The sequence below is a fragment of the Hylobates moloch genome, unplaced genomic scaffold (genome assembly GCF_009828535.3).
Source record: "Hylobates moloch isolate HMO894 unplaced genomic scaffold, HMol_V3 SCAFFOLD_35, whole genome shotgun sequence".
Taxonomy (NCBI): domain Eukaryota; kingdom Metazoa; phylum Chordata; class Mammalia; order Primates; family Hylobatidae; genus Hylobates; species Hylobates moloch.
The window spans coordinates 2,775,220-2,909,494 of NW_026652310.1; the positions used below are offsets into that span (position 1 = coordinate 2,775,220).

General features: G+C 39.3%; 2 protein-coding genes across 2 annotated transcripts in view; one reads left to right on the forward strand and one right to left on the reverse strand.

Moving 5' to 3' along the window:
* Positions 1-20,513: 20,513 nt before the first annotated feature.
* LOC116463390 (putative uncharacterized protein SLC66A1L) lies at positions 20,514-79,590 on the reverse strand. Its single transcript, XM_032146468.2, has 5 exons — positions 79,393-79,590; positions 69,571-69,681; positions 50,519-50,648; positions 49,780-49,868; positions 20,514-21,410 (listed from the first exon to the last, which is right to left on the reverse strand). The coding sequence occupies exons 2-5, from the start codon at positions 69,651-69,653 to the stop codon at positions 21,305-21,307; spliced, it is 408 nt and encodes a 135-aa protein (XP_032002359.1). The 5' UTR covers positions 69,654-69,681; positions 79,393-79,590; the 3' UTR covers positions 20,514-21,304.
* Positions 79,591-129,102: 49,512 nt separating this feature from the next.
* LOC116463398 (ventricular zone-expressed PH domain-containing protein homolog 1-like) overlaps positions 129,103-134,275 on the forward strand; it is a 111,401-nt gene continuing 106,228 nt past the window's right edge. Inside the window, exon 1 of the mRNA XM_032146486.2 lies at positions 129,103-129,240. Within this exon, the coding sequence (XP_032002377.2) occupies positions 129,103-129,240 (138 nt within the window). The remainder of the gene's footprint in view (positions 129,241-134,275) is intronic.

Sequence of the window (134,275 nt, forward strand, 5' to 3'; positions counted from 1 at the left end):
TTTATTCTTTCACAGTTCAGGAGGCCAGAAGTCCAAAATCAAGATGTAGGCAGGGTTGGTTCCTTCTGAAGGCTCAGAGGGAGAATCTGTTCCATGCCTCTCTCAACAGAGGAGACAATGGAGTCTCCCTATGTTGCCCAGGTTGGATCGAAGTGGCATGATCTCGGCTCACTGCAACCTCTGCTTCCCAGGTTCAAACAATTCTCCTGCCTCAGCCTCCTGAGTAGCTGAAACTATAGGCATGTGCCACCATGCCTGGCTATTTTTTTTTGTATTTTTAGTAGAGATGGAGTTTCACTATATTGGCCAGGCTGGTCACTATATATATGTATATATTTTTTTGAGATGGAATCTTACTTTGTCATCAAGGCTGGAGTACAGCGGCGTGATCTCAATTCACTGCAGCCTCGGCCTCCTGGGTTCAAGTGATTCTCCTGCCTCAGCCACCTGAGTAGCTGGGATTACAGGTGTGAGCCACTGTGCCCAGTCTGTCTTAGTATATTTCCTTACAAAAAATCCTCCCCACCATGAATCCAGCAGCCCAGTGGATGAAATTTTGCTTATGTGTATTTCACACCCAAATTCTTTACATGTGAAGAATATGCTGTTCATCCATTGTCATAGACCATCTGTGCTGAGTTTTGCTACAGGTGGAGTGAGGAACCCTGATAAGCCATTTATAGTCTCAATCCCAGTTCTTGATTTCAGGGCCTTCATTTAAAAAAAAAAAAAAAGAGGGCCGGTTTGCATAAATGCTTGTGAAATAGATCGAAGCAAATGGGTTAAATATTTACATCAAAACTACTATTAACATATTCCAGCTAACTAAACTTACTGACCACGTAGGTTTATAACTGTATATAGGTTTATAACATTTTCTAACACCAAACAGCTAATATCTGTTTTGAATTAATATAGTATACTAATGTTTAGCTCTCCTTTTGCCAAGGTTAATTGTTAATTATTCCAAGGCAATTATTTATGTGCTTGAAAGCGGGTTTGCTGAGCCTGGGTCCTCAGTGTTGTGTTTTAGGATTTGTAAGAGTCAAATATGCTTGCATAAAGGCAAATTAATTATTTAGAGACGAAAGCCTTCATCAAAGCAGTGGGCCACTACAAGAATTAGACTTCTTAAAAGGAGGCTAGTAGCAGCACGATCCTTGCTTATTCATTGTTCTTCCTCCTCTCCAAATAATCAGAATTAGATGTCTGGCCTGAAAATATTCACAAGAATGCATATACACCCACAAATACTTGTGTGGACTTGCTGCTTCCCTCTCTGCCCCATCCCTTTTTATTATTTTAACCAAAAGACTCAGAAACAGATCATTTACAGAATTTTAGAGCAAATAATCCACTTGGTCATTCCACCAGGCTCCAAAAGATAGACCTTTGAACAACGACAGCTGGAAAATCCTGAGGCATCAGACACAGCTAATAGAGGATTCTCCTTCTGTTTTCAGGAGTCTTTGAAAACCAAAAGGCATAGTCCACAGCACAACACGTGACAAGACATTTATTTTCATCTATTTGCTGTAAGCCGTTGAAAACTAGAAATATCAAATTAGATCAAATGTTTTAAAATAGGTTAAAATCGATCCTTTCCTTGCATTTTGGGTTCTGCCCAAATAGTCCTCAGATTGGAGCCTCTGCAGCATGAATATATATTTCATCATAAGAGCAAAAAGCAAAGCCCCTAATGGTGATAATTACTGTCAGCAAAATAGAAGGCTAATTGTCAGAGGAGTTCTTTCCTCTCTGTGCAATGAAGGGCTAGGCAGGAATGCCTGGCGTCTTTGGGCAGAGACATTTTTTCCTTTCAGTTCTTTCAGGACGTTTAAAAATCATTTCATCTATAGACACAGAGTAATCGGATAAAAATCCAGTGAGAATTTTGTCAGACAAAGGCTTTATTAGGTGTTTTGTTTTGTTTGGTCCTCGCCAACCCTCTTTGAGGAATAGAAAATGTGGAAACCACAAGGCACACAGCCCTTGTGACTTTGGCCTGGACTGATGGTGTTTATTCTTTTATTTTTAGGACTCTCATCCAAGGGTAAGCAGCACCTTTCTTAAAGGAACTCCAGACCCTTGACTGCCTTTCTCTTATCATTAATCCTCACAACTTCCCAGAGAAGCTGGGAAGAGACAGCGCACTGCATCCTCCTTTATAGATGGAGAAGCTGAGGTTTGGGAAGGTTAAGTGACTTGCCCAAGGTTATTTAGCAAATTAGGAGAGTCCACTTGGGAATGGAGCTTTGGGTTCTTAGGTTCTGGGGCTGCAGCCAGGAAACCCCAGCCACAAAGAATCTCTTTTGTGCTTGATTTTGTTCACGTGCCTATTTATATGGAAAGAAAATAAGTAAATGTTTCAGTTCTTCTGCCCTCCCCCTTTATGCCACACCAACACACACACACGCACACACATGTGCGCATATGCACACATGCACATACACACTATTAGCCATGGGGGAAAGAGATAGCCCTAAATTAGAACTTCCAAATAAGCTCACTGATTTGCTGCAATGATCTCAATGTATTCTATTGTTTTAGACCCTATTGCATGAAGGTGTCACTCTTACATCCTGTCCTCACTCTGAGAACTGGGCTCATATATCTCATTATAGCCATATTTAAAGAGTTGGTAAAAGAACGACCACTCCATTGATATGGAACTTCTTTAAAAAAAACTTTAAAGAGGATTTATTGCTGTTATCATAGCGGAGAATAAAGATGGTGTGTAATTCATGGAGAAGAAAAAAATTTCCTACAAATCAAGGTGCTCTTGCAGGCTGCATTGGATTCGCATTCAGGAATGAGACTTGATGATGTGAAGCCCTTGTGCTCAGGAGTGAGTAGTGTCAAGGCAGGGGGAAGAAAGAGACCACATCTTAAGGAACACATTTTTCTACTCAGTCACAGGGCTGGGAATACAATAATGACATGCTCAAAGTTTTAAAGGTGAACTCACACAGAAACACTGACTGTGGGGAGAAGTGACCTGTCCTGAGGAAAGAGGGAGAGGAATATCAAAGTCTGGTGGAAAAGAAAAGAATACCATCTTCAGGGCAAGTAGTACCTTCTCGCTTGTGTAGATGCAGGTTTGTAAGTACAATAGATCCTTTGGTAAAATGTTTGCACCGAAGAGGCTGAGTTATTTTATTTTTGAATTGCAAGTTCTCCATCTAGTGGTCAGTTTCTAGAACAACAAGTTCATGGTGTTACTGATGTCATCCTTTGGATGCAAATTACTTAGTTCGCCTTTTTTTTGTTTTTTTTTTTTAATGACTAATGCCTGCATCAATCATAGCAAGCTATTGAGAATTTAACTTCCGGCAGGCACAGCTGGCAGTGGTTTTCAAGAACTAAAAGTATTTGTATATTGGCAATTTAAATCACAGCATTTTCCATTGCTGAGACCAACTTCCCTGACTTATTATTTAAAATTTAATTACCTTGACATTGTTTCTGAGGTGAACAAAATAGTCCGTAAGAAAATTTATGAAAATGTATGGTTAAATTCAACATGTATTCTTCAACATGAGAAAATGAAGGGGAGTCAGGCGTTCGTTGGGCATTTGGTCACTAAACAAAATGTCTATGAACCGTTTTTAAGTTTAATATTCTTGATGGAGCTTGCTGGGCAAGGAAGGATGGGGAGTCTGCTGACTTCTAAAGAAACAAGGGGATCTGATGTGGCTACATTGTCCACTGCAGTGGTCTCCAAGTGTGAGAATTATACTACTGATTGTATTGGAGAAAAATTCTTCTCACTGATGTAAAGATGACATTAGATAGCATTGGAATCAGGTCCAGAATCAGTTTCGGTTTTGTCCTCTTAGGTCTTTAACATCCCTGAAACCTGCCAATCACCCTTTCTAATAAAAGAGAACGGATTTCCAGCATGTTTTCTTTGCCCAGGCAACAATATACAGTTAAAATTTCATATACTATTTTGCATTGTCTTTAGTTAATAACTTCCTATTAATGGCAAGTGACACTGCCTTTTCATAAAGTCATGATATAAAATTTCCCTTTAAGATAAAATTATTGAAATAAAAATATGAGTCAATTTGAAGAAAAAACATTGAATTGTATGGAAAGCATATGGACACGGGAACATCTCACGGATGCAGGCCAATAGCAACATGAGCTGAAAAAGATTCTACCCTGGGAACTCCGGGGCCTGTTCACTCCTCTGGATCTGCCACTCACCCTCTATAATTACCTGGAAGTGTTACTTAAATCTCTTTCGACCTCCATTTTCCTCATCCGTAGAGTGTGGCTTTGGGTTTAGGTGAGCTCAAAACAACCAATCAAACTAGAGCTTCTTAAAGCAACTTTTAAAGTGGAATTATTCTTTGCCTGAATTCAGAAGATGGGCATGGAGATAAGGAAGCAAATAGGACATCCTAAAGCAATCTTCGTCAAAGAATGAGTGGGACACATGGAAGACCCAAGGACACACAGCAGTGGTGAATTATGTCCGGCCTCTGACCTGTACTGAACTACAAGCCCCAAATTATAGTCATGGTCTCCAAAATTCTAGCTCGTGCATAATAAAGACCCATTAAATCAAAGAAGTATCAAAATATATCATTTCTTATTATGGGATATCAGAAACAGAGTAGAATCCTGCTTCTTAAAGCCATGCAAAGGACAACCCAGTGGGCATACAATGTGGCTTTGGCCCCTCTGAAGGCAGGCTTCTCCTGAAGCAGAAGAAACACTTGCTGGGGAAAGCTGGGCCTGAGGGGGCCCAGGGGCTGAGGCCTTCATAGCAGAGAAGCACCACATGTGCATAGAGCAGTGTCCACGTGGGTTCACATGGGCTGTGGGAGCCTGAGATGAAGCTCCACCTTCTTCTTCACTGAGCCCCAGCCTGGGCCTCATGCCCACAGTCTGTGTATGCTGTCTCATCCAGCCCTGACACCAACCCTGAAATACAGGTATGTTACCCAGCATTAACACAGGTGCAAACTGGGGCTTAGAACGAGTGAGTTCCTTGCCAGAGGGCACTTGGCTTATAAGTGGCAACACCAAGCTTGAGCCTGGGTCTCCGTGATCTTGGAAATGTAGATTCCACTGCCAGCCGGGACAGGAAGCCTGGGCTCCACATGGGAAGCCATGACCCCCTGTATCCCCCCACCATAGACAAAAGCTCTGGGGCACAGAGAGATTGACTTTTCCCCTCTCTGGGGTATGACTGGTGAAGTTAATCAGCCCTGAGTCTCTAGTGTTCATTCTGTGACACAGCACACACACACACACACACACACACGCATGCACGCATGCACATATACACCAGAGTTACCAGTTCCAAACATTTTGTTTTATTCCTCTTAACCCTCCCCTACCCATTCACTCCCATCAGAACTATGGCCAGTCCTGTCCAGGCTTGAAGAACTGGAGCCATTCAGTGATACGCTGCCCTGGGTCACGGATGGACACATGGAGTGACTGCCCCTATCCCAAAGACGAAGAAAGGATTCCCCCCGCCTTCCTCTCTGTATCCATCAGGAACCTACATGATGCTTCCTTCTCCTGTGGCAGACGACTCTCCTCTGTCCACCCTAGACTTGATCTCTGAAATATGAAACTAAGTCGCCAAATGAGAGAATAGCCAATTTCCAGAAAACACAATAAACAGGTGAATTCTTGTGCCCTTCTGAAATGACCCCCAATATACTCAGTAGGTACCATGTGTCAGGCACTGAAGTAGGCAGGGGGTGCAAAAGAAGAGGCCTAGGGCCCCACTCCTGCTCCCTTAGAAGGGAAGATGCAAAGTGGTATGACTTACTACAATCCATGGTGGAGTGAAGTGTCATGTCACCTCTTTGTGCATTGGTTGTTTCTTTTCCATTGTCAAATGGAGATAATAACACCACATATGTTGCAGGGTGGTTTTGTGGAAAAAACCTATACACTGAACATGTGGCCTGCTACATAGTAACACATGCTATGCAACAACGTCCTCCTCATCATCATCACCATTGAGATAATGACCGTGTTAGGCTTTGGGTGACATTAGGGGTAAGCTTTGATGGCTGGAATTGGGCAGATAGAGAGGTTTGTAGCAAGAGCAGTGTGGTGCTCTAGGTGAGGGAACTATTCTGAAATAAAGTCAATGGGTGGAAAAGCTGAAAGAGAAAGGTTAAGTTTAGGGAACACTTAGAAATGTGGCTTGGCAGGAAAGCAGGCCTGTGAAGGGAGCGCTGAGCCAGCGTGATGAAGGACCTGCAACTCTGAGGTGAGGAGTTTGAATGGATAAGCAGTGGAGACCCACCAAAGACATCTATTGATTAGGGTAAGATAAGGAGATAGGTATTCCTCTGAGTAAAGAAAAGATAGACAGGGAAAAATCAAGGCAAGGGAGACCAGCCAGGTAGCAGTAAATCATCCAAATGACTGAAAGGTAAGCCCTTTGACCTGGTGTATCCTGACCAGGGCGACTCGGAAATCCAGACACCATTGCTACCTGTTCTTTCTCCTCTGAAGTGTGGCTTCCATTCAAACAGAGCAATGGGAGTTACCATTGTCAGAAGCTGAACTCACATGACCATTGCCCAATGCCCCATACAGGAGAAATTTAATGAAAACCCAAGTCCATTTCCTCTAAGATTGTGACTTCTAGTCTTTCCTGGAGCTTAAAAGGAAATCTAAGACAAAATTTGGCTGAAGGTTTGCAGAGCACCACTGACCTCAGCTCCTGGTCTGAGGACAGCCTGTCTCAGAGACTCCCTTGCCTCTTCTTTCTGGGATTGTGATTGGTGGGTGCAGCCTGAGACGCGGTTGGCTGAAAAAGTCTCTTCATGAGGGAATTAAGCTACTGTGGCTTCATAGGAGGCCAGTTCCAGAGTCGTCTCACCTCCCATTTACCTTCATCCTCTTCTCCGTAGAAGGAAAACTGGTGTTTTCCTTAGCCCCAAAAAGAGACAAGAGCTGTGAGATAGGGAGGTGAGTTTTTTGTTTGTTCATTTTATTTGTTTGTTTGTTTGTTTTGAGATGGAGTTTCGCTCTTGTCACCCAGCCTGGAGTGCAATGGCGCGATCTTGGCTCAATGCAACTTCCACTTCCTAGGTTCAAGAGATTCTCCTGCCTCAGCCTCTCAAGTAGCTGGGATTACAAGCACCTGCCACCATGGCCAGCTAATTTTTGTATTTTTAGTAGAGACCGGGGTTTCACCTTGTTGGCCAGGCTGGTCTCGAACTCCTGACCTCAGGTGATCCAACTGCTGAGCTCGGCCTCCCAAAGTGCTGGGATTACAGGCATGAGTCTTTTGAGAGGATCCATCACAATGGTTGGGCAGAAGCTCAATGATTCTAACTTGGCTCATGAATGGCATGGGGTTAGGAAACACAGCCAAAATATTGGCTATGATTTGAATGTGTCCCCTCCAAAATTCAACTGTTGCAGTGTGATGATATTAAGATGTGAGGCCTTAAACAAGTGATTGGGGCATGAGGGCTTCTCCTGGTGAATGGGATCAAGGCCCTTATAAAAGTGCCTCTGCATGCAGGCTCACTTGCTTGCTCTTCTGCTAGTCCCTTCCAAAGGATACAGCCTCCACCAGACACCAAACCTGATGGTGCCTTGATCTTGGACCCTCCAACCTCCAGAACTGTGGGAAGTAAATTTCTGTCTGTTATAAATTACCTGGTCTGTGATACTCTGTTATAGCACACAAAACAGGCTAAGACATCATCCATATTCACATCTGTGTATTGATTAATTTTTACTTGGAAAAGAGTTTTAGTTCCTTCTGTTAATATAGAATGTGGGGATTCTAGGCCTAAAATATGACAATCAGTGTTTACCTCCTCACCCCCACCCTGGTTTTTGTTCAATACAATCAAGTAAGAAACCTGCAGCACCTCATGGTATGGCAGTGGCCACTGGATGGAGCTGGGAATGAAGTGCTGGGCTCCCAGGCTCTGCTGACCCCTGCGGTGCCACTGGGTGAGCCATCCCACCTCCCTCCTTTTCCTTTCCTCGTCTGCGCAATGATGGGGCCCTCTTGCCAGCTAAAACTCTTTTCCAGTCTTAGAAAAGGCGAGGGCCAGGCATAGTCATGTCCATTTTAGTTTTATTCCCAAACTGTTTTCCCCACTGATTAACTAGAACAGATTTGGGACTGTGGGAAAGAAAAACATGAATGGTGAGGACGGGGTGCCACCGTGCCAGGAGCCGTCCTCAGCACAAGTGAGTCTGGATGGTGCAGGTTTCCTGGCAACTGGGTGGCACAAGTCAGCTCCCAGAGGGTAGCTGTTGGTCAGATGCCTTTTCTCTCTGCTTGATGCTAAACTACAGAGAAAATAAGCCCCATGACTCTTTGGAAATTTATTTTCAAGGACAATGATCATCATGAACGTCTTTATCAAATAAAGAAACCGTTTAAAAAAATCTCTGTCTTATTACACTTACATGACTATGTAAAGTTTTTTCAGGGGCTGACAACAGAGGTTTCTGTCGCCCCTTAACTGGCCCCTTCTAAGATGCTGGGACCAGGGCCTCAGTCTTAGAATCTGTAGGGAATGTTGGAGTAGACAGTCCCTGAGGGACACTTTCTCAGAACATGATATGTTTCTAAATATACATTCAGATATAGCCCACCCTCCATGGAAGCAAGAACACTGCTGGGCAGCCAGCTAGGCCCACTCACTAGCAAAGAACTCATTTCTGCCTTTCTGCGAGGGTGATTCAAATTCACCCTTCCACAAGATAGTCACGGGTCTTCCACAGCCCACACTGTCTGCCAAAGATCTGTGATCCTGCCTGACCCACAGGTGAAGCAGTGGGGAGAATGTCCTGCAGTTCTTCCCATCTGACTTTGCAGCAGGCCTTTAGCTTCCTGGCCTGTGCTGTACTGGAAGTGGGGTCTACCCTCTGAGCCCTCAACAGGCCTAAGTGATAGCTAGGGAGATAGAGACTCCTGCCCTGTGAGCTGATTCTTCTGTCCCTTGGGGTGCATTGTTGCTCTTTGTAGCACCAGAGGGGAAGGAGCATATCCTTGGCCTGACACTGGCAGAAGAGAAGCCATGTCAGTCTGCCCAAGAACAGCTGGGCCCCAAACAAAGCTGGAGGCTCCTGTTATGCATGCTCCTTTGGGGCTGCTGATCTGCTTTTTAAAATAAACCTGTTTTCCAAGTATCAGATCTGAGATGGTGCCAAGATTAGAAGAGCTTCCTTTCATTTTCCTTTTTCCCTCTGGGATGCCATTATGGAATAAGTAGCTGTCACCAGCCTTACCTGGATTACTCTCTAGAAGGAAAGACATCTGGTGCTATTTTTTTCCTTCAGGGTAAATATTTTACCTAACTTATCAAAGGCAAATTTTTGGCCTCTTCATCCCATGACTTTAAGCCAATGTCTGTCCTTTGTGCAAATCTGATTTTGGATTTACAGTTCTGCAAGGCTTCTTTTGTGGTGGGTTCATGGGAGTCTTCAGAGGAGAGTGAGAGAGAGGAATAGGGGCTATTTGCTTGATATTCCCACAAAAGGAAGCTTTGTCTCTACTCTCTTGAGAATCCTCCCTGTTGTTTTTATATTTGGGGTCCTAATCAGATGCTCCAGTAATTTCCTTTTATTGTTCGTCCCTCTGCCATCCTTTATTGAGGCTGCCATTGCATTAGATAATTACATTCACCCTCCCTGAGCTCCCCCTTCACAGACCTTCTTGGAAGGCTGAGCTCATGACTCATGCTTCTCTGATATAAAGTGACTCTCTGAATTCATCAATACCTGACACAGGGCTGCCCCTGTCCCCATTAGGCACTGTATCATTGACTGGTTGGTTAATTTCAGAATTTAGTTTAGGGTCATAGGAATGGTTGCAAAATTTTTTTGACATCAAGCCTCCTTGAGCTCATCAGTTTATCCAGGATTCAGGAACAACTCTCAGTATGAAGTACAGCCAGTCATTGGAAATTTCCAGGTGAATAACACTAGAGTGGGGATGAACCATAAAAATGGCTGCTGCTTCTCCTAACCAACATGCCCACATCTTCACAGGGTCGGGCTGCTGCATGTGCAGAGGACTGCCCTGGGGTCACTGGCCCCCTCTTTTCTTTCTAGAAATGTCTGTCTGTCTACTCTTTTCTTTCTAGAAATGTCTGTCTGTCTGCCACTAGAGAGCCCCTTATCTGTCTCAGCCCTCCCTCCTTTTTCCTCTTTTGTCTCTGAAGTTTCCAGGTTTCAAGATCAAAGCCCATAGCGATGACTTCCTCCTCTCTGTGGTTTCCCCAGCTCTTCTCACGACACAGGCGCCGTGTCTGGAGTCTCCAACTCTCCTGCCTCTGCCACTGCCTCCCAACCTCTCATGCTTGGGGCGTCCACCTCTATATTAGTCTGTTCTCAGGCTGCTAATAAAGACATATCCAAGACTGGGTAATTTATAAAGGAAAGAGGTTGAGTTGACTCAGTTCAGTATGGCTGGGGAGGCTTCAGGAAACTTACAATCATGGCAGAAGGGGAAGCAAACACGCTCTTCACGTTGTGACAGGAAGGGGAAGTGGTGAGCAAAAGGGAGAAAAGCCCTTTATAAAACCATCAGATCTCATGAGAACACATTCACTCTCACAAGAGCAGCATAAGGTAACCACCCATTATTAAATTACCTCCCACTGGGTCTCTTCCACCACACATGGGGATTATGGGAACTACAATTCAAGATGAGATTTGGGCGGGGACACAGCCAAATCATATCAACCTCAAGGAGGAAACATCTCATCTTCCAGCCCCACTGGCTAGAGTCTTTACCAAGAGCAGCCCCACGGCCTTAGCCCTTTCCTGTAAGAATTGGTGGCTGGATTGACTTTGTGGAAGGAGAAAGTTTCATTTTTACAGGGTTCATGTAAGGAGCGAGTTGGTCTTGCATTTTCAGTTCAAATGCAGGGTGTGTTTTCTCACAGAGACAATATATTTTCAAAAGAATGTGTGTTGTTTATTAATATGAGGAATACAGTTCAAGTGTATTCTGTATTTGTGGAATGACCTAGATGGCAATCCATTAATGAGCTAAAAACTGTCTGTAAATCAGTTTTGCATGTGGACCAAAAATCGTACTGATTGAGCCAAGCCTCTGCCTTATACTTGATATAAACAAGCAATGGCAGTGCTGGACATGGGACGTGGGGTCAGACACCCCTCATTAGAAGCAGCTGTGCCACAGGAGAAAGGATCCTGGGACTTGGGGCCAGAAATTGGGGTTCAACTGCTCATGTGTCCACTTTGGACAATGCTGTCTTCTGAAAGACTTCATTATCCTGAAGGATAAACAAGAGCAGTCATGAAGATGAAGTTACACGGTGATCAGGAAGAAGGTCGTACATGGTAGGTATTTAAGAAGTGCTAGTTAAATATGAATTCCAAAAAGAACCATTAGCAACACCACAAACTCCAGAGGCTATTTGTAGGTTGTGCAACTCTGTTTCCAAAGGCCAACATTTTTCCTTATTTGAAGACTCATTCCCTTCCCTTTGCACAGCCACAGCCCCTCCTTACCTAACTGAGGAGATGTACTCAGGCTGCCTTTGGCCTTCTACCCTCTGCTTTGTGTCAAAGACTCTGGCATGCTAGAGACCAGAGTGGCCTCTGCCCACACCCACTCCCAACTCAGAGAGGGGGCACGGGTAGCATTGACAGACTTAACAAATAAAAACATGGAATACTCCTTAAAATCTGAATTTCGGATGAACAGCATATAATTGTGTGCACTATTCTTATAATTAAAAATCACTCATTGTTCATCTGAAATTCAGATTTAATTGGGCAGCCTGTATTTTATCTGTCAACCCTAGGCATAGGGTGAGTTTCTGCCCCCTTCAAATGACCCCAACCCTTGGCCCCTTCAGAGTCCGAGGTCTGGGCCAGATCTGACGGTGGCTACTTGTCCTCCTTCTGCTCAGCTGACCCCCATCTAAGCCGTGCTATCCTTGAGCCCAGATGTCCTCAAGGCAATGTCATCAGAGCCACTGAATGCATAAGCCTCTCCAACCTGGAGTAGATTCAGGCCCTGGCTGTGTCCCTCCTACTATTCATTTAGTGGTCAGGACCCACTAACAGCCAGAGAGCTGCCTCTTAGCCCTTGGAGCTTGTGTCATAGAGGGAGTTAGTTTCCCTCTCCCCAGGAACAGCCCTCAGTCAATGATGGGTGGGATTTGGAGGATCAATACCACAGCTCTCACACCCCTGGGTAAGGACGGGGATAAATCAGAGGTGTGTACAATAATCTACACTGTCTTTTTCAGGTCCACAGTGGGACTGAGCCCCAACTGCCCACAGTGGAAACTGCCTAACAATGAATGCACCCTTTATAGGCTTCTCTTTCTTCCCTTCTCTGTCTCACTTTCTAACTCTCTTACCAATACTCCTTGCATTGCCTCCTAAATAAACTCCCCACACCCAGATACATGACTCACGGTGGGCCTCTGGGGAGCCCAACCTAGAACAAAGCTCTATGTCTTTTATCTCACTACAGTTTCCTCAGCCACCTCAGCACCCACAAATCACCAAAGGTTAAAATCATAGGGTGCTCACCAGAAAATACAGGCCCAGGAACCCAAGGATGAGGTCAGGAGTCTTACAACATTGTTTGCTGAGATTCGTAAAGACCCCAGCAACAGAAAGAGAAGGCCCTTTCTAGCTTGGAAGATATTCCTGGGACAAGGGTTCAGCACGAGCATCTTCTTACCAGTTTACCAAACCAGGAGCTTCAGACAAGAAGAGCCAGTGTTCTGTGTTCATGGCAGGGGAGTGGAGTTCCATTTCCTGGTCCTGCCCTGCAGAGAAGTAGCACAGCAGCTCCTTCACAGGTTATTACTGTCAAAGCAGACTTCCCTGCCTGGCTTCCCAGGCTCCCCAGGAGCTTATCTCTGAGGAAACAGAGGCCAATGTCTGTGGGGTTTCAACTAGCCTAAGCCACTGGGAAGGGGAAGGGTTTGGGGCCCAGAGAAAGCGTCTCTTTGCCTCCATATACCTGAGTGATCTGGATAAAATGATCCTCAGTGTCCTCATCTGCAAAATGAGAGTAATGATGCATCCTGGGGCTGTTGAGTGAATTACATAAAACAATGTACATTAGAGCCTAGCACTATGTAAGACATCCCACAAAAGTTAATTTCCTTCCCTGGTTTTATTGTACCTGTGAAACCCAGGCGATAAGAACTCACACTCTTGTATGATGCTGCCTGTACTAACAGCTTTCACAAATCTTGTCTGCCCGGTCAGATTGGAAGCCACGCTGGAATCAGGCAAGCTCTTGTTAATTGATTCAACGGCCTTGACCTGCAAAGCTCTCTCTCCCACCTTGCCTTCCTCTTGGTTATCAAGAAGGTTCTGCAAAGATTGCCATCAGCAAGGCTGTCCAGCCTGATTCTTGAGTGGATCATGCCAGTAATTTGCTGTGATGGATAGAGTGCCTTAAACTGCCTGTGTAATTGTGGTGAGCAGCCGCCAGAGTGGTGGAGCAACTGCGTTTAGGAAATTCAACTTGCAGGGAACACAGTGCTGCCTAAGCCACCGTCGTTCCAAAATTAGACCTTTCCTCCACTCCATCATTACATGGGTAAGCAATCAGAACACTTCCTGAATATGAACCACAGATCAGAAGTGATTTATAGAAACATCCACATGTGTGTAGATGGTTGGCAGAAGGAGGGAGGGTGGGAGCCCAAGGTTGGCCCCAGACCAGCCACAGGCCTCCTCTACTGCAGCTCTGGCAAAACGACCTCTCTCACTACTACAGGGACAGGGAAGGACTACAGTCTCCTGCAAAAAAGAAATGTGAGCTTCTTTTGGTTCACAGACTTGCCAGATCATAAGGCCCACTTGTAATGCATGGTAAAAATTCAGTCACCCTGGATCCTCTTTAAAGATACCGATTCCGTGGGTCTAGCTTGGGGCCTGGACATCTGTGCTTCTGACAGCCCCCTCCATTAATGGTTCTCAAACTGTGCTGCACATTACAGCCGCCAGTGGGGCTTTAAAATATCCTGATGCTCAGGCCCCACCGCAGACCAATAAAATCAGAGTCACTGGGGGCGGCACCTAGGCACTGGGGCTTTTTAAGGAGCTGTAGATGATGTTGATGTGCATCAAGTTTGAGAACCAATTCGCAGACAATCTGTAAAAGCAAGCAAGTCTGGGAAATACAGATTCCGGGGTAGAAGTCTATTTAGAAGAACCAAGTAACTCTTTTATTTGGCATCATCAAACTGAAATTCAGAGCCCTTGCTGGTTTAGGCAGATAAAATAGGGTTATGGAGCCCCTTTTCAAGCAGTTGTTCTGAAATCAGTTTCTAATACAGTTGCCTGGACATCCACTCATATCAGCTGAGTCACACCTATGTTTTTTAAAGGTTCTTGGGTCATTTGGATGCTCCTCTGGGTCTGGACCCACTGACTTCAGAGAATTTATAAAAGGTCAAATCCTTTAATTTATAATTATGTAGGATGCATATTTGAGCTCTGCCACAAGGACATTTCACAGGACTGAGCATTTCTAGACAAATTTTTACTTTGTTAAAAAAAAGTTTTTAAAATAAAAGATGTCTGGTCTATAAGTGGACATTATAAAATATATTTGCAGCCTGGTGTTCCCTTAACTCCCGAGCCCCTAAATAGAAGATATGGTAAGTTAACTCAACTGTTCATTTCCCCATATTCATGCCACATCTAGCCAAAAAAGGAAAAGCCCAAATCTCCCTCCTTGTCTCAACCTTTGCAACAGCAAAGGTGGCTGAGTCAGAAGCTCTGAGGTTCCCCTAGCCCCTCCGCAGTGCTCTTGCAGGCCAGCAACTTCCTGTGGGGGCTCCCCCTGGTGACAGCGCGTGGGATAATTGCTGATTAGAAAAAGATCCCTGGGCTGGAAGGGCCTTTGTGCAGCTTCCTGCAGTGGCCAGGGTGTGCTAGGTCTGGGTTTATCTGAGTCAGGGCTTCTCTGAGGCATGCATTTCTCAGCGAGTCTCCCGAATTTTATTTTCAATCCTGCCAAGGGCAGATTAAATAGCTACATGAATGGGAAAATGCAGGAGGCTTTGAAACAGATGGTTGGCTGTGCAGGCTCAGTGACTTGCCAAGCACTGGATTGTGTTGCCATATGAATGAAAATCCCACTGCGACTGGATTTTTATTTCTCCAACCTATGGATGACAGCGGCTCCCTTGTTCCCCTGGCAGTGGGGCCTGGAGCAGTTACCTGCTATTATTCGCCTCCCATCAGGGTTCAGCTTCTTGCCTCTGGATTTTCCTGGTTCCTTTCTCTGAAAGGGAGTGTCATTCTAGACTAATTTCCTGATGGTGTAAATGACTTAGCAGGGCTGATGAATATCAATAGAGCTGCAGATGGGTTTAAGGTGCCTAATGAATGTGACAGTCACTGGTGCCAATATTTTTCCAACTTGCATTTAGGATGCAAACAAGCTTGAATAGTACCCACAAAGGGTACTTCTTTAATTATGCATTATAAATTCTGAAGTCAGTAGTCAAAAGTGTCAGCACAGTATGGCACAGATGAGAAGCTGTGTACATGGACGTGTGCTCAATGCACATGAGCCAGAGAGACCTCGGTTCGAATCCCAGCTCTGCTACTAATGAGCTGTGTGAATTTGGTCATGTTATATAATATCTCAAAGCCTGATTGTAAAATGCAGATAAAAATCCTTGCCCCTGGACATTTTAAAAATAATGAGCATGAGAAAATGTAGCATGGCTGGCATTCATAATTCAACAAATAGTCATTAAGTACCTACTATGTTGAAAGAGCTATACTAGGTGTGGGGAATTCAGAAGATTCTGGAAATTCACAGGTGAAGGAAATAACTGGAATGGTAGAATGCCAAGGGCAGGACAGAGGGAGGATGCACCAGGTATAGGCAGTAGGAGGTGTTTTGTCTGTAAAGACTTTAAAAGCAATAATAAAGCTGACTAAAAGTTTATTTGCAGCCAGGCGCAATATCTCACACCTGTAATCCCAACACTTTGGGAACCCGAGGCAGGAGGCTTGTTTGAGACCAGAAGTTCAAGACCCACCTGGGCAACACTGCAAGACCCCCATCTCTACAAAAATTTTAAAAAATTAGCCAGGTGTGATGGTGCATGACTGTGGTCCTAGGTATATGGGAGGCTGAGGTGGGAGAATGGCTTGAGCACAGGAGATGGAGGCTGCAGTGAATCGTGATCGTGCCACTGCACTCTAGCTTGGGTGACAGAGTGAGACACTGTCTCAAAAAAAAGTTGATTTGCTTTTCATTATCAACATAAGCCAACAATTCTAAACAATGTCAGTGATCAAATTACTTTATCCCCAAAATCTCTTGTTGGTTTAAGTTCCAGGGAACTGTTGTGGTTACTATTGAGTTTTAATAGAATATATGTAAGCTATGTATTCACCTGGTTTTTAATTACTTATCCTTTAATAAACATTGTATTCTTTATTAAGGAAGTCAATTTGAAGAATGCCCAGTTATTCAAGGTGCCTTCCCCACTCCAATCCTCAGCACAAGTGGACTCAGCCTCAGGAGTTTTGTATAAAGCAAGTGTATAATGGTTTGAAATTGATGGACCTATTGGTTCCCCTGAAGGTTTTGTCTCCAGCCCTGGTGGTATCATCTCTTCCTGTGTTTAAATGGTAGATTCAAAAATGATGGTAGCTCAGTGATTGTCGAAACAAGGACACAAAGATCTTGAGTTACACTAATTCTGTCATTTCTGTGTAATCACTCAGAGGTTTTATGTTTCAAATTTAGAAGAAGGAAACTCTGAACTTCAAGGTATAATATTTTAGTTTGACAAGTGCAAATTTTAGTTCATACATGAAATGTTTTACTGAATTTGAATATATTTAAAATTGAACTTTGCTTTTCTAATAAAATTGTTAATTATTTGTTTTTAACACGAATGAACAATTTGAGAAAATAAATGATTATTACTAATCCTTACGTGATAATTACTGAAAATAATTTTATCATAGAGAGGAAGGGATGTTAAAAAATGATCCACTCCAGGCATCAAACATGCTAGGTATGTCACTGCAATGCATTACACAGTAAGTTTTTAAAACATTGATATTGACATCAGTGGTGGCCTTTCTCTTCTAACCTGGCACTTCTCTGAGATGAAAGATAGGAGTTCACAGTGAAAGAACTAGGTGTCTGCAGTCTTTTGAAAATTTGATTCTGCAGTTTTAAAAAATAATAGTAACTACCATCATTGAACCCTTCCTGTATGTCAGGTATGGAGCTGACATGTTACAAACATTATTTAGTACTTTATCCAGCACTGTGAGGTGGATATTATTATACCAACTTAAATGACGAAGAAACTGAGGTTGGGAGAAGTGTGCTCCAGATCACAGACCTCGTGAGTGACACAGCTGGGCTGACACTGTGGATTACCTGATTCTAAGCTTGTTCTCTTAACCACATGCCATCAGGAGAAGGAGAAGCTGAAGCTGATTTCAGTTCCTGAGTATATTACAAGACTGGCTTGAGGCCTGTGAGATTCTAGACTTTGTTTTTCTAACAACCATGCAATTAGATTCAGGCAGATCTGAAATCTTGCAATCATCGAGGATTTACAGGAGATGAAGCTGAAGCCCGGAAGGAATTATTGCACCAGTGCTCACACAGCTACTACTGGATCAATAAATCAGGTTTTTCTTTTCTTTTCTTTCTCTCTCTTTTTTTTTTTTTTTTTTGGCAGGGGGTGGGGGTGGATGTGCAGTGTCTTGCTCTGTCACGTGGGCTGGAGTGCAGTAGCAGGATCATAGCTCACTGCAGTCTTGAACTCCTGAGCTCAGGAGATCCTCCCACCTGAGCCTCCTGCAGGAATGCACCACCATGCATGCCTGGCTAATTTATGTGTGTGTGTGCGCGTGTGTATTTGTAGAGATGGGGGAATCTCACTATATTGCACAAGCTGGTCTTGAACTCCTGGCCTCAAGCGATCCTCCCACCTTAGCCTACCAAAATACTGGGATCACAGAAGAGAGCCATCATGCCTGGCCAGTAAATCAAGTTTCTATCTGCCTATACCATGCAGCCTCTGGGCCTAAATTATACACAATCAGCTGTCTTACTTTTCCAACTCTCCCACGCTCTTAATTCCATAGGTTTTGGCTCGGAAGGAGGGAGATTTTGGTTGTATGAATTTAGCCTTGAGGCAGCAGGTTGATGGTGTCACTGACAGAAAGGAAAACTGCGTGGGCAGAAGTTGCTGTAAGTACTCCGGCTGGGATGATTTTGGAAATTGGCTTTCCTCCTTGGGCTACAAATACTCAGCTTCTCAGATGCTGCTGAATATTGACTATGTGATAATGTGCTTACACTCTTGATAAAGTCTCATCTTTCCATGCTCCCCAGGAGGAGATTGTGTAGAACCATGCTCCCTCTCTTCTTGACTCATTCTGTCAAAAAACGCTTTTGGAATTTCATTATAGCGTAGTTCATCTTCCTGGCTTTAAAAGATTTCTATTATTTTCCCACAAGTCTGTCTCCCGATCTAAAGAATATGAACCCCTAGCTTAATCATTTTAAAACTGTAATTCATATGACTATGGCTAATTTCATGTTCCTGGGCTTTCCCCTAGATGTTCAGATTCAATAGGTCTGGGTAGAGGCCTTGAATCTGCATTTTCCATGAAGGTGTGTTGCAGGTCCCTCACTTTATAGGCCCCACTTTGAGATGCTCATAAGCAATGACATGTTCTTAAGTTCTTTCCAGTCCCTTGTGAATGACAAGTCCTTGGTAGGTGTCTGCTGACTGAAAATTAAGGCCACTTCTATCCTCTACTGCAAATATACGCTATTTGGAAAATTTCATTACTACTTTAGGCTAGGGTCATTTTAATGATCAGTGGTGTTGATTATAATGTCATCTTTCTCAGACCTGTTAATAGTTTTTATTTTGTGTTGTTTTGTTTAAGGACCTGAAAGCTGTGTATGAAAGGGGAAGCTGCTGAATCAGCAATCTGGCTTAGAAAAATCATCAGCAAGATTTCATAAACATTTCACGTTAACCCTTAAGAAATAGGTTGAAAGGTAGTCCAAGAAATAATAATCCATTTGTAAGTAGTGCTAACAACAACAAAAAAATTAAACTTAAAATAAAACATTGGGTTTCCATTTCCTGATAATATAGAAGGCTTTTAATATTTGTAGTCAAAAGAATTGATTAGAAAGATTCATATAAACCAAATTCAAAGAAAACCCAACAGTCATTTTTGCAATAATGAGACCTCCCAAGTATAATGTAGGTGGCAGAAATTGGAATATGATAGTCTAGGAAATCCAGAATAGTCTCTTAAAATACAAAATAAAATCCCAGAGTTATTCTCTAGTTTTTGTGACAATCATTATTTTTATAATTACACAAAAAAAGTTTTTAAAAATGTGGAAAACAATAGGAAACATATGTTTCTCTTGTCTGTCAATAGTTTGGGAAACAAAAATTAACAGAAGACCTTGGTGATTTGCTCTCAGTCATTACAGGGCATCAGACAAGATATTTACCAATTATTGTAGCATCTCCTGGCATTAGTGGACTGTTGGAGGTTTTTATCCATTATTTTCAAGAAATTCCACCTACAAATTCATTCATCCTGTGCTATTTCATAATCAAATTGCTATACAAATGGAAGCACTTGGAAGTTTGTTGAGCAGAGGTAAATTGATTTCCGTTTTTACACAAATCTCATCTAAAAGTCAAGGTAAATCATTCTAAACTACCATCCATGTGGTTCTAATTTCAAAATAAGAATAATTAAAAAGTCAAAATGCTCAAGAGCCCTCTTTCCCATGTTCTTCCAACCATGCCCTGTCCTAAGCTTTCTGAACTTTACATCTAAATTCCTTAGTGGTGTTACTGACCCCTGAGATGTCAGAGAAATGTTTTGCTGGTCACCTGCTAGACCCTATCTCAATTTAAGGCTGCTGAATTGAGGAGTCAGGTTAGGACCAATTGCATATTTTGAAAAGAAAAGCTCTAAATCCCCTTTCTTTTCTTGAAAAGAAAAGCTCTAAATCCCCTTTCTTTTCTTGAAAAGAAAAACCCTAAAAGAGCAAAGACAATATTTCATTTTAATTTCCCTTGATGTTAAAGAATATTCTCAAGAGATGTTGATCTAAAAATAGACTATCAATTATCCAGAACTTAAACTGACTTATATTTTTTCATCATGAACTCCAGATTCAGGACATAATCTCCATGGCCCCTCATTTCTCTGGATCAGATTTCCTATCAAGTGAGGGAAATAACTTTCTTCATAAGAAGCACTGCATACTTTAATTTTTTTCCAAAAGTAATGCTGGATGTAAAGATCTCTGTTACCCATGTTTTCGGGAAAAAGGAAAATGAAACAGGAACATTATCTCGTGTTTACATTTCATGATGACTTGATATTCAATTTACTCACATTTACAGGCAAAACAACCTTTTGACAATTCATTCATCTAAATTAATGAATTGTTCTTACCCTAGATGTATATAATGTTGCTCTTTAAACATTTGCCTGACCAAAGATAAAGTGATTCCAAAGATTGTACTTTTATTTGCGCTTTAAAATTAGCTGCAAATGAATGCGGAGTTTTCTCTGGGTCTTGTGGGGTGTTTCACTCTTCTTCCAAGCCATGTAACTCAATCTTGCTCTTCCCTGGTGTTTGCAGATGGCAAGAGCTGTGCTGGAGGTTGAGGCCTTGCTCAAAGACACTTGCAGGTGCCACTTTGAAAAGTTCTAATCTATAGTGGTAGAAATCACAACAGGCTCAAGGCCAGGGGATTTCTCCTGGGCTTTCCACTTTACCTTGTGATTTTGTCTAAGTCATTTAACTTCCTAGGGCCTCAATGTCCTCATTTGTAAAATAAGGAGATAAGTCTATTCCTTTAAGCACTACCTTTCTAGATTGTGTGACATATCATCTGCAAAGTGCTTCTATTAGTCAAGAGAGAGATACAAACTCCCACGTAACAGGGCCTCTATGGTTTATAATGATACTAGCTAATATTTATTGAGGCCCTACCATGTGTCATGCGAAGTGCTAAGCACTTTACATTTACCACACTATTGGAAAATAGAAAGATAAATTTTTAAAAAACTCTAAACAATTCGGTGTAGAATGTCCAAGAAGCCTTCATTGCTTTTATGTATGCCGCTTGACTCAGCTAATATACAAATCATAATTAAGTTATGGTCATATACATTTGTGCATTAATTTAACAAAATTCCAAGTCTTAAGTCAAGATAAATCTTCTCTTAGAAGTATTTATAGTAGTATGGCATAAACAACTGTAATACCCAGATATGCTAATTTCACTTATCTGAAAGAATATGGGATAAATACAGAGCATAGGACCCCCCAAAGTAACAATCTGCCTTTCTCTCTGGTGATGGAGTCTTTGAATAACTGAGGTTGGAATATCCTGGGGAAAGAAGGGAACACTGAAAATAAAATATTACTCAATATTTACATTTCAATTTCAACAATGCTGATTTCCATCCCAAAACAAAATACCAACTTGCAAAATCTTGCCAATATTCCATGAAAATTTTGTGAACTAGATTTGCTTGTTCACAAACGAGACTTTTTGGCATCGCACCTCTACTCACTTAAAAAATGTACTTGATACAGCGAGAGTTGGATGAGACCAGATAACTTTGTACATTTAAGATATGTTTATAGTAGTCAACATGCTGCTAATAAAAACTTTTTGATCATTGAAAAGTAAATTGAATAACAAGTTATAATGAATTATAAACACATATGATGATAATTACGAACCAAAATTCTTTCATCATAAATTTTAAAATGTGCTGTAGATGCAGTACATTAAAAAAAAACTTTAACGTTCAAACCAAATTGTAATTAGCTTTTATACTAAAAAACAAAACAGAACAAAAAGTAAAGATTATGAAGCTCAGCTTCTCAGTCTTGAAATAATGTTAAATTTTACACTTAGAGATGCCATTTTAAATCATCAGTGTTAATTTAGTTTCAATATTTTACTAAACACAAAACAATGCAGATGTACAGGTGTGTGCTTGTGTGCCCTGGCTCCTGCCCTAAACATTAAGCTTTACTACCTAGTTTCTGAGCTGCAGTACAATGAAAAGGGAGAGGAGAGTTATTTTTATTCTTTGCATATGTCTTAAACATTTGAAAATATGAAGAATAAATTTTAAACTTGTCAGTTCAGAATTAGGCCAGAGAGGCTCAGGGGCAATGATAGGGTAATGGAAGGAAAGACATGAAGACATGAAGGTAGAATCATGTCCTTTCATAGTGACCCAGCACAGCTATGTCTCCACCTTCTTCAAGTCGTGGCAGACGTGTTACCTTGTGGAGATATACTACCAAGTGAAAGTGGTTTGGATGTTTTCTTTCTCCTTTTCCTCCAGGCCTCATCCAGATAATTCACCGACCATTCATATGGCAAAACTACGTAAACTACTCACAGGAAAATACCAATTTGTGAATATGCAAGTGTGTCCCACTAGACAGAGTGATGCAGCTCACCTACTAAAAAATGGGCAGACACAAAGCGAGCTTTCCATAGAATTCCTATGTCAGACCAACGAGGTGTGTGGTTTCAGGAATCTAGGGAAGGGCTCTTGCTCTAAGGACAGCCATGGTTAATGTTGGCATGCCAACCACTTTAACACCTTTGCACAAAGACTTGCCATTTTTCTACAGCATTTTAAAAAATATAGAGTGGAAGTCTACCCAGACTCCTGGGAGAAGCTATTCATTCTTTTTTTTTTTTTTTAACAAATATTAATTGACTGCCTACCATGCTTCTATAGGATATCCTGGGATCCAACAAATAGACAAAATATCAGCTTCCATAAATCTTATGTAACAGTGGAGGAGATAAGTAGATCATGACCAATGCATTTATGTGAATGGATTTTACCAATTTCTTCTACAGTAGTATCACCCCAAGTACCAAGACAGAACTGGGCACTTTAAACCTGAGAAACTGACTATGTCCATGTCCTAATTCCTCCGCTTTTCTGTGGCTTTTTCATGTCCCCATTACTGGCACAATTCTGAAGTTGTGTTTTTGCCAGTAAGACATGTTAGAAAGCTATTTAAGCTTTTGTGGCAGAATAACAGTGTGAAGTATTAATCAACGTTTTCCCCCTGTCCTTGGTATTTCCTTTTTTTCACTAGTGGAGAAAAACTTAAATTCATATTGTTCTTTAAAACTATTTCTGTTAAGTCTCAGAGTTTTTCCAACATGATTACAAGGAAAAAGCTAAATGATGGGCTTTTTAACTAAATGAAGTCAAGACCTTTATGTAAGAGTAAAATAACAGAATGAAGTTAGAGAGGACACAGAGCTGGTGTGTACATTACACGTTTAGGTGAGTGACTTGATTTCTAGTAATAAACATTCTATCAAATTCAATTTCCTTTCACAAACTTACAGTGAGTAAATGCAATTTCCCATTCCAAGCAAGCATGTCTCTAAGTTAAACTTATAGTCCATGGGAGGTAAAAATAAAAGTTTAAAGTCAGTACTTCTCCAAGGAAATTACTGCAAACCAGTTAGGGAATAATTTTATGACAAGAAACAGAAGAAATATAAACATGAAGAAAAGAGACCTTCATCCTAATCTTGCTGTTTATATTCTTAGTGTGTTTAAAATAATCTTCTTGTATTTCCCTAGTATACTAGGGGATTAAGTATACTAGGGGATTAAGGATTTCTGGCTGACTCAGTGCTTCATATTTACCAATTCCTATGCTGATAGTCTCCCATTCTTCAAAATTAGTCATGAAACTGAGTGCTGAAGTTTGTGATCCTCTAGCTTTGGTCACAATTTCAGCCAAGGCTAAATCAAATGCATTTCAGAGAAGGTTTAACCTTCTATTCCCATTACTCCTTAGTGTTACCCACATGCTTTCAGCTGAGTGTCTTACTGCATCCAGGAACAAGTGATGGTGCCTAAAAGAGAAAATCAAAGCATGTTCTCTGATTTTTCAAAAGTCTAATCTTCGAAGGAAAACTGAAAAGACACTTGTGCATAAACAGTATGAAAAAATCTGTGAGGATGCTTGGTTGTGTAAGTGCAAGGCTTGCTGCCCCAGAGATTAGGAAATACTCCCCATAGCAGAGGAAGGAGCAGCAAGGAGTGAGTAGATACTGGGGGCCTTAACAGAGGAAGCCTGCAATTGCAAACACACAGAGGCTTGGAGACCTGATAAAAGAGGAAACCTATCTCTCTTTCCTGGGAAAAGCCTGGGGAGTAGCAAGATCTCAGGGTAGAGGTGACTGCCTCTTGTATCAACATAAATTTGCCAGAGGTGACCACATAATTTAGCCCTGCACAGGACAGGGTGGGAGGAGCAGGCTCAGTCTCTTATGTCTTGGAAATGCTTGGAAATTAGTGGAGACCCAAAGACTTGCACTGGGGTGTGAGGTATGACATAGCAATAAGGACCAAATGGGAATGAGGACATTTCAGTGGATGCCAGCAGGAAAAATGATAATCCGGATGAGATGGACACCCTCCTGAGCACCGCCACCTCCTTGACTTACTATGATTTAAATTCCCCACAACTTACAGCAATCCCTAGGAGACAGGTAGAAAATACTCATTATTGACTAAAACTAAGATTTTATCACCTACTGGAATGGGAGCTTGAAATAGAAATTGACTTATAGAAAAATAAATGTCCATTTCTTCCACACATAAGTGTATGGACAATATTTTCGCCTACTACATTTTTATAAGGAGTTTAGAATTTTGGCTTAATTGGGGTTAGTTGGGGTGGTTCTGGGCAGGGACTTGATTTGGCAAAGAGATTTTATATCTTTTATTCAGGTTGTTTGTTTGTTTGTTTCTTGTTTAGAGGTTGAAGGAATCAAAAGGAAGAAAAGTCTTTAATTTACAGCCGAAAGCAGAAGTGGTTGTTTGGAAGTCACTAGTTTGAATCCTGGATTGGCAAAGACTTTTACCAAGATAAGCCAAAAAAGCGTTTAAAATTAGAATCATAAGGATTAAAATATAAAATTATTTGGTATCAAATATAATCTTGCTCTCAGAACTGTTATAAGTCTAAAATGTTGCATGTCATCAGTGATTTCTCAGCCCTAAGTATATGTCAAAGTCATCAGTAGAATTTTTCTGTGAGTAGATATAGCCAGGTCTTATCCCAGACCTGCTGAATCATAATTTCTCCTGGTAGGGCCTTTTCTGGGCAGTCATTGAAAAAATGTCACAAGGCTCTAGAATAGTTAGTGACAATGGATGTCTGAGAAACCTCTTCTAATGCAACTGGCTGCAAGCATTATCAAAAACTGTGGAAATGGCCATTACTGTTTTCATTCAAAAATATTTATTAAGTATCAATAATTTCACGGGCCCTCTAGGAGAGCCTTCTGCTTTCAAATCTAATTTAAAGAGGATCTTCTCTTCTTCTTGATTTCCTTGAGCTCTAAACAACAACAAAAACCACTTGAATAAAAGACACAAAATCTGTTTTCCAAAACAAGTCCCTGCCCAGAACTACCCCCAAATAACCCCAATTAAGCTGAAATTCTAAATTCCTTATAAAAATGTAGCAGGTGGGAATATTGTCCATAAACTTAGATGTGCAAGAAATGGAACTTTATTTTCTACCTTGCATGCAAGATAATACACTGTTTCAACTTTAACACCTCAATGTAAGAAACGTCACATCTACCCACAGGTGAACTGAAGCCTAGGTCTTCACTCACGGGTTTGGCTGGGACTTTTGAAAGAAGCCCAGAGCCAAGCATACTTCCTGAATTCTGCCACTCACATTGTCCACTCCCTGCTCGACTAAGAAGCAAATAATGTTAAGAAGTCTGTTAAGCCTCTCTTTCAAGGGGAGGGCAGGATGGAATTTAGTAAGGCAGTCATGCTTTCTTATGGTTCTGCCGCAGCGAGTCCTGACCCTCTCCCACCCATCACCTTGCAGTATAGTCAGCCATGCCAGGGAGCCAGACAAAGTCATGTTGCCATAAAGGACAGCCATAAAGGACTTCAGCACGTAGCAGACAGCCTTCCCTGACAGCTCTATATGAGACAATGTCTCCAAAATGCTGCTTTGATTGTATCACTGCTCCAAAGACTTCAGTGACTCCCCACTGCCCACATATGGCCCTCAAAGACATGCGGATCTGACCTACCTCTTCTAGCCTATTCTTCCATTCCTTTCCTACACTGGCTCTCTCCTCCAGCCAATTGGTCTGTTTTTTATATTTCAAATACTGGCCCACTTCTCAGTCTTTTTCTGACTCTTCCATCTGCCTCTAATTTCCTTCCTCTCATCTTGGGCTACTGATAAATTACCCATCTTTTAAATCCCACCTCAAATACTCCCCACTCCTTGAAGCCTTCTGTAGTCTTTTGTTAGGGATGCTGTAACAAAGTACGATAGATTGGGTGGCTTAAACAATAGAAATTAATTTTTCATAGTTCTGGAAGCCGGAAGCCCAAGATCAAGGTGTCGGCAGGCAAGTTTGGCTCCTTCTATGTTTCAGGCTTCTCTCCTTGCCTTGCGGATGGCCATTTTCTCTCTGTGTTTTCACTTGGTCCTCCTTTTGTCGATGTCTGTGTCCAAATTTTATTTTCTTATAAGAAGACCATTCATATTGAATGAGGGCCCCCCAAATAACTTCATTTTAACTGAACTAACTCTCTAAAAATGCTACCTCCAACTGTGGTTACAATGTGAGGTACTAGGGGTTAGAACTTCAATACATGAACTTTTGGAGGGACACAATTCAATCCAAAACAGCTTGCTTCTGGTTGCTCCTTTCAGCCAGAAGGGATTTCTCCTCCTCTGTGCCGACAGCCTCTACTGCACACAATACTTGGCAGCAACTGTACTTCTATCTTTGTTCCCCAATTAGGGACTAGCACATTGCACAATACATAGTAAGAATTTATTAGACCAGAAGCTGCTTAACAGGCCCCCACTTACAAATTCTGCAGATGAATTGTCTCCTTCATGCCCTCTGCAGTTCTCCCTTCTGCTTGCCCCTAGTACCCCAAGGGCCAGCAGAGAGCAGGCTTTCTGGAGCTTGTGTGCTTTTACTCTGGCCAATTGAGTTGTAAGTTTACCAAGAATCAGTTGTGCTTGATCTCAACCCTGTGTATGCCCTGTTGGACTTAATATATTTAAATAATTTAACTAAAAATTGTGTGATGCAATGAAATATGAGTGTAAAGGGAGAGACTGTTTATGAAAAATTAAGATGTTTCCTTAGAAAAGGCTTGACAAAAGGGAGCTCCTAAAAGTATTCTTGAATTACGTGTGAGTGAAATAACTGTAAAGTCAGGAGAAAATAATAATTATAATCTAGAGGCCTCTGTTCTCAGATTACGAGTGTCTTTAAGCTCCTACTCTACTCTAACAAAACCGTAACTTTAAAGAAATCAAAAACCAGAAATTGCAAATGATGTATTGTAAATATGGTTTATGAAAGACAACTCCAATATCAGACCTAGACTCCAAGAAAAGACTTTGCCTTCCACATCACATTATTCTTAAATGAATACACAATTTATTATTTTAAGTTAAAATAAATGTTTATAGTATATATTATGTATTAGGATTTTAAAAAATGACTCTTCAGTTTATTTAACTTTTCAATCAATCATCCAACTACCCATCCCTCTTGCACAAGCTAATAGGAACACTACTGAAAAAGCTGCCATGTCAATGAAGGATTGTATCAAGGTGTGATTTTCATAAGCAAAGAAGACTCAAGAGCTGCCTTTATGACTTGCTAAGTTCTGGGCAGCATCTGACAGACTTGAGGATTAATACAGTTTCTTTCCAAACAAAGAGTTCAGGGCAACTGCCTGTGAAACACAGTCATAACAGAGACATACTTTCTGGATAAGTGGTTACAGTTATATCACAGCTCCCTCACCTTGCTGGCCTGAGGAGGAATGTCTGCACTGGGGTCTCCTCCCAGCCATGACTACTTGCACAGGTTGAAGTCCACTCTGCAGCGTTTCATCCAACATTTGCAAAGAACCTACTCTGCATCAGTCACCTGCATTTTGAAAATGCTTGCAATCTTTTCCAGAATGAGTTGAATCCACAGTTTATCAATATGTTTTGTTTATATCAATAGGAAACAAGACATTTTATAATTACCTACAACAGAAAGTATGTGCAACAACATTCAACCAGAGTCTGCTTTAAGAGACCAAGGTGTCATACAAAACACATCTGGGCGATTTTTTGTACATTAAAAAAAAAATAAAGAACCACCATTGAATAAAGTTAGAAACAGAGATAGTAATTTCTACAGATTTTCAGATCAACTACAATTTTTCAGTTGCAGAAAACCTTAATGATAAACATGTTCTCTTTTTTTTTTTTTTTGAGACGGAGTTTCGCTCTGTTGCCCAGGCTGGAGTGCAGTGGCGCGATCTCGGCTCACTGCAAGCTCCGCCTCCCGGGTTCACGCCATTCTCCTGCCTCAGCCTCTCAGAGTAGCTGGGACTACAGGCGCCTGCCACCACGCCCGGCTAATTTTTTGTATTTTTAGTAGAGACGGGGTTTCACCGTGGTCTCGATCTCCTGACCTCGTGATCCGCCCGCCTCGGCCTCCCAAAGTGCTGGGATTACAAGCGTGAGCCACCGCGCCCGGCCAAACATGTTCTTTATTCTGTCACCGATGCCTGTGGTTGGGGCAGCACGTTACAGAATGAATGTGTTGCAGGGAGAAAAGGCAAGAACTCATCCCTTCACCAAGAAAAGTGTCAAAACAGCAAGTTCCTCAATACACCATGGACAGAGGCTGCAGTGCAGGCTTTAGGATTCACCCTCATTAGCAGGTAATGGCTCTCCTTCCAGCACCACCACCAAATTGGGTCGTCGTGTCCTCTGCCTCTAGTACGGAATGAACTGTGCAGTCACATAGTGTGTTCTTCTTAAGGAAAAAAATTAAAGGGCTTATTAATTCTGACATGATTTACAGAATTACATTGCAAATCATCAGGTCTTTCCCCCTTATATTAAATCTGAGATACAGGAAATTGATCCAATTCTCATAGTTCTCTCACCCCATTACTTATCTATAAGCTTATTTCCTTTTGTTCTTCTCCAAGTTCTTTTTCAGTCTTGTTTCCTTTTCCTTATCTTTGCCTTCCTCGTATGTTCCCTGGCTTGCTTATTTTCCTTTAAGTCCTACACCAAAGGAATTAAAACAAAAAAATTTAAAAAAAAAAGACCTCTTGAGTTGAATATAGAGAATAGACAAAGAATTCTAAAGCCAGAAAGACTATTTAAAAAAAGATCTAATTCAGTTATTTCCATTATTGACTAGCAAATTGAGGTGCAAAGAGGCCAAAGCTGGTTCTAGCAGAATTCTTTGGCTCTATTTGTTCATGTTTGTTACTCTCCAGTTGCTACTAGTACAGGGACTTGGTAAAGCACAGACCAGGCTGTGCTCTCTTTGAATTCACCAAGTGCCTTTCCTCCAAAAAACAGCAAGTCTCAGGTGTTATATGTAAAACAGCTTTGTCAACTAAAAAACTTTTTAAAACACTGTTATCACTGTAGACTGGGATGACATTCACATCTCAATTTTCTGAAGTCACATCTAGGCAAAGTTAAGGGCTTGTGAGTATGAAAACTTTATTTAATAAGATCTCTGGTGTGTGTCCTCACTGAAAGGAGTTCAGTCAACACCTCCATAGGTCACACACCTTAAAAATTCTCACACTTATCAAAAAGCCCCAGAACTTTTAGGAGAAAAATAACAAGGAGGGTATCACGTGCTTGGATGAAGTGTTACTCTTGTCAGCTCCCTGGATCACTTGTGAATCCATTGTCTTTGGGGAAACAGACTTTTTTTTTTTTTTCACTTTAAACTAGAAGAAAATTCATCTTCTGAATACTCTGAGCATCTCCCCTCTCCCTTTTGTTTATTTATTTTGCTTTTGCTTCATATTGAGCCAAGCCACTCCCTGACCTTGTCTCCAAATTTGAGATACTCTGCCTTTGGCTCAGGAATTTCTAGAATTAATTTTCTGGCTGTGCAGTGTTCTCCAGGTATAACATTCCATACAAGCAATGAAAAATACTGCATGGAGCTCCTCAGTCTTTTCTATCTGACAATCACCCAAGGGATACTGCCTTCAGTGCTTTCATTTATTTAAAATATAAGGTAAATTTTGCTATTAAGAAATGGAGTGGAATTGGGCCGGGCGTGATGGCTTATGCCTGTAATCCCAGCAGTTTGGGAGGCTGAGGTGGGTGGATCACCTGAGGTCAAAAGTTTGAGACCAGCCTGACCAACATGGTGAAACTCCATCTCTACTAAAAATACAAAAACTAGCTGGGCATGGTGTCAGGCGCCTGTAATCCCAGCTACTCGGGAGGCTGAGGCAGAAGAATCACTTAATCACTTGAACCTGGGAGGCAGAGGTTGCAGTGAATGAAGATCGCAGCATTACACTCCAGCCTGGGCAACACAGAAAGAAAAAGAAAGAAAGAAAGGAAGAAAGGAAGAAAAGAAAGAGAGAGAGAGGGAGAGAAGGAAGGAAGGGAGGGAGGGAGGAAGGAAGGAAGGAGGAAGGAAAGAAGGAAGGAAGGGAGAGAGAGGAAGGAAGGAAGGAAGGAAGGAAGGGAAAGAAAGGAAAGAGAATGAAATTGTACTAACCTCTCCTGTCTCTCATCTGATCACATAGACTTTGAGGAGGTTCTATGCTACTGCCATCTAATATTAGTTTAGATTTAGATGATTCATTGAGAGGAGGCAGTGAGAGTGAAGACAATCCTGGTTATCTTTCAAGCTGGCTGAGCTCAACTTAGTACTTCCAGGACCTGAAATCCCTCTGCCATTTCTTAGCAGAGCCACAACATCCTGGCATAACATGAACAAAACATAGGCTACAGAGATTCCACCTGATGCTAGGTTAGGATCCCACAGGATGAAGGGAAGAGATCTGACCTAAAGATGAGGGGGAAATTGAGTGAATATTTTTAACCTTAGCCACTGAATCAGGAACCAAAGCAGAAAGCAGGGGAAAATGAATACAAATAATATCATTCATTCTCAATTTAAAATAAATTTTAGAAACAGTTTGCTAAGAACAGAAATTGTCACCAAGAGTGTTGGAGTCAGGCTAGCTGTAGTTTGTGACTGGTCTGACAAAGGCTAACTCTTACCCAGATGTCCAATAAAAACACTTAACAAGTATCATTTCCATAAGGCTTTGTCTACTTGAAACACAAGCCAATTGTTTGAGTCCAAGTTATGAAGCAAGGTCTTACAAAGGTTATGGGGTGAGGAGGCCTGATGACAACTAAATTGCTTTAAATGGAGCTCAAAATACCACCTTAAACATTCCCCTCTCCCAAGAAATGCTTAATCATAAATCAAGTAGCTCAAAACGTATTAAAAATGACAAATAGAGCAAGCACTTACATCTCATTTTTTTTCTTTTAATTCACTGATGCATCAAAGATTTCTGAAGGATATTATTACACACAAAAAAGATGAAGTACACCAGGAATGCAAGATTCCAGGGATACAAGAGGAGATTAAAAATCAAATGGTGGCCCAGACTTAATGTTAAAAATTATTCTGAAAATAGACCTATGCACTTTAAGACAAGGAGATGAGGATTGTCTGCTCTGAACTTGTAAGGAGTGGTGAATCTCACAATAATTGGACACATGTTTCTCATCTTTGAAAAACTTATGAATCCATTTTAATGCATTAAAGTTCATGGGTACTATTTGTCTACAAGTAAGCTTTCTTCTCCCTCTTCCCACCACGCATTCCTTAATGGGGTTTTGATTTCAATGGGGGAAAAAAAACCTTCCAAAACTCACTAATGTTTTCTGAATTGCCATTAGGCTAACTTTAGAAGGAGTTTTTAAAAATGTGCTAAATGAAACTTTCTGTGCAAGAATCCCTGATATGCCAGTACTTCTAGAAAATAAGTTATTTTTTATGTGTCCCTTCTGCTGTATGTAGAAATTAATTCTCAGCAATAAGAATTATTAAGTGCCTAACCCAAGATTCAAATTTGTCCTGACCTGGAATAAATCAGAAAGTGGCTCGGGTAGAAAAGTCTAGCCTGGCAAATCATAACACACCTCCTTAAAAGACACTGTTTCCGAGCACTTGGATGGCTCAGTGTGAAAGGAAGAGCTAACTCTCCAGAACAACTCTGATTTCTCTCTTCCTTATGATTATAAATACCTAGAGAATTCAACCAATTCGCAAGGCAGTGAGCCTGCCTTTTCTTTATAGACTTTTTTCAGTCTACTTGGAAACATCTGTTTTTAATTGAATTTGGATTTGAAACTAATTTCAGGAGAGATTGGATTCAGGCTCCAATCAAGTTGGAACAGAGAGATTATTGCTTATACACGTATCCTAAAATTCAGGGAGGCTTGAGGCCAAGGATACCACACTTCCTGAATGCATGCATGAGGCACATACATTTAGAAATGAAAAAGGAATGGTCTAATTCTCTTGGGAAAACTTCTTTAAGGCCAGTGATTCTGGGTTTTAGGTTACAGCTTTTAGACGGGATTCGATTTTGGGAAAGGTCAGTTAGAGGACAATGCCCTCCCATGTGCTCCATATCTGGAGCAGAAGATTAAGCATTCATATGATCAAGTTAAAATAAAAACAGAATTTTGGGTTGTTCAGTGAAAAGATCATAAATCTACCCTACTCTGCCAATTTGTTTTATTATTATTATTATTTGTATAAATTTAAGGGGTAATTGTGTTACATGAATATATTGCGTGGTGGTGAAGTCGGGCTTTGAAAGAAATGGAAACAACACTATGACCTAACCACAATTTTTCTCTGCTAGTCTCTCAATGGCAAGAAGCCCCTTTCTTCCATTCATGCTTGCCTTCCCCTCATTCCTATCTTACTAGAAGGTTGAAGAAGGAGAGATGACTCAAGATTTCTCCTTTGTTCTCTTCTGGGACTCCCTGCTGAGCACAGGTGCTCAGGAATCATCCAGACCTTGTTGCTCACTCAGTGTATTCCTAATTATCTGCCTCAAAGTATTCTATTTTAAATGAGGCTCTTATTTTTCTGCTTCTCAGAAACATCTTTGGTGAACTCATTAGTAATTTGTCACAAAGTACTGAAAATCATAAAGAGCTGCTAAAGTGCAAGGGACCATTTTCATTTTCTTTAATGGCTGAGACCAAAAAATAAAAGTAAAATTCATGCCAAGAATTCTTCAGTGATTATTTGACATTTTGACAATCCATAAAATAAACCTTGGATTCCTCATTTTGCAATCAGACTGACAGCTTATGCCAATTTTATCAAGCCTATCATAAATATATACCTGTATGTTTCTTGAAACTCAAAGTACCAATGAGCAAAAGAACACAGAGATATTTCTATTTAACTATAGAACTATGATAAATTTTAGTACTGTATTAGTCAGGGTTCTCTAGAGGGACAGAACTAATAGGATATATATATATAATATATGAAAAATATAGGATATATGAATATATATTTTAATTTATATTTCATATATCAATATATATGAAAAATATTAAAAATTATATTATATATATAATATATATCTATAAAGGGGAGTTGACTAAGTATTAACTCACATGATCACAAGGTACCCCAACGGGCTGTCTGCAAGCTGAGGAGCAAGGAAGCCAGTCCAAGTTCCAGAACTGAAGAACTTGGAGTCCGATGTTCGAGGGCAGGAAGCATCCAGCACAGAAGAAGGATGTAGGCTGGGAGGCTAGGTCAGTCTCTCCTTTTCACATTTTTCTCCCTGCTTTATTAAGGGAGGAGACCACCCCTCATATTGTCTTATGCCCAATTTCTGCCTCCAAAGAAAGAAGTAAAAACTAAAAGGCACAAATGAAATCCACAAGCAGACAGCCCAGCGCCACACCCTGGGTCTGGTAGTTAAAGATCAACCCCTGACCTAATCAGTTATGTTATCTATAGATTACAGACATTGTATAGTAAAGCACTGTGAAAATCCCTGTCCCGTTCTGTTCCGATCTAACTACCAGTGCATGCACCCCCCAGTCACGTATCCCCTGCTTGCTCAATCGATCACGACCCTCTCAAGTGGACCCTCTTAGAGTTGTGAGCCATAAAAGGGACAGAAATTGCTCACTCGGAGAGCTTGGCTCTTGAGACAGGAGTCTTGCCAATGCTCCCGGCCAAATAAACCGCTTCCTTCTTTAACTTGGTGTCTGAGGGGTTTTGTCTGCAGCTTGTCCTGCTACATTTCTTGGTTCCCTGACTGAGAAGCGAGGTGATTAATGGACGGTCAAGGCAGCCCCTTAGGTGGCTTAGGCCTGCCCTGTGGAGCATCCCTGTGGGGGACTCCAGCCAGCTTGAGTGACGCAGATCCTGAGAGTGCTCCCGAGTAGGCAATTGCCCCAGTGGAATGGCCTCGCCAGAGCAGTGTGTGGCAGGCCCCCGTGGAGGATCAACGCAGTGACTGAACCCCAGGAAGGGACTGGCAGTTGGAGTCCAGACGTCTGAAACTTGGTAAGACTAGTCTTTGGAACTTGCCCACTCCATTTGAGTGGAAGCATTGCCTGATCACCCATGGTGTGCCTGTACTGCCACTTTGGTTTTTGTTTTTGACTTGACTTGGATTGCTTGATACTTTGGTTTTGGTTTTGACCTGGCTTGGATTTCTTGATACTCTGATTTTGGTTTTGATTCTCGTTTGGTGCAAACTGTAAAAGTGTGTGTGTGTCCTTTTTACCCATTCTTTGTTTTGTGGTGTGCATGTGGTGTGAGTGTGGTGTTTTGTCTCAAGGAAACATGGGTCAGGCACAAAGTAAGCCCATCCCACTAGGAACTATGTTGAAAATTTTCAAAAAGGGATTTAAGGGAGACTATGGAGTCACCATGACACTGGGAAAACTTAGAACTTTGTGTGACATAGACTGGCCAGCATTAGAGGTGGGTTGGCCATCAGAAGGAAGCCTGGACAGGTCCCTTATCTCAAAGGTATGGCACAAGGTATCCTGTAAGCCAGGGTACCCAGACCAGTTCCCATACATAGACACTTGGTTACAGCTAGTTTTGGCCCCCCCACAGTGGTTAAGAGGATAGGTAGCAGCAGTACTAGTAGCAAAGGGACAATTAGTTAAGGAAGGTTCTCGCTCCACCCACTGAGGGAAGTCAGCACCAAAAGTTCTGTCCGACCCAATACCAGAAGAATCATGGCAGGAATTTGTACCAGCAGTACCCGCTCCTTGTCGAGAGGAAGGGCTCCCCACCCCTGAGCCCACAGCACCTACACCTCCACCAGATAACCACACCCCTAGACCACCCAGAGCAGGCAAAAGAGGAAGTGAAGCAGCAGGAGAAACTCCTCTGTTGGCAGCTCACTTATGGCCTAAGACTGGAATCCAAATGCCCTTGAGAGAGCAGTGATATACTGGGGTAGATGAGGACGGACACACGATGGAAAGGCATGCCTTTGTGTATCAACCTTTCACCTCTGCTGACCTCCTCAATTGGAAAAATAATACTGCATCTTACACTGAAAAGCCTCAAGCTTTAATTGACTTGCTCCAAACTATTATACAGACTCATAATCCTACTTGGGCTGATTGCCAACAGCTATTCATGTACCTCTTTAATACAGATGAAAGGCAAAAGGTGCTCCAGGTGGCAACTAAGTGGCTATAGGAGCACGTCTCAGCCAATTACCAAAACCCCCAAGAATATATAAGAATGCAGCTGCCAGGAACAGACCCCCTAGTGGGACCCGAATGAGGGACCAGACATGGAGAGGCTAAGACGGTACCGTGAGGCATTAATAGGAGGTCTAAAGAAAGGGGCTCAAAAGGCTACAAATGTAAATAAGGTCTCTGAGGTCATCCAAGGAAAAGAAGAGACTCCAGTGCAATTCTATGAAAGTCTGTTTGAGGCTTACCGTATGTACACTCCTTTTGATCCAGATAACCCTGAAAATCAGCGAATGATTAACATGGCCTTAGTTAATCAAAGCACAGAAGATATCAGGAGAAAATTTCAGAAACAGGCTGGGTTTGCGGGTATGAGTACCTCACAGTTACTGGAAATAGCCTATCAAGGGTTTATGAATAGTGATGCAACAAGCCGCAGAGAAAGCCATAAGGAAGGCGAACGCCAGGCTAGACGAAACGCCAACTTACTGGCCATGGCCATTAGGGGAATTCCCCCAGAAGGAGAGGGAATGGGGGGTTCCAGGAAGAATACCCAGTCTAATCGCCAACACTTGCAACATAACCAATGCGCCTATTGTAAGGAAATACGACATTGGAAAGATAAGTGTCCCCAACTGAAGGAAAAGCAAGGTGATTTGGAACAAAAGGCCTCAGATAAAGACGAGGGAGCTTTGTTCAATCTGGCTGAAGGGCTATTGGACTGAAGGGGACTGGGCTCAAGAGCCTCCAAGAAGCCCATGGTCAGGATTACAATTGGGGACAAGAACATTAAGTTTTTGGTCGATACTGGTGCTGAACATTCGGTAGTGACCACCTTGGTCACCCCCTTATCCAAGAAAACCATTGATATAATCGGAGCAACAGGAGTTTCCACTAAGCAGGCTTTCTGTCTACAACAGACCTGCTCGGTGAGGGGACGTGAGATAGTTCACCAGTTCTTGTACATGCCTGACTATCCTTTGCCCTTGCTGGGAAGACACTTGCTTAGCAAGTTGAAAGCCACCATCTCTTTTACAAAACAGGGCTCTTTACAGCTAAAGTTACCGGGAACAGGAGTTATCATGGCCCTTCCAGTCCCCCGGGAAGAAGAATGGAGACTTTTTCTAACCGAGCCAGGCCAAGAGATAAAACCAGCTCTAGCTAAGTGATGCCCTGAGTATGGGCAGAGGATAATCTCCGGGACTGGCAGTCAACCAAGCCCCTGTACTGACAGAAGTTAAGCCTGGGGCCCAACCAATTAGACAAAAGCATTATCTGGTTCCCAGAGAAGCTCTCGAAGAAATCCAGGTTCATCTCAGGTGCTTGAAAGCCTATGGAATTATAGTTCCTTGTCAGGCTCCGTGGAACAACCCCTTCCTGCCTGTCCATAAGCCGGGGACAAAGGACTACCGCCCAGTACAGGACTTGTGCCTGGTTAACCAAGCTACAGTGACTCTCCACCCAACAGTTCCTAACCCTTACAGATTGTCAGGGCTGCTGCCGGCTAAGGACTGCTGGTTTACCTGTCTGGACTTAAAAGATGCCTTCTTTACCATCAGACTAGCTCCTGAGAGCCAGAAGCTGTTTGCCTTTCAGTGGGAAGATCTGGAGTCAGGTGTCACTACTCAGTACACTTGAACTCGGCTTCCCCAAGGGTTCAAGAACTCCCCTACTATCTTTGGGGAGACCCTGGCTCGAGACCTGCAAAAGTTTCCTGCTAAACACCTAGGCTGCATCTTGCTCCCGTACGTGGACGACCTTCTGCTGGGACATTCCACGGCAGTCGGGTGTGCAAAAGGGAGGGATGCCCTGCTTCGGCACCTGGAGGACTGTGGGTATAAGGTGTCCAAGAAGAAAGCTCACATCTGCAGACAGCAGGTACGCTACCTGGGATTCACTATTCGGAAAGGGGAGCGCAGCCTGGGGTCAGAAAGAAAGCAGGTCGTCTGCAGCCTACTGGAGTGATGAATACAGCAACCTAGAACCAGAAGGCAAGTAAGGGAATTCCTAGGAGCTGTGGGGTTTTGCAGATTATGGATTCCAAACTTTGCAGTACTAGCCAAACCTTTGTACGGGGTTACAAAGGGGGGCGACTGGGAGCCTTTTGAATGGGGGTCTCTACAACAACAAGCCTTCTGTAAGTTAAAGGAAAAACTTATGTTGGCCCCAGCCCTAGGACTACCAGATGTGACAAAGCCCTTTACACTCTATGTGTTAGAAAGAGAAAAAATGGCAGTTGGAGTTTTAACCCAGACTGTGGGGCCCTCTATCTCTCAAAACAATTAGATGGGGTTTCTAAAGGCTAGCTACCATGTCTAAGGTCCCTGGCAGCAACAGCCCTGTTAGCACAAGAAGCAGATAAACTAACCCTTGGGCAAAACCTGAATATAAAGGCCCCCATGCTGTGGTAACTTTGATGAATATCAGAGGACATCATTGGCTAACAAATGCTAGATTAACCAAGTACCAAAGCTTGCTATGTGAAAATCCCCGCATAACTATTGAAGTCTGTAACACCCTAAATCCCGCCACCCTGCTCCCAGTATCAGAGAGCCCAGTCAAGCATAACTGTGTAGAGGTGTTGGACTCAGTCTATTCTAGCAGACCTGACCTTCTGGACCAGCCATGGGCATCAGTAGGCTGGAAGTTATACATGGACGGGAGCAGCTTCATCAACCCACAAGGAGAAAGATGTGCCGGATATGCAGTGGTAACTTTGGATGCTGTCATTGAAGCCAAACCGTTGGCACAGGGCACTTCAGCCCAGAGGGCTGAGCTCATTGCTTTAACTCAGGCTCTAGAACTCAGTGAAGGTAAGACTGTAAACATCTACACTGACTCTCGATATGCCTTTCTAACCCTCCAAGTGCATGGAGAATTATATAAGGAAAAGGGCCTGTTAAACTCTGGGAGAAAGTACATAAAATATCACAAGAAATTCTACAATTATTATAGGCAGTGTGGAAACCTCAGAAAGTGGCAGTCATGCACTGCAGGGGACACCAGTGAGCCTCCACCTCAATGGCCTTAGGAAACTCTCGAGCTGATTCAGAAGCTTGAAAAGCAGCATCTACCCCTTACCAGGCACTGGTAGCAGCCCCCTTACTCCCTCAAACACCTGACCTGGTACCTACCTATTCTAAGGAAGAAAAAGACTTCATCCACACAGAAGGGGGGCAAGTAATAAAAGGAGGATGGATCAGACTGCCAGATGGGAGGGTAGCTGTGCCGCAGTTGCTGGGAGCCACAATCGTATTGGCCATGCACGAAACCACTCATCTAGGACAAGAGTCACTTGAAAAATTGTTAGCCCGGTACTTCTACATCTCACACTTGCCAGCCCTTGCCAAAGCAGTAGCACAACGGTGTGTTACTTGCCAACAGCACAATGTGAGGCAAGGCCCCACTGTTCCGCCTGGCATACAAGCTTAGGGAGTGGCTCCTTTGGAGGATCTTCAGGTGGATTTCACCGAAATGCCGAAATGTGGAGGTAACAAGTATTTGCTGGTTCTTGTGTGTACTTACTCTGGGTGGGTGGAGGCTTATCCAACACGAACTGAAAAGGCCTACGAGGTAACCCATGTGCTTCTCCGACATCTTATTCCTAGGTTTGGACTGCCCTTATGAATCGGCTCAGATAATGGGCCGGCGTTTGTGGCTGACTTGGTACAGAAGACAGCAGAGGCATTAGGAATCACTTGGAAGCTACATGCCACCTACCGACCTCAGAGTTCCAGAAAGGTGGAGCGAATGAATCAGACTATCAAAAATAGTTTAGGGAAACTATGTCAGGAAACAGGATTAAAGTGGATACAGGCCTTTCCTATGGCATTGTTTAAAATTCGATGCACCCCTTCTAAGAAAACAGGATACTCCCCTTATGAAATACTGTATCATAGGCCTCCTCCTATACTACGGGAGCTTCCAGGCACTCCCTGAAAGTTAGGTGAAATTGAATTACAGCGACAGCTACAGGCTTTAGGAAAAATTACACAAACAATCTCAATGGGTAAATGAGAGGTGTCCCATCAGCTTATTCTCCCCAGTTCACCCTTTCTCTCTGGGTGATTGAGTGTGGATCAAGAACTGGAACGTAGGCCCTTTGCAGCCACGGTGGAAAGGACCTCAGACCTGACCACCCCCATGGCTGTAATGGTAGAAGGAATCCCAGCCTGGATCCACCACAGCTGTGTGAAACCTGCAGCCGCTGAAACCTGGGAGGCAAAACCGAGCCCGGACAACCCCTGCAAAGTGACTCTGAGGAGGATGACAAGCCCTGCTCCAGTCACACCCAGAAGCTGACTGGTCTACGCACGGCCGAAGCATGAGGAAAATCATCACGGGACTCATTTTCCTTATAATTTGGACTTGTATAGTAAAAACTCCCACTGATTTTCCCCGCAGGGAGGTCTGCTCTCAGTGTATACATCAGGTTACTGAGGTAGGGCAACAAGTTAAAACAATCTTTCTGTTCTATAGTTACTGTGAATGCTTAGGAACTTTAAAAGGAACAAGTTTATATAATGACATTCAGTACAAGGTATGTAGCCGAGGAAACGACTGACCAGATGTGTGTTATGACCCCTCTGAGCCTCCCATGTCCACATTTTTTGAAATGAGATTAAGGACTGAAGACTGGTGAGGACTCCTAAATGATACAAGTAAAGTATTAGCCAGAACAGAAGAAAAAGAGGTGCCCAAACGCATAATCTTGGGATGTGATGCCTGTGCTGTCATTAATAGCAATAAGTTAGGAAGGAGATGCGGCTCTTTTAGTTGGGAAAAAGGGTATATGACCAAATATAAGTACATTTGTTATGAATTAGGACTGTGTGGAAATGAATGTGGATACTAGTCTTGTGTCTTCTGGGCCACTTGGATAAAAAATGAAAAGGATCCTGTCCACTTTCAGAAAGAAAAAAATGGCCCTTCCTGTACTAAGGGACAATGTAACCCCTTAGAGCTAGTAATAACCAATCCCCTTGATCCTCGCTGGAAAAAAGGGGAGTGTGTGACCTTAGGAGTCGACGGGGCTGGACTGGATCCTCGAGTAAATATCTTGGTTCGAGGAGAAGTTTACAAACGCTCTCCTGAGCCAGTGTTTCAAACTTTCTATGATGAACTAAATGTGTCAGTACCAGAAATTCCAGGAAAAACAAGAAATTTGTTTTTGCAATTAGCCGAGCATGTAGCCCAGTCTCTCAGCGTCACTTCATGTTAGGTATGTGGAGGAACTGTAATGGGAGATCAATGGTCATGGGAAGCCCAAGAATTAGTACCTACAGATCCAGTTCCTAATGAATTTCCAGCTCAAAAGAATCACCTTGATAATTTCTGGGTCCTAAAAGCCCCAATTATTGGACAATATTGCATAGCTAGAGAAGGAAAAGAATTCACTAACCCTGTAGGATGACTTACCCTGTAGGATGTCTGGGACAGAAACTGTATAATGGTACCACAAACACTGTCACTTGGTGGAGTTCAAATCACACAGAGAGGAATCCATTTAGTAAATTCCCAAAGTTGCAAACCGTGTGGACCCACCCGGAGTCCCACCAGGACTGGACAGCCCCCACTGGACTATACCAGATAAGTGGGCATAGACCTTACGCCAAATTACCTGACGAGTGGGCAGGTAATTGTGTTATTGGCACTATTAAACCATCTTTCTTCCTACTGCCCATAAAAACAGGCGAACTCCTGGGCTTCCCTGTCTATGCTTCCCGTGAAAAGAGAAGTATAGCTACAGGAAATTGGAAAGATGATGAATGGCCCCCCCAAAAGAATCATACAATATTATGGGCCTGCTACTTGGGCACAAGCCGGCTCATGGGGATACTGGACCCCAATTTACAAGATCAACCAAATCATATGGTTACAAGCTGTCTTAGAAATAATCACTAATAAAACTGGCAGAGCCTTGACTATTCTGGCCCAGCAAGAAACTCAGATGAGAAATGCTATCTATCAAAATGGATTGGCTCTTGACTACTTGCTAGCAGCTGAAGGAGGGGTCTGTGGGAAATTTAACCTTACTAATTGCTGTCTACACATAGATGATCAAGGGCAAGTAGTTGAAGACATAGTTAGAGATATGAAAGAACTAGCACATGTGCCCGTGCAAGTGTGGCATAGATTTGATCCTGGGGCCATGTTTGGAAAATGGTTCCCAGCACTAGGAGGATTTAAAACTCTTATGAGTTATAATAGTAATAGGAACCTGCTTACTGCTCCCTTGTTTGATACCTGTACTTCTTCAAATGATAAAAAGCTTCATTGCTACCTTAGTTCACCAAAATGCTTCAGCACAGGTGTACTATATGAATCACTATCGATCTGTCTTGCAAGAAGACATGGGTAGTGAGAATGAAAATGAGAACTCCCACTATCGAGTGAGATTCTCAAAGTGGGGAATAAGGGAGCAGACCACCCCTCATATTGTCTTATGCCCAATTTCTGCCTCCAAAGAAGGAAGAAGTAAAAACTAAAAGGCAGAAATGAAATCCACAAGCAGACAGCCCGGCACCACGCCCTGGGCCTGACCTAATCGGTTATCTTATCTATAGATTACATACATTGTATAGAAAAGCACTATGAAAATCCCTGTCCTGTTCTGTTCCAATCTAATTATGGGTGCATGCAGCCCCTAGTCCCATACCCCCCGCTTGCTCAATCGATCACAACCCTCTCAAGCAGACCCCCTTAGAGTTGTGATCCCTTAAAACGGACAGGAATTGCTCACTCAGAGAGCTTGGCTCTTGAGACAGGAGTCTTGCCAATGCTCCCGGCCAAATAAACCGCTTCCTTCTTTAACTTGGTGTCTGAGGGGTTTTGTCTGCAGCTTGTCCTGCTACATTATATTCTAGCTGCACTGGCAGGTGATTAGATGGTGCCCACCCAGATTAATGGTGGGTCTGCCTTTCACAGCCCACTGAATCAAACGTTAATCTCTTTTGGCAACACCCTCACAGACACACCCAGGATCAATGCAATCAAGTTGACAGTATTAACCATCACAAGTAAGTTTAGATACTGAGAACCAATAGCACTCTCGTATTTGTTTCCTACATACAAATGATAAATGTAGTTTTAAACATTATTGCCAATTTTCATTAAATTCATTAACCAATCATTCTAAATGTTTTATTTACCATAAAATATTAATTCATGAGACTTACTTTTATCAACAAAAAGCAAGGCATTAGTTGCCATTTATTAATTCAAAGTGTTCTCTGTAGAGATTTTCAGAGAAGCTATGGTTTTTTCTTAATATCTGCTATTATAATTTTAATAAAATTTAATATCTAAGATGTGTTAATTTCAATGCTTCTAATCTTGGCCCCACTTTTCTTTTTTATCAGAAGAACCAAAGAAACCAAGAAATCTTCACCTGAATTTGATCCCTTGCTAGAATAATAATAATCTAGGAGACTTTGGGAAAGAGAAGACTTTCCTTATAAACGAATATTACAAATATAATAATGAAATGGCTATCGCATTAGCTATTTACACTTCTTAGAAGATATATATGTGTATATATATGTATATGTGGATATATATGTGTATATATATGTATATGTGGATATATATGTGTATATATATATACACACACACACACACACACACACACACTTTTTGGGCGATATATTAAGTATCTATACATGTTTATTCTCTGACGGCAAAAGACACAAAAAAGTTAAGGAATAAGATTCCAAAACTTACAATAAGCCAAGGAAGATGATGCACAAAGTAAGTACTCTTGTGACACTTACCAGCTGGTGCCTTTAAAACCACACCGAGTCCATACGTGAAGTTCCCAATCATGGCCAAGGCAAACAGCAGAAATGAAGTTCCTTCAGTAGATCTTCTTCAGAACTAACAACAGAAGCAAGGATGACAGTAGTTGTTATTTTCTCTTCACTATACAATACACAGCTTCACAAATCACCCAAGTTTTAAATTGTATTTCATTATCATAAATATCTTCTGATTGTAAAAAAAAAAAAAGTTTCTTGCACAAATGTTGGAAGATGTGGAAAACATGAAGGCTAAAATAATACCACTCATAATCTCAATACTCAGAAAATATTCTGATTCATTTCTTTCTTTTTATGCAAGGTACATGACTATACACAGTATACATAATATTTTGTTATATCCTTTTCTCCCGTATTATATATTATAATTTTTGCATGTCATTAAAAATTATTTATCAACATTTTTAAATTGCTTCAGAATATTCCACTGTATTCAGCATTTGAGTTGTCCCGAATCTTATAGATGGCATTTTTACAAATTCCTCAGTACATACATATTTTTCCATCTTTCTGGTAATTTCCATAGAATTGATATCCAGATGTGAAATTCATACTTTTAAGGGTGTTGACACAAACTGTCAAAATGTCTTCCCGAAAGACTTTGAAACATCTACTCAGCAGTGTATGTATGTGCAAACAAACTCTATTCATATCAGCTGTGATTCCTATATTTTCTTTATATTTGCTAATTTATAGACGAAAAAGTTGTTATTTTATTTCACATTTATTTAATTCTTAGAGAAGTTAAATTAACTTTCATGTTTGTTATTTTTCTTTTTTTTTTTTTTTTTAAGAGAGAAAGTCTTGCTCTGTTGCCCATGTTGGAGTGCAGTGGCACAATCTCAGCTCACTGCCACCCCCACCTCGCGGATTCAATCAATTCTCCTGCCTCAGCCTGCCAAGTAGCTGGGACTACAGGCACACGCCGCCATGCCCGCCTAATTTTTTTTTTTTTTTGTATTTTAATAGAGTTGGGGTTTCACTGCGTTGCCCAGGCTGGTCTTGAACTCCTGAGCTCAGGCAATCCACCTGCCTCGGCCTCCCAAAATGCTAGGATTACAGGCATGAGCCACTGCCATTTCTTCTTTTTTTAATTATCCATTTTTGAGTCCTATGTAAATTTTTATATAGGACTGTTTTTTCCTTTTGGTTTATGGAAATTCTTAGTAACATTTTGTTCTTTGCCATATGTGCTTCCTATCTATTTTGTATGTTTTGGTTTTATACCTATATTTGATGTACAGACATATTAAATATTTATAGTTAATTCTATAATTTTTTTCCCTTATCCATTTCTCTTAAGATTCAAAAGTACTAAGATTTAAACATTTAAAATATTATCTATGTGATAATGATAACAATTAGTATCCTTTTAATCATGCAGCTCAGTACTAGATTGGGAGTTAGTAAATGCTAATCTACTGTGAAGCTGCCTCTTGGGCACATTTTTAAGGCAATTCTAAGGGAGAGACTATAATATTCTCCCCTGAAAAAAGTACTGCTTGCATGAAGCTTCTTTATTCGATGTCTGTAGTGTACTCCCTTGTTAATGACTGGATTACTTATTCTTCTACATGTTACCTTTTGCAATACTTCATTTCAAAATATTGACAAACATGTGAGACTATTTTGACCAGATGGAAACTCAAATGAATGAATTAGAGAAAATTACTCTTTTACTCCCATTACACATTCAGAAATTCAGTTAGAGTTTTTAGTTTCCAGGACCTGTGGTAAATAAAAGAATACACTATTGGAAATTCGAATAAACCATGGGTGGTTGAAAATTCAGAGAGATAAAGTACACATGTACACGTTGGGTCCCTTCTAGGTTGCCACAATGAAGTATATTAGTTGCAAAGTGCAAGGGAATCATGACTTTTTCACAAGTTGAACACAACCACAAACATCCATGCCAAATGCTTTGTATAATTTATTGTGACTTCATTACACTGCCATTAATATGCAAACCCAGGAAAACAGATTTAGACAACAATTCCAACTGATCTAAATTCTGCTGCCTAAACTTGAAGGAGCTTAACAAACAAACAAAAAATTGATCAAGAATCGATTCTTGTGACTTTGACTTCCATATTGTTGGTCCCAAAAGCACTACTCAGAATTCCAAGATCTCTTCCAAAGGTAGACACAAAGTCATAAGAAACACTTTTGATTCATCAGAACAAACAGAGCAAATAATGTACTTACATTTCTATATAGTTGGGGAAATCAAGATCCCAAGTAGAATACACAAAATACATAGCCACAAATAAAGCCTAATATTTCAACTATGCCAACTGCATCCTAAAAGCAGTAACATAAAAAGAGTGATAGTTTTATGGATCAATCTAAACATACATTAGAATCTAAATATTTTAAGGGAAATGGAGGGTCATTGGACAAAACTATGGTGGAAGTATTTATTCTCTGTAGCCTTGTTATTTTGGAGGCCAATGAGTATTAATCATCTTTCTAGGATGAGTGGTATTCCCTAATCAAGTAATAACATCATTTATTCATGCATGTGGATATGCTAAGTTGTTTTGAATAATGGCAATTAAGATTTGGAAAAAATAACTTCAGCGTAAGTGTATCTATGGGGTTTCCATCTGGATTTCTGGTTCAACCCCACAGAACTCTTTCTCTGAGTACCTGCCTGTAGATGGGCCAAGTGGGCAGGTTCACCAGAAGAATTGGTCTCCTCAGTCTGGGTCAAGCCTTTCTGCCCATCAGCCTGCATCCCAAAAGGAAAGAAGGTGCTTTCTGGATTTTCAGGATCTTACTGAGCCCCAGTCAATTCTAATACATTAAAGCACACTACCTGCGAAATCCCAAAGGAATGAAGTTTCTTAGAAGTTTTTCTAAAAGTTAATAAAAATTCTTTCTTTTATTTTTTATTGGGAGAACATGGAGAGGAGTGGGGATTGAGCCCTGGCATTCTGTCATTTCATTTTTGAAATAAAATACTTCCTGAACTAACCACAGCACTTCTACAATATTTTTGTGTAGGTTATAAAATTAACAACAACAAAAAATTCTGCAAAAATATTTCTAAAGTGACCAAAAAAATGGATCTAAAACAAAGAGTTGATGGGCTTTTCAAATAAAGATTACCTTTTTTGCTTCTGTTGAAGTCTCATGTTGATTCTTCATCAAAAATAGACTTGGTATTGCCACTGACAGCGTAATGCACACTGGCACCCAAGTCACACATAAATTCTGCAGGCTTCTACCCCCTAGTGCTTAAAAACAACGAGGGCAATGGTGAACAACTGCCACAAGCTTCCAAAATGATGTCCAATGGCACACATATTTACTGCAGCTAAATACCACTTATCTGGTATTTAATCTCCAGACCACTTGAGTTTTCAGAATGGTTACACAACAAGCGTCATCCAGAAAAAAATATGCTGTTGAGTTAGAACTCAAAATCACTAAGTGCATCTGAGAATAGGATAACCACAGAAAGCACCTGATGGACGGTTGTGATTGGCTGGATCAATTGTAGGAAAGGAAAGTGCTACTTTAATTGCACAGCTACACATTTACAAGCTCAATGCATCCATCCTAGTGCTGACAGGCCTTGGGAGGGAACAGCAGACAAGAAAGAAGAACACTGCAGAAATGAAGTAGGACGATAGCACAGAATAGGATCAGAGGAGATTAAAAGTGGTGTCAGTGGCAACAGTAGCCAACAGAAATTAAAGGCAGCAACAGGGAGTGTGATTCAGGCCTCTGAGAGAAGGAGAGAGGAAGCAAAAAGCCCTGAGCTTAAGACAGATAAAAAGCAAAGAGACTATGAAAAAACCCAGGCACCACTGGAACATGCCAAGCAGGTTTCCAGAGATATGGAAGAGCAGTCATTTAATCGACAAACTCTTACTAAATGCCTACATTCTTAGCAACCAAGAATGCAAAACTAAATAATTTACGCCCCTACTCCAAGAGACTGTAAATTAAATCATTACATCTTATGGATCTTATCTCCTAAATCTGCATCTAGATGACTCAAAGCTTAAATCAGCAGTGCCAGGTCAAGGGTACATTTTGGAAAGCTCTCTGAGGAAAAAATCAAAAAGCACCTGATCCATAACTTTTAACTATACAGAGCAGAGTGACTCATTCTCCATGGGCAGTGGCTGGCTATGTTCTTACTCTATCAGTTAATGATAAAAGCTTGAGAACTTCCAGGAGTGGGGTCAAATTGAACCCTCTTATTCAGGAAGCTAGGAAATACTGGGATGCAGAATTTTAGTAAAAGTGAAAGACAAAATCAAAAACCACAAGCTAACAAACATACAAAAACCTATGTTTAAGTAGAAAACATGTTTCCTTATAAACCAGACAATCATCTACCATGGGTTAATAGGGGCAGGGTAGGTCCATGCAGCTTTAACCTCTATATTCTGTTTTTAATTTCTTAGTTATGTTGCATCTGTACTAGGGTTAGCATCAGCAGACATCAGACACACAGATATCTGACTGCAACATTCTGGCTAAATCATTCCCACTTGTTTAACATAAAAACTGATGAAGCATTTATTTTAAAACATTTGTAGAGTTATAACTGCAAAGGTAGGGCTCATGGCTTCTCATATATTACAACCACATGTTAAGACAATAGACTTCAATAAAAAATTACCTTCAGACACATTTTGTATTTGAAGGATTCACTTTATCCCTCAACATTCCAGGTTGGATAGCCCATTGAGCACATGTTCCTTGGTGAAACTTAATTTTTTTTGAACTCTGCATTGACCCTAAGTTTAACAGCATTCCAAATTCAGTCTACTTTGCCCACAGAAGATATTGCAGCTAAGCAAAACTCTGTTCCAGAAACCTCATAAACTGTGTGAGTTGCTCAATTTAGCCCTGAGGGAGTAAATTGAAGAAAGCTGGACTGTCATATTGTTTTAGACTGTTTGCCACAGAAATTCAGGATTAGTTCCAGATAGATTAAACTAGTTACGGTGGTGACTATATATATATATATATATATATCCCTTATCTTAGTGACCTTTTACCAAATGGTTCCTTTATTTTAGTTCTTGGTGCCATTATTTATTTAATACACTTAAAGTAGGTTTGGTGGGGGTAGGGGGTGACACAGGGGAGGGAACTGATTGGGTGCCCTTTAAGTACCAAATGCTTTACTGGAGATTTCCATATATTTTACAATTCATTCATTCCACCACTATTTGCCGAATGTCGGCTATGTACTCAGTCTGGAAGAAGACTGAGACAGTCCCTGTTCTTATAGAGCTTATGATTCACATGATACCAATTACACTGTAAATCAGCTTGATACATACCTCATATCACCTTAGGTTGATTTTGAAATCTAATCCCTCTACCAGCTGGCTATGCGACCTCAGTCCAGTTTGTTGATGCCTCAATTTCCTCAATTGTATAAAGGAGTTTGCCATGGAAAATAAGCGAGTTCAAGGAGCACATATAAAAGGTCTTTCACCATGCCTGGTACGCAACTGGGGGTCATCTTCCTGCCTTCCTCACTCTAGTATCCAGTAGGATTTGTATTTGATTTGCAGATTTGAGTAGCTGTTCCCACCCTTGCAATAGTTACAACCACCAGGGGGCAGTAGAAAAAATATGCTCCACCCATCCCAAGGAGAAAAATGGAGCCACTCTCATAGGTACATAGATAAAAGTAAATTTCATTGTTGGGCTGGCTTATAAATACACACGTGAAGAAACAGTCATTTAAAAACACAGCAATCAAAGCAAAAATAAAAGTAATAGTATTCAGTTATTCAGCAAATCTATATTTCAGGCCTATTCTGCGCCAGCCTCTGAACATTAAAATAGTGTCTGTCCCAATGGGCGATATGAAGATTAAATAAGTTACAACAGGACTGACAGATGGTAAGCACTTAAAAACTACTTGTGGCTACTATCTTGTGGAGGATATGTTTTTAGATTAGCCACAAGAGAAAAGTGGTACTGCTTACCACCTGCAGAAACCTCTAAAAGCATTTGACTATTCCTGCCAATCTCTCTTTCCTTTTTCTGACTAATCATTTCTGTTTATTTTCCAATAACACAGATGTGTTAATGTGTCCAATGACACCGACCAATTGAAAAACAAAGGTAATAACATGGAATCTAAATATGCCACATCCAAAAATTCTCAAAGGACTCACTTGGGTGGTTGAGAGAAATGTTATGTCTTATCAAAATATGCCTTACTCATTAAAAATAACTCAAAAATGCTCTATTGGTTTTTAAATGAGAAAATGTTCTATTACAAATAGAAGTATTGGAATGAACTATCACCAATCTTACATTTTGTTCTTCTGATTCTTTAACCTGTAGTACATGAATTGTGAGAGTATGATTATATCCATGTTCATGTAGAAGATGGCTGTAAAAATCTGGAGTGGTAGATAAGGATGGACATCCATAAACATAAAATCTAAGGCCACCATTATCCAATATATATATTATAGTGTATGAAGTTGACTAAGCCATTTACATGATTAAATACATTAACAAAGTATTCTAAAAGCTTACAAATAATCCACTTTATTTTTTTCATTTGACTACTACTGTAGAAATATTTGCCTATAGCCACTGACTATATTTTTAATCATGACTCTCATTGTAGACTATGTGTCAGCATCAGTGGATTATTGTTCAACCTTAGTATAGAAAAGAACAAGAATCCCCTAATGGCAACATATCATGTTCAGCTACCTTGAGGCAAGAAAATATTAAAACTGTATGAAGAAAAGGAATTAAAACTGGATGTAGACTTTAAAAATATATCTGAAAACAGACAGGCCTCTATTCTACTATAAAAAAAAATTTGTCACATTGAGAGGGTTGTCAGATACAGAACACTTATGCAATATTTAGAGCAGGTCTATACTAAAAAATTATTTGTTGTTTATCTGAAATCCAAATTTTACCGGGTATCCTGTATTTTGTTTGCTAAATTTTTCAACTCTACACATGAAGCCCTCCATGCACACATAAACCAGAGCCTTCACTCTTTTGAAGATAAATCTGGAGAAAGTTTTACCTGAATAGGAAGTTGGTTAGTCAGGTAGCAACCTTTGAAATTTGTCAGGTCTCCACCTATCCAGCAAAGCAGAAAACCCAGACAGACTGCTTCATCCACTCTTCCACTTCTGTAGGCTACAAAGAGCTGACTGGAGTGGCAATAGACAAATAAACACTTGGAGCACAGAACTTAATGAGCCAACTCAACACCAGATAAAAACAAAACCGATGATGTACAGCAATAAGACATCTCATTCACTTCCATTTAAGCCTCTAGGACTCTTTTTAACTCATCTTCATTCATAGCATACAGCAAACATATCTAAAACCTAAAAGAAGCTCAGTGACAATACTAAAACATTAATGCCTCTTATATCTGCCTTTTATCTTTTCTACTAGAATTTATATATATGTCCTAAGTATGTGTTTGTTCTTTCTTGGCCTCATAGTGGGGGAAGATATTAAGCCATGTAATTAGAGAGACTAGATATATCACTAAAACATAAGAATAGTGTTTATCGGTGATTACATTTTCAGCCAGTATCTATTTTTTCTTTTAAATTTACTTCTAATCAAGTTGCCCACATTGCAGGTGGACAGGTGGACAAACAGAGAAATTAATGTGAAAATCTATTTGGCTCCCTACGATGTCACCACTTATGCGGAAATGTTTTTAAAAATCTTGGGTCCTGGGATCCAAAAGACCTGAAGACATGGCTTATCACCTGTGGGACATCAGACAATTACTTAATCTCTCAGAATCTCACTTTCCATATCCATAAAGTAAGATTAACTTTTTAAACCAGAAGTGTTTATTGCAGGAAGTTGACCAAGGTTTGAATTGGGTGGCCCCACTTGAGGCTAAATGATGACCATAAGCCACCAGTGGTAGAACTGGGAATCAGCCTAAAGCTCCTGACTCCAAGTTTATAATCTTTCACTACCACATATACTACCTAAAAGTTAATATTTCCAGAATTCATATCTGAGACCATAATCCCACTCACATCAATGCCGAGTTATTCCTCCATTAAGCGGTGGTATATATACCAATGTGATTTTCAAAAGACTTTGTTATGTTTCAGATTTCCAAAGCATCTGAGGACTGACTGTATTCTCTACCTTTTCCCAGCATTTTATAAACAGATGACCTATCTAGGCACACATATTTTACAAATTCCTTTGAGGCAGCTCTCTTTTGCTTGAGATTTTTTTTCTAGGGTAGATATAGTTGGTATCTGACTTCTAGTTGTAAACAAACTTAGCAAGAATGGAAAACCTTCGCCTGTAGGACTAAACTGCTTGGATTTTTTTTTTGAAAATTATCCCCATGCCCACAAGAAAAGAATAGGATAACACAATATCCCACCAAAGACTATTTAAATTTTTACTCTATCAAAGAACATATTGGAAAGGAAATCAACATAGGATGGTGAAGAGGTAAGGTACATATGCTTTATTGCCTTTCTGATTACTAAATATAAAAGATTTGTATATCTTAACTGAGAAAAAAGTAGTCAGTATAATGTATTGACCATCTTTGTTATATTCCAAAATGTTTTAGAGTGATGCTTTTTAGCACCTTCAAAATATACAATACAAAGAGAACATTTGTTCAATAGCAAGCCCAATTTGAAAAAAATACTTAATATAAAAATATTTAAACTTTTTTTTAAAATAAGAAATTATGAACAAGAGTGTTACACTATAGACTTGAAATCCAAGATTCTCAACTTACGAGAAAGCAACAAACAGAAAACAGACAATAGAAACCAATTCTATAATCATGCTCCAGTATTTCCAGGAATTGGACATACATCTTGCAGGAGATGCCAAATCCATAAAGTCCCAGTCACACAAATCTTCCTGTCCTCTACTGAGGAGATACGCAGTTGCACCTGTGATTCCATAATTAAAAGTCTGGATGGCTGATGTTGCTGGTTCTTGGAAAATGCAATTTAATGTCAGAAGGAATCTTTCCTTTTAAAATAATGCTTTGATTCATACTGAAGCTGGCTACAAGTTGTTTTCAAATCTGTAAAAATTAAATGTAAAAAAAATTGTGTAATATTTTTTCTTAGAAAACATTGTTGAAAGAAATTAAAGAAAACTTAAATAAATAGGAAGACATTCCATATTCATGGATTGGGAGACTTAATATAGTTAAGATGGCAAAACTACCCAAAGTAATCTACAGATTTAATGCAGTTCTTATCAAAATTCCAACTGCCTCTTGTACAAAACTGCACAAGTTGATCCTAAAATTCATATGGAATTGCAAAGAATACCAAATAGTCTAAACAATTGTGAATAAAGAGAATAAAGTTAGAGAACTAATACTTTATAATTTCAAAATGTATGACAAAGACAGTAATCAAAACAGTGTGGTAATGGCATTAGAAAAGACATACAGATAAATAGAATAGAATGGAGCATCCAAAAATAAAATCATGCATCCATGGTCAATTGATTTTGACAAGGGAGCCAAGACCATTCAATAAGGAAAGAATACTTTTTTCGACAAATAGCAGTGGGACAACTGGATAACTACGTGTAAAAGAATGAAGTTGAACTCTTACCTCACACCACATACAAAAATTAACTCAAAATAGATAAAAAGCTTAAATTTGAGAATCTATATAACTCCATAAAATCTAGAAAACATAGGGATAAATATGTATGAGCTTGGATTTGGCAACAGATTCTTAGATATGACCCCAAAAGCACAAGCAACAAAAGAGAATATAAATTGACTTCATCAAAATTTAGAAACTTTTGTGCATCAGAGAACATTATAAAGAAAAGTGAAGAGCCAACCCACAGAATGAATAAGACCTAGTATTTGATAGTACAACAGGGTGGCTATAGTCAACAATAATTTAATTGTACACTTTGTAATAACTAAAAGAGTATAATTGGATTGTTTATAACATAAATGATAAATGCTTGAGTATACCTCATTTTTTATGATGTGATTATTAGTTATTGCATGCCTGTATCAAAGTATCTCATGTACCCCATAAACATATACATCAATTATGTACATCAATTAAGTAAAAAAAATACAAATTAAAATTTTTTAAAAGATCACAATGAGACACAGTATAATATAATTGTCAAATTCAAAGAATGAGTTTTGAAAGCAGCAAGAGAAAAGAGTCATGTCCAAGGGAGCCCCCATGAGACTATCAGTGGATTCCTCAGCAGAAACCTTGCAGGCCAGAAGGAGGTGGGATGATATATTCAAAGTACTAAAAGGTTAAAACTTCCAACTAAAAATATTCTATCTGACAAAGTGTCCTTCAGAAATGAAGGAGAAATAAAGACTTTCCCAGATAAACCAAAGCTGAAAGAATTCATCACCATTAGACCTGACTCACAAGAAACTCTAAGGAGAGTCCTTCAAGTTGAAATAAAAGGATGCTAGAAAGCAACATTGAAGAATACGGAAGTATAATACTCATGGGAAAAGGTAAATATATAGACAAATGCAGAATACTGAAATACTGTAATGACGGTGAATAAATAACATTTAACTCTGGTATTTAATTTAAAAAATAAAAGTATGAAAAATAAATATAACTATAAAATGTTGACAGACACACAATATAAAAAGATGTGATTTGGGAAACCAATAATATAAAGTGTGTGGGGTAGTAGAAGTACGATAATACAGTATTTGTAAGCAATTGATGTTAAGGTTGTTATCAACATAAAATAGATTGTCATAAATATAAGATAGTTTATGTAAGTCCCATGGTAACCACAAAGAAAAACATCTATACAAAATACAGAAGAGAAAATGATCAAAATGTGCCACTCAAAAAATAAAATCAATGAAACACAAAGGAAGATAGGAGAAAAGGGACAAAAATCTACAAGATAAACATAAAATAATTAATATAATGTTAATAATAAGTACTTTACTATCAGTAATTACTTTAAATATAAATGGATTAACCTCCTCAAATAAGCCATAAAGTGGCTGAATGGATTTTGAAAAAAGATTCAACTATATACTCTCTACAGGATACTAGCTTTAGATTTAAGGACACGCATAGACTGAAAGTAAAAGGATGGGAAAAGATATTCTGTTTAAATGGTAATTGAAAAAGACCAGATGTGGCCATAGTTATGTCAGACAAAATAGGATTTAAGTCAAAAACTGTCATAAGACACAAAGAAGAACAATATATAATGACAAAAAGATTAACTAAGAAAATAGAACAATTATAAGTTTGTATGCACCCAAATCAGAGCATCCAAATATATGAAGCAAACATTGACAGAACTGAAGGGAGAAACACTTGTGCAATAATAGTAAGAGATTTCAAACCCCACTTTCAATAATGGATACAGCAACCCTGATAAAAGATTAATAAGGGACCAGAAAACTTGAACAAGGCTATAGACCAACTGGACCTAACAGACATATACAGAACATTCCACCCGAGAGAAGCAGAATCTATATTCTTTTCAAGAGCACACAGAACATTCTCCAGGATGAATCACCTCAGATCACAGGCAAGCCTTAACAAATTTAAGATTGTAATCATACCAAGTATTATTCCCAACTACAATGAAATGTAACTAGAATACAATAGCAGAAGAAAGAACGGAAAAATTCACAAATATGTGGTAACTAACATACTGCTGAATAACAATTGAGTCAAAGAATAAGCCAAAGGGAAATTAGAAATTACCTTGAGACAAATGAGAATGGAAACACAACGTGCCAAAATTTATGGGATGCAGCAAAATCAGTGCCAAGAAAGAATTTTATAGCAGTACATGCCTATATTAAAAAAAATCTCAAATAAACAGCTTAACTTTACACCTCAAAAAAATTAGAAAAAGAAGAACAAATAAAGCCCCAAGTTAGCAGAAGGATGAAAATAATAACAATTAGGGAAAAATAAATAAAGTAAGAGAATAGAAAAACAGAAAAAATCAACAAAACTAAGGATTTCTTAAAAATATTAACAAAATTGACAAACTCTTACTTAGCAAGACTATAAAAAATGAGAAAACTTAAATAAATAAACTCAAAAATAAAATACATTGCAGCTGATGTCACAGAAATAAAAAAGATTATGAAAGACTACTATGAACAATTATATGTGAACAAATTGTTTAACTTAGAAGAAATACACAAATTCCTAGAAATATACAACCTACCAAGACTGAATCTTGATCAAATATAATACATGCCTGTACCTAAAATGAGTAGGGAATTTGTATCAGTAATCAAAAACTTGCCAACAAAGAAAAGCCCAAGACCAGAAGGATTCACTGGAGAATTCTATTAAACATTTAAAAAGTTAATGCCAATCCTTCTCAAACTCTTGTGGAAAAGAGCATTATCCCAAGTGAAATAAGGCAGTCACAGAGGCACAAATACTGCATGATTCTACTTATATGAGGTATCTAAACTAGTTAAACTCATAGAAGCAAATTATCAAATGGTGGTTACAAGGGTGTGAGGAGGCGGAAGTGAAAAATTGCTGTGCAATGGATATAGAGTTTCAGCAATGCAAGATGGAAAAGTTCTAGAGGTATGCTGTACAACAGTGCACATATAGTTAACAATACACTTAAAAATGTATTAATAGGGCTAATTTTATGTGAGGTGATTTTTACAACAAAAAGACATAAATAAAACATTGTGAGAGTGAGAAACAGAAATTATAGTTCAGAGTTCTAAAGAGGAGGAAGCTCCAAAAAAGAACTCCAGAAATCTGTACATAGGTCACCTGTGCCTTTGGCTGAATAGGAAGGCAAAGTAGGGCAAAACTCCTTTAAGTCAGGCAAAAAACAACTACCAGGGAGAGAAAAGCTACCAGGGTACTATTAACTGAAAAACTACTGCAGCTCACACAGGACTAAGAGACATTTGAGTTCTGAACAGGCAGGGGAAAGAGATTATTTAGAAGATAAGGAACGTTCATAAAGCACCCAAAAAGACTGTGCCTTCAGAGTAAGGGTAAACAAGCTGTAGAGGATATGCTAGACCCACTCTAACACAGTTTAAAAACAAGCCTTAAAATTATCAAACTTATTTTCAAATAAAGTAGCTGTTTGCCCAAATAAACACCAATACTCTTAAAAGTTTTCAAGAAAGACTGTCACATTGTTGAATATAATGTCCAGCATCCAACTGAATATTGAAGACATTCAAAGAAGCATGAAAATGTGTCCAATAGTGAAGAAAAACAAATTAGTCAATAGAAACAGACACCAAAATGATAGAGATGTTGAAATTAGCATGCATTTAATTGTTATAGATATACTCCATATGTTGAAGAAGCTACAAGAAAACATGAAAATTGATATGGTTTGGCTCTGTGTCCCCACCCAAATCTCATGTTGAATTGTACTCCCATAATTCCCACATGCTGTGGGAAGGATCCAGTGGGAGATAATTTGAATCATGGGGGCGGTTTCCCCCACACTGTTCTCACAGTAGTGAATAAGTCTCAAGAGATCTGATGGTTTTATCAGGGGTTTCCACTTTTGCATCGTCCTCATTTTCTCTTGTCACTGCCATGTAAGAAGTGCCTTTCACCTCCCACCATGATTCTGAGGCCTTTCCAGCCATGCGAAACTGTAAGTAAAATTAAACCTCTTTTTCTTCCCAGTCTCAGGTATGTATTCATCAGCAGTGTGAAATCGGACTAATACAGGAAATTGGTACCAGTAGAATGGGACAGTGCTGAAAATATACCCAAAAATGTGGAAGCAACTTTGGAACTGGGTAACAGGCAGAGATTGGAACAGTTTGGAGGGGTCAGAAGAAAACAGGAAGATGTGGGAAAGTTTGGAGCATCCTAGAGACTTGTTGAATGGTTTTCACCAAAATGCTGATAGTGCAATGGGCAATAAGGTCCAGGCTGAGGTGGTTTCAGATGGAGATGAGGAATTTATTGGGAACTGGAACACAGGTGACTCTTGTTATGTTTTAGCAAAGACACTGGCAGCATTTTGCCCCTGCCCTAGAGATTTGTGGAGCTTTTAACTTGAGAGAGATGATTTAAGGTATCCGGAGGAAGAAATTTCTAAGCAGCAAAGCATTCAAGAGGTGACTTAGGTGCTGTTAAAGGCATTCAGTTTTATAAGGGAAGCAAAGCATAAAAGTTCAGAAAATGTGCAGCCTAACAATGTGATATAAAAGAAAAATCCAGCTGGGCATGGTGGCTCACACCTGTAATCCCTGCACTTTGGGAGGCCAAGGTGAGTGGATCACCTGAGGTCAGGAGTTTGAGACCAGCCTGGCCAACATGATGAAACCCCGTGTCTACTAAAAATTCAAGAAGTTAGCCAGGTGGCATGGTGGTGGGTGCCTGTAATACCAGCTACTCAGGAGGCTGAGGCAGGAGAATCCCTTGAACCCAGGAGGCAGAGGTTGGAGTGAGCCGAGATCATGCCACCACTGAACTCCAGCCTGGGCAATAAGAGCGAAACTTGGTCTCAAAAAAAGAAAAAAAAAAAGAAAAGAAAAAAGAAAAATCCATTTTCTAAGGAGAAATTCAAGCCAGCTGCAGAAGTTTGCATAAGTAATGAGAAGCCGAATGTTAATCCCCAAGACAGTGGGAAAAATGTTTCCAGGGCATGTCAGAGGTCTTCACAGCAGTACTTCCCATCACAGGCCCAGAAGCCTAGAAGAAAATGGTTTCGTGAGCCAGGGCCAGGGTCCCTGTGTTGTGTGTGGCCTAGGGACTTGGCGCCCTGCATCCCAGAACTCCGGCCATGGCTGAAAGGGGCCAACGTAGAGCTCAGGCTGTGGCTTCAGTGGGTGGAAGCCCCAAGCTTTGGCAGCTTCCACATAGTATTGAACCTGCGAGTGCACAGAAGTCAAGAATTGGGGTTTGGGAACCTCCACGTGGATTTCAGAACATGGAAACACCTGGATGCCCAGGCAGAAGTTTGTTTCAGGGGCAGGATGCTCATGGAGAAACTCTGCTAGGGCAGTGCAGAAGGGAAGTGTGGGGTCAGAGCCCCCACACAGAGTCCCTATTGGGGTACTGCCTAGTGGAGCTGTGAGAAAAGGGTCACCATCCTCTAGATCCCAGAATGTTAGATCCACTGACAACTTGCACTGTTTGCCTGGAAAAGCCACAGACATTCAACACCAGCCTGTGAAAACAGCTGGGAGGAAGGCTGTACCCTGCAAAGCCACAAGGGTGGAGCTGCCCAAGACCATGGGAACCCACCTTTTGCATCAGCGTGACCGGGATGTGAGATGTGGAGTCAAAGGAGATCATTTTGGAGCTTTAATATTTGTCTATCCCGCTGGATTTCAGTCTCACATGGGCCCTGTAACCACTTTGTTTTGGACAATTTCTCCCATTTGGAACAGCTGTATTTACCCAATACCTGTATCCCCATTGTATCTAGGAAGTAACTAGCTTGCTTTTGATTTTACAGGCTCATAGGAGGAGGGGACTTGTTTTAGATGAAACTTTGAACTGCGGACTTTTAGGTTAATGCTGAAATGAGTTAAGACTTTGGGAGATTGTTGGGAAGGCATGATTGGTATTGAAATGTGAGGACACGAGATTTGGATGGGGCCAGGGTGGAATGATATGGTTTAGCTCTGTGTGCCACCCAAATCTCATCTTGAATTGTACTCCCAAAATTCCCACATATTGTGAGAGGGACCCAGTGAGAGATAATTTGAATCATGGGGGTAGTTTCCCCCATACTGTTCTTGTGGTAGTGAATAAGTCTTGTGAGATCTGATGGTTTTATCAGGGGTTTCTGCTTTTGCATCTTCCTCATTTTCTCTTGCCGCCACCATGTAAGAAGTGCCTTTCACCTCCCACCATGATTCTGAGGCCTCCCCAGCCATGTGGAACTGTAAGTACAATTAAATCTCTTTTTCTTCCCAGTCTTGGGTATGTCTTTATCAGCAACATGAAAAAGGACTAATACAAACATGGTAAAAAACAAAGTTAAAAGTAAGATTTTGTAAAAAGTGTACCATAAAATACAAATCATAAGAAAACTAAGTTGGCTATAACACTCAGAAAAAGTAGACTTCAGGACAATAAATATTACTAAAGAAAAAAGAGACATTTTATAATGATAAAGAAGTCAGCTCCTCAAGAAGACATAGCAATACTAAATGTCTATGCACCTAATATAGAAACTTGAAATATATGAAGCAAAACTGAAAGAATTAAAAGGGGAAATAAGACAAATCCAGTACTATATTCAGGATTTCAATTCTTCTCTCTCAGTGATTGATAAAACAGTGCTGTTAGCTAACTTCTTATTGACTCAGCAAGGATGTCTTCTTAACAAACAGTAGTGTAGAGAAGGCACCAAAAAAACCTATCAACCAGCTTGATCTAATTGACATTTATAGAACATTACACACATTATAATGTTCAGAGGATACATTCATTTCAAGTAAATGGAACATTCATCAAGAGAAATCACATGATAGGGCATAAAACTAATTTCAATAAATTTAAAGTATCACAATAATACAGATTATGTTTTTTAGCTACAACAAAAATAAATGAGAAACAAATAACAAAAGATATTTGGGACATCTGCTTTCAACAGTGATAAGTTGGGATTACATTCACCATCATGCCTGAAATCACAAAATGGACAAAATATATGAAACAATGATTTAGGGGCATTGGACATCAGGCAATGAAGAACAGAGAACCTGGAGAAACCTCAAACAAAGGAGGTGAATGAATCCTATGATTACCAAAACTTATTGCCTGGAGAGAGTCTTTAGGTTGTGTTACAAATATCCGAAAGCAAGGATGAGTCAGGAGATCGCCCTGAGAAAGAACTGGGAGTTCAGGGAGGCCACAGAGCTAGAGTTTGCAGAATAGAGTACCAGCAAGGATAGAACTGCACAAAGAGAGAACTCTGGACAATCCCTCTCAAATCATCAACTAAATACTTATCAGTATATCCATGTAAAGGAACTACCTAAGATCAAGAGGAAAAACATCCTAAAAGATTAGAAGGAAAACTCTCTGGATCTCCAGCAGAGCCAGGACTAGTGCCTGTTTTCACTATTCAGACTGGAAAAACTAATAACTCACAACACATTGGGTTGAGTATTAAGAAAAGTTTTGCCTTAACAGTGAGGCAAAATTAGGCCCATACAAAAAACTGCTCCCTGTAACAACAGGAACAAGGTGAGGAAATCTGGTATCACCACTTCTATTTAACATGGTAACAGAGGGTGGAGCCAGTGCAATAACACACAAAAAAAGAAATTAAAGACAAACAGAATGTAAAGGAAGATGAAAACTGTCTTTGTTCACAGACAATGGGTTTGTTTCTCTCCGAAGGAAAACTTACAGAATCTATGAAAACACTACTAGAACTAACAAGTCAGTTTAGTGTATTGCAGGGTAGAAGATCAATATATAAAAATCAAATTTTATTTTTACACACCAGCAACAAATAATTGAAAATTGAAATTAAAGTATTAATATCTCTTACAATAGCATGATTACAAATGTCAGTCCACAAATTCAAGAACGAAAAAACTGCAAGCAGTAAAATAAAATAAAACCATACCAAGGCATATCAAAATCACAATGCTACAAACCAGTAATAAAAATAATAATGAGAAAAAATCTTAAAAGCTGCCAGGAAAAATAACAACAAAAACTAACCCAGATACTTTACACACAGAGAAACTTCCATCCATACTTCGTACTCTATACACAAATTAATTCCAAATACCTCACAGGCCAAACGTAAAATCTAAAACTATGAAACATCTAGAAAAAAAACACAGAATAATAAATTTGTAATGCTGAATTAGGCAAAGATTTCTTGTGTAAGACACCAAAGCACAATGTAAAAGAAAAAAAAAAATTGGCCTTCACTAAAACTAAGAACATCTGCTCTTTGAAATACTTTCAACAGAGGGAAAATACAAGTCATAAGTTGGGAGAAAATATTTGAATAATCCCATATTTAATTAAGAACTTGTAGCCAGAATATATAAAGGGCTCTTAAAACTCAATAATAAAAAAATTGTAAAATGAGCCAAAAATTTGAACAGATACTTCACCAAAGAAGACATATGGATAGCAAATGAATGTGAAAATAAGCACAACATCATATAACATCACAGAAATGCAAATTAAAACCACAATGAGATACAACTACCCACCTATTATGATGTCTAAAATTAAAGACTGATCATACCAACTCTTGGTGAGGATTTGGAACATATGACACTCATACCCAACTGATAGTTTGTAAAATGTTTCAAGCACTCAGAAAAAAGCCTGGCTTAAAAAAATAAATAAATAAAGTAGGCTGGGCATGGTGGCTCATGCCTGTAATCCCAGCACTTTGGGAGGCCAAGGTGGGGTGGATCACTTGAAGCCAAAAGTTCAAGACCAGCCTGGCCAACATGGTGAAACACTGTCTCTATTAAAATTACAAAAATTAGCTGGGCTGTTGGCACATGCATGTAATCCCAGCTACTCAGGAGTCTGAGGCACAAGAATCTCTTGAACCCAGGAGGTAGAGGTTGCAGTGAGCTGCGATCATGCCACTGCACTCCAGCCTGGCTGGGCAACAGAATGAGACTCTGTCTCAAAAAAAAAAAAAAAAAAAGCTAAACATACATATACTTCCCTTATGATCTGGCGATTCCACTTGTAGGAATTTACCCAAAAGAAATAAAAACATACCAACCACAGAGTTGTACACAGATGTTCATCAAAGTTTTATTCATAGTTGCCAAAAATTGGAAACAACACAAATAGATAGCTGAGTAAAAAAATTGTGTCTTAGTCATACAATAGAATCTGTTTAGGATTAAAAAGGAATGAATTACTGATATATCAACAAATTGGACAAATCTCACATACTGTGAAAGAAGCTAGCCTTCAAATAGTAAGCACATACTTGATTTATAAACGTTTTTGTATAAGAAAAACTAATCTATGGTGTGAGAAAAAAAGACCAGTGTTTGTCCAGCTAGGAGTTCAAGATGGTAGTATGACTGAAAAGGAGCACAAATAAACTTTTCAGGTGAATAGAAAGGTTCTGTATTTTGATTGAGGTGGTTGTTACATGAAATTGTATATATGCCAACAAAAGCCAAAATTGACAAATGGGATCTCATTAAATTAAAGAGCTTCTGCACAGCAAAAGAAACTACCATCAGAGTGAACAGGCAACCTACAGAATGGGAGAAAATTTTTGCAACCTACTCATCTGACAAAGGGCTAATATCCAGAATCTACAATGAACTCAAACAAATTTACAAGAAAAAAACAAACAACCCCATCCAAAAGTGGGCAAAGGACATGAACAGACACTTCTCAAAAGAAGACATCTATGCAGCCAAAAAACACATGAAGAAATGCTCATCATCACTGGCCATCAGAGAAATGCAAATCAAAACCACAGTGAGATACCATCTCACACCAGTTAGAATGGCCATCATTAAAAAATCAGGAAACAACAGGTGCTGGAGAGGATGTGGAGAAATAGGAACACTTTTACACTGTTGGTGGGACTGTAAACTAGTTCAACCATTGTGGAAGTCAGTGTGGCGATTCCTCAGGGATCTCGAACTAGAAATACCATTTGACCCAGCCATCCCATTACTGGGTATATACCCAAAGGACTATAAATCATGCTGCTATAAAGACACATGCACACGTATGTTTATTGCGGCACTATTCACAATAGCAAAGAGTTGGAACCAACCCAAATGTCCAACAACGACAGACTGGATTAAGAAAATGTGGCACATATACACCATGGAATAGTATGCAGCCATAAAAAATGATGAGTTCATGTCCTTTGTAGGGACATGGATGAAACTGGAAAACATCATTCTCAGTAAACTATTGCAAGGACAAAAAACCAAACACCGCATGTTCTCACTCATAGGTGGGAATTGAACAATGAGAACTCATGGACACAGGAAGGGGAACATCATACTCCGGGGACTGTTGTGGGGTTGGGGGAGGGGGGAGGGACAGCATTAGGAGGTATACCTAATGCTAAATGACGAGTTAATGGGTGCAGGAAATCAACATGGCACATGGATACATATGTAACAAACCTGCACATTGTGCACATGTACCCTAAAACCTGAAGTATAATAATAAAAAATAAAATAAAAATAAATAAATAACAAAAAAAAGAAATTGTATATATACCAAAATTTATTGACATGCATTGAAATTGGGTGCATTTTAGTACATGAGAATCATTCCTAAATAGATTTTTAAAAATTGAGGTAAAATTTACATAACGTAAAGTTAGCCATTTTAAAGTGTACAACTTACTGGTTTCCTGTACATTCATGACAATGGACAACTATATTCTTTATCTAGTTCCAAAATATTTTCACCACCCAAAAGAAACTCCATGCCCATTAAGTAGTAATTCCTCATTCCCCATCTTACCTACTGCCCCTGGCAACCACCAATCTGTTTTCTATCTCTATGGATCTACTTATTCTGAATATTTCATATAAATAAAGTTATATACTATGGGACATTTTGTGTCTCACTTCTTTCACTTAGCATAATGCTGATAAGGTTCATCCACATTGTAGCATGTATCAACACTTCATTCTTTTTTATAGCAGAATAATATCCCATTGTATGCATACACAACAATTTGTTTATCCATCACCTGTTGCTGAGCATTTGGGTTGTTTCCACCTTTTGGCTATTGTGAATAGTGTTGCCGTGGACATGTATGTACATAGATTTGTTTGAACACCTATTTTAAATTCTTTGGCATTTATATCCAGGAGTGGAATTGTTGGGTCATATGGTAAACCTACTTATTTTTATGAGGAAAAATCAAAATGTTTTCCAAAGTCGCTAAACCATTTTTCATTCCCACCAGCCAAATAGTAGAGTTCCCAGTTTCCCCACATTTTTGTCCACACTTGCTACTTTCCATTTTTTAAAATTATAGTCTTCCTAGTGGATGTGAAATGCTATCTTATTGTGGTTTTGATTTGCATTTCCCTAATGACTAATGATGAACGATTTTGAATATCCTTTCAAGTGCTTATTGAACATTTGCATATTCTTTTAGAGAAATATCTATTCAAGTCCTTTGGCCATTTAAAAATTGGGCTGTCTGTCTTTTTCTTTTTGAGTTGTAAGAGTTCTTTATGTAATATAGATACTAGACCCTTACGAAATATATGACTGGCAAATATTTTCTCCTATCTTATGAATTGTCTTCATTTTCTTTATAATATTGATACACAAAGGATTTTAATTTTTATGAAAGTCAATTTATTTCATTTTTCTTTGATTGCTCAAGTTTTTGGTGTCCTATCTAAAAATCCATTATTGAGCCCAAGGCCATAAAACTAACCCCAATGTTTTCTTCTAAGATTATTAAGGTTTTGCACTTATATGCAGGCCATTGATCCATCTTGAGTTAATTTTCGTATATGGTGTAAAGTAGGAGTCCAATTTCATTTTTCTGTGTGCATGTGTACTTATCCCAGAAACATTATTGAAGAGACCATTCTTTTCCTATTGAATAGTCTTGGCACCCTTGTCAAAAATCAATTAGCCATATATGTATTGGTTTATTTCCATTGATTTTTTTATATCTACTTTAAACCAGTACTACAGTGTTTTTATCACTGTAGCTTTATAGTTAAGTTTTGAAGTCAGAAATTATGAGTCCTCCAATTTTATTCTTCTTTTTCAATATTGTTTGGCATTTTGGAGCTCCTTGCAATTCTGTATGGCTTTGAGGATTAACTTTCTCATTTCTGTAAATTAAAAAAAGGCTGTTAAAAATTCGTAAGAATTTCATTGAATTTGTAGATCACTTTGGGTAGTATTGCATCTTAACAATATTAAGCATTTTAATTCATGAACATAGTCCTTTCATTTATTTAGTTCTTCTTTTATTTGTTTCAGCAATGTTTTGTAATTTTCAGTGTACAAGTTTTTATTTCCATAGTTAAATTTATTCCTAGGTATTTTATTCTTTTGGAAGCTGTTGTAAATGGAATTATTTTCCTAATTTCCTTTTCAGATTGTTCATTGCTGTTGTGTAGAAACACACTGATTTTGGTGTTGATTTTGTACCCTGAGATTTTGGTAACCCATTTATTGGCTATAGTAGTTTTTTTTTTAAATTTTCTATATACATAGAATCATGTCATCTGTAAAAAAAGATAGTTTGGATGCCTTCCTTTCTTTCCAATTTGGATGCCTTTTACTTCTTTTTCTTGCCTAATTGACCTAGCTAGATCTTCCAGTACAATTTTGAACAGTTGTGGTGAAATTGGATATCCTTGTCTTATTTCTGGTCTTAGAGGGAAAGTTTTCAGTCTTTCACCATTGAGCATTTTTCATAAATTCCCTTCATTATATTAAGTAAGTTCCCCAGTGTTTCCAGCTGTCTGGGTATCTTCATGATGAAAGTGTTTTGGATTATGTCAAATGCATTTTTTAACATCAATTGAGATGATCATGTGGAGTTTTTCCTTTGTTCTATTAACATGGTGTATTACATTGATTAATTTTCAATGTAAAATTACATTGAATTTTATGTTGACCCACCCTTGCATTCCTGCAATAAATCCCTCTTGGCCATGGTGTACAATCTTTTCAATATGCTGTTGAATTCAGATTGCTAGTATTTTGTTAATGACTTTTGTGTCTATATTCAGAGGGGGCATTGATCCCTAGTTTTCTTTTCTTGTGGTTATCTTTGTCTGGCTCTGCTATCAGGTTAAATTGGGTTTCATAGGATGAGTTAGTTCCCTCCTCTTCTATGTTTTGGAAAAAGTTTGAAAAGAACTGATGTCAATGCTCTTTAAATGCTTGGTAGAATTCATCAGTGTGGCCATTTAATCCTGGACCTTGCTTTGTTGAAAAGAAAACAACTTTGATTACTGATTCTATCTCTTTACTTGTTACAGATATGTTCAGAATTTTAATTTTTTCTGAGTCAGTTTTGGTAGATTGTGTGTTTTTAGGAATTTGTCCATTTCATCCAGCCTATTTAATTTGGTGGCCTACAATTGTCCACACTATTTCCTTGTAATCATTTTTATTTCTGTAAGGTAAGTAGAAATGTTCCCACTTTAATTTCTGATTTTATTTATTTATATCTTCTGTTTTTTTTAGTTCGTTTAGCTAAAGATTTGTCACTTTGTTAAATTCTTCAAAGAATTATCTTTTGTTTTTGTTTTGACCCTGTTGTTTTTCCATTCTCTAATAAAGTCATTTTCTAAAAAAATGGTATGAAGGGTACAGAGGACAGAAAAATTAATTTCCATTGACTTTTGGACATTTGTTACAAGAATTGGGATATAATTATGTTACTAAATATCTTTTTCTTAAAAAAAACCAGTCTTATTCCAAAACTCTCATTCAGACACAAATATTCAGACAGTTTCAATCTTCCTAAACTCTTCTAAATTGTTGGCTAGTATAAAAGGAGAAAGCTCACACATCTCACACATCACACACAGCAATATCAGTCCACCACAGCCAGTAAGTGCTAGTCTATGAAGCATGTTAGTAGGCTCTTGCGAATATTTCATATGTGCCATCCTGTTGTTAGAAATTCAAGATGCAATTTAGGCATCAAAGAATATACTTATATTTAGGTCAGTCCAGCTTTCCGACCAGGATTCATCTACAAATTACACAGCCATCATGGTAAGGTGGCAAAACAGATTTTGTTATGGTTGTTGATAGTTTAGGTCACCCTTAAAAAATCTGCTGGCATTTAAAGTGCTAAACAGGTTTCTGTAAAAACTTCTATAGCACTCCTTCCACAGTGATGTGCTATGACATTAGTATTTTCCCAGAAATTCTAAATAAAATCTAATCTTGGTAGATCGCAATCATTATACTGATGATCAAAGTCATTCATACACCAAAAAGGTGAATAGTACTCACCAGAAATTCTGTACTGACTCTCTCCCTTGCTTAAAAAACACACTTTCACAATTTCCTCAGACCATATAAGAGCAAACTTAACAGAAGTCACTGAATGAAAGATATTAATTAAGACAAAGTTAGAAGTATCAGATAAAGAATTTTCATAGCACACAAAAAAACATGTTATACTCTGTGCTATACTATTCAAATATCATACAGCATCCTACTTTCTATTCTTCTCACTGACTTCATGAGAGTCTTGAACTCATAATAGGGTACAGGTATGAGACCTGGTGATGTCTGATCACCATGTACAAATTGCCAAGCACACAGACATCAATGACAGACAATGTAGGTCGAGCATCATAAATATTTCTACTCCTGTGGTCTGTGTTGCCAGTGCTTGGGCTACAGTCTAGCATAAGGATCTCATCCAGAGAGATTTCCACTTTTCTTTATTCTAGGGCACCTCAGTACATGCCTCATCTCCATCACACAAGGTTCCAGGCTACAGTATCTGGTTCTTGCAAGGAAGAGGCATTTTGTGGGATGGGGAGAAGGCTAATGGTCACTATTGACTGACACAGAAAAAAGAAAATTTTCCCACTTGCTTTTGCATTCCATTTACAAGGAAATTCTCTACCACAGCCTTGAAGATCACATATAGATAACAATAGGTCTGAGAGGGTCATCCATTGGCTTGTTGTTATAGGGTCTTATCTAAAGCCAGACAGTGGAGGGCTGCCTTGGGACCCACCTTGGGTAGGAGAGGAGCTTAGAAAGTAGGATCTGAGATAAGGTCCTTCCTGACAACCCAGAAACAGGCACTGGTGGGGCCAGGAATCACAGGCCACCTTGCCAAGCCAGTACACCCAGTTCACACCTTACTCCTCTTGAACCTCTTCTGCTACTAGCTTCAATTTTGCATCCTTCTCTCCTAAGATCTATTTTGCAGGCAAATACCAGACGGCTGTGGCCAAATATTGCTTGGAACTGGGTAATTTTCTGAGCTTCGGTTGTAAATTTAAAAAATTTATTGTCAATATCTAAAAACAAGGCAATTCCAAATATCTGTAGAAAATGTGGGCTTCTCTTAGAAATGGGAAAATCTGGCAACTGCAGTCGTTTTTCCACAACTGCAATGGGCTGGAGCTGAGAAGGAGCTTCACCTTCCCTGAGTGGAAAAAATACAAACTGACCTTCCTCTGCTGTCACACCAACAACACAGAATTATGTGACCAAATGTGTGGTGTTTGTTTGTCCCCAGACACCAAACAAGCAAGAAAGCAATTCTGTGCAGACATCAGCTAGGTGTCCTCTAATTCAGTTCAATTCTGACACTGTCTACCTGGTAATAGTGTCAGATTCTACAGGTTGAAGGCTCAGTTTCCAAGACTGTCCCCTCCTTTCAGATGCCAATTGCAAGCTCCAGGTTTCTTTACATGTGCTTCTGACTTCCTCTTCAGAGTCCACTAATTTGCTAAAGTGGCTCACAGAACTCAGGGGAACGTTTAACTTACGTTGACCCGTTTATTATAAAGGATATTGCAAAGGATACCCATGTACACCACATAGAAGATATACATAGGACAAGGTATGGAGAAAGAAGCACAGAGCCTCTATGCCTTCTTGGGTGCATCACCCTCCAGGAACTTCCATGTGTTCAATTACCTGGAAGTTCTCCAAACTCTGTTCTCTTGACCCTTTTACAGAGACTTCACTGGACAGCGATAATTGACAACTGTATAGAAATGTGACTGGACAAAAAGTGCATAATCTAATACTAATAGACTGAAAGGACAAGCTCAGCAAGGCCTTTCCTGTTCAGATTCTTCATGGCCTCTCTGTATACATTCCTTCCTTCAGGTATGGAGCAGGAACCCTTCTGAAATGAGGGTCTTATGACCCACAATCAGACAAGATAAGTCAAAGAATTTCTTTACGATCAGCTCCTAGACAGAAAGGTAAGGGATAGAGTATACTTTTAGTTTGAAAAGCCTGCCTGGGGGAGAAAAAGAAACAGGTGAAAGGCAAGCAGGAGAAGGTCAGAGAGAGATTCTATTTTCTGAAGCCAACTTCTGTGGCCTAAAGCACCCCAACATTATAACAAGGGCTATGGGAGTTATGAGGCAGAAACCATGAACAAAAACTAACGTGTATAACCACAATATCATACCTTCTAAGACAGGTCAAGTGCTCTCTGGACCTATCAGTGCTTGAGTTTGCAGTGTTGACTCTATAGTTTCCTACAACTTTCATAGCTTCTACAGCAAGAATGTAGAAGACTCTGTAAGGAAGACAGTATTTTCAAAATGGGAAGCATGGATCTCTGTGTCTTAGTAAACTGGCCCAGTACGAATCTCTGGTCTCCTATTCATCTTATTTAATCAAAATCGTTTTAAATCTTACCTTGCCTACTTGCTGAAGGAGTGACTATATATATATATATATATATATATATATATATATATATATATATATGTGTTTACTTTTTGCTCCTCACTTCATTAAAGCTATTTGTTAAACTGCTACAGATAACTTTTCTGTGTTGTTAATTTCTCTCCTTTCCTGAAAAGCCATCATACTGCCATATCTGAGATATCTGTGGTTGGCTTTCCCCATGTTAGTAATACAACAGTCTCTTTCTCAGTATCAGAACAAGGGGAAAAGCAGGCCCCAAGTCTTCCAAGTCAGATAATACTCTTGTTCCCATACTCCACTCTGCCCCTTCCTTATGATCTGGTATAAAACATCAACATGGCTCAGCAGAATTAATGGGGGGCATGGTTCTACTTTTAATAAGGCACCAAATAATACTTAACTGCCATAAGAAAATTATTTCTATAAAGAGGTGAATGATAAAGCAACAAGGTTTAGAAGGCAAAGCATTAATTTGGGGATAGGACATAGATCTAGTTAAAACTTCGTCTCTGCCATTTTTTATCAAATGATTTTATTAAGTGAAATCCTGAGCATCAATTCCCGTATTTATGAGTGAAGAGTAAACATGAGAACATACGTAAAGCAACCAATACTGTGCTTGGAAAACAGTAGGGACTCAATAAGATTAGTTCCTTGGATTCCAAACTGGTGGCATAGAAGCAAGCTGACTTCATTCTCTACTACAGGAAACCAAAAAATATATATACAGCACTGAGATTATCACTAATAATACCCCAGCACTCAATTGTGAGTACTAGTCAGTTCCTGGGGCCACAGAGAAATGAAAAAAGCTCCATGCTGATGGTAAGACAATCAGATTTTCATGTCTGCAACACCTCTCCCTGAAATCTTCCCAGCATCAAACACATAAAAACTCCCCCTGACTCATGGTTTCTACACTAGAAAAAGCGAAACTGAGGTTGACAACAAGCTTCTCTACCATCTTAAGTTCTCCGGTAGGAGGCCTGTCCCTGCCTCAACCCACAGGAAGCATCATGAGTGCCTGAAGGAAGAAATATCCTTAAGACAGGCAGAAACAATGGGAGAAGATGGAACACCCACTCCCATCCCTGAAAATTGCTCTGTAACTCAGCCAAAAGAATGGCTGCTGAGCAGCACCATGTTAGAGCAGGTATGTTCCAAAGTTTCTCTGAGCATGAAACTCAGCCAGCCTTCCCACACTGTTGGGATATCCCTCTTGAGACCTGCCCCACTCAGGACACATAGTGGCCCAATCATTTGTTAGAGCTGAGCAAAACTGGGCTTTCAATATCATCTAGTATCAAAAAGGAGGCAGTGACCCAGCAGGGAAAAAAATTAAGAAATTCAATAAGTAAATTACGAAGAATCTCCAAGCATCTATATCTAATTAAAAACTAAAACAAGCTAGAGAGGGAAGACTGGAATAAATAACTAATCTTTCAATGTGAACATACAGATGTACATCCACAAGAAAATCAACAATCAGGAAACTATGACCTCCTCAAATGGACAACGCAAGAAACCAGTGGCTAACCCTAACAAGATGGTGATATGTGAGCTCTCCAGTCAAGATTTCAAAACAGTAGTTTTAATGACATTCAATGATCTATAAAAAAAAAAAACCACAGAAGAGAAATTTAGAAATTCCTCAGAGAAATTTAACAAAGAGATTGAAATAATAATTTTAAAAATCAGAATCTTGGAACTGAGAAATACATTTGCAAAACTGAAAAAATTCAGTAGAGGCTCTCAACAGCAAAATGGATAAAGCAGAGGAAACAATCAGTGAATCAGTGATCTCAAAGGCAAGATATTTGAAAATGCACAGTCAGAGGAGAAAAAAGAAAAAAGAATGAATAGGAATGAAGATTACCTACAAGATACAGAAAGTTACTTCAAAAGGCCAAATCTAAGGATTATTGGTGTTCAAGAGGGTATTGAGCAAGAGCAAGGGGCAGAAAGCTTATTTAAAGAAATAATAACAGAAAACTTTCCAAAACTCAAGAAAGATACAAATATTAAGATACAGGAAGGTCAGAGGACACCAGATTTGATCCAAGTAAGACTACCCCAAGGCCTATAATAATCAAACTCTCAAAAGTCAAGGCAAAGGGAGAATCCTAAAAGCAGCAAGATAAAAGAACAAATAACATAAAGGAATTCCAATTAGTGTGGCAATAGACTTTTCAACAGAAACCATGCAGGATGGGAAAGAGTAGGACAATATTTTCAAAGTGCTGAAAGAAAATAACTGTCATCCAAGAATATTATACCCAGCAAAGTTATCCTTCAAATATGAAGCAGAGATAAAGTTTTTCCCAGGTAAGTAAAAGCCAAAAGAATTCACCACCATCAGACTGTCTTACAGAAATGCTAAAGGGAGTTTTTTTAATCTGAAATAAAAAATAATAATGTGCAAAAAAGAAAAACTTAAGGTAAAATTAAGTACAAAGACAACTCAAAAAACCCCAATACTGTAATTTCAATGTACAATCTGCTCATACTTCTAGTATAAAGCCCAAAAGAGAAATCTATCAAAAATAAGAATAGCTAAAGCAACCTATTAAGAGATGGGAAACATTAAAACATGTCAACAAAGACAACAAAGTGTCAAAATGGGGAGGAGGGATGGAGTTAAAGTATAGAGCTTTTTTTTTTTTTTAGTTTTTTCTTTGTTTCTATTCTTCCCTTGTGATCTAAGATAAGTTGTCATTTTTTTAAAATAATTTGTATTATCTAAAAGATGTTTTTTGTGTGCTTCATAGTAACCACAATGCAAAAACCTATCATAAATACACTAAAATAAAAAAGCAACGAATTAAAACATACTACCAGAGAAAATATCTTAACCACAAAAGGAAGACAGTAAGAAAGGAAAAGAGGAGTTACAAAACAACTAGAAAACAAGAAACAAAATGGCAGTAGTAAGTCCTAATCAATAATAACATGGATATAAATGGATTCAGCCCTCCAATTAAAAGACATAGAATAGCTGAATTGATAAACGAGACCAAACTACATGCTGCCAAAAGAAACCCACCTCACCTATAAAGATACATATATACTGAAAGTCAAGGGATGGAAAAAGATAAACCAAAAAAGATCAAGAATAGCGATATTTATAACAGATAAAATAGACTACTAGTCAAAAACTGTAAAAAGAGACAAAGAAGGTCAATATATAACGAAAAAGGGGTCAATTCAGCAAGAGGATACAACAACTATAAATATCTGTGCACCCAACATCGGAGCACCCAAGTATATAAAACAAACAGATCTAAAGGGAGAGGTAGATTGCCACACAGTAGGCAATTAGTATTAGTAGGGGATTTCAACACTGCACTCAGTAGTGGACAGATCAACCAAACATAGAGCCAACAAAGAAACCCCAGAGTTAGACTACGCTCAAGACCTAATAGACCTATTTGACATTCGCAGAACATTTCACCCGTCAACTGCAGAACACATTCTTTCAATCAGCACAGGGAACATTCCCCAGAATATAATGTATCATAGGTCACAAAATGAGTCTCAAAAAATTCAAATAAGAAGAAATCATATCAAGTCTCTTTTCTTGCCACAATGGAATAAAACTAGAAGTCAATAACAAGAGGAATCTCAGAAACTACACAAACACACAGAAATTAAACAACATGCTTCTAAACAACCAATGGTCAAGGAAGAAATTAAGAAGGAAATTTAAAAGTTTCTTGAAACAAATAAGAATGCAAATACAATACCAAAATCTATGGAATATAGAAAAAGCAATACTAAGAAGGAAGTTTACATTAATAAACATCTACATTAAAAAAGTAAAAGTACTTCAAATAATCAACTTTATGATGCACCTCAAGGAACTAGAAAAACAAGAACAAATCAAACTGAAAATTAGTAGTAGGAAAGAAATAACATAAACCAGAACAGACATAAATGAAGTTCATATTTTTAAAAGTATAAACAATGAAATGAAAGTTGGTTTTTTTAAAAAGATAAGCAAAATTGACAAACTTTTAGCTAAACTAACTAAAAACACATAGAGAAGACCCAAATAAACAAATTCAGAAATTAAAAAAGATACCTAACAACTGAGAGACCACAAGGATAATTAGCGACTACTATGAACAACTATCCACAAATTGGAAAACCTGGAAGAAATTGATAACTTTTTGGATATATATAATCTAACAAGATTGAACCATGAAGAAATAGAAATCCTCAACAAACCAATAATGGGTAACGAGATCAAAACTATGACAAAAAGTCTCCTATTAAAGAAAAGCCCAGGATGCAATAATTTCACTGCTGAATTCTACCAAACATTGAAAGAACAAATACTGAATTCTCCTAAAACTCTTCAAAAAAACTGGAGAGGGGAGAGCACTTCAAACTCATTCTACGAGTCGGGAATTACCCTGATACCAAAACGAGACAAGGTTACAACGAAAAAAGAAAACTACAGGCCAATATCACTGATGAACACAGATGCAAAAACTAAATAAATAAATAAAAATAAAAGCTCAACAAAATACCAGCAAACTGAATTCAACAACACATTAAAAAGATCACTCATTATGATCAAGTGGGATTCATCCCAGGGGTGAAAGGATGGTTCAACATACACAAGTCAACAAATGTAATACATCATATTAACAGAAAGAACCAAGAACAAAAACTATATGATCATTTCAATAGATGCCAAAAAAAGCATTTAATAAAATTCAACCTATTATGATAAAAAGCCTCAACAAACTGGGTATAGAAGAAACATACCTCAAAATAATAAAGACCATACATGACAAACACACAGCCAACATCATAGTGAATGGGGAAAAAGTGAAAGCCTTTTGTCTGAGATCTGGAACAAGACAAGGATGCCCACTTTCACCACTTTTATTCAATATAGTACTGGAAGTCCTATACAGAGCAATTAAGCAAGAGAAAGAAGTGGCACCCAAATTGGAAAGAAAGAAGTCAAATTAGCCTTGTTTGCACACGACATGATATCACGTCTCAAAAAACCTAAAGACTACACCACAAAACTGTTAGAACTGATAAATGAATTAGCTAAAGTTGCAAATCCAAAATAAACATACAAAAATCAGTATCATTTATATATGCCAATGCCAAGTAATCTGAAAATAATGTTTAAAAAAATCCCATTTACAGTAGCTACAAAGAATATAAAACATCTAGGAATCAATTTAACCAAAGATGTGAAAGATCTATTAAAAAACACATAAAACACTGATAAAATACAGTGAAGACGACAAACGCACAAAAAGAAAAGAGATTACATGCTCATGGATTGGAAGAATTAATATTGTTAAAATGAAACTATAAAACACTGATAAAATAAAGTGACGAAGACACACACACACACACAAAAGAAAAGAGATTGCGTGCTTATGGATTAGAAGAATTTATATTGTTAAAATGAAAATACTACCCCAAGCAATTTACAGATTCTATGCAATCTTTATCAAAATACCAATAACATTCTTCACAGAAATAGAAAAAAAAAAAACTTAAAATTTATATGGAACCATAAAAGACCCCAAATAGCCAAAGCAATCCTGAGCAAGAGAACAAAGCTGGTGGCAACGAACTACCTGACTTCAAAATATACTAAAAAGCTGCAGTAACCAAATCAGCAAGGTACTGGCATAAAAACAGATACACAAACCAATGAAACAGAATATAGAACCTAGATATAACTCCATACAGTTACACCCAACTCATTTTTGACAAAGTTGCCAAGAACACACGATGGGGTAAGTTCAGTCTGTTCAATAAATGGTGCTGGGAAAACTGGATAAACACACATAGAAGAATGTAAATTAGTGCATTTCCACTATGGAAAACAGCATGGAGGTTCCTCAAAAAACTAAAACTAGAAGTACTACATGATCCGGCAGTTCCACTACTGGGTATATAACTAAAAGAAATGAAATCAATATATTGAAGAAATATATGTAGTCCAATGGTTACTGCAGTAGTATTCACAGTAGTCAAAATATGAAATGAACCTAAGTGCCCATTAATAGATAAATGAATAAAGAAAATGCAGGCTGGGTGTGGTGGCATGCACCTGTAATCCCAGCACTTTGGAAGGCCCAGGTGGGAGGATTGCTTGAGCCCAGGAGTTTGAGACCAGCCTGGGCAACACAGTGAGACCCCATTTCTACAATTTTTTTTTTAATTAGCCAGGTATGGTGGGCATGCACCTGTAGTCCCAGCTACTGAGGAGGCCGAGGTGGGAGGACCCCTTGAGCCCAGGAGGTCGAGGCTGCAGTGAGCCATGATTGCACCACTGCACTCCAGCCTGACCCTATCTCAACAACAACAATAACAAAAGTATGGTAACTATAGATAATGGAATATTATTCCTCCATAAAGAAGAATGAAGTCCTGTCATTTGCAGCAACATGAATGGAACTAGAGGTCATTATGTAAAGAGAAATAAGCCAGGCACAGAAAGACAAATATTGCATGTATTCATTTATATATAGGAGCTGAAACAAGAAGATCTCATGAAGACAGACAGTAGATTGGTGGTTACCAGAGGCAAGGAAGGGTGGGGGAGAGGGAGAAGAAGGTTGATTAATGGGTATAAATAAATAGTTAGATAGAAGAAATAAGATATGATGTTCAATAGATCAGTAGGCTGACTATAGTTAACATTAGTCTATCGTACATTTCAAAATAGCTAGAAAAGAGCAATTCAAATGTTAACACAAAGGTAAGATAAATATTTAAGGTGATAGATATCCCAATTATCCTAATTTGATTATATGAATGTATCAAATCTTAACATGTACCCCCAAAATATGTACACCTATTATGTAATAAAAAAAATTAAAACATTTAAAAAATAACAAAAAAGACTGGTTCCTTCCCTATTTCTATATCCCACAGACAGCTGGAGCCAAGTCTCAGAAATCCTAGCCTTCTCAGTGATATGGAGAGAACAACTGAGGAGTCTGTACAGGAAATGCTAGGAATTACATTAACTTCAATACACAACCCACATCAACCGCAAGGAAAGAAAACCATCAGCCTGGGGAACTCAAGAGTAAAATTCAATTTAAAAGGTAGAGCCACTGCCAAATGAAACATTGGTCCTTATACCTTGACCTCCTCTCTATGAATCCTGTATCTCCTGCCTAGAGCTTCTCCCAAGGTGCTGCTTGGTCAAGCCCATCTCTCAACACCCATCACCTGTGCTGTTGCTACATAGTAAAGTTGTGTTCTTTGCTACTGATATTGGTCTACAGACCAGCAGCATTAGCGTCACCTGGGAGCTTGTTAGCAATGCCCCAGTCCAGACCTACGGAGAATCAGAATCTGCATTTTAACAAGATTCCAGATGACTCTTATGTGCATTAAAGTGTGAGAAGCTCTGCTGTAGTTCACGTACTGTGTCATTTGGGGACTTTCTTGTTTATGTCAGTTGGGCTGTTTATTGAGCATGTTTTATGTGCCAATAATTTTAGATACTTTATATCTATATTCTCTAATATTCACAAAAGTAGAAATTATTATGAATAACTTACATATGCTTAAACTGCAACTCAGAGAGTTTGAGTCTTTCCCAAGCGGTCAAGAAGGGATCATAGTCTCATTTATAACAGCCATTTATATCTCAATTCTAGAGCTGAAGCTCTCAGTAGGGTTTAGGAAGAAGAGTCTTCAAAATTGTGGTAATCTGAGAAACTCCATGAAATATATGATATGTAATTTTATCACACAAGTGAGGAGTATAAAAATCACAAACTAAGGCCAGGCACGGTAGCTTACGCCTATAATCCCAGCACTTTGGGAGGCCGAGGCAGGCGAACCACTTGAGGTCAGGAGTTCGAGACCAGCCTGGCCAACATGGTAAAATCCCATCACCACTAAAAATACAAAAACCAGCCAGGTGTGGTGGCATGCGCCTGTAATTCTAGCTACTCAGGAGGCAGATGCAAGAGAATTGCTTGAACCTGGAAGGCGGAGGTTGCAGTGAGCCGAGATCATGCTGCTGCACTCCAGCCTGGGCAACAGAGCAAGACTTTGTCTCAAAAAAAAAAAAAAAAAAAAAAATCAAAAGCTGGAACATGAAAAAAATGTGAGTTATCATATCTCACAGCTGCTTCTGAATCTTGCCAAGTCTTCTGCTCCTTGGTCATTCATTTTGCCCTCTGTTCATACTCACAGGCCAATAAGTTGTAAGAAGCATCAAAGCATTAGGAAATGTGTGTGAGGAAAACTTAAAAATAAGACAGCTTTGTTAACTTAATTTTTACCCCCGTAATTTGGAAGACAACCATGCCTCTCCCATTTTGACAGTCAGAAAACGCTAGGTGTAGCTTTTAGTATTTTGAAGCAGGGGCGTTTGAGAGCTATTGGCCTGGAAACTCTGCTTGAGCACTTCATGATGCAGAGAATCAGCCATGCAGCACTTTTGGTGCTGGAAACCTTCCCACCTAAATAGGCCAACACAAAATCACATACTTTCTGTACATCTCCATCCCCTTAAAGTACCCACCACTGCCATCATATGCCATTAATGGCAACCAGGTGAGATGCCTCCTCTCTCAGCACATGTAGATGTTAAGTACTTACAGGTCAGGAATGAAATCTAAACCGTGACACCTCTCCCTTGTCCATCTCCCACCCTTTTCCTTATTTCCATGCATTGAATAAACCCCTATTCAATGAGGACTTATTTAATAAGATGACAATGTAATTTAATAATACAATTAGGCCAGGTGCAGTGGCTCACGCCTGTAATGCCAGCACGTTGGGAGGCTGAAGCGGGCGGATGACTTGAGGCCAGGAGTTCGAGACCAGCCTGTCCAACGAGGTGGAACTGTCTCTACTAAAATTTAAAAATTAGCTGGTGTGGTGGTGCACGCCTGTAATCCCAGCTACTTGTGAGGCTGAGGCAGGAGAATGGCTGGTAGCGGAAGGCGGAAGTTGCAGTGAGCTGAAATTGTGCCACTGAACTCCAGCCTGGGTGAGAGAGTGAGACTCTGTCTCAAAATAATAATAATAATAATAGCATTTATTGAGGGCCTGCAACATGCTAGGCAGGCACTGTATGTGATATTTTCAGAAGATTTGTCTTCATTTCTCACAGAGATGTGGAAAAGTCAGGCTTCGATGGGGTTAAGTGACTTGCTCAAGATCATAAGGCCACGGAGGGGAGGGACTGGCAGTGGCATGCTCGTATGAGGTCACACAACATTGCACAGGCTCACTGGGCAAAGTAGCCTTTCTTCCCACCTCACCAAGCGCTCTACAAAGGAGAAAGAGCTCCAGGAGTCCTACTGGCGTCAAGATAGTCTCATGTTTCTACGGCAGGGTTCTCAAAGTTTGGTCCACTTGGGCCGGCACCCTGGGCCCGAGAAGCTGAATTTTCCACCACCCCATCTCTGCCCCCACCCCGCGCCGGTACTTTCAGATGCTCATGAGCGAGATTCAGAGTGGACTGGGGGTCATTCTGCACAAAGGTGGTCTTAGGTTTCCCATCAGAAAGAATATCGAGGTTACCCATGCAAAATCCAGCGAGGCCCAGGGGCAGTTTACCAACCTCAAGGAAATGTACCGCCGTGTTCGGGCCCAACCTCAGGCAATGAGAGGAAACTGAAGGAGAAACCCACAGCACGCAGGCAGGAGGCTGCCCTGCGTTGGCCAGCGGCCGGCGTCTCCGAGAGATCAGGGAGGAAAAGCTGTTCAGCCTGAGCACACGGGGCGGGGACCGGGACCCTCAGCCTTCCCCTCCGCGACTGCTAGGGAAGACACGCCCCACCCAGTCAGCTGCCAGGTTTGCGAGCACCACCTCCCAGGAAGCAGCCACTCCCGCCACCGCCCCTTCCCAGGTCGCGTTCAGATTGTCAGCTCCCGGACGTCCTGGCTCCACTTCCAGACCCCTGGGACACGCCCTCGCCCACCCCGCCTCGTTTTTTCTCCCAGCCGACTGGGGATGGGGGTGGAGAGACTTTGGCCAACAACTGCCTCCGCCTGGAGCAGGATTTAAGGTCCTGTCCAGCCTTGTCCCTTCTTTGCAAACCCCCAGATTCACGCAGAAAACCCAATAAGCGCTCCACAGCCCCGCATGCTGCACGCATCTGCGGGCCGCGCCCAAGGCCAAAGCCCGCCAGTTTGCCCGTGGGCCACGCAGCCGCCGGCGTCTTCGCGCTTACCGCGCGGTCCACAGATGCGAAGAAGAGGGCGAGCCAGGGCAGAGGATGGCGCAACAACGGGACCAAACAGTGACCCCTGCAGGCGGCTGGACGATAACTTGGCCTAGGACCGGCCACCCGCCACTGCAAGCTGCGTTCCCTCTGTGCTCACACCCTGCAGCAGTCAAAGCACTCCCACTCACACACGGGCTGCACACGCACAGTTGCAGTACACCGAACTCACACACACTACACGCAAACACGTAGGCGTATGCACAAGCTCACAGAATCACATGCGCCAGCGCACGCGCGCACACACACTCACACACACACTTTGTACTGCATACAATAAAAAAACCAGGCTTTCTGTTGTAGACTGAATAATGCCCTCCCCCTCTATCCCCAGTCCCAAGATATCCAGGTACTATGCCTGGAACCTGTGAAAAGTTACCTTATATTCTAGGGAAGGAAAAAAGAAAAAGACTTTGCAGATGTGATTAAAGATTTAGGGATGGGAGATTTTCCAGCGTTAGCAGTAGGACCCAATGCAATCACAAGCATCCTTAGAAAGAAACGCAGAGGGCCCTTCCTTGCTTCCACATATAAGAGGAGAAGCCAATGTGAGCAGGAAGCAGAGACTGAAGTGATGTGGCCACAAGCCAAGGGGTGCCAGCAGCCACCAGAAGCTGGAAGAGGCTAGGAGGTAACAGCCCCGTGGGGAGGAGTGCAGCACTTCAATATCTTGATTTCAGCCCAGAAAAACTCGTTTGAGTGTTCTGGCCTGCAGGACTGTGGGAGAATGTTTTAAGCCACCAAGTAGTAATTTCTTTCAGCAGCCATAGGAAACTAATAGTTTCCTGTTCACACTTTCCACCCACAGCTCAGCATGCTGCAGTCTTTGAGATCAAAATTAGGATCATGCCATTTAACTTGAGCCAAGTTACTGAACCTTTAGCAGTTTCAGTTTCTTCATCTTTATTAACCTAGATAGAATGCCTACCAAATGGGCAGATTATTGTGAGGACTCACTCGTGCATGCCTTCATGCTTTTATTTCCAATTAATAAATCGCCTCCCACCATGTGCCAGACAGCTCCAGAGGCTGGGTTAAATGAGACACCCTTTTGTAAGTACAGAACATAACAAAAGCTCTTAGAACCACACCCATCTGGCACACAGTAAGTGCTCCACAGATGTTGCAATGATCATCATCAGAGTCTTGACACTGAGCCTCACTTCCGTGGGAGGTCAAACTAGCACTTTATGGAGAGAGAACACAAAAAAGAACAGGAATGAAAAAAACTGGAAGAGGCTTCTTACCCTCAGAACACAATAGTGTTCTGTTCACCCTTCTTAAGCCCCAGTTGCCTTCTTCCTTTCCCTCCAGCGGTGCTACACGTGCTTCCATTCAAGACTGGAAACATCAGGGGACAGGGTCTGAGCTTCACTCCCTATGCCTCTCTCTGCTTAATGAGGCTCACTCTTATTCCTTACCATAACCCTGGCCTGTATCCACACAGAACTAAATCTTTTCCAAGTAGGCTTTCTCTTCCCTCTGCTACCTGATCCGCTTCAGTCATTCTATGTCTCAGTTAAACAGTTTTCATAATCTAACTTCCTCTAATCTAGCTTATAAGTGTCAGGGTCCAACCCCAGAGTCTACACTCCAACTAAACCACTCTATTAGTTTGTTCTCAGCAAACTTTTCTCCACACTGACATTTAAGGACATTTCAGAAGGGACAGCCTTAGTCTAGTGCCACATAGGGACACCACTGGCTTTTTGGATGGGACAATTCTTCACAGAATCACACTGTCTTAGGCATTATAGGGCATTTAGCAACCCTGGCTTTGATCACTAAATTAGAGTAGTACCCCAGTGTGTGTGACAATCAAAACTAACCACACATTTCCCGGCAAAGATTGCGGAGGAGAGGCTGCATGGATGGGACAGTCCTTATAAACTTTTATTTTTCAGTTTCATTTGATCTCTATATTATCTTCCTGTTACATCTAGTAGTGCCTGATTTAGCAATAGGCATCCATAATTATCAACAAAGTAAACACCCAAGAATATGCAGTGATTTTAAAGGCAGAGAATGTTTCCAAGGAATACAATTCACTCCACCACTCTGATTTCAGGCAAGTTGCTTGACTTCTCTATGCATCAATGTCTTCAACCTCAAAATGGAAATGATAAAAATACTCAAGGACAAATGATTTTTGTTCCCCATCCACAGTGTAGAATTATTCTGTGAAGTAGTTGCCTGACAAGGAACTATATTTCCTGCCTCCTTTGGCATGTATATGGGCCTATGTGGTTATTTCAATGAAATGTAAGCAGCAGTGATGTATGTTGCTTTCTGTTAATGTGGTTTGGAAGACGGTACACCTTCTTCACCTGTTCTTCCCTCATTTGCTAGCTTGATGTCAGTGCCCAGAACATACCAGGAAGCTACACATTAGAAATGAGGGCGCAAGAAGGTATGGAAGGATCCTGGGCCCTCTGGATCTCCATTTGGGGAAAACCTACCTGCCTGCAGAAGTACTCATACTGATCATGGAGCAACAAAAAATAAATTGATTAATTAAAAACCTTGCATTGTGTTGAAGCCATTGGACATTGGACATTTTGCAATTTGTTAGAGCAGGAAGCATTGCCTTAACTCATTCAAATATTTACCTCTTGTGATATATTAAAGAATGTAAACCACTCAGAAAAGCACCTGGTATATAAAACACATTAATTAAATGCCAGCTATAGTAATTATTATTGTCTCTCTAAATTATTTAGTTTCTATAGCTCTTATGGTCAATATCACATTTTAGTAGTTATTATATATGATATTAGCATTTATGTTTTTATTTGTTTGAGTCTACGGCTCTATTCACTCATGAGCACCCACTACATATCAGGCACTGGGGAAACAAAGATATGAAAGGCACGGTCCTTGCTCCCAAGTTCTTTACAGCAGTAAAAAGTTTCATACCTTAGATGCCTCCTGTGTCTCCCATGTTGATCTACCTGGAGCCAGGCATAAGGTAAATGCTCAAAAATGTACCTGCAATAGTATACCTGCAGATATATTTGGAAAACAGAGTCACCACCATACAAACCAAATTTCTATGTGTTCACCCATGGTGCCTCAATCCTCACTCTTAAGTGCTGAAATAATCCCAGGTAAAAATCTCATCACTACAGTTGCACCAAGAATCTGAAATTGGCAGCTCCCCAGCAGGTAGAGGAACTTCCAGTCATTCTAAACATCAGGTGTAATCATGTGTTTTCTTTCTCAGAAGAATATGCCACCATTTGTCTCTTTTCTGCAAAGATCCAGGGCATTAAATCATAAAGGAAAGAAAAGAAAATAAGAAGAATAGATTTAAGAAATCACTTAGTAGTTTCCTTAGGACTTATCACATAGAAAACACAAGATGAAAGAAAGTGAAGACATAATCACTTTTAATAGTCCCTTGGAAAAGCTCCATCCCCAAATGTCCTTCATCCTTGCTGCTATTTGTTGAAGGTCTGCAAAGCTGAGTAGGAGTGTTTTATGCTAATTGGCTTTAACTGACATCCCTTTATCATTTGAAATTAATAGACAGCCTCATAGATACAAGGTTAATGGAATGTCTTCTCCACCTCAGATTTGCAACTTGGCATTTTCCCTCAAACACCACTTTCATCTTTATATAAGTGATTGTGTCTATGAAGTCTTCTAAGAAAGGCATGCTGTCTAATCCCATCAGCCCATTTGTGAAACATTCCAGAGGGGAAATTGTTTACTGTCATTTTAGAAGCTATTCTGTTCTTGGCATGCTCCTTAACACCCCCCATGTTTGACATCTTCTTAGCATGGTGGGGAGATGGCAGCCTGATGTGCTAAGCACCAAGCACCAGCTAGCCACATAACAAAACTCCTGCTTTGCCAGCCCTTTGGAATAATGCCATATGAACAAAAGAAAGCTTAATGTGAAGTAGAACCAAACTCCACCTCTAGGCACAGAGATGATAGAGGCCCTCTGCCTTCTCCTTCTACCCCTTCCTTTCTAGAAACGCAGACTGAGGTGGCATTTGGAAAAGAAGTTTGAATGTGTTATAAAACTGGAAAGACTTTTGGCTGAAGACAGCCTTCTCTGCAAGTTCTGAATATCTTTGAGGGGCAAGAGTAGGCTAGAGGAGAGGGAGTAAGCAGAGTGACTGTTTTGGCCTTCAAGGAAGAGTCAAGGCTGGGCATAGTGGCTCACCCTTGTTATCCCAGCACTTTGGGGGGCTGAGGCAGGCAGATCACTTGAAACCAGTTCAAGACCAGCCTGGCCAACATGGCAAAACTCCCTCTCTGCCAAAAATACAAATACTAGCTGGGCGCCTGTAATCCCAGCTACTCAGGTGGCTGAGGCACGAGCATCACTTGAACCCTGGAGGTGGAGGTTGCAGTGAGCCAAGATTGCGCCACTGAACCCAAGCCTGGGCGACAGAGTGAGACTCTGTCTAAAACAGAAAAGAAAATTAAAAAGCCAAGAGAATCAGCAGTTTATTCAACTCAGATCACCAGAGGCCAAGGAGTTTTGAGAAGGGCAGATAGAATGCAGAGTTAATAATGATAATTCCATATGCTTTATACTCCAAGAACTCCAGAGGTCTTTTCTGTTTAAACATCTTAAACAATATTGTGCCAGTATTTAAGATACACAAAAAGGCATAAAGAATAAAACAAAACAAAATGTGATAGAGGTTGTATATACATCTCCCATCTTCTCCTGCTATATTCTAGCCCACAAGTAACCACTGTCCTAAATTTTTAGTTTGTCGTTGTGTGCTTTCCCATGCCTTTGCCACATGCTAGTTGCTTTACATGTTTTTAGATGTTATTTACCTCTGTATTTTATGCACATCTGTATCAGACGTAAATAGAAACAAATAGATACAACAGAAAACAACAAAAGGACAGTAATCTAAATAAAATACAAGTTTATTCCTCTATCACATTAAATAAATCTGGAGGTAGGCCAACCAGAGCTTTTATGGTGGCATTTAGGAATCCAGGTACCTACTTTCTATATCATCCTAGCTCACAGTTTCCATTTTTAAAGTAATCTCCTAGTGCAAAGTAGGCTGCTAGAATTTCAATCATTATGTCCAGATTGTGAGCTAGAAGAACGGAAAAATGTAGAAGGGCAAAAGAAAGGGTCATTAGCAGTTGAGCAAAACCCCTTTATGAAGTTCCTGAAAATCATAATCATCACTTCCACTTGCAGCTCATTTTCTAGAACTAAATCACATCACTACACCAAGCTTCAAGATCCCTTTTATTATGGGAAGCAATTTTCCAAAAAATATTTATTACAAAATGGAAAGTCGAGAATGTCTGTGAACAACTATAGTCTGCAAATATTTGCACTCTTTATATGCTTGTTTTTGCTTAATTGCATTTGTGAGATTTATCCACATTGAAAGTTATAGCTCTGGTTCATTAATTTTCCCTGCTGTATATACTATTGTATTGTGTGAATATTCTACAATTTATTTACCTAGTCTGCTGTTTATGTTTTTTATTTTTGTTTTCTTTTTGGGATGGTTGAGAGGAAGTGTTTAAAGAAATGATGCTATGAACATCCTTATGCATTTTCTGGTTCATATATATATGTGTGTTTCTACAGGGATCTTAATACAAAGTAGAAATACTGGGCCATGGGTATATATCACTTCAATTTTACAAATTTTTGTAAAGGTGATCAAATTTTTCTATCAAATTTTTCTAAAGGTGATAGCACCATTGCACTCTACCAGCAGTCAGTGCTGTCCTTTGTACTCAAAGTCCTAAACAATATTTGGTATTTGGACACTTTTTGGGTGTCCAAATGACGGAGCCTTCCCAAATAAGAAGGAATCAGAAAACCAACTCTGGTAACATGACAAAGCAAAGTTCTTTAACACCTCCAAAAAAATCATTCTAGCTCACCAGCAATGGACCCAAACCAAGAAGAAACCCCTGATTTACCTGAAACAGAATTCAGGAGGTTAGTTATTAAGCTAATCAGGGAGGCACCAGAGAAAGGTGAAGCCCGAAGTAAGGAAATCCAAAAAACGATACAAGAAGTGAAGGGAGAAATAGTCAAGGAATAGATAACATAAATAAAAAACAATCAAAACTTCAGGAAACAATGGACACACTTACGTAAATGCAAAATGCTCTGGAAAGTCTCAGCAATCGAATTTAACAAGTAGAAGAAAGAAATTCAGAGCTCAAAGACAAGGTCTTGGAATTAACCCAATCCAACAAAGACAAAGAAAAAAGAATAAGAAAATATGAAAAAAGCCTCCAAGAAGTCTGGGATTATGTTAAATGACCAAACCTAAGAATAATCGGTGTTCCTGAGGAAGAAGAGAACTCTAAAAGTCTGGAAAACATATTTGGGGGAATAATCAAGGAAAACTCCCCTGCCCTTGCTAGAGACCTAGATATCCAATACAAGAAGCACAAAGAACACCTGGGAAATTCACTGCAGAAAGATCATTGCGTAGACACATTGTCATCAGGTTATCTAAAGTTAACATGAAGGAAATAATCTTAAGAGCTATGAGACAAAAGCACCAGGTAAACTGTAAAGGAAAATCAGATTTACAGCAGCTTTCTCAGCAGAAACTATACAAGCTAGAAGGGATTGGGGCCCTATCTTCAGTCTTCTCAAGCAAAATAATTATTAGTCAAGAATTTTATATCCAGAAAAACTAAGCTTCATATACAAAAGAAAAATACAGCCTTATTCAGACAAACAAATGCTGAGAGAATTCACCACTGCCAAGCCAACACTACAAGAACTGCTAAAAGGAGCTCTAAATCTTGACACAAATCCCGGAAACACATCAAACAGAACCTCTTTAAAGCATAAATCTCACAGGACCTATAAAACAAAAATACAATTTAAAAACCAAAAACAAAAAGCAAAAAACCAAGGTATACAGGCAACAAATAGCATGATGAATGGAATGGTAACTCACATCTCAATATTAACACTGAATGTAAGTGGCCTTAATGCTCCTCTTAAAAGATACAGAATTTCAGAATGGATAAGAATTCACCAATCAACTGTCTACTGCCTTCAAGAGACTCACCTAACACATAAGGTCTTGCATAAACTTATAAAACAGTTCAGTAGAAGAATCCTTGAAAGTATTCTGCTCATAGAGAAGACAGTATAATAAACTGATTTCTAAAAAGGCTATAAACGATCATATTCTTATATTTTGTTGTGAGGAGTTCAAAGAACTCAGCAACATGGCTATCATCATCTATGAAGAATCAACCATAAGTATGTGTCTATTGTGAAGGCTCAAAATGGAATAATTAAGTGAACTGTAGAGGATCAAGCACTCAGCAGGAGGGTAAAGAATAGAACTTGTCCCTCTTAATTTGTAATCTGGACTGCCTCCCTAAATACAGTTTTCTGACAATGCTGAACATGTATTCATTCATTTATTATTATTAATTTTTAATTTACAAATACCTATTACACACCAACAATGTACCAGGCACAACACTAGTGTAAGGGAGAGATATTTTGAACCCTTAACTTATCATATATATATATATATATGTATTCCCATCTCCTTTTTAAGTTCTTTCCCCCAATTCAACTAATTATGTTTTTTGGGTTCATAGATTTGGGGAAGTGATGTGAAAACAGTAAGCAGAGAAAAAAGCTTCTCTTTGCTTTTGTGTTTCAAAAAATTAGGCCCTCAGAGGAACACACAGACCTAATATAGAATAAAATATTTGAGTAAGGAACCTTAAAGATAAGAGCAAGGCTCCTATCTGTCCCCTCCACTCTTCCTTCTAGGAAATGATTCACTGAACTAAACTGAAAATATAGGAGAGTTGGAGGAGGGGTAATAGGAGTCCAGATGTTGATGGGTCTTGAAAAAGGGGCTTTGTGCCTGTTCCAGGTAGGAAAGACTGCAGAGTCATACTGAGACAGATCACGCCTCATCCAACAACACAGTCCGTCCAGACCCCAGCATGGTGCAGGAGCTGCAAAATGATGTGTATTGCACCTGATAGAAACGGTGGTGAGATTCATTGGATGGAGGAGGCCTGTGATTGGGAAGAGAATGTCCCTCTGGTGGCCTTTGTGAACACTTGACAGAGACCTGGAAGGACAATAGTTGTCATTGCAGGTACCGTGTGGACAGAGAACATGGAAATCTTAATGGGGTGCCCATGTAATCCCCTTACAAATTGTGCACAACCCCATGGAAATAGGGGACCACTTCAATTCATATTACATTTTTTACCTTGGCAGATCAGGGAGTTGTAAATAAAATTGGACTATTTAGTCTGATTACTATTTAATTTAATTGGACTAAGATTTTTGTCCATCTCTGTTATGAATAGTGATTTTATTGACTGAACCAGCTTTGGAATTACATAGTTTGGGAGGGAGATAATAAATGAGTAAGCAACTAAATTAACAAAGTAATTATTGGCTGTGAAAAGTGTCAGAAAGAAAAAAATTAGGATACTAGAAAATAACCAGGACTGACCTAGCTAGGGTGGTGAAGGAAGGCCTGAAGGAACAGCCAGCACAGAGGCCCTGAGGTATGAGGGAGCATGGCCTGCTCTGGGTCCCACAGAAGGCAGCTGAGCCAAGTGAGCAGTGGATTAAGGCTGGACAGGTGGTGGGGACCAGAGGGTACAGGACCTTGTGGGCCATAATAAGGAATTGAGGTTTTATTTCATGTGTCAAGAGAAGCTGTTTAAGGGTTTTAAGCAGGATAAATAAAGTCAAATCTATATTTTAAGAAGACTAATCTGGCTTCTGTGTGGAGACTGGATTGTGGAAGGAGGAACATGAATGGAAACAGCACTCCACGGAGAGGCTTCTGCTGTGGTCCAGGCCAGAGACTGTAGAAACTTGAACACAAAATGGAAAAAAAAAAAAAAAAAGTGGAAAAATACAAGATCTATTTTAGATATAGAATCAAGAGGACTGCCTGATGCATTTGAGTGTGGGAAGAGGCACAGGTGGATGTCAGGGTGGCTCCCCAGGGGTCTGCTTTTAGTAACCGGGTAGACATCGGGGCCATTTTCTGAAATTGGGAAAGGGGGATCCTGGGAGGATGGTGATGCTTTTTCAGGGACGTGGCAGGAAATCAATTGCTTCCATTTGGACTTACTTAGTTTACTACGGCAAGGAGTCCTCCACATGGAGTTTTCAGACAGGCAGTTAGCTATGACTCAGGGGAAGTATGTCAGAGGAGAGGTCTGGGGAGATATTCAAAGTCCTGGAAGCGGATGCAATTGTTTAGGGGAAGAGTGAAGGAGAAGAGAAGAGAGCCTGAAACTAAGCCGGGAGGAACCAGCATTTAGAAGTCTGGCAGGCAGGCCGGGCGCGGTGGCTCACGCTTGTAATCCCAGCACTTTGGGAGGCCGAGGCGGGCGGATCACGAGGTCAGGAGATCGAGACCACGGTGAAACCCCGTCTCTACTAAAAATACAAAAAAAAAAAAAATTAGCTGGGCGCGGTGGCGGGCGCCTGTAGTCCCAGCTACTCGGAGGCTGAGGCAGGAGAATGGCGTGAACCCGGGAGGCGGAGCTTGCAGTGAGCCGAGATTGCGCCACTGCACTCCAGCCTGGGTGACAGAGCGAGACTCCGTCTCAAAAAAAAAAAAAAAAAGAAGTCTGGCAGGCAAAGAGGACAAGGTGAGCTTGCCTTTAATGTTAGAATTGTCTTCATATTTCTTTCATTCTTCATTTTCCTCTTGTGGTAGTTCTGCTTGGTGACCAGTGCAGCCTCAGGGAGCCGACAAGAACCGGCCCTATTCCCCATATGTGATTCTTATAAGGCCTGAGTGAATCTCCTCATATCTTAGTTTCCTCAGCTACACAAAAAGGCCACTGTGGTAGCAGCCACTCCTTCCTTACAAGGGTTGGTGAGAAGTGTCAAGATGGAGTTAGGCTCAAGCACTAAGATTTACATTCAAATGCCAGCCATTTTCTCAGTCTTTATGAATAATCCAGACTTTGTGTTTTGGACCCTTAGACGTAGTAATAATGCAAACGGAATCAAAATCATCATTCATATTATTAACAAACATTTCTGAGTAATGTTTTGAGTAAATGCCTAATAAAGTTTAAGAAATAAAAGTAACTCATGTTTATTAAAGAGGAATTACTAGGTTTCCATTCATAAGCTTCAATATCCTGCTTAATGGATTCCATACCTAACATAGAAATCCAGTGAATGAATTATGGTCAAACAGTCCACAAAAATTATATGGTTTCCTTTTTTACTGTTGTTTCCCCTACATGAAATAACAATGAGGAATGTAGCTTGAATAAAGGCATTTCTTGTAACAGAATGAAAGCATTAGGGTGACACTGGTTGTATTTTAGCTGACTGGAGAGCCTCAAAGCTTTATGGTCAGAATGTGCCCCCTTGTGGAAGATGTGAGTAAAAAACCGTAGAGAGGAAACAGTATTGTGGCTGAGATCTTGGGAAAGAATTGAAGGTGGGAGAGGACTAAAGAGGCAGGAAACAATGAATTAAAAGCCTGTTGACTACACTTCGTAAAGAACCATATAAGGAAGAAGGCATTGTGTCAAATAAAGAAATGAGTGTAGCCAGGTGGAAAGGAGAACCTGGGTTAGGTAAGCTCGCAGTCTTAGGTTCCAGAAAACTTGAATCATTAATAATGAATATAAATGAAATAGCCACTGAACGAAGCATTTCAGAGTGCTGTCTCTGGGCTCAGCCTGGCTGGGTGCAAATCGTGGCTCTGTTAGTAGCTGTGTGACTTTAGGGCATCATTTTGGTTTTCTCTAAGCTTCAGTCATCCCATCTGAAAAACAGAATACTAACAGTGCCTTTTTAGATGCTGGCTGTTGTTGTAGGTAAAGGTTGCCGTGAGGAGTAAATGAGGTAAAGTATAAAAAGTGTTTTTAGTGTGGTGTCTGCGGTACTGAAATAGCTATCACTATTACCTGCCATTGTGTGCATTTTAAAACAGTGAAAGACATTTCCTTTTCTATTTTTAAAAATGGCTTCCAGTTACAGACATTCACTGACTACAGAGGAAAGCTCTGTGGCTCTGTGAAAGTTGTGAGGCTGAAGATTTTTAAGCCTTTCTATAAAGCTGCTCCAGAGATGGAAAACAAATTCCCCCTCAACTCATATTCTATGTGTGGGGGGGCAATCCATCCAGACACATTTGGATCAGTGTGACTAATTTGTTTTTACGCAGTTGAGGTGAGGTCAGTGAGGGGCTGGGTACTTGGCTGAGCAAGGCTGTTTGGGTGGGTGGTGTGGGGCAGAGGTCAGCTTGCTGTGATAGGCAAAGACAGAAATGGGAAAGGAAACCAGGGCCACAGAAAGAGCCCAAGTTTACAGGAACGCAGAAGAGCTCTACTCCAAGAGGACACAAGAGAACTTTACTGGGCCAGTAAACATTTCCACTCAAGCAGCTACATGGTGTCAATGGGCAAACAAAAAAATAACAGGATAATTATAGAAAGTTTTCTGAAACTTGCTTTTATTTTAAAAAAAAAAGTGTTCGCCTTTTAATTTCCTCAAATGTGCTGCCAAAAATTCAGGTATTTTAAAATGTCAGGAAGCACTGGTATGACTAAGTGGAAGAGCGGCTATCAGGGAAGGAGGTCAGCAGTGTGCCTTGGGTTTGAGGGCCGCACACCCAGCCTGAAGGGCTCTCCTTGAGAAGGAAGCTTCAAGAAGATGTACTGACAGATGGTTCTGCCCCATTTCTCGTTCAAAGGAAAGCTCCACAAGCTGGGTTTGAAATGCTACTTTTGTGAAATAGTTATCAGATAGGGAATTCCATTTCAACTAACTAACACTTGGAAGTTACCTCCCCTCTCTTTAGTCACTGTAATGAGTAAGTTTCTTTTGTTTTCTTATATCACAAAATGACAGCCCAATAAGCTTTGGAAATTAATTCATTCTAGTGAATGTTATGAAATGAAACAAAACCAGCTTAACGACTGTAATAACTGAGGTTGGGCATCCGTGACATTCCCTGTAGCCACCCTGTGCTTCTTGCCTCCCTTGGCAGGCTCCTTGGCCTGGGTCGTTCATTTATGCTCCCCACAGTACTCTACCCAGCACTCTACCACCCTCTCCTCAGAAGCTTTCTGCAACTCCCACCTAGCCAGTTCACACCTCTGGGTCACCCACATTTTCTGTTTTGTCTTTTCGGGATCTGGGCTGAGAAGCGAGACCATTGCTTGCAGGGAGAAATCCCCAGATGGTGCTGTCAGAGTCTACCGTGTATTTATGCTCTCAAACTCTGATTTGAGACCTCAAGACTTGATTCAAATCTTGTATTCATTTTTTTTCTTTTTATCTCATCACATTCTCCATGGTGTCTGACTCAGACCTATCCTCCACCCCTAGGTTCTCAGCCCGATGCTACCACTTCCCACTCTTAGGACATCATATTCCATCCTGTATTTTAGAAGATCTAGGGTAGTTTTCTTGGCTGCCGTTTGTCCACAACAGACTGATTTTTTTTGTTACTCTAAGACATTTTCTTGCATGGCACAGTGGGGTAGGTCTTCCTTTCTGCCAAGGCTGACCCAACACTCTTCTCTGGATCCTGTTCCTTGGAGCCTTCTTGAGTGACCATCTCCATCAACTATCCCCCATCTCTCTCCTTGTGAGTTGCTTCCTTTATGCTTCCTTCTCCTCTATTCGGTTCCAGTTTTACTTACCTATGACTCAACTTCTGCTTCTCTTTCAAATTTTCTTGAAATTAACCTCTGTGTTTATTTCCAGTGACCACTGTCCTTACAGTCTAAGCTGGGCCTTATCACTGTTTTACAAGCATTTTCTATGAGGCCACTGATGACCTCTCTTTAGGCCTTATTTTTCTTAACCCCTCTGAAAAGTTTCAAATGGCTGACCACCCTCCCATCTTCTTGATACTCTCTCCACCTCCTATCCATATGATTCTGCCCCTCTGAGTGTTTCCTTGTTGCCCTTTTTTTTTTTTTTTTTTTTTTTTTTTTTTTTTTTTTTTTTTTTTTTTAAGCACTGGCTTTGTCTTGCCCCTTCCAATCCATTCTCCATGTGTGGTCAGAGCATTCTATCTAAAATAAAAATCTGATCATGTCACTCCTCTGCTTAAACCATGCAAGCTTCCAGTTTAGGATCCACTCCAAATCTATAACATGGCTTGTGAGGCTTTGTCCATCTGTTTAGCCTCCCTCCTCTTCACTTCCCATTCACTCAACTCTTCTCAGTCTGTTTCCTCTGATTAAACACTGTTCGTCTACCTTCCAGCTATGCCCTCATCCTTCATTGTCCCCTTTGACAGGCAAAGTCCTGCTGGTTTTGCATGTTCAGTTTAGCTATCACTTCCTCCTGGAAGCCTCATCTGATCTCTTTCATTCATGGGTTGGCTGTCTCTACTATGTGCATGTGCTCCTGAGCCATCCTTTCTCTTTCCTTCTATAGATATAACCATATCATTTATGAAAAAGATATATATTCTCTCGATAGATAGATAGATAGATAATCTCTTTTTTCATCTCTGATTCCCACCCCATTCTGTGCACTCCACCCAAAAAGGCTTTGATTGGTTAGGTCAACACAGAACCCAGAAATGACACGTCAGAGACTTAATTATCAGGACAATGAATTAATTTGGTTATACGATCCAAATAATAACTAACAGTAACAAAAATTAACTAACATTTCCATAGTGCTTGCTATGTGTGAGTCATGGTTCTAAGTACTTGAGTGCTAAGTATTGTAATAATTCATTTAATGCTTCTAACATTCGCAAATAGTAGATCCTATCAGGTTTTTATTTTTATAGAAGAGCAAACTGAAAAATAATAGGATAATGTTTTAGACCAAGGGTAAACAAATCACTGTTCTTGGACCAAATTCAGCCAGCTGCCTGATTTTATAAATAAAGTTTTATTGACAGATAGCCATGCTCATTCGTTTATGGCATCTTCTGTGGCTGCTTTCCCACTATAATGGAAAAGTTGAATAGGTGTGACAGAGACTATATGATTCACATAGACTAAAATATTTACTATCTGGCCCTTTATAGGTTCATACAGACTATCTGCCCCCAAAGTCTGCATTTGAAGCATGCTGAAAAATCATGTTTATTTATGTCATTTTTTGTTTCTATCCTGAGAAGACAATCCCACTACTCCCAAACCCCCTTTTCAATTTTGATTTTCCATTTTATTATTATTGTGTTGTGGTAGTATATTAAAGCAAAATCCATCTGTCTATAATGTAAAATAATTTTCCTTGGTAGAGATTTTTTTTTAACCATGACCTGACTATTTATACCTTATAGAATTTAGAAGTTGAAAGTGCCCATGGCCTCACTCATCTTTTTAAAAAACAAACTTGGCAAATGAGATCTGGAGATTGTGATTTATTTGCTAGGAGTCATGTGATCAGCCATGTAGGGTCTGGAAAACAGCCCAATTCTCCTGACCTTCTGAAGAAGGCCCTGGTGGCCCAGCTCTCCACCTCCTCATTGGCAGGGGTCCTGAGCACCCTCTCTGGCTGAGACAGCAAGGTCAGATAATTTATTTTTCAAATACATACAGCCAATTCCTAAGCTCTCAACAACAACAGGACCCAGAGAGTCTAGCGAAGTTATTGCTATTATCTTTCTGTTTGACCTTGTCTAGACTTCCACCCTGGCTTCTTTGTTTATCAAATTTATGCATGGGGTATGTGTGTGTGTGCGTGTGCATGTGTGTGGAGTCTCCAGTTTTCATGACCAAACCTTAAGCAAATGAGAAAAATGCCTTAGGGTCTAACTAGAACGAATGCCACCCTAATAAATATTAGTTTTGATATCATCTGAGCCCTAGGATACGGAATATGAAATTTCCAAATGGTTATTATTCAAATCAATCAGTAAAGAGTACATCAGCGCCTCAGTGGAGCTGCACAGCTCAATTAGCACACATGGCATCTACTCACCATTTCCTGGATGCAGCTCACATCACCCAGGACCCTGTGTGAGCAACACTGTGGTTAAGGATATGTCACAGCGAATCAACAAAATATGCAGTTTGATCAGCACATTCTGAGAGCAGACCATTAAAATATGCAACCAGATCCCCCAAGTGCATGAAAAATTAACTAACGAGTTTTGTATCTTGATCAGTTTAATGAGTGAGAAGTCGCTGAACAAGAGTGTCAAATTGTACACTCTGGCAAGGGAGCAGACAATTGTCAGAGAGCAGCTGGGAGGGCCAGAGCTAATACTTTTGGTTTTCAAAATACCAAGCCTTAGAATTCAATGTCAGAAAAAGCTGATTAGTATTAAGATATTGTCCAGCTTGTGTCCAGCAGGATGTGATGTGATGTGGAGCCTTCTGATGTAAATGAAACATTGATTCTCTCTTTCAGGCTTCACTAAGTCTTAATAGACTCAGCTATATGCCTGGAAGGCCCTGCCAATGGCATCATATACACATGTGTGGAACTAAGAGGCAGTGGCAGCCTTCTGGAAATATCTAAACCATCCAACCTTAAAGAGCAACTAAAAGGAGGAGAAAAAAACTTCTTTAATCAAACTGTGTCAGAGATGCCTCATGCTATCAAGCAGGACTTAATAAACCAAGAATGTCCAAGCTAGAAAGTGGGTGGAGAATTTGAGTCAGTTAAGCCCAAGTGGTTGATGATCACTCGAGGAGATGTGTGAATTGGATTGTCACAGAAGACTATGGGGCCTGCTGTCACCCTGCTATTGGCAGGATGCTGATGGGAAGGTTGACAACCTACTCTTAACACAGCCACACATACCCCTAGTGACTTGGCCCATGTATAAACAGGGACTTGAGCACCAGTCTGTTAATTCTGCTCTGCTACTTTATCTTGGCTGACCGGCTGGCATTGCAGCTGCGGGAATGTTGGTTTCTCAGGGCATAAATTTACCCCCTTTTATAGTGAGCTGGGCAACAGAAAGATGGCAAGCCCAAATAAAAGGCAGAAAGCAAATCCAAATGGGAAACATTCTGCAGACAAAGGGGAAGATTGGCAGCCTGGCAAATGCTGAGACCAGAGCTGGCTGCTGGTTGCCCTTCCAGTGAGCATGTACTGTTGGAGCAGAGGAGATGGGAAGAGAAGCAGACAGTGTGTGTGTGTGTGTGTGTGTGTGTGTGTGTGTGTGTGTGTGTTCCTACTTTTAATTAGACTTTCCTGAAGTGTGGCACATGGACATAGAATGACCTTTGGACAGATGTGGTATGTGGAAAACTTTAAAATATGTTAATAGTTATGATTCGGTTTTCATGAATGTCAGATAAAATAGAAATAGCACATCAAACTCATGATTTCACTAATATTTCTTAAGGTGAGGTAAGTATAGCAAAAGTGAGCCAAATTAAGACAAAATTAATGAAAAATACTACATTTTGAAATAAAATATGAAATGAAAAATAAAGAAAAATACTATATATGTAACAGCACATGTGATAATGGATATCTCAAAAATTATAAAGGGATTTTCAAATGGCTTAAAGTTTAGGAAAATTTGGACTAGATTACTTTCTTTAAATAAGAGAGTTTCATGCAATTCAGTCAATGAAACAGGACATATGAAAATATATAGCTTGGAGTGGATAATTTTAAGCAGGAAAGGAGGATTGGAAATAAAAAAAGGATCTCAAAGTTTGTCATTTATCCCATTTTCAAATGTGCAGGGGGCTAAGGAAAACTCTCCAGCCATAAGCCACTCTTGAAGCTGACATATTAATGAGCCATCATGAAACCATAAAAGTACTTTGGATTACCAAAAAAGTTCAATTATTAAAAGTTTTAATTAAATTTGTATGAAGAGTTTATTATAGATGATATCATACATCAAAAGTGCACATACTATATCTGTATGTCATACATATACACACACACATTTGTGTATTTTAAAAGAATAAAACAAACACGTTCCCTCTAGCCTACTTAAGAAATAGAAAATGACTAATATTTCGGAGCTGACAATGTGCCCCTCCAAAAACAACTCTGTTCCCTTCCACTTCCACATTACTCCTGTATTGAGTTTAATGCTAATTTTACTTGTCTTGTTAGTAATCTTACCACATACGCCTGTGCTGCTAACATATTGCCTAGTATACTTAAATATAATGCTTTCTGTCCTTGCATTTTTTATTAAAAGGATCACTCTATATGGATTCTTCTGTGACTTGTTCTTTTCACTCAACATTATGATTTTAATGTTTATACAAATTAATATTCATAGATTTAGTTAATTTTATTCCTATGTGCTATTTCAGTGAATCTATCACAATAATTTATCCACTATACTGCTTATGGACATGTGGACTGTTTTTTGTTTCTGAATGTGAATAAGGCTGTTTTTATGGATCTCCTGGTGTTCATGGGCAAGAGCTTCCCTTAGTAGACACCTGGGACTGGCATTGCCAGGGATAGGCATGCGCTTCTTCCATGTCATAAAGTACTGTCATATAGTTTTCCAGAACAGTCTTATCAATTTGCATTCCCACCACTAACAATAGTAACAAAAATAAAGTACCTAGCAAAAAAAATTTACAAAGCCAAATATGAAATAAAGTAATTTATTGAAAAACATCAAAGAAGACCTAAATAACTTTGGAATTATGGCAACCTTATGAATGCGAAATTTAATGTAAAAATGTTAATTCTTCCCAAATTATCTGTACATTTCATACTCTTTCTCTCCCACTGTCCCTTCCCTTCCTTTCCCTTCCCTTCCCTTCCCTTTCCCCTCCCCTCCCCTCCCCTCCCCTCCCTTCCCTTCCCTTCCCTTCTTCCCTTCCCTTCCCTGTCTCACTCTGTCACCTAGGCTAGAGGGCAGTGACATGATCACAGCTCACTGCAGCCCTGTCTCAACCCAGAGTCAGTCAATCCTCCCACCTTAGCCTCCTGAGTAGCTGCCACTACAGGTGCATGCTCCCATACCTGGCTAATTTTTCTATCTTTTGTAAAGATGAGGTTTCACAATAATTCCCAGGCTGGTCCTGAAGTCCTGGGCTCAAGCCATCTGCCCACCTCAGCCTCCCAAAGTGCTGGGGTTACAGGTGTGAGCTGCCACACCTGACCCATACAATTTAATTTAAATTTAGATGGAGTTTTACATGGAAGTTGCAATCTGATTCTGAAGTTTAAATGGAAATGCTAAGGGTCAAGAATCACTAGAATAATTTTGAGAAAGGGAAAATAAGGCAATGTGCTCTACCAAATATGGTAATTGAAACAATGTGGTATTGGCGCAGGGATAGACTATATTGTAAGAGAACAAAACATATTATAGATTCCAGAAGCAGACTCTTCCCTAGAAGAAAATGCCATATGTGAAGATGGCAGTACAGATCACTGGAGAAGGGATTCACTCCTAAAACAAATGGAACTCTATTGATTGATTATACAAAAATAAAATTTTTAAAACACAGATCGTTATATTCCACCACAAACAACTGTCAATTCTTTGTAGATTAAGGACTTAAATGTGAAATGCAAAAGTTTAAAAACTTTTAGGAGACAACAAAGGAGAATATATTTATAATCGTGTAGAGAAGGATTTTTAAAATAAGACACAAAAAAGCACAAAGCATAAAGAAAAATTTTATAATTTTGACTACATTAAAATAAATACATAAAAGGAGATTTTAAAATATCATAAATAGATCAAACTTTAAGCCACAGACTGGGGGAGGACATATTTGAGATACATATATAGGAAAAAGAACACATAAAATACATACAAAGAGCACTAATGAATCAAGAAGAAAAAGATCAAGAATCAAATGGAAAAATAGGCAAAAGATATGAATAAACACTTCGCAGAAGAAAATATGAATGGCAAAAAAATATTGAAAGATGTCCCAACTCATTGATGAGCAAAATTTAAAAACAAGCACTATTAACTGTTAATAATGATGTAAAGAACTCTCACACAGTGCAGATGAGAATGTAAATCTGGACAGCTATTTGGAAAATAAATAAGCATTTTCAGTAAAGTGAGAGATTCATATATCCTATGACCTAACAATGCCATTGCCAAGAGAAACACTTGCACGTTTGCATTAGGAGACATGTATAAGGATGTCCAAAGCTGACTCTTGCAGTTGCAATAGCTGGGAACAAGTCATATGTCCATCAAAAAAGAAAAGATAAAATGAGAGAAAGACATACAGTGGAATACTATGCAACTGTAAAAAGTAAATCATCCACAGCATCATAGGATGAATCACAAGAATGGAATGTTGAATGAAAAACATTGAGTCACAGAAGAATGTGTACTATATTACCACATTAATATTAATATCCCAAAACATATAAAATAGAGAAACAAATAGGTTATAAAACTATGAAGCAAAAAGCAAGGGAATGATGATATACAATTCAAGGAGTGCATTATTTCTAGATGAGAAGAAGGAGGAAAAATTGGGGAGTGCCTACATTCTAATTGCAGTTAGTGTCTATTCCTTAGCCTGAGTCATGAGTATATAAGTGTTAATGTCATCATTCTTTAAATTATATATTATACATAATATAGATTATATATTATACATAATATATATTATATATGTATATTATACATAATATAGATTATGTATAATACATAATGTCATTCTTTATATATAAATATACATTACATATACTCATTTGTATATGTTGTAGAACTCACAATTTTAAAAAAAGAAATTATACAAGTAACAAATATGGCTAAATTTGTGAAAGTGTCACTTGATTAACCAAAGAAAGGGTCATTCTTTTCCAGAACGAAAAAGGAGCTGTGACAGCAGGATATGCACTGCCAGAAGTTCCAGCAATTCTTTGGGGACACCAGTGCCATAAACATTTGGCAACTGGCACGAAATAGATACTTAATAAAGTTGGAAAAGGGCCAGGCATGGTGGCTCACACCTGTAATCCCAGCACTTTGGGAGGCCAAGGCGGGTGGATCACTTGAGGTCAGTTCGAGACCAGCCAGGCCAACATGGTGAAACTACAAATACAAAAGAACTAGCTGGGCATGGTGGCTCATGCCTGTCATCCCAGCTACTTGGGAGGCTGAACCTGGGAGATGGAAGTTGCAGTGAGCCAAGATCGCAGCTCTGCCCTCCAGCCTGAGTGACAGAGTGAAACTCTAAAAAATAAAAAAAAGAAAGAAAGAAAGAAAAAGAATAATAGTAATAACAATAATAAAGTTGGAAAAAGAAGTAAGCAAGTGAAGAACAGAGGGGAGAAAGGCAGAGAAAGGGGAAGAAAGAGGCTAGCTGCCCTCAGTTTGTAAATAATTGATTCTACACAATAAATAGATTCCTTGTTTGGAAAGAGTTCAGTGCTTGTTTTCACGGAGGGAGAGCTCTATTCTCTTGTAGAATTTAGCCCATTGTGTCTTCATGTTACTAATGGCCATACTGACAGCTATAGTACACCACGGAGACTTGCTTGTCAAACATTAACTACTATGCCATGTTATTATAGATTTTTTTTCTGATAGAGTAATCACTACTACTTATATGGAATGACAGAAGCTGCCTGATAGTATTTAATCTAATTTGAAAATACAAGAAATAGCCCAGCTATGTAAGACATAGAAAGACCCAAAGGGATTTTTTTTTTTTTTTAAGTCAGAACAGGAAAGGAAGCATTAAACATATAACTAAACTCTGACAGACTGCACCTTTTGCTTTGGTTTCATGGGAATTGGGGTTGTAGGTAAATAATACAGTATGTTGATTGTATGCTTGAATCTGCATTTTAAATTAAGTTTTAAAAGTTGAATAAATACAAAATAATATTCACCACATATTTCTTAAGTACAAAGAGGATAAAAAAAGAAAACTTACGTACATATCATGCAGCTTTTAAAAACAGAACATTAATGCAATCTTAAAGCTCTTCGTGTATTCTAGCTCCTCAACATTCCATTACCCTATGAGAAATAATGACTATCTTGAATTTTATTTATATCATTCCATGTTTTTATTTCTAGTGTTATATATTTATACATATTCTTAAACATTAAAATCTTTTCTTACACATTTTTAAACTTCATATAAATATAATCGTAGTGCATTTTTCTACTATAACTTGTTTTTTTAATTCAGCACCCTGTTTTTGAGATTCATCCATGTTAATGTGTCTATAATTGTGTATATGTCTATAATTCATTCATTTTCATTGCTCTATATAATCTCACTGTATGAATATCACAACTTATTTACTCATTTTCTTATTAATGGATATTTAAGTTATTTTCAGCTCAGTTTTTTGACACTGTGAAGTTTTTTGTATATGTGTCCTGGTTTTCATGTACAGGTTTCTCCAGAACTGTACCTAGGAGTGAAATTATTAGGTTATACGACATGTGCATCTGCAACTTCATTAGATAATCTAAATTGTTTTCTAAAGCAATTTACTAATTTGTACTCCCACTAGTATTGATTGAAAGTTCCTCTTATCCATATCGTCACTGGTCACTTTTTTTTTTTTTTTTTTTTTTTTTGAGACGGAGAATGCCCTGTCACCCAGGCTGGAGTGCAACGGCGCGATCTCGGCCCACTGCAACCTCTGCCTCCCGGGTTCAAGCAATTCTCTGCCTCAGCCTCCCAAGTAGCTGGGATTACAGGCGCCTGCCACCAGGCTGGCTAATTTTTTTTTTTTTTTTGTATTTTTAGTAGAGATGGGGTTTCATCATCTTGGCCAGGCTTGTCTTGAACTCCTGACCTCGTGATCCACCCACCTCAGCCTCCCAAAGTGCTAGGATTACAGGTGTGAGCCACTGTGCCTGGCCTGGTCACTTTTGACACTGCTATGGGTTAGTATTCAAGTCCTCTGATGTGTCCACTTAAATCAGCGTAGCTGTGATTTAGTCATTATACAGATCACACACTTAGATCTACACCCACTACCTGAAGTCAGTGGTTCATATTGAATTTGGCTATGGTCTCCTCTGGATATTGATCAAAAAGCAGGACTTTAAACGGTGGATAATTCTTGTTTTTCCAATAAAGTGCTGATTGACAAATATGAGAAAAAATCATGATGTTAGTAGTACACATAAAATATTGTATTTGGCACTGCTGTAAAAATCACCCAAGTTCTGTGGGTTTCTGACTTCGTAACTACAAGATATTTGGATCAAAGTATGCTTATTTTAGGTGACATATGGATTCATAATCCAGGGGAAAAAGTCTCATAAAAATAACAACATTAAATATATCTTACAAAAGAACCATTTAACTTGGCAAAATATTAATGAAATAAAACACATGGGTTAGATTTCCCTTAAAATACACATAGGAATAAAATGTGCTCAACAAAATATGCTCTGGCTCTTGCCAAACAAGAAACATCTGAAAATAACCTAAGAGACTTTCTCAAACCACAGCATGTTTCTGGCTTTGTCTGCCACTTAATTAAGTGTTGCTTTAATAATGAAGCATATTAGGGATGGGGGTTGCATCCAGTTCACAAAACGTTCTTTATAGGGTAGTAAAGATAAAGACAATAGTACCCACGTTTAAAAAGATTAATTTCATGCTCTTGCCTTCTTAGCATATGTTTCATATCAGCCTTAGTAGTTGTTTTCTGAAATCTCCTTTAGTTAAGAAAGTTAGTCATTGTTTAGTCCTTGAAATTTTGGTGGAAATCTTTTATGATGGCTGAAGGATAAATGAACTAGGTAAGGTGTTTCCCTGGCAACTCTAATACCATTGCTTATAAAGAACCAGAGTTATGTATGCTGGCGAAGCATATTTGGAGTTTAGACATTTTTCAAGGCAATTTATTGCTTTATTTAGTGTCTTTACAATGTGAACTCTTGAACTATTAAAAGTAAGGTTGTAGAAATGACACAAAAGCATTCATAAATGCCATTTCAAAGAAATCCCAGTGCATGTGTAGACAAATTTTCTACTCTTATGAAAATAATTCATTTTTAAAATAAAATATTAACTGCTTCAGAATTCTACTTTGAATAAAGATAGGCTGTGTAAATCTGACCAATTGTTCTACTAAGGACAATAAAATCTGGAAAAAAGATAATTTTTAAGTGTTTGAAAGAATAGTTTGTTCCGAGGTTCTGAAAACGCAAAAAGATATTAAAGTATCAGTGAGTCAAGATGTGAAGAGGGATCAAAGCCAAGAGAGGTGAACCTGGCTTTGGGGGCCATTTTTCTTTGGCAAGCTTTGCTGACTCAAAGGGAACCTGAAAGTCTAAGAGGCTGAGAAGTTGAGTATTACTTTTCACAGCTTCACAGAGAAAAGTGAATGGCCATTAGAGTTTAGGACCTATCAAGAAGGAAAGAGGACTTGTAGAAACCCCTGTAGAAACTCTGAGGGCATCTATCCCAGAGACAGGATAAACTGGAAATAGAAGTGAACTCAACTTAAACTTATTTCGATACCTAAACTGAATTGAGTTGATACCATGCTAATGCCTCTAGGTACCTGGCATATGCAAATATAAATCCTCTTCCTAAGAACATGACATCCTTAGCATTAAATTATTTCTACAATGGACACTGCAAATACAATGTCCATTCACACACACACACACACACACACAAAACTGAGCATACAAGGAAACAATAAAATACGAATAAAAACTAGAAAAAAAATAGTCAACAGAAATGGACTCTCTGAATTCCCAGGTACTGAAATAATTAGGCATAGACTTTATAATAATTATGCTGGCTGGGTGCAGTGGCTCACTCCTGTAATCCCAACACTTTGGGAGGCCAAAGTGGGTGGATCACGAGGTCAGGAGTTCGAGACGAGCCTGACCAACATGGTGAAACCCTGTCTCTATTAAAAATAACAAAAATTCGACAGGTGTGGTGTCTCGTGCCTGTAATCCCAGCTACTCAGGAGGCTGAGGCAGGAGAATCGCTTGAACCTGGGAGGCAGAGGTTGCAGTCAGCCAAGATTGCACCACTGCACTCCAACCTGGGTGACAGAGCAAGACTCTGTCTCAAAATAATAATAATAATATTATTATTATTATTATTATTATTATTATTATGCTTACCAGGTTCAAGGAGGGGGAAAAAGATATAATTTAAAATTCAGCAGAGAATTGGAATTTATTAAAAAAGAAGCAAGTGAAAATTCTATAAACAAAAATTAAAATGGCTAAAATTAAAATTTTACTGGATGGAAGTCTGTTAGTCATGGCTGAAGAGGGAATTAATGAAGTGGAAAACAAATCAGAAAAAAATATCCAGACTGAAGCACAGAAAGTCAAAGGATAGAAACTACAAGTGGAATTAAGAGACATAAATAGTACAACAAAGTAGTTTCTTCCACATGTAACTGAAGACTTATAAGGAAAAGAAAGGGAATGGGGCAAGAATAATAATTTGAAGAGACAACAGCTATAAATACTCCAAAAATGACCTCAAACTACAGATTCAAGAAGACCTATGAATCTTAAGTGAGATGAATTAAAAGAAATCCACACTTAGGTACATCATAATATCATTGCTGAAAAAATATCTTGTGGTGATTCCTCCATATGTACATAAGTATATATACACACATATTATATATAGACATATAAAATTATATACATGTTTACTTGTTATATTCTTTAAGGAAGTGCTAAAAGAATAGTAAATGAGTATATATTAATAATTTCTAAACTTATTGAGGAGGAAAGAGGAATAAAAATGCTCAATGTAAACAAAAGCAAGACATCAGAGAAAAAAAGAATCATAAAACAAATAGAACAAATGGAGAACAAATACCAAGATGGTAAACTTAAACCCAAATATATAAATAATGAAATTAAATGCAAATTGTCTAAATGTTACTAAAGACAAAGATGAACAGATTTAAAGAAAGATAAAAACCATGTGATGTAAAAAAGAGACATCTAAAACATAGGATAAAGAGAGGTTAAAAGTAAAAGGATGAAAAGAAACATAGCATGCAAATATTAACCAAAAGAATTATGTAGTTATATTATTATCAGAAATGACAACTTTGAAAGAAAAAACACTATTAGAGAATGCATCATAATAATAAAATTAATTTTGGTGGGTGTAGTGGTTCATGACTGTAATCCCAGCACTTTGGGAGGCCAAGGTGGGAGGATCACTTGAGGCCAAGAGTTCAAGACCAGCCTGGGCAACACAGCAAGACCACATCTCTAAAATAATTTTTTAAAATTAGGAGAGCATGGTGGTGCACCTGTAGTCCAAGCTACTCAGGAGGCTGAGGTGGGAAGATTGCTTGAGCTCAAGAGTTCAAGGCTGCAGTGAGCTATGATCATGCCACTGCACTCCAGCCTGGGTGACAGAGTAAGACCCTGTCTCTAAAAAATAAAAATAAAATAATAAAAGTTTTTATCCAAAAGGAAGATTATAACAATTCAAATTTTCTATCTAGGTATAACAGAGACTCAGAATAAATAGAATTACAAAATAGACAGAACTTCAAAATAGACATAAGGAAAAATGGACAATTCCAAAACATACCAACAATTGTAACACATCTCTAAATATCTAATAGAACAAGCCACAAAAAAACTAAGATTATAATAATAGAAAAAATTATTTTAAAACTCAATCTAATGTACATAAATAGAACACTGGATTCAGCATGCAAAACATTTTTTAAATGATCATATACTGAGACATGAAACATATTTCATGCTGAGACATGAAATATTTTAAAGGATTGAACAGAGTAGGCTCTCTGCCCACTGTTGGAGAATAAGAAGATAACTAGAAAAATTTCTAAATGTTTGAAAATCAAACAGTGGATTTGTAAATAACTGCTTGGGTCAAAAAAGTCACAATAAAAATAGAAAATATTTTGAATTCAATGATAATAAAAATACAACATATCAGTACTTACAAATGGCAACTACAGCCATGAAATTTATGGTTTTAAAGGCAAATGTGAGGGAAAAAGAAAAGCTAAAAAATCCATGGCCTTAACTTCAAGCTCAGGAAAGTAAAAAACAAACAAACAAACGAACAAACAAAAAACCCAGCAAAATAAACCTAGAGAAAGTAGAAGGAAGTAATGAAGATAGGAATATAAAATCCATAAATACAATGTACAGCAAAGACTTTAGCAAACCAAAAAGAAATATGAAGAGCTAAATAGTAATTCCAAGAGGCTAGAGGAAAAGGTAAACCCAATAAAAGTTGTGGAAAAGAAACAAGGAGAAAAAAGTAGAAATTAATGAAATAGAAACTACAAAAATAAAAATAAAAAAGGTGGGAGTGAGGCTGATCAGCAAAACTGACTCTGGTTCCTTGAAATGACTAATGGCAAGATGGTTCAAAAAAAAAATCAGAAGTGGGTACAAATGAATTTTAAAAAGAAGTAAGAGATAAATAAATTAGGGAAAAAAGTTTATATTTGCAGATGATAAGATTGCCAATAATGCAAGAGAATCTACACATAAATATTTAAAACTAGTAATACGGTTCAGCAAGGGTGTGGATAAAAACCAATATACAAACCTTAATGTTCCCTTATACTAGGAATCATAAAAAGAAAATGTAATAGGAAAAAAGAATCACATAAAAAAGAAGGAACAGAGATTGAACAATAAAATATCTAGGAATAAACCCTACAAATATGTGCATGAACTTAATGAAAACAATATGTAATAGTTTATTGAGGAACATAAAAGAGTACTTGAATTAGTGGAAATTTTACCTTGTGCATAAATTAAATAAATCAACATGTGAAAGATATTGATACTCCCCGAATAATCTATATATTCGTTACAATTCTCATCAAGATTTCAAATTGATTTCTATAGACTCTGGTTGCATGTAAAATTTATGTAGTCACAGAATTGCTAAGACATTTCAAGAAGAAAGAACAATGAAGGGGTACTTTTTCTACACTGTTTTAAGACATTAAAAATGAACGTTAAAAAAATGGTGTAGTACTGGCATAGAAGAAAACAAATAGACCAATGAACATAATAGAGACTCCTGAAAGAGACCTGACATATATGTAAACTTGGAGTATAACACAGTTGGTATCATAAATTAATAGATAGAGTATAACCACATTTAAAAATTTGTATTAGAAAAACGTGCTCTCTATATACAGAAAATAAAAACAGACTTGTACCTCATATTAAAAACAAAAAATGAATTTTGCATTAAAACCTAAACAGGAAAAAAACCTCTACATATTTTAGAAGAAAATAAAGGAGAATCTTTATGAACTTGGGGTAAGCAAAGATTTCTTAAGACAGAAAAAAATATAAACTATCAAAGGAAAATGTTTTTTTTAATGAAAAGCATTCAATCTAATTTATTGCTCTATTTTTAGGAATACAAAATATTAAAATTACCCAAGTGCCAGTCATTAAATAAATGGTGGCACATCTGCACAGTGGACTAATAGCTTTAAAAAGAGTCAGTAAGCCCTCCACATGCTGAGTTGCAAAGAGCACCAAGATATATTGTTAAGTAATTAAAGCAATTTTCAGAACTGAGTGTATAGAGCAAACAACTTTGTATGTAAAATCATGACAATAGGTCAGGCATGGTGGCTCACGCCTGTAATCCCAGAACTTTGGCCAGCTGAGGTGGGTGGATTGCTTGAGCCCAGGAGTTCAAGACCAGCCTGAGTAACATGGCAAAACCCCACCTACAAAAAAAAAAAAAAAAAAAAAAACCACAAAAGTTAGCCTGGTGTAGTGGTGCAAACCTATGGTCTCAGCTACGAGCGAGGCTGAGGTGGGAGCGATCTCTTGAGCCTGGGAGGTTGAGACTGTAGCAAGCCATGATTGTACCACTGCACTCCAGCCTGGGTATCAGAAACCTTGCTGGAAAAAAAAAAAATTGTGGAAATAAAATACATACTTTCACTTGTTTGTATTTGAATTAAGAAACTTTGGAGGGATACATCTTGTTTTTTGTGGCAGAGGGTCAGGCAAGAACTAAGTAAATGGGAAACAAGGATATGAGAATGGGTAACTTTTCACTCTATATCTTTTAATATGTATATCTTAAATTTTTAACTATGCTAATGTATTACTTTTTTAATTTTAAGTTTTGAAAAACAAAACTTGTATATAGCAAAGATTTCCTGTCAACAAAGCTGAAAAACAAATTAAATATAATTACAACAAATGTAGCAAACAAAGCCTTAGTATCTGCAATATGTAAAATATTCCTTCAAATCAGTAAGGAAAAGACACCCCATATGAATCCATGAAAAGAATATTAATTTGAACAGGTATTTAACAGAAGAGGAATTATGAATATGTTCAGAGTGTAAAATATATTTACTCTCATCACTTATCAGGACAAGGTAAATTAATACAAAAAAGATACCATTTTCATCCATCAGGTCAAATTAAGGAGGCTTTGTTGAACAATGTCAGATATGTGACAAAAAGTCACCCCTGTGGGAACATTAATTAGTACTGACATGTTGAAGTGTAACTTGGCAGCATTTAATCAAATTAAAAATCTGCATACCCTACAACCCAGAAACTTCACTTTTGGATATGAATCCTAGACAAATTCCTGCAACTGTGCACAAGGAAGCACTTACAAGGATGTTCCTTTTGGCATGTATTTAACAAACACTCATGTAGCACTTACTACATTCCAGTCTTGATTCCAAGCACTTTACAAATATTACCCCATACAATCCTCATAACAATTCTAGGAGGTAAGTACCATTAAGATCCCCATCTTATAGATTTTTTTTTAAAACTAACATAACAAAAATGTTGAGGATATTGCCTAAGGTCATGTGGCTTGTAAATGGTAGGAATGGATTTGAACTTAGGCAGGCAGCCCAGACCAAGTGTACTCTTTCAACCTTAAATCCACATCTCTCAGTAAAATTCTGCAGATCACGTAGAGCTTCATCAATAGAGGAGTGGATATAAAGGAATATAGGAATGGATATAAAAAATGCACTATATTCATAACATGAAATGCTATCAGCAACTAAAACGATAGCGATCTATCTATCTATTTATCTATCTATCTATCATCTATCATCTATGCATCCATCTGCATGTAGCTATATTATTCATGTACATATGAATAGCTTTCAAAGCATAGTTGGAAATTTTTTCAATGTAAAAAATATTTATATATGAATATAAATTATTCGTAAATGAATGCCTCTCAAAACATAAAGATTTCATTTCTTTTTGAAGCTCAAAAATTCTGATGCAATGATTTTGCTTTCTGAAATATCTCTAGATAAATCTGTTTCAATTCTAAAGGCACTGACAGAAATCTAATTTTATGACATTTTCAAATCTGTTGATCTTTTTATCATGACTGCATTGCAAAAACAAAAATTCAAATCAGATCAGAATATTTTTTTCTGTAGCTGAGTGAATCTTAGTTATATATGGTTATATAATTTCATTTTAAATTTATTAATGTTAACATATTTTTTCCTATTCAAAAATAACATGATCGTGCAGAAAAATCAATAAGAGAAGTAAAATAAGAAAAAAAGGCACTCCTGTGACCTCATCAGGGTAGATATCCACCTTTAACACCCTGGTGATTAGTTTCCCTCCCTCCCTCTCTTTCTTTCTTCCTTCCTTCCTCCCCCCCCCTTTTTGTTTCTCATTTATTCACCTATCTGGATATTTATCCATGAAAAAATGGCCCCTGTTTCTCTTGTATGAATAAAGCTAGTTATCTCACAGCAGATCTGCTTTTTTCAGGTAAGAGTCAATTGATTCTTTCTTTTAGTTACGTAATGAAGAATGAAGAGGTTCTCACTATCCTTGGAAAATGTATTGTGGAAACTTTTCTGGTCTTAGAAAAGCCACTGTTCACAATATTTCTTGAAATGCAGACTCCATCCTGATAAGAGATGGCTCAATTTCTATTAAAAAAAAAGAAAGAAACAAAATATCCAAATGTTGGACCATGGTTAAGATGAAAAAAACACAGTATATTTATAGAATATAAATGGAATATTATTTTATATTTAAATGATACAGATGAATATCTTTTATCTGAAAAGATGTTTGCAACATATGTAAAAAAAGAGATTATATTATTCAGCATCATCTCTATTTTTTTTTTTAAAAAAAAGGTATAAATATGTAAGCCATAGGACCCACTTCACTGTGTTAGGGAACAAATGTGGTCACATTTAATTTTTTTAATTAAAAAAATTTCATTTTTCTAATTAATGTTCACATTCTCACTTCTTCTTATTATCAGAAAATACAATGTTTTTCTTTTATGCCAAGCATGTCTCCATTGTCTCCAATTGGAGATTTCTCAGTTTAGGCTAGTCTTGCTTCCAAATGCCAGCTGGAGAGAGGCATCAAGTCTGACAAGCTTTCCATTATCAGTGTTGTAGATGCCATACTGTGGGTCACCAAGGACTGGTCCATTGCCCAGGCTCTTATCCAAGACTGCTGTAGAGCTGCTGCTTTCAAAGTTTGGGTCCCTGCCTCAGTGGTCCCCAAGCTTGGTCCCAAGGTCTCAGCTCCTCAGATCTCTGTCACATGTTCAGCCTCAGAGGAGGAGCTTTCACTATCAGCCACAGCTAGGCCCAAATCCTTAGGACCTTGAGTCTGAGTCATCAGACGAGACTCCTCCACTGCTCTTGTGACTCCTACCTGGAGCCATTTCTGTGAGCAGACCATGGACTTGTTCTTTTCTGTATGAACTGTCACGTTCCTCTGACTTCAAGTCTTGGCGAGAATTTTCCCTTTCCATTTTTTGCTATTATAAGACATTCACAGCACTATGTGAATGTCTTTATAACCAAGTCCTAGAAGTTGAATATCTGGATCCAAAGGTACACATTTTTATAGATTTTGACAAGCCAAGTTGACCTTCAGAAAAGTCATAGTGATTTACATTTACACCAACAGTATAAGAATGTGTCTTTTTTTTTCATCTTTGCCAGTACTGGCGATAATTTTTTAACAGCTTTGTTGAGGTATAATAGACATAATTGTACAGATATAAAGTGTACTCTCTTATAGGTTTTGACATATGTATACTTGTGAAATTATCCCAATCAAGACAATGAACACATCCTCCTCTCCTAGAGTTTCATGACTCTTTATGACTCCTCCCTCACAGCTCTTGCCCCCCTCCCCAGCATATCCAAGCAACCACTGATCTTCCTTCTGTAACTATAGATTACTTTATATTTTTCACAAATTTATTTAAATAGAATCATACAGTAGCAGCCTTTTTTTTACTGGCTATTTCACACTGTGTAATGATTTTGAGATTCATCCATGTTGTTAGATCTAAATATTTCAGTCCTTTGTATTACTGAGTGGTATTCCATTGTATAGATATACCCTAATTTATTTATTCATTCATCTTCTCATAGACATTTGGTTTTTGTCTAGTTTTGGATATTACAAATAAAGCTGCTACAGACGTTCACATGCATTTGCATAGACATATGTTTTCATTTCTCTCGGATAAATACATAGATGTAGAAAGGCTGAATCCATCTACAAGTTGAGAATCTCTTATCAGAAATGCTTGGGACCAGAAATGTTTTGAAGTTCAGATTTCTTAAAAATGTTTTGGAATATTTGCATTAACTTACTGGTTGAGCATCCCTAATCCAAAAATCTAATCCAAAATGCTCCAGTGAGCATTTCCTCTGTGTGTCATGTTGGTACTCAAAAAATTTTGGATTTTGGAGCATTTCCAATGTCAGGTTTTGGATTAGGGATGCTCAACCTGTATGCAACTTTTTAAGAAACTGCCAAATGGTTTTTCCAAAGTGGTTTACCACTTTTAATTCCTATCATCAGTGTATAAGAAGTTCCAGTTGCCCCTTATCTTCATAAAGACTTGATGTGGTCAGGTTATCTTTTTTTATTATACTGTAAGTTCTGGGATACATGTGCAGAATGAGTAAGTTTGTTACATAGGTATACACGTGCCATGGTGGTTTGCTGCACCCATCAACCCACCCTCTAGGGTGGGTTAAGCCCCATATGTATTAGGTATTTGCCCTAATGCTCTCCCTCCCCTTTCCCCACACCCCCCAAAAGGCCCAGGTGTATGATGTTCCCCTCCCTGTGTCCATGTGTTCTCACTGTTCAACTCCCACTTATGAGTGAGAATATGCGGTGTTTGGTTTTCTGTTTCCTGTGTTAATTTGCTGAGAATGATGGTTTCCGGCTTCATCCATGTTCCTGCAAAGGACATGAACTCATTCTTTTTTATGGCTGCACAGTATTCAGTGGTGCACATGGCCACATTCTCTTTATCCATTCTATCATTGATGGGCATTTGGGTTGGTTCCAAGTCTTTGCTATTGTAAATAGTGCTGCAGTAAACATAGGTGTGCATGTGTCTTTATAGTAGAATGATTTATAATCCTTTGGGTATATACCCAGTAATGGGATTGCTGGTATTTCTAGTTCTAGATCCTTGAGGAATCCTTGAGGATCCTTGAGGAATCGCCACACTGTCTTCCACAATGGTTGCAATAGTTTACACTCCCATCAACAGTGTAGAAGCATTCCTATTTCCCCACATCCTCTCCAGCATCTGTTGTTTTCTGATTTTTTAGTGATCACCATTCTAACTGGCATGAGATGGTCTCTCATTATGGTTTTGATTTGCATTTCTCTAATGACAAGTGATGATGAGCTTTTTTCATATTTTTGTTGACCACATAAATGTCTTCTTTTGAGAAGTGTCTGTTCATATCCTTTGCCTACTTTTTGATGGGGTTGTTTTCTTCTTGTAAATTTGTTTAAGTTCCTTGTAGATTCTGGATATTAGCCCTTTGTCAGATGGGTAGATTGCAAAAGTTTTCTCCTATTCTATAGGTTGCCTGTTCACTCTGATGATAATTTCTTTTGCTGTGTAGAAGCTCTTTAGTTTAATTAGATCCAATTTGTCAATTTTGGCTTTTGTTGCAATTGTTTTTGGTGTTTTAGTCACGAAGTCTTTGCTCATGGGTATGTCCTGAATTGGATTGCCTAAGTTTTCTAATAAGGTTTATGGTTTTAGGTTTTACATTTAAGTCTTTAATCCATCTTGAGTTAATTTTTGCTGTGTGTGGTTTTTTTTTTAATTTTAGACATTCTAATAGGTTTATGTAGTAGTCGCTCAATGTGGTTTTGATTTTTTGTTTTCCTAATGGCTAGTTATGTTGAGTATCTTTTCACATGTTTATTTTTCATCCATAGATCTTTGGTGAAGTGCCTGTGCAAATCTCGTGACCATTTTTATTAGATTTTTTGTTTTCTTACAAATGACTTTCTGGAGCCCATATATTCTGAATACAAGTCTTCTATCAGTCTTCAAAACATAGAATACAAGTCTTCTATGTTTTGCAAATATATTTTCTAAGTATATGTCTTGTCTTTTCCTTCTCTTAACAGTGTTTTTTTGAAGAACAAAATTTTTAATTTTATAAAGTAATTTATCAACATTTGAAAAATAAATCATGGTTTTGGTGTCATATATAAGAAAGCTTTACTTAACTCAGGTTCATAAAAATTTTGTTTTATGTTTTAGTTTAGAAGTTTTATAGTTTTAACTTTTATGTTTATGATCTATTTGAAGTTAATTTTTATATGTGGAATTAATTATGGATCAGTGTTTTCTTAGCATATAGATATACAACTGTTCCAGTACTGTTTTTTGAAAAACACTATTGTTTCTCCACTGAAATGGCTTTACACAAACATGAGTTGTTTATACATGTGTGTTTCTATTTCTGAGTTCTGTTTTGATTCATCTGCCTATCTTGATTTGATACCACACTGTCTGGTTTTGATATAAGAGTAAGGGTGGCTTCATGAAATGAGTTGTGAAATAAAGTTTCTGAAAGCATTTGTATATAATGGTTATTATTTCTTTCTTAATTTGTTTTGTAGAATACCAGTGAAGCCATCTGTGTCTCAAATTTTCTTTATGTGAATGTTTTTAAGTATACTTTCAATTTTAAAGTAAATAAATATGGGGCTATTCTGGTTATCTAGTTTTTCTAGAGTGAGCTTTGACAGTTTTTGTCCTTCAAGGAATTTGTCCACTTCATCTAAGTTGTCGAATTTATTGACATAAATTTCCATAAAATTGTCTTACTTTCCTTTTAATATCTCCAGAATCTGTAGTGATGTTAACTCATTTATTCCTAATACTGGTAATTTGCGTCTTTTCTCTATTTTTCCTAGCAGGTTGGCTAGCATTTTTTCAGTAAAAGGATATGTCCCCTTTCTTTCTCTTTGCTAATACTGGAAAAATTAGAATTATTTTTTACCCATTTGGCAAGAAAAATTTGCATATCAGTCAATGGATTTCTTTGCTATCCCTCTCTTTCTGCATCAGAATTATTTTCAATTATAGAATTGTTATTTCACTGATGTTTTTATAAAGAAAGCATCATTCATGAATTTTTTATTGAATTCTTTCCTTGTGCTAATAGTAGTAGAGCTAAGGTTCCTCAGATGAGTTAAAACCTCATGCCTGTCCTTGAGGGGTTGTCAGCTAGTGGGAGAGAATGAGAATTATATAGTAGAGGTCTGTACAAGTTACCCTGTGGAGACAAAGGAAGATGTGATCAGCTCTCCTAGGCATGCGTATCTTTCCAGAGAAAAAGAGGTAAGAGTTATGGTTGGGAGATGAGTTGGCATTTTACAGACAGATCATGGTGTTTGAGACTGAGGGACTAGCAGGAGCAAAGCACAGAAGTAGAAAGGAGAGAGATGAGTATATATCATCAGTCAGGGTTTTTTAGTTGCAAGTGACAGAAGCAGTTCTTTGGTGATTAAACAGATATGGATTTTATTATGATAATGGAAGTTCGCAAAATTGCTGGGAGAACTGAATAATCAAAACCACACTGGAGAACAGGCATTATGAGGAAGCCCCTGCTGCTCCTGTACTAGGTCCTATGGGAAACCACCACTGCCCCCACAGGTGCCAATGCTGAGCCAGGAACTTGCTCTTGCTACCAAGTCTGCCCATGAAGGATGGAACTTTCTGCTACCAAACTCAATGACACAGTGGTTTCTACAGTCATCCTTCACCAGATCGTTTACTTCTAAATCACAGTTTTGCATGGAGAGTTTGACTGAGCTTAAATTACCTTCACCTATTTATTCAAAGTTTATTCAACAACTCGGGTTCATATTAAGTGCCAGATACCATGTCAAAGTCTAGGGATCAACCGAGCAAATAAAGGATCTGCCCTCATAAAGTTTATATTCTAGAGACAGTGGCGAGAGAAGGGTAATTTTTAAAAATAAATAAATAAATAAATTTATAGTATGTCAGTTGATAGTAAGTGCTATGGACAAAAATTTGAAAATAAAGCAGGAAATGAGACATGCCTGGAAGGGAGGGTATGTTGCTCTTTTACAGAGATTGATCAAGGGAAACATGTATGGGTTATTGTAAAGCTATGAAGGAAGTGAAGGAGCAAGTCATGTGGACTTCTGGAGTAAGAGCCTACTAGGCAGAGGGAATAGTGAACACAAAGGCTCTGTGGTGGGAATTACCTATTGTGACCAAGGATTAGCAAGGAAACTCTGTGTAGCTCCAGTGTAACTGGAGCAGAGAGATCAAAACCAAGAATTGTAAGAGATAAAGTTGAAGATGTGGGGGAGATGGGGAAGCCATATCATATAGGGCTTTGCCAATCATTGAAAGGACTCTGGCTTTGACTCAGGGTGAGATATAGAGCCATTCCATTGCACCGTACTGAACAGAGGGGAGTCATTTCTGGCTTGTATTTTAGTAGGATCACCTGCATGCTCTGTTTAGACTATATTTTAACATACCAAAGACAGAATCCAGGGAGCCATTGCAATAATCCAAGTCAGAGTTGAGATGATGGTGTTTTGATCACAGACAACAGTGGTAGTAAAGATGGTGAAAAGTGATAGGTTCTTGGATGTATTCTGAATGTAGTGACCTCACTACACAGGGTTGTGTGTGCATAAGAAGGGGAAGCAAAGATGAAGAGTCAGGTGCAGACTAGATTACAAAGTCCCTTGTGTGCCAAGCAAAGGAATTTGATTTTATCCTCAGGTAATGGGTGCCACTTGTGAATTTTAAGTAGAGATTCATATATCATATTTTATTTTAGAAAGATGATTTAGTGGCAGAAGTGAGAATGAAGTTGAAGAGGCCATGTTAGAGGCAGTGAGACCTTTGAAGAGACTAATGTCAGTAGCCAGACAAGAAAGGATGAAGAATTTACAAAGACAATAGCTATTTATCTATGACAGTAGATAGGGGAAAAATGGTTGTATATTCATTTTCTGTTACTCTGTAACAATTACCATGAACTTAGTTACTTAAACAACACACATTTATTATTTCATACTTTCTGTGGGCTAAGAGTTCAGTCTTGGCTTAGATGATTCCTTGCTCAGAATCTCACAGGGCTGTAGTCAGAGCATTGGCTGGGCTGTGTTCTCATGTGGAAGCTTGTCTGGGGATCTTCCAAGTTCACTAAGGTTGTTGGAAGAATTCATTTATTTGTGTCTGAAGGACTGAGGACCCTGGCTTCTTGCTGGTTGCTGGCTGGAGGCCACCTTTAGCTCCTGGACTCTACTCATAGTTCCTTGTCATGTGGGCTTTCTCAACATGGCCCATTACTCCATCAAGCCAGCAAGGAGACTCTCTAGAGGAAGGTTGCCAGCAATATGGAGCCTTAGCAATATAAGGCAATCACAGGAATAGCATTTCATCATCTTACTTCATTCTATTCATTAGAAGCAAGTCACAAGTCTCACCTACACTCAAGTGGGAAAAATTACACAAGGGGGAAATAAACCAGAAAGTGGATCATCGAGGGCCACCTTAGGATCTATCCAGAATGTTAAGGACACAGAATAGATAAGACCCAGAGAGTTACTGGATGTGGGTGAGAAAAGGAGGGGGAGAAATACAGGATGACACTCAGCTTTCCTGTTTGTATACTTGGTAGATGGTAAGGTCCCTCAGCAAAATAAACACAGAAGGAGGAGCTAGTTTGGGAGAATAATGAGTCTTCTCTAATTTGGGAGTGTGTTTTATCAAAATATTCTTTATTATAATGAAAAAAATGAATAAACCTTAGCCATAGGGCCCTATTCCTGTTCTTAAAGAAATTTGACTCTCAGCTGGGTGCGGTGGCTCACGCCTGTAATTCCAACACTTTGAGAGGCTGAGGCTGGTGGATCACTTGAGGTCAGGAGTTCGAGATCAGCCTGGCCAACATGGTGAAACCCCATCTCTACTAAAATACAAACAAACTAAAAAAAAAATAAAATTAGCCGGGTGTGGTGGTGTGTGCCTATAATTCCAGCTACTAGGGAGGCTGAGGTGGGAGAATTGCTTGAACCCGGGAGGCGGAGGTTGCAGTGAGCCAAGATCACACCACTGCACTTCAGCCTGGGCAATAGGGAGAGACTCCTTCTCAAAAAAGAAAGAAAGAGAAAGAAAGAAAGAAAGAAAGAAAGAAAGAAAGAAAGAAAGAAAGAAAGAAAACTTCACTGTCATAGTTCATGCCACGTGCTATTTTGCTGAGCTAAAAGGGAGTTCCTGGCTGTGTCTGAGTTTTTGTGCCTACAGTGGACTCTTCAAAGCTGGAAGGCTGACCATAGAAATGGTGCGCTTGCAGGAGCTTTCATGATTACAGGTAAGAAAAACTATTTATAGAAAATGAGATCATTCAGCAGTTCTCAGTGTTTATATGTAACTCACCTATGTAAGTTGCCTTAGAATTTACCTCTTCTGTAAAGCAAACGTTTTTGTCTGATTTTGTGGTTACAGACAATGTTTTATTTCAAGTTTCCCAAAGGAGGGGAAGGAGTGAGAGTTAGACAGGAACAGAGGGGAAAAATAAAGACAAAGCAATACTCTGTAAAACTAATTACTCAAACACATTTTTGACAAACAGGTATAATATCTGGTTGCTGTTGCCATTCTGCCACCAAGAAATCTGATAACTTCATTTGGGTCTCTTCAACCAGCTGCCCCCAAAGCTAGCAAGATCCACCCTTCAGTGTCCACTGATAAATTCCTTAATAGCGTAAGTGATTTTAGGAAATTTTTGAAAATTGTGTATGAATGGATGGATTCCATGACAAGGGTATTGAGGTTAAATGGTATGTGGCTAGGTACTGCCAGGCAAGTCTAAGAGATTAAATTTAATTATTTTGGGGGGCTCAAGTATTGAGGAAATGACTATGTAGCTGGTTAGGAAAAAATAATTTAGAAAGTCCTATTTTCAGGTACACTGAATGACTACATTCCTTTCCAGGCCTTTCTTGCATCTACTAGTTGTCAGAGGAAGCCTGTGGTTGTCACTGAAGGAGCCCATTTGTCATAGATAGTTCCTGTTGAGTCTCTTAGTCCACTTAATTTTCAATGAGCTGCATCCAGGAGAGCCCTCCCACAAAACTAGGTTAGGCTGATTCTGTCAGGTGGAAATTTTTTAATGGTAAATGGCAGAAAACCCAACCTAAAATCACTTAAGCTATTAAGGAATTTATTGGTGTACACTGAAGGGTAGGTCTTGCTAGCATTAGGGGCAGGTGGTTTAAGGGGCCCAAATGAAGTCAACAGTTTTCTTGGTGGCAAGAGGGCAATAGCAGCCAGACCTTACACCTTCTTATCATCAAGCCCAGCAGCTTAGACTTTTTACTCCCAAAGCTGAGCATCCATCATTGTCCTCTCATTGGCCTAGAAGGGGTCACACACCTGCCCTGCATTAGTCACTATGCTCACAGGAATGCAATTACTCTAATTTGGGTAAGACCAATTAAGGCTCATTCTGTTTATGGGCATCAACTGTACCCGAAGGACATGGTTTCCCAAGGGAAATTTGGGTGCAGTTTTTACTAGAAGTAGAGTAAGTGAATGTTGAGTGACAAACACAAGAGAAAGTAATCGTCACCTCATGAGTAGTTCTTTTAATTAGGCTAGTAATTTTTTTACATTGAGCATGATTGCCACTGAGTGGAAATATTTTTATTTCCACTTGTACACCTTACACCTGACTTTCCCCACTGCAGCCCCCGCCCCCACCCTCCCTGTTACCCTCACATGGTTTGACTGAAAGCTCCAGTTGGGAGAGGCTCAGAAATGTTTTATCACTTTATGTGTAGGCAAAACCTCAGATCAATAAGGGAAGAAAGCCCATGCCATACACTTAAAGGGAGAGAAGAGCCTCTAGATATAATAATCCGCTGGACACCACCAATTAATTTATGCATTAGAGGTTTTAAAGTACATTCTCCTTAAAAGAGAGAGAGAGATGAGGCGATGTGGGAGTGCTTGTGAGGGATCCCAATGAATTAGGTCTGAAAAGATGAGTTCTATATTAGGATGGTAAAAGGAAGGGAGTTAGAAATTTGGGTGGATGCAAGAAGGAACCATGAGGGTTCAGAAAAATCTCTAGTGCTACCAGGGAAGTTTCATTAAGTTGTTGTGTGTTTCGTAAGCAATACCAATAGTATAATTAGACTTTTGCTCCTTTACCCTAGCCATTTTGCTTCTCTTGTGTTATTTTTCTTCTATCATATTTGGCTTAAATACCATTTCATTCCAGTGCTTCCCTTCCTCCATTCCCTCCCCAAGCCTTTTTCCTGATGCCTGCTAAAAGGCCCCACATCTGATATTAACCTAAAACTTCCTTGATTTCTTAAAGTGAGTTATTCATTAACAGAACCTAAATTACTGGTTGTTAGGCAAATCTAATTCTTTCAAACTACAGATCTGCTCAGAGAAATCTGTAAATCTAGTATAGAAATAAGTGAAGCTTTGTGCCAATTGTTAGGTCTAAGTAGAAGTTTGAGAGAGAGAAGAAAAGTTACTCATTTGCCCGATTCCGCACGGTGAGTCCATGGGGAGGGAATGAAATTGACAGGCAGCTCAGGGAGACACAGCTGCAGCCCACAGGACTGGGCAGCAGCTGCAAGGCTGCCTCTGAGCATGGTCATGGGTCCCAGCTGCAGTGCTCTAAAGATCAAGGATTTTGCCTTCTATTTTCTATGACCAGAGATTCCTGTGCAAAGAGGTATGGCTATCTTCTTTCATGTCCTTTTGTTCAGCAAAAACAAAAGCTAATTAAAGTAAATGTCAGAGGCTGCAGAAAAGCAAAGAGTGGGGGATAGGAGAATGGAGCTGAGAAACTTCCAGGGGCTGGCTGATTATGCAGATAAAGCACATTTGGGAGCTGCATGTCTAGCCATGTATGCAGGCATTTCGGTTATTAGGGTAAAAACGCCACTTCTCTGTGGGTTATTAAAACATGTCTCTAGGCCTCAGGAGCAGAAAGCTGTGCTTCTAGATTCATATTATGTGCATTTTTGTTTTACTCCGTAAAAATCTAGTCTCATTTCTATTTTATACTTTTGTTTACCTCAATCAACATTTTGCAACCAGCAAAGAAACTGGCTCTGCCTATGGATTTTCAAAGAAAATTAAATATTATAGCATCATTACAGTCAGTAGGTTGAACAGGGTCACCATTACTGTTTGTTGCTGCTGCCGTTTTTTCCTTTGGTGTTTCAGATATCTTACAAATAATAATTAAATCTAACCACTTTTTTATTCTTTCAGATACACACTTAAATTGTTGTAGTAATCAACCATGGGATTAAATGACATTTATATATTTTTGATTTAAAAAGCAGAAAAAATATTTAGGGAAATATTTGAGTTGGTCATATAGATATTTAGTACATGAAACTTAAATGTAAATGAAGATACATTTAACAATGATTTTCCATGTAGTTTGAAAGTTTTGGTACATTTTCTGGAAGAACAAACCCGCGAATTTGAATTAGGATTTTTCAGCAAGATTTGTATTTTTCCAGAGCAAAAATGACCAGCAAAGTCAAAATTTACAGCTGAAAATGAATACACTATAAAATTATTACAAGTCACAAAAGCCTTGATTTTAGAAAGTTTATTAGACTTGAAAATAACTATTTCTCATCCTTTTTGAAGGAAATGTTTCCTATTTGTGTTTTAATAAGTTGAAATATGAAATCAAAATTAAGTAGTTTTTTGGGCTCTTGACTAAATAGGTCACCAAATCTATTTTTTTCATGTACTTATGAAATAAGCCTGCTACAAACTTAGATCGTATGTACTCTAGCAAAAAGGGCTGAAGCCTTTAGCATCGCTTGGAATAAGCCAGACTCAGAGGCTTTCAGTAGAAGTGAAGTGTAGCAGCATGCCACAGCCAAGGAAGCCCAGAGACATTCAGGGAACAATAGACATCTTGTGGGAAGGGCTGAAATGTATGCAGCCAATTCCCATGGGAACGCCTGTAGTCCTTTCACGCTGTGTGAAAAAGATGCTCCTTCAAAAGAATCTGTAATCCTTTCTTTCAGGGAAAAATCTGAGAACTTTATTGAAAGTTTCTAGAGCCCAAATGGGACTAAGTTTGTTAATGAGCATTTTTAATACAGGTGAATAAAACGAAAATATTTTGATGCAGAGTAATGTAGTCTAAGCGTAAGGTAAATAAATATTGCCGTTCTAGAATTTTCTGAAGTGAGGAAGCCAGGGTATACCCTAACCTAAGTTGCAAGCTAGAGGCTGAATTCTTCAGAATAAGTTGGTTTTTTGAGTTAATTATGGTGATTGAAATCTCCCCCAAGAGTTTCAATTATTCTACAGGCAGTATCCCAATAGTGTGGCGATTAAGTCCTCCGGTTCGTGTATATTTTCATTTAGCAGCATCTACAGATGCATAATAGAGTAAGCCACTAATGTGTTATTAGTGGGCATTGAGTGTAGGTCACCTTGAAAAGTAGTAAAGAAAGTAGCTGGAGCCCTGGAGGGCCACTCCTTTCTCACTAATAAACACGGGAAGGAGTGCTACACTTCCATGGAAAACTCAGGTGTTTGGATTACCCAGCCACAAAAAGTTTGAGATACAATGTATTCTAGCCCATTTCTGCTCTGTAAAAACATTCACTGTTATTGTTCAACCTTGTTGGGGGTAGGATCACGGTAAAACTATCTCTCCAGGAAACAAGATAAGGTTGCCAAAAAATCAACAGGGTCACATTCAAGAGAATGAAGTTTACAGATGAAAAGTGAACAACCCAGAGGTAAGGACAGGATGACTAAGATAGGGAAAGGACAACAAAGGTATAAATATGGCACAAATGGAAACAACCTAAACATCTCTAGCTCTGTGAACTCAATTTAGTGAACAGTACAGTCGTGTATTAATTGTTAAAAGGTATAGCATGGGAATGTGTTAACTAGTGGATCATCTATAGGAATAATAGTACTCTTAGGGATATGATTGCTGGCACTTTTTCTGTGGTTGCCATATGCCAGGCTCTGTGTTAAATGTTTTACGTCATCTCCTTAAACCTCCCAACAACCCATATCACAATCCTCAGGAGCAAAGGAGGAATTCCAGGCTCAGGGAGTCTAATTAACCTGTCCACATTTACACTGCAGGTAACGGCATAGCTGAGCTTGGAACCCAGTTGACTCTAGATTCCCATACTCTTATCACTCTGCTCTTCTTACTGGAGTTCCATAGAGTGTCCAATTCAGGACTCTACACCCTTTAAAAAAATAAAACTAGATAAAAATCTAGGGATTAAAAATCAGTAATAATGAATACAGGATTAAAAGGGAAGGCTAAAGCAATATCATCTATTCCATTAAAAGATGAGACTTCATTAGTATATTGTAAATTAGAAAAACTACTAATGAAAGAATACAGCTACTCATGAATGACTGGATTCTTGATTTTTATAAAGGAATTCTTCAAGGGGATAGTTCTCCAAATGTGGATGGCATAAAAATACGATTGATCACCAACTGTCTAGGCAGATTTACGAGATCGTTCTCCTGGAACGTATGACCTGGTTTAACTGGCCACCCTGACCACACCCTTTGAGTAGACACACCCTAGTGATCACAAAGATGAGATTATCTGCAGGATAGCTGCCTGTACGCATTGCCAGAAGAGAGATGATTTGATAGCTATAGATCTACCACAGGAACAGACAACTTAGGGGTCGAGAAGAATGGTCTTAAAAACGTTGCTTTTTAAAGTGAACTGTTACCTGTTTAAAGAATAAAGGAAGGTTCCAGTGCCCTTTTCTCCATCGGAGTGTCAGTAGATTAAGCAGGATAAACCGTTTGCCTGAGTGTTGCTGCAATACTTAAAAAGTACAAATCCAATATATCTGGTCCACGTGGATTTTTATAAAAAGCTTCCCAGCAAATAACGAAAAAAAGAGAGTACGTATGTTGTGGTTTGTTCTGTTTATCAGCAACTTCCCGCATACTTCAACTTTCAACAATATTACTCTAGAGGCAGAGCAAAGGGATACTTTCTTTAGGAGGTGACTCTTACTGGATGAACACTCAGTGTTTCCAAAACGATTCTGAAATCTCAGGGAGAGGAAGTGTTAATGAAGATGCAGTTCTCTTCTCCTCCCCTGGAGCTCTGAGAGGTGGCTCCCTACAGCCATTCCGTTCACCTGCTTGAGCTCCTGTTGAAAATTGTTTCCTGCGTGGCTCGCCGCCGCCCCCCATTCTTCCCTGGCAAAGTATAGATTTTCACGAACACAGGGAGTTCTGTTTTCTCTGTTAAAAACAACTCTCCTTTACTGGAGCAGGCTTTGTGTTTCACCCCAGGAAACAGAGCGTTGCACTGGGAGGTAACTCCGCTGGGTGAGGTGCAGCCTGTCACCTGACCGGTCTCTGGGGCTGCCGGTGGCATCAGGCTGCATTCCTTGAATTCTTCCACCCGGCACCGGCTCCGCAATGAACAACTTCAGGTTCACTGAGCTGAGCGGATTCCACTCGCTGTGCCCTCGGAGCCTGCCTGAATCTCCCGCCCAGTCTCAAACCATGCAGCTGAGTAACTGCAAGGGCGCCTTTGAGGAGTAGTACGCAGGTAAAGTAGAGTTTGCGCGGGACAGCTGTGACTCCCTGAAATGTGCCACGTTTGGCGCCGTCATTTGTTTTCGTGGTTTCTGTTTCTCCTCACAGAAAGCTGATTCGCCAGCAAATACCTGCCAAAAAAAAGAAAAAAAAACCTAAATAATGAGAACGTGGGCCTCAGATTAGAACCCCTTAAAGATTACGGAAGGAAATTATGAAGGAAGCAAATTAAAGGCAGTAAGAATTTTATAAGCCAGCTTTTAAAAATTATACAAAAAGTATGAGATTTTGGAGTATGGCGTACCTGGATGTGAATATTGGCTCTATGTGTAACCTTGGACATGATACTTAACCTCACTGGTCCTATTTCCTCTTAGGTGGTAATATCTACCTGCAGAGTTGATGGGAGAACTAAAAGAAGAAAGCATCTAGTGTCTAGCGAAAAGGTTGATGTGTAGAAAGTATTTTGAGTATATGCACATATGTGCATGTGTGTATACGATATGCTTGTGTGTATATGGTACATGTATATGTACACGTGCGCACAGGCCACAGGACTATGACATTCATAAGAGTAAGGAGTTTCTCAAAACATGAGGTAGAATTTGATCTGGCTGTGACCTTCCCTGCTATTGCAAAAAGACCAGCAGGAGAAGCAGACACCTGAGCAAAATATTAATGAGAGCTGCTGAAAAATAAACGACGTGCCTTGCCAGTCCTTATTTAGGAAGGGATGTGCAGCATGTGGAGGTGCGTCCGGAATTGGTAGGTTTTTGGTCTCACTGACTTCAAGAATGAAGCAGCGGACCCTCGCGGTGAGTGTTACAGCTCTTAAGGTGGCGCGTCTGAAGTTTGTTCCTTCTGATGTTCGGATGTGTTCGAAGTTTCTTCCTTCTGGTGGGTTCGTGGTCTCGCTGGCTCGGGAGAGAAGCTGCAGACCTTCGGTGAGTGTTACAGCTCTTAAAGCGGCGCGTCTGGAGTTGTTTGTTCCTCCCGGTGGGCTCGGGGTCTCGCTGGCTTCAGGAGTAAAGCTGCAGACCTTCGCGGTGAGTGTTACAGCTCATAAAAGCAGTGTGGACCCAGAGTGAGTATCAGCAAGATTTACTGCAAAGAGCAAAAGAACAAAGCTTCCACAGGGTGGAAGGGGACCGGAGCGAGTTGCTACTGTTGGCTCGGGCAGCCTGCTTTTATTCTCTTATCTGGTCCCACCCACATCCTGCTGATTGGTAGAGCCCAGTGGTCTGTTTTGACAGGGTGCTGATTGGTGTATTTACAATCCCTGAGCTAGACATAAAGGTCCTCCGCATCTCCACCAGACTCAGGAGCCCGGCTGGCTTCACCCAGTGGATCCTGCACTGGAGCTGCAGGTGGAGCTGCCTGCTAGTTCCGCGCTGTGTGCTTGCACTCCTCAGGCCTTGGTTGGTCAGTGGGACTGGGCACGGTGGAGCAGAGGGTGGCGCTCGTCGGGGAGGCCCGGGCCGCGCAGGAGCCCATGGAGGGGGTGGGAGGTTCAAGCATGGCGGGCTGCAGGTCCCGAGCCCTGCCCCGCGGGAAGGCAGCTAAGGTCGGGTGAAAAATCGAGCGCAGCGCCGGACGGCTAGCACTGCTGGGGGACCCATTACACCCTCCGCAGCTGCTGGCCCGGGTGCTAAGTCCCTCATTGCCCGCAGCCGTGGCTGCTCCGAGTGCAGGGCCCGCCAAGCCCACGCCCACCCGGAACTCCAGCTGGCCCGCAAGCACCGCGCACAGCCGGTGTTCCCGCTGGCGCCTCTGCCTCCACACCTCCCTGCAAGCTGAGGGAGCCGGCTCTGGACTTGGCCAGCCCAGAAAGGGGCTCCGACAGTGCAGCGGTGGGCTGAAGGGCTCCTTAAGTGCCGCCAAAGTGGGAGCCCAGGCAGAGGAGGTACAGAGAGCGATGGAGGGCTGTGAGGACTGCCAGCACGCTGTCACCTCTCAGAGGTACTCATTGAATGAGAGCTGATGGGAAGGGAGGCAGCTCAATAATAATTATCTCACACAGTCATGAATACAACTGTCCTGGGAGACTAGCTGCCTTCAATCCTGACTCGGCAACTTACTCTTCAAGTGCCTCTTGAAGACTGGTGGTTACTTTCCTCTCTAAACATCAGTTTTTGATTGCATGGAATTGTCATAAGAATTAAGTGGCTCAGTATTTGAGAAGCACTGAGATAAGTATCTGACACATGGCAAACACCCACCAAATGTCAGTTGTGCCATTATTTTATAAAGGGCTCCTTTGCACATCATCACCTGTGACCCTCAAAACACCCTAACGAAATAGACGAGGTGTGTATTAGCCCCATTTTGTGAATAAGAAAACTAAGCCTCAAGAAAGGAAAAAAACATGAACTAAAGGTCCCATAATCGCTGAGTAGCTGAGCTGGGACTTGACCCTCGGTTCCTAGATGAGCAGATGACTTAGTATGAACTCAGCACAAGTGCATTGAATAAAACCTGTAAAAATCTCAGCTATTCTAAAGGTGCTTCTCAAATACCATTTCCTCCATAAAGCTATTCATTATCATCTTCCCCTGGAAGTGACTTCTCTCTCTTTTGTACTTCCCCAAACTTCTTTTTGTAGTATCCAAGAGATTTTTCTCTTGGTCACTCCCATATTGTAGAAGGTGTTTTGAAGATCACAGTTGAAAATGTGCAAGAGTCCTTTGGAAAATAATGTGTAAGTCTCACCTCTCCCCACTCCACCCCTAGGTTTGTGAAAGCTTTCCTGTATGGCTGTGTGTTAAACAACTTGCTGTTTCTGTTTAGGGCCCAAAGCAATGTTTTGCATGTGATGGGCCCTCAAGAGTAACAGCTGGAGTTGGCAGCATGAATGTGGGACTCCACACCACGTGTCATGTAAATGTGGAGTGTGCAGAAAGAGCCCAGGAAAAGCCTGCGGGTGCCCCTCTGTACCAGCACATATTTCTACTCCTTCTTGGAGCTTCTGAGCATCTATGACCCGGGGCAGATGAATGTACTTCATGGAGTGCCACATGTCCAACAAGCTGACAGGTCAGGTGAAGTCATTTCCATCCAATTTCCTGAATATTATTTTATTGAGACTCTTGTCAGTGTAAATATCTGAGCCTGGGTGGAAAATGTGTTAAGAGAAAAATGTAGGAAAACACTGTGCTGATTTTTCTTAGAGATGTTGTGATTCACCCTTCCACATTTCCCAGGGTGCAAACTACTTTGCAGTACCTCACTCTGCTCCACCTCCCTCTGAAAGCTTACCATTCTCCTTTGCTCTTCCTCCAAGCATCTTCTCCTGTGATTCTCTTGCTCTCTGGTTGCTCTAAATCCCAGGGCATAGAATGGGCAAGGATCCAGGAGCAATGTAGAAGGGGAGAGGAATTCATTTTCTTGCTTGATAACCCTGCTAACAACTTCATCACTAAATATTAATAATGCTCTGAGGACCTTTACTCCTAACAGTAGCCTCACATCTTACATGGAGTCAATATTTCATAATGGTTATGAACTTGGAGTCTAGCACTGCTGGAGTCTCTGGGTTCAAATTCCAGCTCTCCAGCTTGGTAGCTGCATGGCTTTAGCAGTTATTTAACTACCTCAGGTTGCTCACCTAACAAAGTGGGGATGACATATCTTCATATAGTTATGAGGATTAGATGAATTAATATTTACAGTGTTTATGCCTGGTACATAGATAAAGGCATGTAAGCGTTAGGCTTCATATTTCAAAAGCTGGTAGATAGTACAAAAATTGCGTATAGAGAGTATTTTCCTTAAAATCCCTATGACTCATGAATTGTACCACTTACAATGCTACAGATAGCTTATTTAGTTGAGTGTCTAATGAAAGCTTTGGCTTGTATTTAGAGGCCATGTTGTTTGAAGAGTATGTGTCTTTAAACTTGCATTCAACACAAAGAGGTGCTCTCACAACAATAGCTCGGAGGGGAGGTCTGAGACTACCCAAGGGAACAATAGATTCTCCTCTCCCTTTTCACACTCTTTCTGGCAAACCATTCAGACTAAAATGCTAGGCAGAAATGCCTATTGCTTATATTAAATAACTCACTCTTGGCTCTCACTAAGCATGTGGCTGCATCTGTAAGCTACCCACATGTATGAGGTGATTCCACTCTACTGTAAACTGTGAGGGAAGCGCACTGGACTGAAATCAGTAGACTATCCTTGCCACAGCTATTATGGGGCCTTGGGGAAGTCATTAAACCTCACTGGCCATTAAATGATTACTAAGGTCTCTGCCAGTGCAAATGGTCTGTGATTTTATTAGGCCCAGAAGGGAGCTGATGAGAATAATCAGATGTCTAATTTGTGCCGTTGCCCTCCTCTCTGTAGACTGTTAATTGGGTGAGAAATATAGTGGGACTTTATTACTTCAACTGGAATAGAGGGAGAGTTGCCTGACCCCAGAGCCCTCCTCTTTAGCCCGCATGGCAAGGCTATCATGTTCATTTCAGTGTTACAGTTAATCTTCATGTTCAGTAGAGATTTATCTAACGCCATTCTCCTAAGCAGCATCTTTATTTTATTGCTACTTGATTATAGAGTACGTAGGAGTAGGGTAAGTACTGAGGCCACCTTTTTGACTGACAGAGCAGGGAACTTCTACTGCTAGCGTAGCAAGGCAGCCCAACCAAGAGGGTAAGCACTGGTTTCTGTGTCCAGGTTCTGGAAGGAAGGGTTTGGGGAAGTGGGTCTAGGAGATGTTTCCTATGCTCCCTCTTTTCCTTTTGTTCTCCCTTTCTGTTTGATTCCCATGACAATCTGTTTGAGGAAAATCTGGCAAGTGTTAGGCATGATTGTTGTTTGTCCTTGTGACATGGAGAGAAGAGAAGGATGTAGAAAGGAGAAAAGCTTGGGGCTCATGTTGACTTTTAAAGTTCAAATTAAATTCTGGAGAAACCTAGTAATTTTTGACAAGATTTTTTGAGACAAAAACAAGGAAAGAGCTCATTTAAAGATCATTAAGCCAAGATCTATTACTCTAGGCACATGTTTCCAAGTTTCTTTTTTCTCTCTCTCTCCAGTGGACACTGAGTTCACATTCTGAGCTTATGCCATTCTGCCAGTGGCTATATTGTGTCATTTGTTTCCCTTGCAGAGAGTGTCAATGAAGACCTCAAAGTCTGGAGAAAAATGATCTTTCATGGAATAAGAAGTATACCTCCTTCTACATGTTTTTGTCTTACTGACCTCTGATAACTGAAACACATGACTCCGGGTCTGTAGAAAGTCAACTGATCAAACTCATCCTCACCATGCATCAACTGTTCAGACTGGTTTTGGGACAAAAAGATCTTTCACGAGCTGGGGACCTCTTCTCCTTAGATGACTCTGAGATTGAAGACAGCCTGACAGAAGCTTTGGAGCAAATTAAGATAATTAGCTCATCTTCAGTAAGTAAACTGGTTTATAGACTACATCTCTGAAATGGCCTATCCTAGAGCTAGAGATTTGTATATATCCTGGCAGAAGGATCTTTGTAGGGGAAAGAGGGAAAGAGGAAATACCACTAATATTGGTCTCTCTTAATCTGCTCTGTGGTTTTGTTGGCATCTAAGAAATATCAGTAGGGAAGTCATGGCTTAGTGGGGGGCGGTTAGATCATCTTTTGCATGCACACTCACAAAGACCAGAATTCTGAAAATTGCAGACCAGCGTGGAATTCTCACAAAAATATTATTTAGGGGCTATTTTTATATCCTTGAAATGACACTGAGAGGAGAGGGAGCCAATCCAGGGAAAAGTAGACCTGCAGAGCAGCACAACAGCATCAGTAAACAAGAGCAGGGTGTGTGTGGGAGGCTGAATAATGAAAGAAGGCAGGATGACACCTCCTGCCACGCAGGTAATACGAGACAAGGACAACGATCGCTTTGCTGCCAGAAGTGACAGTTGCCCAGGGCTTGATAACGCTGATTCTGTTTACTTCTGTATTGTCTCTATTGTTTATCTTTCCCTTGCTTCTTTTTCTACCCACCTGCACCCCTGCTCCCTCAACCCGCCATTTAATTCCACCCACCCATTATTAGTCCTCAGTGTGATCAGACAGATGTAAAACCTCCCATCAATACTTGCATTCCTTTGCTTCTCCTCAATGTCAAGATTATTTATTCTGAAAGCACTTCCCAAAGAGGATGGATGTGGTGTGCGCAGTGTGGTTTCCTGTTGACCTTCTTGATTGTACTTGGACTCTCCATGAGACTGGTCCCACTTCAAAGGCCTAGGGCCACCAGGCATCCACCCACATCCTCCCAGCTCAGCAGTGTTTGCCAACACTTGGCACAGACACCCATTGGGAAGATAAAAGTGGTGGGACTCAAGCCATACAATACTGAATTGGCAAATGTGTGCATATTTCAGAAACAACAGCACTCTTCCATGTTACAAAGAAGATATATTTAAAAGGTATACTGGCAACCCGTGCAGCCTCCTCTTCAAGCCTATTTTCTCTTGCTGGCTGCCATTAACCTGCCAAATTCCCTCCAGTGACCAATGAAGTCACTGCTCAAAAAACTCTTCTTTTCTCAGGTAATATCTTTGATGGCAATTACTTATCCACATCTTTTCCAGAACATTAATCAACTTAGTTTGACGCAAAGCACAACATATTCCTGGTACATTTTCATTTTCTGGGTAAGATTTTTGTCCTGTTTTCAGAAGCCCCTTCTTTCACACTCCTCTGCAAATCAATTGGCTGAAAATTACACTGGTTTTCATCTTCTACTAGGAAAACAAAACAAAACAGAAATCAAAGATCACATCAGTTCCCTAAAGCCTACTTCCACTAGAGGTCACTAGTGGCCAGTTATTTATTTTGTTTCCATCATTAATTGCTTTGTTTCACAGACATCAAATTCAGAATTTTAGGACTTGTGACTCAGTTCTATTATATAGCTCCACTGGTTAACTATTAAGGCTGGCAGGTCCCTTGTCATTAGGATCATCCTCCATTCCTTAAGCTGTCCAAATAGCATCTCACTGTACCAGGAGTTCTGGAGAGCCAGGAGTTCCTGTGTCTTCTTCGTCTACTAACTTTTACCACATCTTACTTCTTCCATTTCTCTATCTGTAACCCTCTCATGGAGCAGAAGAAAAATGGTAGCTTCTAATTTACATATATCAAGTTTGAGGTTACCAATGCCAGCAGCTCCTTATCTTCCTTTTCTGATTAGCACATGGAACCACCATGCCTGCTCTATGGCTTACTTCCCTGTTAGCTGTGTCCCATCCTTTCCTCAGATCCAGCCCCAGCTATTCCTCTCTAGGCCTTTCCTAATGACTTGGATCTCAGTAATCAATTCCACTTCTCAATTTCTCTTCAGAAATGTAGAACAGGAAGGGATCTTCTAAATTGCCTTTTTCAACTTCCAGCACAGAAGATTGCTAAAAAATAGGTGGCTTCTCCTGCACTTGCAATGATGAGAATATGGTGGGTTTCTAATATGTTTACCTGCTTCTCAATTTTCCTTTGCTAAATTGTCCCTTTCCATTGCATGAAGCCTTGATGGCATCTCCATCAAGGTTCCCTACTCATGAGTGCCCACTACCCTTCCCTATCAGGGGTGGGGGAGAGAAGAGGTGGACACCTGGCCCAAGCTTGAAAATCAGAAGTTTTTCCCCAGTAATTTTAAGAAAGATATCAGCAGAGGGTGATTATCATGAGGACGGTTCCCCAAAGAAACAGTACTTTACTTTCTCCCCCTCTATCATTGTAGCTGCCTTGATCACTTCTCCTTTTAAGGCCTGATATTTCACTTTCTCCTTCAAATATGTGAGCCACCTCTTATCTTCTTCTTATTGCTATTATTATTATTTGCTGTACTTATTCAGACTTTTTCTGTTGCTTATGATCAAAGAACCCTGAGAAAGAGGGAGCATTTTCATTGTTGGGAGTTCAAATGGTTAACATGTTCCTCTGCTTAGCCGGATGAAATCTTACTTTGTACTTTCTACCTGTTGTCTCTGTTCTGTTCTCTGCCCCCAACAATCAAAAGAGTCTACCCTCTGTTTCTACAAGAAAAACTTTAAGCCTTTTGAAGATAAGCACCAGGCTTCACCTCTGGCATGTCTCCTCCCAGCTAAACATCTTGGTGTCCTTGGGTTTTTCCATGACAAAGAAGGAGCCTGTGTCAGGGAAAGGTTACAGCACCTCATGTTGTAACCCTCACCTGTCAGATCTGGAAAACTCAATTTTGTTGGTACCTGAGAAATGCTATCCAAATCATGCTATCCAAATACAAGACTTGGAAATATAAATTAGATTAGAACACGATGTACTGATTTACAATGAAAATTATAACTCATACGGATCAGAATTCTTGTGTGTTTCATGCTGTTTTCCTCAAGTCTGTTTACTCAGTCTTTCTTTGGTTAAGAAATACTTTTATTGATTAGGTTTCTTCCTCCTCCATTACAATCACATTCCAGCCCTTCCTGCCTGAGATTACATCTAACTCACTTGCAAAGTCACCCATCAAAAGATAATGTCTTGGTTTAGGCCTGTACTGGCTAATCCCACTCATACGAGTGGACTTTATTGGTTTAATCCTCAAAGGACAATCTTGTTTCCACATTGTTAGAGAAGGCTTCATTGAAGCTCCCAGGTACGGCCTACACTCTTAAAATTCTGGTTACCCTCCTTTGGAATAGTCCTAATTTATTATTGTAATTTATCATTGCCCAATACTCACACCAATTGCTTACAACAACTACTAATACTAGTCAAATATTCTGTGTTTTTAAAAAATCAGTTGTCCACATTTATCTTGTGATGTGCTAAGGCATTCAGGTTGAATCAAGACTTGTAATTAGATAAGTTTAAATTTTTTAAAGTGTATTCTGCCACATTTTAAACATTGCAAGAAAAAATTATTGTCTTTAAGCCCTCATTCCAGAATATGTCTTTTAAACATCATGATTCTGTCAAATATATTACTTAGCACTTTCAGCTTTGTGGAATCCAAAAATGTGGCAAACCACCCTCCAGTCCTTCTCCCAGAGCCACTCACAAAAATAATTAAACTTTACTAGATTTCACTGTCCAGTCCATGTCCTATTTTTCTACCAGTTACTACAAAATACTACTATGAAATATTTTGCCTTTATGTTTCACTTTGAAAATGTGACTTCTCAACTCAGTATCCTCTCCAAGTTCCCAAACATACTTTTAAGTTTTGTCTTTTCATTTCAAGTCCTTTCTAGACCACTTTTACCTGATAATCACTTGTACTAACTTGGCTTTCCTCCCAGGCTACTTCAAGTGAGATTGTCTCATCCACTCATCCACTTCTTCCACCTTTCCATTGGTGTTCACCTCATGCCCAACCGATCCACCCGCCTTCCAGTTCTCTTTATTTTTCTTTTAAAAATGAAACACACCAGGCACACAGAATCACCCACTTTAACATGTTAGGTACAATTGGAAATCCCTTCATGTCTCTTTTTAATCCAATTCTCCTCCCTCATGCCTCCCAAGGTAACCAATATCCTCCTTGTGGTATTTACCTATGCATGGTTGCTTTTTGTTTTTGTTTTTGCTATACATCCATGGTTCCAAAGTGAATTACAGCACAGTATTTTGTATTTTTAAACTTTATATAAATGTTGTCATAGGGCTCAAATTATGTTTTTGAGATTTGTCTATATTGGTACACGTAGTTTCAACTCATTTATTTTTGCTGAGGCAGAGTATTCCCTTATATGAATGTGCTACAATGTATCCATTCTTTTTTTGGTTTATATTTATTATTTAAACAGTGTTACAGTAAACGTTCTTGTAATTGGCAATTTTGGCCAATTATTTCTAAAGTTCTAAATACTTGTAATTGCCAAGTATTTCTAAAGTACACAATTAAAAGTGAAACAACAGGTTTTAGTGTTTTGTGTATTTGCAACTTTGTGCTATACCAACAAATTGCTTTACAACAGGAATGTGCCAGTTTACACACCCAACATCAGTGTATGAAAGTTCCAGTTGCTTTATATCCTCACCAGTGCTTGCTTTTACCAGATTTTAAAGTTTTTTTTTAATCTAAGTGAAGCAGCATGTAATTGTTTAAATATACACTCCTCTCATTATTACCAAGATTGACCATTTTTTCATATGCTTATTTGCTGTGTGCCATTTGTTTTCCTCTGAAGGAAGTCCCTACCACTTTACTTCCAGTGAAGTATCTGTTTGTTTTTTTTTCTTTTATCTTTTGTAGTCTTAAAATCTTATTTTTATTAACTTAGAGTATTTTGTATATTCTTGTATTAGTCCTTTGTCACCTATGCAGGTTGCATATCTCACTCTGATACACAGCTTATCTCTTACCTTGTAATAAGTCTTTTTTTTATTATTATTATACTTTAGGTTTTAGGGTACATGTGCACAATGTGCAGGTTTGTTACATATGTATCCATGTGCCATGTTGGTTTGCTGCACCC

What these genes read in the sequence shown, in the direction of transcription:
- LOC116463390 (XM_032146468.2), bottom strand. Translation starts at nt 69,653, where the DNA reads ATGAAAGTTGTAGGAAACTATAGAGTCAACACTGCAAACTCAAGCACT. An exon ending in CTAACCAACTTCCTATTCAG is followed by an intron (nt 49,869 to 50,518) that starts GTAAAACTTTCT and finishes CTACCACTCCAG; the next exon opens with ATTTTTACAGCCATCTTCTA. An exon ending in AAGAATCAGAAGAACAAAAT is followed by an intron (nt 21,411 to 49,779) that starts GTAAGATTGGTG and finishes TTCTTTCCCCAG; the next exon opens with GATATTCCAACCTCAGTTAT.